This window comes from Pseudopodoces humilis, chromosome 7 (assembly GCF_049639895.1).
Source record: "Pseudopodoces humilis isolate 2021_Gansu_Grassland_sample_001 chromosome 7, ASM4963989v1, whole genome shotgun sequence".
Lineage (NCBI taxonomy): Eukaryota > Metazoa > Chordata > Aves > Passeriformes > Paridae > Pseudopodoces > Pseudopodoces humilis.
Genome location: NC_142206.1, coordinates 32,135,899 through 32,280,077, shown reverse-complemented (window position 1 = coordinate 32,280,077; position 144,179 = coordinate 32,135,899). Strand labels below are relative to the sequence as shown.

Sequence of the window (144,179 nt, the reverse complement as noted above, 5' to 3'; positions counted from 1 at the left end):
GAAGAATTGCTGTCACCACCGCTGACCTGCGGCGGAACCTGCCCTGCGGAGCGCCCGAAGTGGCTGCTCCCGGGCCGAGGGCCGGCCTGCGGCCCGCGGCCGGCGGGGGAAGGTCTCCAGGACCTGCTGTATTAATATGTGCTGTTCGCTGCTTGTTGACACAGTTATGTGGGAAATATCAGCTCGGGGAGGTGCTGGGAGCACGTGATCCGCTCCATTCATAAAATACCTGGCTGTCCATTCACAGTGCAGTACAGTGTCTGCATTCAGCAGCCTCGCAGATCAGACCTGCATGGGAAGGGAGAGGCAGCCAGGCCGGCAGGTTTATCGGAGAGGGCAGCAGAAAGAGGGTTTATGGCTGCGGGCATGGAAAGTCACTGTAAAGGGAGATGTGGAGGAATGAGAAAGGCTTATTTTTATGGTTTATGTTTATCCTTTTCCTATAAAGGAGTACTAATTCAAAAGTACCTTCTCGCTGTACTATCTTACATTTAAAGTAAGAAGAGTTTTATTCAGAAAATGTTGAAATATTTTCCCTTTCAGGAATACTAAGTCAAAAATAGAATACTGAAAATCAAATTCATTATTATGAACGTGTTTTCAAGACAGTGTATTAATCCATTTGGAGTAATTTACATTTTATTGAACAGTGCAGTCTTACATCTGCAAGAGATCAACATGGTGCAGAAGGAAGTAACACCTAATGAGGTATCTGAAAATGTTGCCTATTATAAAATACAGGTGATGGTAAAGACAGCTAAATTGAAAGAAATCAACATTGCGATTCATTTTTTCATTTCTAAAGTCTGTTTACTTTGAGAATTTTACAGCAGATTAGCAATTGTAGCTTCTCCTTAACCTATGCCGTGGCTAAAGAGACCTCTGAAATATCAGAATACCAGAAATATTTTTGATATGACATAAATTGTGTAGAGGGCAATGTATTATCTTTGATTTTAAATTTATTAAAAATTTTAAAAACCCACAGTGAAATTTACAGATGAAGGATCCCCAGAGCAGACAATGTATTTGTTTGATGTAACTGTTCTGTGGTTGCCAGTGTTAAAATGGTGATGTTCATTGCTCATGAGTATGCTTTTCCATTTTCTTAACAAAACAAATTACACTGAGGTGATCCTTAGTTATACATTCATGGAGTAGAGGAGGCTTGTTGTTAGTACAGCCTAAGAGAATACCTGAAATATTGCTAATCATTACTTAATACAAGAAAGGAAAGCTCATAAACAGTATTTGCTTTGAGTTTATTCAGTGATGCTATGGAAATAAATGTATTTTTATATAAATACTGTTACAAAGTACTATAAATTATGCTTTTTCTTAAAGAATAGATTGTCTTTTTTGTTGGCTTTTTTTCCTTCACTTATTAAAATATCAGAAGGAAAATAAGAAAAATGTTTCTCTGTTGCTTTGCTTTTTTTGACAGCATTTTTGGCGTGGCCAGAGTCATCATTTCTCTGTGGTTGCTTTTGCACATAGCACAAGCGTGTCACTTTAAATGGCTGAGAAATATGATTGAAATGCCAGATAAACTGTTTGTGAAAATAGGACAGATCTGCAAACTGAAATTCATCATATATTACAAGTTCACCGTGTTTAATTTTATCAATAGAATTGATGACATCAGTGGCCTTGAGTTCATTAACAGTCTTTTCGGCATATAGGAGTGAATATGGGTACTTTGCAATGTATTTTGTGTCACTGTAGCTACCAAGAATATTCTGGTAATTGAGCGTTATTCTTTGTTTTTAAAACCTCATTTTACAGAGTCAGATATAAGTATTTGTGGTGTCTAGAGTTTGACCTCAGTTGTTAATAAATTCTCAGTGGTGGTGGGAAAGATTAATTAAGAAGCTACATTAAAGACTACTAGGTTTCTTCTTGATCATGAACCAAATGGAAGGCAGCCTTACAAAATTCGGATTACTACAGATAAGTCTTCATTGGTGATTTTTACATTGTTCTCATGATGATGTTACTGTATTTGTCAGGTATTAGTTAAATGAAAGTATTTCTATACCTCCAGATAATTTTATTCTTTTTCTTCCTCAGTGATGTTTTGCAGTCAGGGTGGTCAGCATCAACACAAAATACTCCCAAAAGGAATCAGCTTTTAAAGGAAGGAATTAGTAGAATTTTTGGACTCATGGGTCAATTCGCTGCTCATGCAATGTAACATAATAATGTTAAAGGAGTCATGTCAGTGATCTCTGTACCAAAGGCAGGTTTTAATTGCTGTGTGGAAATCTGACTGAATTTCAGTGTTAGGGAAAACAGAATAGTTGTTGCGCTGTGTAGCCCTCATTCAGTAGGGATGAATGATGACAGGCTTAAGATGGAGTCGTAGTTGCTGCAGTCGAAAAGTAGGAGCACTGCTTTCCTGGCTTGTTTATTTTCCTCTGTATTGCAGGTGGCCGCTTTTCATTTCAGGGAATGCTACTGCTCTTCACTCATATTCAGAATAGCTTTTACATACTGTATTTTCACAGATTCAGAATGTCACATGCTGATTGTTTTACCACATAAATATACTCATTTTCCAAGATAATTTAATTAAAGAGGTTGTAAATTAAGCACAGTATATTCTAATGCCTCAGGTTATGCTGCTATAAACATCAAGTGTTGATTTGGAAAAGTAAAGGTGAACTAAATTTTTAAATAAGGTATTTATTCATGTCTTCCTTCAATATATATGAAGATACTGTTTGTAGTTCATTTGTGCCACAGAATTGTATCAAATTTGTCTTACAAGCCTAGAAACTGAAAGATGAATGTGAAATTGTATCACAGAAAGTAATGCCTATTACTTTGGGCTTATTAGTTCTGAGAGGATTTTAACACTTTTCAGCAGGCTAATTTTCTTTCTGCTGTTTAGGGCACATATAGACTGAGATTCTTCATCCCTTAATGAAAGGAATTTGTAAATGGAACTAATTTTATTTTTTTTTTTAAAGGAAAACATCTTCTAACCCTTTTGATTATATTAAATCATTGCAATTTTGGTATACTTTCATTTGAGGGAAGGCTGCTTAGAGAGACCTTGGGAGGCTTTTCCTTATGAACTGATTCTTGCTGTCTGTTTGGCTTTATGTTGTATGACACTATTTTGAAGGTGAAACTGAATTTGCATGTTACATAATCTGAAAGTCAGTTGGGGGGGTGGTTATTTTTACTTTTTTCTTTTAAAAAAGGTTCACCTTAGCAACAGTCCTTGATTACTGTGATATTGCAGAAAAATGCTTTTGGATGTTTCAGCATAATTGGAGCCTGCAATAATATTTGAATTTGAGAATGCCGAGTGTTTCTCTTGTTTGTTCATTTAAAATGTAATGCTCTTGATGTGTTAAAGTGACTGTGAGGACATCACTGTGACTTTTAAAAGTAAAGATATTTCTTGAAAAGAATATATCCTGACATGATCAGGAGTCAGAGAATTAAAGCTGAGGGCAATCCTGGTGCATTTGAGGGTAAATGCTGGCAGTTTTGTTTGTTATTTACCCATTCTTATGTAGATCTGGATAAATTGTGTCTATAGGTGATGACTTAATGGGATTATGACAAACACCAAAAATAATAAATACTCTTCAGAGTATTAACACAAATTTTAAAAGGAGATGAAGGAAATAATTTTGTCTTTTTTGTTGTTTTTTTTCAAAAAAAGTGACTATGATATGACATAGAGCGTATGTTGTCTTAAATGCTGTTGTTCAAATGCTTAAATATTTGCTCTCTCCCTTCTACTCTTCTTCCTCAGAACATTCATCATTTACTTAAAGGAATTTGAAAGATATCTGGAAGTTGCCATATTGTTCGGGATCCCAGTTTCTTTATGGCTGTTTTAAGAAGGAAATAGCTCTCTTTCCTTTCTATTCTAGTGTGCAACAATACTTTAGCAAGTAAATTTTAACCAGAGTTTGCATGGTTATGGAATAGCTGGAATTGATTGCAAACAAAAATTTAATATTCCCTAAAAATATAAAATTTGGTGCTCCCTTCTCCCTTGAAAATATTCATACCTCTTCTGAAAGCACTTTATGTTATTACATATCTATTTAATTATGGGCAACTAATGTGCTACAAAGTTTTGATATTAAAATTCAATAAGATGTAAACACATTTGCAACATTTTTTTATACTTTCTAATACTTTGTTAGGTGTGTCTCCCATCTTCAGCAATGCTTACTTTTTGGCAGAGAGAAGAGGACTGAATGCTCTTGTTAATTGTCACGTATAACTAGACTTAAGATAATAGCAATACATAATTCTGTTGCGCTTGGTTTTTTGTACTCTAAGTTGGTTTTTTTGTTGTTTTTTTTTTTCATGGTCTAGTAAAATCTGTTCCCTGTCACTATTCCCTGTGGTTTTTCTCATTCATAAAGTTATAATATTTTGCATATGGTAAATTATTTTATGGTATGTCATACTAGCATAAGCACAGTATCCCTCCTACCTAGGAGGAATCAATGTCATAGGAATCAATCTATAAGACTGCGGTGGTATTGAACAGCACTTGAACATGTATAAAATAAACAGACATTTTAAGTGCATGCATTTTCTAATCCTTTCAAGCTTATGTTTGCAGTTATATTCATTCTGGTATCTGTGATACCAATTTGTTTAAAAATATATATTAGTTTATAAATTAGTTTATTAATTATATATTGCTTTATTTTAATTTTCTTCTACATATGAACAAGAAGAAAATCCAAGCAACATACAAGTCTTTAGATATGCTGAGGGATAAAAAATTTGCATTTAAGTGCTGAGTGCTAGAATTTGTTTATAAGTGTGATTCTGATTAAATAACAATTCACTTGCTACATACAGGCCCTAACTCCCAATGCTCCAATTAAGATGGGGAAAACAGATTATGATGAATGATACTATTATTATTATTACTATTACTATTGTTATTACTATTATTAATTTTGTCCCAGTATAATGACAGTAAATTAATCTCTCTGTGAAAGGAAATCACTCACAAGCATTTTTGTCTGTAAGAACTCACTGTCATATGACAGTAAATAATTCAAACAGGGAAAAAAACAGTCCATAGAAACTTCATCAGTTACTGTGTTTCATTCTGCACTGCTGTCTGATACCAAGCTTCCATTCAGAAGGAAGTATTTTTCATGTGTACGCTATGCAAGAATTCACCAAATAAGTATCATTGAAACATCTAAAAATTGGGTGGTATAGCTGCTGTTTCTTCTTCCCCCACCCCCCAATGTATTCATTCCTGGTGTTGACTGCTGCTGTTCGTGATGTTTTCATTAGGTAAGGAAGTCTAATTCTCTTATAGCAAGTTTAACTAACATTCACCTATTCAGAATGCCAGCAGGAATTCTGTGGCCCAAATGTTTGGCTTGAATGGTTTTGTGAGCCAGTTTTTGACTGGAATGGTTTGTGAGAGCAGGTGTCATTAAAGTCTATGGAAGAGTTGGGTTTTTTTGAGTTTTTTTTAAAAAAACTCCAGAAAAATAGTAATAAATGAATAGGCCTTCCCCAAGGTGATCTGACAACTGTTGACAAACACCCTTTTCCTGCTGGTTAGATGAGACACTAAACTGAAGTTTGTCAAAGCAAAAATGAAACTGGTTTATTTCAGTTTTAAGTCAAATGCTGTCAGCAAACAAGTGTACCAACAAGAAGCATCAAGAATTTCATTAATGAAACAAGTAATTACTGAAATAGAATGCCAAGTTTATTAAAAAAATGTTACTGAGACTGACTGTCTTCCCTAAATAACCCCAGAATTGGTAAGCTGTCAGTGAGGATTCCTGCCAGGTGTTTTTATTCCTTCAGAAATTGTGCAGAACTGTTTTGGTGAAGTGGTATAAAACCTTGAGGGCAGAAGTGATTTCTCTCTCCTTAGCCTTTTGAAAGGATTAAGTAGGAGTAGTGAAAGGTGGGAGTACAGCACCTGCTCTGATTTAAGAATTTTTATGCAGCTTCTTAGAAACTTTTTAGCCACTCAGATGTGATAAAGTGTTCTGAGCCCTGGGTATTCCTTTCTGTGCATGGTGTGCTTATTCTGGATCGCAATACAGCATGTTTTAATATGACGCCTGTGATTGAGGCTGATATATGTTGAACCTTGAACAGGAATACATTTTTAAAAGGTGTAAAGAAGCTAATTCAGGATTTAGGGCTGAGATTTGTACATTTAAAACAGAAAATCCTGAGGGTTTTCTTAATCTGTATATGGAGCTGACCTTACGTAACAAAGCTATATGTTTGTAAGCGCTAGTCATTGTGGTAATTACTGGTCTTTGTTCGCTTTAGGACCAACAATAATTTGGAAGCTTCATAGTAGGATAGGCTTTGGATAGGTATGTTTGTGCCCTCTTCAGGGGGTAGTTAACTGTCTCATTACAAGTTCTGCTTGTGATTTGAATTACACTGATCTGTGCTACTGATGTATGACTGTGCTGCTGATGATGCAAAAAAAATTTTGGCATTGCTGTCTCTAATTTTGGAAGATTTTTAGGAAGAATTGATTGCTGGTACCAGTTGGACATAATGAGCATGCCAAGAGAATGCAAAGTTGTAAAATTCAATGCTTGAGAATTTTTGGGTTTGAGAACTGAGATTTTTTGTGCAAATATAATCCTTGTGGCCCAGGTGTATGAATTTTGATGATTTTGGTAATAAGACAGATACAGGGTTGTAACACGCTTGCCCGGGTTCTGCTCTCAAACCGTCAATGTCAGGAAATGGTCAATTTTCATTTTTTTCAACCCCTTGCCTCATTTACTTCTCCTCCTGTGCCAGAGAGGAGGATTGTGTCTTCTGGTCAGGCACAGGTGGTTCTATGTGATTGAAGACTGCATCTTGGTAAGCGTTAAAATTCCATAAATACTAATATTGAAAAGTAAAGCAGTATTCTGACCGATTTGTTAGGGGATTTTTGTTTGATTTGTTTCTTGAATTTAGTCTGATTTTAGTCTTTAATCTTCAGATTTCAACTATGAGAGTAGTTCAAATGTTGGTAATGTTGCTGTTACTGCATCCAGACTTGTAGCATGCTGTTTCTTATATCCTTTCTGCTAATGGGATTTTCTTAATCATTATCTGAAGCTGGGGGTTTGCTGTTGGTGGTTTTTTCCCCACCAGTTTGGAATCTCTCTCCAGTTTTTTGAGTTTATTTGAGGGAATAATATGTTTGCTATGTTGAACTTTATTTTGGTTTGGTTCTTTTAAGGCAGTAATGGCATCTGTTATAAGAAGTCATGCACGCTAGACACATGCATCACAATGTGGCAAGTCACTGAGTGCCAGTGAGACTGTTAACAATGTATGGGTTTATTTGCGGTGGAGACACCACATGTAAAGGTTGCCATTAAGCCTGGGTTTTCTGTGGTGTCCCTCGTGTGTCCTATAGGAATGGTGTCATAGTTCAGGCCTCTAAGTGCAAGGTATTTGCTGCTCTCATTGATATGAAAGTACCAGTTGCTTGTCGTTTCTTAATGAGTAAATATGTTTTCAATCTGGATCTTTTTTCCCTTTTTTTCCCTTTTTGGGAAACCCTTTGCAGGGGTGGGGAAACTTGTAGGTAAACTGTGTTCATAAAATCTTTTACTAAGTTGTGCTCTGTTGTTCCCAAAGAGGTTTGTGTAAATCAGGCCATTGTTAATTACACAGTTGTTTCAATGCATTAAAACCCATAAGTGTCTTGACAGAATTTTGCTTCACCTTCTGCTTCTTTCAGCCTCCAGAAAACTTTTTAATGGATGTGTAACCACTGCTTGACCAGTCTTGTGATGATCTCCAGCACAGTACTTTCATGCTGTCTGAATTTGTACTGAAAGGGGCTAGCTTAAAATATCTTATATTGTCTTAGGTGTATTCAACTTGACGCATCCTCTAGAAGAGCCCCCATATGCACCTTAAAATGTACGTGCTTTGTTACTATGGTGATGCAGAAGAATCGTGCATGTTAACAAGCCATGTTAGGTAATGGAGGATTTGCAGAAGTCAGTTAAGCATCTGCCTGGAGCACGGGAAACTGAGTCTCTGACCATACCTGCACCCCAGCCTCTTGGCTGCAGGAAGACTGAGGGAATCTTGTCATGGGATTACATGCTTCCCTCTTTTCAGGTCATAGGAGGGGTGAAGATGACTTTTTGGTAATGGTTTCAGAAGGTGAAGTAGTCTTATCATCTACTTTAAAGTATCTTCCATTATATATTTAGGGTGTTCTGCATAGTATAAAGGAGATGCTTGTGCAAACATGTTTGTCACTGGCACAAACCTCATTCTTTGAACTACCTGGGCTGGCAATACATAAATTCACAAGCTTTCATTTCTCAGTTACAGCTGCCTGAAAATCCTGCACAAGGAGAACATGTCCACATTCATTCCCTGAAGCAAGGTAGAAAACATGAGCTCTTCTTCAGCTGTTAGTTGAATTCCAGATGAAGAACAGGTCTATTCAAGGAAGCTATTCCAGAACAACACATGAATTTAGAGTGCTGTATTTTAGTATAGTGTAATTTCCTGTTGAGGCCTTTTATTTTCCTTGTTTTGGAGTAAATTGTGGTTAACTAGGAGAAAACTGATAAGCTTAGCTCTCTAATTAGAGGAGCTTTTTCAGGTTCTCCCTTCTTGCCTTCTCTGCTTTACATTTTAAAACCAGTAGGTTTCTGCATTAATTATTTTGTTTGTTTTGTTTCTTTGTGGTTTTTGGTTTGTTTTTCATTTCATTGTTTTGTTACTGCTGAAAGTGACTTACCTTTTCCATGTTTTGAAGTGTGTGGGATTCTAGCTATCCTCAGGTTTTGGTTTGTTTTTAGTATTTTTAGGAAGCATTTTTTTCTGAGTATTTCTCTATTAGTGTTCTCACACAGGTTATCCTGAAAAGCTTCTGTGAAAAGTGAGCCACTGGTTAGTGTCTCTTGGAGACATTTCACTGGCTTATTGAGCATCCTTACAGGTCTTAATACCAGGGTTTTACCCTTGAGCCATGCTAGCAAGAAGCTTATCTTTTACCACTCTGGAACACTAAAAATATAACCCAAATAAAAATATGTGTTTCCTTTGCTGTGGAAGGAGAGAATGCTTCCCACAGGCTACAAATTCATCCTCTTTTCTTCAGTGAAAGAAGAAGACATTACAGAAATGTTGAAAATCAATGTTGATTCACTTTTCTGATACAGAAAATTCAGATTTTTTTGATATTTGCAAACAAATCTTTCTGAAGTAGAACTACAGTTACGTGTATAGCTCCTTTTCAGAACAAAACCAAAATGTATGGATTAGACTTGAGGAATAACTGGCAATAAGTTTATTAAGTCTGTTATTTCAGCTGTTTATTTAGGCCTGAGTAGCTCTTGGCAGATACAGGATTGGCTCTTCTACTATTTGGCAAATCTATGCTTCTTGAGTTTGAGCCCCACAACTGAAGCTCAGTGGATGAAGTAAGAACTTTTAGCTCATTTTAAGATCTTCATGCTCCTTTCAGTATGAGCTTGGATCAACTTAGCATCCCAAATAAAACATGATGATCCAAATCTCTGCCATGTACTTCAGTGAAAGATCATTTCAGTAGAGAAGTTGCAAGGGAGATCCTAATTGTATTTTGCATGGCAAAGGAGGAAGGATCAAGTGACACTTCTCAAGGGCAAGAGTGATTTTGATCAGCTTTTCTGTGATTGCTTCATGGTTTGTTTTAAAGGCAGTTACAATCGGGTAGTGCAGAAATTGTAGTATCCTACAGTAGAAATTGTTTTCTACATTTTTTATTTTTTCACTTTTACCCCTATGTATTTTACAGTGATGAAAACATAACTCTCATTTCCCAATTACAGCATTAATGTCCATGATCTGTGGTGCATTTGGTGACAGGCAGTTTTTTTCAGTGTTGTTAGTACTTGGATTCCCCTATTTTGTCTAAAGAATAAAACAGTATATTTCATTCCTGTGGAATTCAGTCTTAACAGTTGAAATGAAAGATGCCATTCAATCTGTTATCATTAACCAAAAACTAATTGGGTGTATCATGTTTTCAGTAGGATATTACTTCAGTTAGCTTGATTTACACTGGTAAATGGTGTTCTCCAAAGGAGTGATCTTGCGTTCCTCTGCAATGAGTTCTTACTATAACTCAGCAAATAATTTTGTCAGGATGTATTCCTGTTTGTCTTCGGAATTTGTTCTTTTTCAATAACAATGCTGGACAAAAAGTAGGAAAGTCTTTTGGTCTAACCCTTTCTTCATGCAGTATTCCAGTAGATCACAAGAAGCTCAGATGATCAATAGTTCTCAGACTTTAAATAGCCAGCTACTATTTGCATGCCTTTAACTTCCATGACAGTATGATCAGAATTTGTTCTAGCCTCTTGCAGTATAAGTAGTGAGGTTTCTGTATTCCTTCTGTCTATCTTTTCTTTAAGGTTTGATTTTTCCTAATGATAAAATTAGGTTCATTAATCTTCAGTCTCTTGAGCTCCATTATGTACCATTTTCTTCACAAAGGAAAATGTGTGTGTGCTTTATTCATTCCAGTACTATCCTTGTGCTGCAGTTACTCAGTCTTGGCTGCTACCAAGTGAGGTTCTAAGATCCACAGGAGTTAAGTTGAATTCAGTATTAGTCCTATTCCTTGTGATTACACAAAATTATTTATCTGTGACTCTGAAGGGTCTCGAAGTTGTTGCTCGTTTGTGAAAGTACATAGAAAAGGGTACTCACAAGCAGATCTTCATAATTCTGTGGGTGTTTTTAAGAGATGTAAGTAAATGCCCCTGCCCCCAAGCAGTATGAAGATTTGTAATGATATGATATCTGATATGTGCTGTCAGTGGGTTTATTGTAAAGGTTTCTGATAGCCTACATAATTAGAAATACTAACTCTTCAGGATGGGTTTGAGGGTTTGGTTTGAGGTTTTTTTCAGACACTTTCTGTTAACCTGTGAAGTATTTCAGAATAAGCTACTGTTATATAAGTACATAAGCCATTTAAACTCGAAATAAAAGAGAATTCCATTAATGCACAGTGTTTAATCAACACTGACAAATCCAGTTTCACTAAATATAAGAGTACTGGTGCTGTCATTTTGACACACAAAATAACTTTGTCTCTATATAGTTAATAGTCCCTTCTTAAAGCAACTGAAGCAAATTTACAGTTGAAATCAGTTAATGAGAGAGAGTGGGAGTAGATTTATTTAAAATCTACTGAACTTAAATGCTCACTTGTTTTCTTTTTAATGGTAAAACAGATCTGTGGTTTAAAATGGTTTGGGGAAGTTTTGACAAGACAGATGATGATTCAGAACTGTTGTAAGACTACAGAGGGGTCAGATAAGTTTCTCCTTTCTGGGAGACTGGAAATGCCCCTTTGAAAATGTCTGAGAAACTAAATAGATGTTTAGAGATCTGCTCTTGGACAGTGTTCCAAGAGCATCACAAATGAATAATGATTTAGTGCTGTATTTTATTATTTTAACTTCTTAATGCTGCTGTTACCTGAAGATTATCATGCTTTACATAAAAACATGAATTGCTATGAAGGATCTGGCAAAAATTTTTGTTGACATCCTTTCTCTGACTTTTCCACTTGCTATGGAACTTGGTTAAATTCCATATGCTTCTATTTCCTCATTAGTAGGTTTGAGCTGAAATATATTATTTCGTTCTGGATTCTTTGGTGGGGAACTATATCATGTGGTTGTTTGGTAGGGCTTCATTGACATTAGCAGAAAGTTAGGTTTGGGTGGTTTGTCTGTTCTTCATTCAAGTGTTGTGTTTTAAGGCACTTTTAAGTTCAAGTGAACTGAAATTGTTATGCCAGTTTATGCAGTTTTAATCTTTTGATGTAACTCGCTGTTCATGCTTGATGGTAGAACTTGAAATTAGTCTTATCTAAACAAAGTATTTCAGTATCTGTGTACTGCATGGGTATTTCTTTTCTTGAAACCATGTGTCTCATAAGAACCATATGAATAAGGTGATGAGGGAAAATGGTAAGCCTGATGTTCTAGGGAAGAACTTAGCAATTCAGTTTTGTTAGGAAATGCATTGAATTCATGGTCATATCAGTGTCAACTGCTTTCTTTCTGATGTTAAGGTGGTGTTTTAGCAGATAAAGGCATTGGGGGGTGCTGGTGCTCTTGGATTTTGGCCTTGAACAAAAACATCATGAAATAGGGGGAAGATTGCCTGTGTCACTTTCCTTCAGGCTCCATTCAGTCAAAGGTCATTCATTCATACCTGGAAACTGCGTGGGTTTCTTGTTTGCTTGTTTTGAGTTTTTGTTGGTTTTTTTTGTGTGCTTCGTTGTATTTTTTTTAAGATGCGGCTTTACAGTAGATGCAATTGAGGCACTAACAAAGGATTTATTGATTAAAAGTTAGGTATTTCAAAATTTACCTGTGTGTTCCACTTAACTGTAGGTCTGTCATTTTTGTACAGAAAACAAATTATGCACAATGTAAATCAGTTGAGTTCAAGGAAATTCTAACTGGTTATTTGGGCCAAGGCAATACTTAATACAAATGTGAATTCATATGGGTTTGAGAGAGCTGCTGAGTGTTTTAAATTACATTTTTTGTGTTGTTGGACTAGAGTTAAATTATACCAGGGCTGGTTTTGTTGCATGCAACAATTCCTTAGCTGTAAAGTCTTTCTTCAAGGTGGTGTTAGAGAGATGAAGGTATCAAATGCAAATAAGGGCAGGACCATGGAAGAGCAAAAGTAAAGCTGCTGTAAGGGCAGCAAAAGTTTTGTAATGTCTACCAAATATAATAATTCTTTTCCCCTGATTAGAGCTGGACCTTCTGCCAAGACAGGTCTGCTGTTCCAGCTGGGGCTTGCAGTAGGTGATATATACCATTCTTTTAATTCTCAATGGCATTGATGGAACCTGAAGCTACTTTTCTTTGCTCCTGTCTATCCTTGTTAGAAGTTGAAATGAAAGGCAATAGAAAAAGTAAGACAATGCTGAAAGAAAAAAAATAAAAAAGACTGACAAGGAGAGAAATCTGGGGCCTAGTTTTAGGTATGCATTTAAAAATCAATTAGGCAAACTGCTGGCATTAAATTTCTAAAATTATTTCAGATGCTTGTCTTGCAGTTTGAAAGCTCTTCTTGTAGCAGATTTTTAAGATTTTCCATTGAAGTATATAGTACAGTGAACATTAGAGTCCTTTATTAAGACTGCTTCTCATATTAAATTATTGCCCTGTTGCCCAGTGCATTGAGTTCTGGAAAAATACCTAGTAAACTTCACAGCCTAATTGATGTTCTGTTTGGCAGAGTTGGAAGCTATAGATAGTTTGTCTAAGAATTGCTTCCAGTCCTACCAGTGGTATCCATGGCACTACTAAGAAAGCATTTTCAGGCAATTTTTATCGGCTTCACTTGTTAGCTTTCTTGCTACTTTAAAAGAATGCCCAAACACTATTCTGAAACTTTAAAGAAAATGCAAAGAGAAGTTTAAATGTCTCTGTGGGCTATACAGCTGCCACTCTTTATATGAAGAATGACAGGCTTCACCAGAATGTCTGGCTCTTAAAGCAGGAGACCATGATGCTGAAACACATTAGAGCAATGTTATTTATATTCTGCCAAAAGCAATTATCCTGCAAGACTTATAAATATGTGTTAGCTTTTATGTGTGTGATACAGACTTCCACAGAGATCTGTAGGTCTACTCAGAGTGATATATTTAAATTTTTGCAGGACTGAAGCCCAAGTGTTTGCATAAAAAGATGCTTCTAGTTGCAAGCATATGCTGATTATTCAGTAGCATGGCAGGAGTGTTTCTTTGGGATTGGTCTGTTATGATTAGGATTGTTAGTATGCCAAGCTAAAGAGTTTTATATTTAATAGTATTTGATAAGAGTTGTTTAAAGAAACCTGTCTGGATCCACCAGTATTTCTTTTCAGCACCAACTTCTTAGCTCCCAAGGGCACTTATCTCTCCAAGTACCCTACTTTTAATTTCTGTGAATCTTTTACTTTTTTTTTCCCATGAAGATGTATTATTCCTTAAAAGTACCTTCAGCTAGCTACTTCAGGCCCTAAAAGTGGCTTTGTTCTATGCTGTGATTTTTTGTCACCCTATGACAGAAAATGAGCTCCCACTGTTGGAGAGGAAAGGCCTGTACTTTGGATCTTGGCTACCAAATAGAGCAGCTTTTCTGTTCACCCCACAGCTGTTGTTAATGTTCCATTCTGCAACTGCTAGAGGATGGGCAAGTAACCATCCTCATATGAGACAAAAATATAACTCCATTAGTCAGCTGGCGTGGGTTGTTGAAGCAAAAATGCAGGCAGTATTTTCTCCTGGTGGAGAAAAATCCATCACATCCTATTAAAGTTGCCATTAGCTGACTATGGGGCAATGTACATTTCCTGAATTCATGATTGCCTGTTCTCCTTACTTTGATGGCTGTCTACTTTAAAACTTGTAATTTAGTCAAACTATTATAAGATCATGTTACATCTCTGGGGTTAATTTTATTTGACATATAATCTGTCTGGGAAAAACCCTTTAGAAATAATGATGTTTGATGCTAACTGAACCTCAAATTTCTCAAATTATTTTTGTGTGAATTAGAGAACCTCATTCCTAAAGAGGTTCTATGAGATTTCTCAAACCTATATTGCCCTATAGGACTTCTAAGTTTTAGTGTATAAACTCATTACTGTTAAACACAGATTTTTAAGTTTCTATCAAAGATGGCACTGGGGGGTAGGAGAGGGTTGTGAGTTTTTTGTTTGGGTTGTTTGGGTTTTTATTTTTTACAACTGTCTTCTGAAGGTTGAAAATGTGATAGGCTAGTGGCATCTTTGGTATTCTCTTGTCAGTCAGTATTCATTATAATGTTTAAGTGATGAAAAGTTATAACCCTTCCTTCAACTTTTTTCACACTAACATTTGAGCCCTTAAGGTTTTTGGATGTTTAATCTTCATAACATGAAGTTATGACCTAGAGTAGAACCAGGAAAGTAAAAAGGTGCCATCTTTTCCTAGCTGCTTATCAGTGAAAAGAAAGTTATTTTTCTTTGGTATTCTGGGAGTGTGACTCTTCCATCATATCTAGAGCAGCGTTTCAGTAGAGGATGACATTTTCTCTCTAAGGGAAATACATATGTGGTCAGGCTTCTTCTTAGTTTAGTGCTTAGGGATTTTGTTGAAATCACTTATTTCTTTAATTGTTTATGTACTTTTTTTAGTGTAATGTGGACAGAGTGAAATGTAGTGTAAATATGTCTCTCTTAAATTGAGAGGGATGATTATTTAACCTTGAGGATTGAATGGTTTACAATAACACTTCTGGTATTAGTGTATCAAATGTCATAGATCATTGGTTGCAGGTTACAGGTGCATTAACACCTAAAAATTAAAGGCAGACTATAATGCAATTCTTATGCTATGTGACCTGTGTCTATTTCCATGTTATATAGGGTATTGATGAAGAAATCATACAATGGAAAACTGTGCTTTAGTTTTGGTCTTCATTGCAGTAATGTTTTAATACCGGCAGATCCTGGATGTATCTCCAGCTACTTGACAGTTGTTTCTCTGGTGGTTTTCATGTTTCTTTAGGGCAAGTAATAGCCAACGCCTTCTGCTGCATCAGTTTTGCCCTCTATTCCCTCTAGTAAAGCCGATTCTTGTTGTTCTCAGTAAGTTGTCTATGTGGTAGTAAAGAATTTAAGAACATAGCAGTGAGCAGAAAAGTTAAATAGGAAAATTAGATTACTGTATTGTTATGCAGATATAATGTCTCTGCTAGTTGAATTAAACTAAAAAGTAAAAATTACATAGCTCCAGCTGAGGGAACTATTTTCTGTCAAGTCACTTCTTGCATGCTTATGTATGTTGTATACCCTAAAACCTAGTATAAAAATGATGACAAAATTTAGTACTGTTTTACACAAGAACTTAGTTGCTGGGCTAAAAGCTGTTATAAAATGCAATTATTAATTTATTCGATTGAAAATAAAATCTCTGAAAATAATTTTAGCTTCCTAGAAAAGAACATGAGCTAGATCTTATTTCAGTGTATTTAATCAGACAGCTCTGGTTTTACCAGAGTTAAACACAGGTTTCACGGATCTAAAGGCTGGGCTCTTTTGGGAATCTTATCAGCTCTTCATTGAGAGTGAGTAGTGGAATATCTCCTCAGGTGCTGTGTCTTGGAATGGTTTTCCTACTGGATTGTTGCAATTTGGTGTTCAATAAAACTAATGCTTTCCCTTCATGAAAGGAAAATCCATCTTCACTGTTCATGATCGGCCTGGTTTTGTCTGGCAGCTTCCAGGCAGCCATAGAGGTTTCTTTTCAGATTCTAACCTTTCTCTTTAGACTCACTCTCCAGCAGTGGGCTTATCCTCTGCATGCATTGCTCATCAAACAGGCCCTGTTATTTCTTCAGGGCAGAATTTTTCTTTATGTCAAAGCTTTCCTGCATGCTAAACAATACATCCAAGTCTTTGGTTTTTCTCCAGACCACTTGAAGTTGCATGTAGGCAGCTAGATAGAAGCTGGAGCAGGCTTCTGTGGGTACGGACAGGGCTGCTCTTATCCTTAAAGTACCATTTTCTGTACTTCCTACTTGTTACATGGGCATAGGTGCAGTAACTGGTCTCTGTGAGCATAGGCATGTGGACACTGCTGTCTGTGGGCTCTTGCTCTTACCTGCTTCTCTTCAGATTGGCTTGGTAGGAAGCTTGTTTTGCCTCTTACAAATTGCGATAGATTGCCATATGGTCTGGTATAGTTCATGTACACAACTGTGATCTGGTAGAGGAAAGGCAAACTCCCAACCCCCCTACTGCTGTTTCAGAAAGGAACAGACAGGAGGAAGTAGGAGTGAGAACAGATTTCTGGATAGATTGGTAGGCAGTGGGGTGAATTCTTAGCACTTCCCACCAGAAGTCTATTCTAATAAGCGTCATGTTTTAACTGTGTGTATGCTGCTCAGGAAGCTGGAATATGAGTATGAAGAGTAAATGCATAAATAGACTTAAAGGGATCATTTCAATTTAAAATTATAAAAGTGTTTATTTCATATCTGAAACAATGCTGTGGTGCTCTCAGCCTCTAGCTATGTGAAGTTAATCATGGCCTGATTTTGTTTTTAACTTCCATTTTTTTCAAACTCTACATTTGACTGAATGTATGCACTACTGGCTTTATCCGGAAAGCACTGCTGTGGCAGTATCCTGACTGAATGAGACTTTCCCAGGGTTCACACCTAGGAAGTACGTGTATAAATAGATCTACAGTGACTGAAATATGCCAAATGCAACAGAATTTTTTTCTCTGTTTCTGGGTCCCTTAAAGCAAAGAGGTAATGTTATTGGTTCCCAGAATGTACAGGAGGAACAAACAGACAAATGGCTAGGATACTGGTCATCAGGTTTCAGTCTATTTTAAATCTTTATTGCTTTACTAAATTAAAGTAATAGACAATGAAAAGGTGGTCTGTTTAGGATTAAAAGATTTGTGTAGACTATAGAGCAACTTCCATGTCTTTCCTGTGGATGAAAAAAAATATTTTATACATATATGTGTCCCCCAAAATGAATTTTTTAGATAAGTCTTTAAAAACCTATGTAAACCTGCATTTCTGATGATGAAATATAGTTTTGAGCTGACAATGACCTGCACAGCCTTGGCCCTAGACATGAAGGGGCACATGACTGAAAGTAAGTTTGGGGCACTGATCTATCAGAACAATCTTTTTGGGAGGATGGGTTTTCTGTTTTGGTTGCACAACCAGTTCTTTTTACAGTTGTATACTGATTTAAGTTAACACAAAGGAGGTAGGAGAATTGTACCCCAAGACTGGAGAAGAAAGAGATAGGAATTCAGTCTGGATTTAGGTGTAGAGGTTTAGCTGCTTTCCCATTATCCCATAAAAGCAAATAATTTTTTGCTGCAGGCCTACAGGTGCTGAATCACTGATAGAGCTCTATGGCTGCTCAGACATCTCCTATGAATAACATCTTGCAATTAATAAGGAATTCAAGAAATGAGAGCTCTACGTAGCATTTATGTGCTATGCATAGTACAGTGTACTTGTATCACATAACTGTTCAATGGAGCATCACCCTTTAATTTGTCTCCTGGAGATGCATCGTCTGTCTGTGTCAAAATGCTTACATAAGTACAATATTTTTTCTTTTGAGTGCCAGTTTACTGGAACCCAATGTTTAAAGTTTGGAATCCATGGATTTTGTATTTGTATTATTTCCTTGCATTCTCAACAAATGCTGAATAACTTCTTGTAAATAATGATCCTTACTAAAGGATGAATAGCTGCAAAACTTGTAGGGTTTTCATGTTTGGGGCTTTTTTTCCTTCTTCCTCTTTTGTAGAGAGGAGATTTGTATTTCCTCTCCCTTATGTGCTTGGCATAATAATGCAGGAGCACAAACTGGGGGAGAAAAAAGAAAAAGAGTGGTTACAAGCAACAGTCGTTCATGAAGGCAGTAGTACTGTAGTTTGGAAAATGTGTTTTACCAATAAATTGACTAATATCAATTTAAAGCATCTCCTTTACAAGTAGTTAGTTAGCAGTATGATCACTTAATCAGTTCTTGTTTTTATTTGTTGTGAATAAATGTTTTGTAGTAGAAATGGTTCAGTTGCCGAGTGAATTTTTCTAGGTTGTTTTTAAAGGCTACCTTTCTATTTTAAAACCTCTTTTGAGTAATATTTCTTTGACTGTTGGTGACTATGCATCAATGAAGATGAGGTGATGAATCACTTCAGGCAAATCACATTTGTTTGGTATATACTAAACTTCTTCCAAACAGAGGCTGCTATAATTCCTTTCCAGTGAAAAGAATTCCTAACCCTTCCTGAAATTTAGGGTAGTTTGCATTCAGACTTATAAATTCATACAGTAGGACTACTATTTTTAGTGCTAATTTATTGTAAAATTATTGCTTCATTAGTATTAAAGTTTGGCCATATATGCTATATCAATGTTTTAATGTGCAGAACGGTAGTACTCATTTCTTTTATATCTGCACTGAAAATAGTAGGTTTTGCATGTATTAGTGATGCACAGATTTAAAGCTACATGCAGGTCCTATGTGCTTATAATTCTCTTCTTGTGATGTATTTTCAACTGTATTTCTTAAAAATTGTGGTTTCTCTCACTGCATTAAGGGATGAACCTTTTAGTGTTCAGAATACCTATTTTCTGTGCTACCAGAGTTAATGCCTTTGCATCTTCTGGAATAAAAAGTGCTTTCCTTTTGTGTACTCAGTCATTACATAAAGGAAATTGTTTGCTTTCTTAGCATGTAAACTGGGCTTTACTAATACAAGGAGGGCCAAAACCTCTCACGGTAAGAATTCAGAGAAAGAAAATACATGTTTCTTGGGAAGAAGTACATTTTTTTCCTTCTTTATGTGTTTGGTTCTCATAATTCCTCACATAGGAAGCCAAAAAACTTCATTAGATTTTCTCTTCATGTTTATACTGCAGAAAAAGGTCAAATGTGCCAAACTTTGTGACTTGAATCCTGGGTGTTCCTTTGTTAGTTTGTCTTAATCTTAAAATACATATGTAATGTAGATAAACAGGCAATCTCCAGCTGGGCTGCAATTCACTGATCAAGGTTGGATAATTGTTCTGGATTGAAGTTGTTCTTTCTTCTGGATTATTCTTGATTCACATCAGCTTTCCCAGTGTTGACCACTGCAAAGCTACAGAAGCAGTGGAGAAAGTGCATGGTAGAAATGAATGATCAGGGCAAGAGAAGGATGGAGAGTGCTTCTGGCAACAGTGCCAGATCATATTAAAGTATTTATAACAATAATTGTAGTGTAGGTATGCAAGTTCCCTTGGATTTATTAGCAGGAGATAGCGTAGAAGTTTACTTCTACTTTAAAACTACTGCCAGTAGATTTGTGTCGTCTCACAAGTCTGTTAAAGTACCTCCTGAGATCATGCTGCAGAGAGTAGTTTTAGAAAAGATTAAAAGAAATCTGATGGCTCTGCATTTTCAGCTGTCTCTGCTTACCCATTGGAAATGCTTCTTAAAACCATTCTTTCCTCTTCTTCATGATGCTTACCAGTTTTCCACCTGTTAAAACTATTAATATGGTATAGATTTTGATACAATAACTTGTATTTGCTGAATATTATTTAATCAATGTACAGTTAAAAATGAAAAAATTTCTATCTTACTATTTTAATTGGAACCAATCTAACCAGTTTTTTCCTGACTTAGGTTTGGCTACAAGATACAGTCCTTTTGATCCAGAAAAAAATCAGTGTATTATAGAAAGCCATAGCATAACAATTGCATATTAAACAGTGATGTGCATTATGATTATGCTTATCATTGATAAAGGGCACCTAGTTTTTCCTCATGATTCTTGTTTGGGTAAAGGAGATACTCTTTCCTTTCTCTTTCCTACTTCTGCATCCCTTATTTTCTTTTTCCTTCTCCTCCTCTTTTCCTCCTTTTTTTTTTTCTCTCCACTACTACTATTTACTTGGCAGAAGACATTTTATACCAACAATATTTCCCCCACTCCCCAGTCTTTGAAACAGCTGTTACTTTACTTTGGTGACTTGAGTTCTAGCATTTTTAGCTCCCTCTTCCCCTTAAATATCCCCTGAAATAACTCTTAGGCAATCCTTTCCTTTTTTTTTTTTTTTTTGTGGTGCTTCCTAAAGAAACAACTCTGTCGGCTGTTTTTTGTTTGGTATTTTTTGTCATCTTTTAATGTAGAATAGGCAATATTAGGATTTTTCTCAGTCTACTGAAAATGCCTCATATATATGGTTGTATTGAGTATTGGACGCACAACACTTTCCAGTCAACGCAGGGATGAAGAAAACAAGGATGAGCTACAAGGATTTGGCTACCTAATGGTATCTGAAATTTCAGTGACAGTTCTAAAATTCTACTCAAATAATCACTTCTCTCTATCAATATTATTATTTTTAAGAACTTACTGACTAAAAAATTTTTTTATCCATTCCTCCCAGTATTATTGAGCTTACAGACAAATGAATCTGTCTAGGAGTTGCTGTACGACTAGAGAAGGTTCTTTCTTCTCTTCCAACTCAATTTAAATTCTTGATATTTGAGCAACCAAATTTAAGAAGCAGAACCCTCAAAACCTCTGTTTCACATCCTTTATGTAAAGCTTACATATAATAAATGCATTTTCAATGTTGGGTTTTAAGCAAAATGTACAGAATTTTCTCAGATGAACCTGTGTGATGCAGCCAATACTTGAGGCTTAAATTCCTGAATAGTGAACATTTTAGCTCAAAATTCAGAGGTTGTTAGCACCACTAAAGCAGTTACTTGTAATATGCTGTTGGTCTTTTGACTTTGCTTTTCAGCATGTATAGTAAAATAGTGATTGCTTTTCTTCAGCTAATGAAACAGTTAATGACTTCTCCTGGCTTATTTGAATTACTTGGACGGTATCCTTGCAGATAAAAGTACTCAGAATTCATTGTTATTTATAATAAGGGAGAATTATTTGTAATCCTCACTGTTTAGATAGTGGATCCTGTCCTTGGAGTACAAATATTGAAGGTCCTTCTGTTGCTGCAGAAAGTGCAAAGGTCTGTAACTAACAAAAGAGCCAAATTGAAATCCTTGAGTTTGATCTTCTCGATCTACATCTATTTGTCTGTTCTACCAGTTTAATTTTTCCTTATGTTTATTGAACATATAATGTCTTCTGTATTTCTAAGCATAGATGTTTAATTTTCTGGTTGTATTTCTTCAATTATGCAATTACGATTAACTTCCAATACTGTTAAATACAAGAACACAAATATTTTTAGAATGGCTTAATGTAAATCTCATTAATTTAGTAAGATTTTTTAGTTTTGCATTTTAGCCTATATTTTATAAGCTAATACACTTTATTTTGTATCATAAAAGGGACAAATAGCCACTTAAAACGTTTTTACAGTGGATAGCAATCAGCCTTTTCTAGTAAAGCTGTGCAACACTGATGTCAGAGCTGCACCAAAAAAAAAAAAAAATCTGCTTAGTTGTTCCTACGTGACATTTTTGTCTCATAGATTGACTGCAGCTGAAAGGCTGTTGTTTTACTCCTTGCTTGGATTCTACTGTCTAAAACCTGTTTTGAGCTTGCATTGTGCAATGTTTCATTTGCTTTCTTGGTACTCTAATGTATTTTGTGCAGTTTGACTTGGCTGTCTCCATCACCTTTTTCAGAATTTCCTCCTTAGGGTGAAATTGCACCCTAAGCCATAATTTATCATAGAATGATTTGCATTCAGAGGGACCCCAGGGGTCATCTAGTTCCAAACCCCATCCAAGACACCCTCACAATAAAGAACTTCTCCCTAATATCTAAACCTATCCTTCATCAGTTTAAGGCTGTTACCCTTTTAATGGTATGAATGGTTTTAAAAGTCTAAAGAGGAAACAAGGAGATGTGATTATAATACTAAATTATCTCATTATTGTATCATCTCTGTTGTAACCCTTTGTTTAGGATTGTGTTGTTGCCAAAACAAAATGTATCTACTGGATACCTTTTAAACTGCTGAATAGAGATTCAGTGATTATTGTAGGAGTTCTCAGGAGTATCATTTATAAAGTGTGAATTTGTTCTTATTTTGGTTTATTACATATTTGGTAAGGAGGAGGAATGCATGTGTACTCCTTATTCTTTTTCTATGCAGTTGCTTACAAGTTTCTAAACTTTGCTTCTGGAAAAGCAGCAAATAACGGAACTTATATAATCTTCATTTTGAGCTCAGAGGCCTTGCAGTGCCTTGTTATTGCTTGGCTCTGTTACATTCATACATGACCTATGTATTCATTGCATGCAACTTTTTGTAGAAACTTGTGAAGAATAATACTTTAGCAGTAGTTGGAATGGGGAATGTAGTAAACCAAGGCTTAGTTGCACTTTTTTTGGGATGTGCTGTTGTAATTCCTATGTTCTGACCTTAGGGCTCGTGAGTGACCTATTTCTATGCTTAGACTGCTGGTTAGACTGCTAATTATTACTGAGATTATCAAACATAATCATAAAATTATATAGTGGCTATGTAAGTTACATGATTCATGCTGATGTATGGCAAATAAAAAGGGTATACCATTGAAACATTTTGTATAAACTTATTAATATTTTGTTTTTTCTGGTTTGATGGATTATTGTAATAGAAGTTTTTGCAAATTCAGACAGAGTAAATACAAAAAATCTATGATGATGTTTTCTGACCTGTTTGAGAAAGTATAACAGCTTTGTCCTTTTTTTTTTTTTCCTATGTAAGTTCTTAGGTGGAGGAAAATAATAGCTACCTGAGCATTTGTGGAGTACTATTCCTAAATAAAATGAGCAGTGGAATAATACGTACACAGGTACTTGTTGGAAAATAACATATTTAGAACAGTCTGTTGTACCTTAGGGTAGCTAAAATTGTTTATAGGGAGTGTGTTAGTTACCTTCATCTTATTTTAGCGGTCAGAAACTTTATTACACAGTGGCTTGTTGATGAATGTATTCACATCTGTTAACAGAGTTTCCAGTCCTGCTATCCATAACCTCAGTGGCTGGATGACCAGCTTTGACAATGAGTGTGATCTAATTGCACTTGCATACTTCATACTTGGACTTTGTGAGCATATAAGACTGGAGGAAAATGGTTGTGCAAGAAGAGAGAATTCTGCCCTGTTCAGATACGAATATTACCTAAAATCTTTCCATAAATTTTTGTCCTAAACTGTAGTAATCATTGTCATTCCCAGTAAAATGAAAAGCGCAACTGAATCTGTGAGCTTCATTTAAATAAAAAAAAAAAAAATCTAGACTGGATGGTGTTATCTGAGAAAATTTACTGGAAGTGTCAAGTTATCTTAGTTTCAGTGGAACCTGCCCTAGGCTGCAGACTTGTGCTTGTCCTAAGTTTGCTGAAGAGCTCAAGAAAATGAAAAGCTTGTGTTCCATCATTTCTTTAGATGTTTCTTTTTTTTTTGCAAGGTTGGAAAGAAATGGTAACTTTTTCTCACGTTAAAAAAACACAAACAAAACCTCTTTCTCTTGTTTCATTTGTGGCTCTTCCATCTTTCTCTACACGTTTCCATCTTAAGCAAATCAGAATTAATACATGGTATCAGTGTCCAACAGCTTGGTCAGAAACAAGTAATTATTTCACAGATTTAAAAGAGGGTACAAACAGTTCTATGAATGGAATGGAGAGATTCCTTTGGATCTTCAGATATTCAGAGGTAAGGAAGAAGCAAAATCTTTAAGAATATATGCAGAGAAGGGAAGAGAGGCTAAAATAGAAGGTGAATATTTCTAGACTTATGGCTGTCAGCTTTTAAAAATGAGGCAAATTTAGGGTTTTTGGAAGAAACCCGTTAAACTTGGAGGGTACATGAGTACTAGGATCTGACCACTTAATACCATTAGCCTAAAACTGGATGGAATTTAGTCTGGAAGTCCTTGGTACCAACTCTTCTCTGTTGTGAACAGGCAGCTGTGGAAGTGGTCAAAAAGCATCTTACATGTCCAGCCTATCTCATAAACTACTACAAAGTGGAATTACATCCAATGTGCTATTTATTTAGTTCTGCTACATGTGACCAAAACCTGTAGAGCCAGTTTCAAATGTTACTTTGATTATTTTTAATTTTTGTGGGGAAGGATTGAAAGGAAAATAAGTTTGTTTGGATTTTTTATTTGATTGTGTATTCTATATTAGATGCCATATTCTAAATAATATGCCTTGACCAGATGGCGTTACAGAGCTCTTTCTATTATGAAAATTTAGGCCTTCAGAAGGCAGTTTCTTTAAAAGGAGTAGAATCCAAGTGTGTGTTGTGATCTCCTTTAGTGTGATAAAATATTACTTCATTTAACCAGCCCTCATGGATGACATACAGAAGTAATAGAAACTAGCTACAATTACCAAACAAAAGATGCTGGGGAACAAGGCTGAAATGTTTTTCATACAAATGTCACTGCATACTTTGTGTAATTTTGATAGTTTTCAAATCTTAACAGCTTCTCCATTCTACATATGCTCTTGTGCTTTGCAGAGGAGCTTACAGCAGCAGCCATTCTTCCTTGCAGCACTGATTACTTGACATGGGCATAAATCTTAAATTGTCTGTATTCAAATAGGAACACTAGAAACCCATCCCTACTTTTTAATTTTTTTATAATTATTCTTACGTTGTGTCCAGGAGAACACTTCATGAGAGCAATACAGTATTTTGACGTTTGTTCCTTTGTGTCTCATTTTCCCTTTTGAATTGTAGGTGTGCTGTTAAACAACTTCTTAGGTTTTATGAGCCTCTTCTACTAAATAATAATTGTAATAATGTATTTTTGGCTCTTTCAGGATACCAGTTATCCCTTCATTACATAATACTGTTTACCATGTAGCTTTTTCCCTTTGCCATTTTGTGTTCAAGCCAGTTTGCTTGGTAGCTCAGGTTTCTATAAATAGATTTTCTTCTTCTTGTTTTGTTTTGTATTGTTGGTTTTTTGGTGTTCGTTATTAGAGCAGAAATGTTCCATTCAGGTTTTTTGACAAAATCCAAAGCTCTTGTTTAAATCAGTATGGTTACCAATATCCTAAATATATCAGCATTTGTCTGTAGTTCCTCCTGGAAATCCAGGTCTTTTCTTGCTAAACTCCTCACAGAAATAAACTTCCTGAGCATGTAGTCATGTACATTTGCTGTTTATTGTGAGGAATACCTCTTGCCTCTTTTTAAAGGAAAAAATCTGACAAATCTTGCATTCTGCCAGCGTAAGAGTTTGGTATATATTCTGATTCGTTGATATAAATTTGAGAGGAGACAGGTAGCAGTCATGTTAAGCAGAGCCTCATTTAGTAGCTGTTATTATGGCAATATCCTCTTCATTAAAAAATAATAAGATATGCAGTCATACATTTTCTTGGTGGAAATTATGTCTTCTTTAGCACTTGTGCTACATTTGCATTTTCTTCTGTTTTAGGTAAGTCATTAGTATTTTGTGCCAGTAGCACTCATTCTCTAAACCTTTACTAACAAAGGGTTTATAACATCAGCAGTGTACCAATAAGGTCATGTGGTTGGTGACATTATTTTTCTTTCTATATTGAGTCAATACTAAAAAAATGCTGTCTGCAAATAAAACAGACTGTAGCTTAGTGGTCTGACAGTACCTTTTGGCCCGTGGACATGTATGTACTCATGAGCACTTCTCTAGCAGGGAATCATAAAGTCTTCTGCTAAGCTGTTTGGATAGTAAGAGCTTTTAAAAGCCAAGTGTGGTTCATGTATGCTCTTTTGGTAAGGCTACAAACACAAAAGTATATCGCACCAAAAGTTGGAGGGAGCGAAGTATGTGTGTAAAGTACCAGTCAAAGGTAAAGATCCTTGATCCATGACCATTTCACATTTGGAGACCAGCCTGGAGCTGTTACTTGGGTGCCAGCAAAGGTAGTTTAATTTCATGGCAGAGTGTGTCACGATTTTTCAGAACGCCTTTTTTTTTCCCCTTAGCCTTGTCAGAAGTGTTTAAATAGCAGTTTTCACAGTGATAACTCTTGCTTCAAAGTATCATGAATTCTTACAAATTAACCCATATATTTATGGATTATATTTACAAAGTTATATTTCATTGAAATTGCTATGCTTTGAAATATGCTATTAAGGAGAAGAAAGAATAATTGAGATTGGAAGGCATTTCTGAATGTCATCTTCCCTGCTGCTCAAGGAAGGATCACCTAAATCATCTCACTGAGGACTGTGTCTAGATGGCTTTTGAAACTCTCCAAGGATGGAGACTCCACAACTTATTTGGATAACCTGCGTCAGTACTCAGTGTCAGTACCCTCACAGTGAAAAAGTGGTTGCTGATGTTCAGTTGGAACTTCCTGTGTTTCAGCTTGTGTCCGATGTCTCTGGTGCTCTCACTGGACACCACTGAAAAGAGCCTCTGTCTATCCTCTTTGCACCCACCCTTGAGCTATTTGTATACACCAAGAAAACACCCACAAGTCTTTTCTTCTCCTGGCCAAGCAGTCCCAGATCCCTCAGCTTTCCGTCATATGATGAATGCTTCAATCTCTTAATCATTGTTCTTGCACTCTGCTGGACCCACTCCTGGAGCTCCGTGTCTCTTGTGTACTGGGAAGCCCAACACTGCACAAACTCTCCAGATGTGGCCTCAGTAGGGCTGAGTAGAGACAGAGGATCAGCTTTTGTGACCTGCTGGCAGCGCTGTTAGCCTCCCTTGTCCTAAGGGCATGTTTGTGTCCATATGAAACTCGAGGTCCTGCAGATCTCCTTTGACAGAAGTTATAATTCTAAATATTTTTACCAAAGTTGAAAGAGTCAGTTTCTCCTATGGTTCAGTTTATAATTTCACTTGCAGATTCAGGTTTCTTGATGGTAATGGTAGTAGCTGTATAGTATTAAAAAAAACAATTTGCAATTACAGTACAATTGTTTTAAGCAACATTTCTGAAATCACTTTTGTTTTTCAGTCCTATATTAAAATAGAAATGTACAAAATGCAGTACAAGAATGGCAATGTTTAATGTGAAGTAGGAGAGGGAAAATTTGCATACTCTTGCAACTAGGTTAAAATATATGTATAGCAACAAGATAGCTGCCTCCCCACTATCCCAAACGTCTCTTCCCCTTTTTCTGTGGGAAAAGTATTTCTGCAGAAAATTCCAAATATTTGTTCTCTTTTGCTTGGCTAATGTAATTAAAGGACAAATGTAACAACATTTGTTATCTTTATAGTCTTGATATTAAATGTAAGAAACACCCCAAATTATCAAAGTAATTTATTTTTCACAAAAAAAAAGGAAAATAATCATGGTGATGAAATTGTGTTCCTTCCCCAGCCACCAGAAGAAGGCTTGTTCCTTAGTTTTCAGGCTGAAGGTCCCAGCCTGTCTTGGCCAGTGGCATGCTTCCTGAGGTTGCATAACAGTTTGGTCATCCAGCTCATAAGTTAGTTTGGGCCCAAGAGCATTACAGTGATATAAACACACAGCTTTTGGAGGGAGGAGAGAGCCTTTAAAACTTCTTGTCAGATTTTAATGCTTGATACTCTTATAATGCCTGCTGCTGGCAGGCAGGGACTGTAGGTCATATCTTTCCAGTCCACTTATGGTTTATAACCCTTTCATTTTGCCCCAAATGCTTTCTTAGGCTGCTTAATGCACCCCACTACAGATTTTGATTTTGGTGTAAGAATAATCTTCATTTGATTATATTTTTAGAATGAAACTTCACACAGCACATTTATTATGCTATCTTAAAATGGTTTGGTTTCAGGTTTACAAGGTATATCACTCAGATACACGCTGTACTCCTCAGTAAGTCTTCACTGCTAGAGGTGAAAAAACAGTGTAGATAGCTTTTTTTTTCTCGTTCTCCTTTATTCCAATTTATAATTCCCTTTAATCACATAAGAATACCATATTCTTAGCTCCCACCTGAGGCACTCAGATGTTAGAGAGATCCGTTTCTTTAGTTGTTAAGAACTGATCTTGGATTCCAGTGTCGTTATTCCCAGTCTCACTGGTCCTCAGCAGTGACTTTAAGAAAGCAGCACGTTCCTTTGGCCAGAATACCATTTCCTTTAAACCTTACTCTACCTCAAGAGTTTCCAGTGGCCAGAACCAAAACCAGGGAGTACAGCTACTCAGTACAGTAGCTTTGGACCTGCTGTTGCAATGCTGCTCTTCATGTTCCATTTCACATGCTTGTGGTAGCTCTGGTAAAAAGCTTTGTAAGAGCAATGCTCAGCTGATCACCCTGTTTGGTTGGTTTTTCTTTTGTTAAGGTATTCCAGATAGAACTGCTAATCATGCAAGAGTAGGTAAAAGCCTTAGGTTGTGTTAGGAAGACACTTGGAGCCTTGTCTGCCCTTTTTCCCGCTGCTAAGGCACACCAGCAGTTTTAACAATTTGTTCTAAGGCTCCCAATAGAAGACGGGGCTATAATGCCTACAGATACAAGACTTCCAAGTGCTTTCATAGTGCCAGTAGTGTGACAGGCAGATCCTGTTTTGTTTACACAGGATTTTGGAAATGGGAACCATCCATAGGTCCTGCCACTGCATTCTGGTTAGTTGCAAACCACCTTGTATTGCTAAAAACAGCTATTGTTACCAATTACGAGTCCCATTCAAATATTAAAAAAATTTTAAAACAGCCACCAACAGAAACAAAAAACCAATAATCTCATTGTAGACTTAGGCATTGTTACATGTACAGAATTTGTCTAGTTAATCTACGGGGTGGTTTTATGGAAAAACGGGCTTGTTTCAGTTTAAGCGATGGTCCATTAAATATTACCTTTTGAGGAATTTTATTTTGCACTAATGCAGTGGATTTGATAATAGTTTCTAAAATACTCGAAAGGATGAATGTTTAAAACATTCATTTAGAATATATGGAAAGCAAATCACAAGATTGTTAACTAGACCAGAGTAGGCATCTCAGTATAGGATAGGGAAAAAAAACCCAACATTGACAGAGAATTCTATTGCATGGAAGAGCTTAAGCCTCTGTCTTTGTTTCTCCTTAGCAGTTCTTGGAAAGAAAATGGATGTGAAGTGTGAACTTTCATTTTAAGAAAAAATCAGTGTTGTAGTAGGTTTCTCATGTAGCCGAAGGAAAGTTCTCTTTAACTGAACTCTTGCTGCAATCGATTGATATACGAATACAAGCTCTAATGTTCAGATTTATGACCAAATTTATAGAGTGAATAACTTAAAAGCTAAATTTGTGGTTCACTTAAATCAAGAATAGCAGAGACAGTTTTTTAGGCTTAATCAGTTGTTGCATCCTATTTCTTACTGGTTTACAGGAGAGTCCTAGTGTCCTTAGTTTCTGTCAGAAGAGGTTCTTCTGAAAGTAATGAGATGGAAGACTACTTGTGCATGAAGTGTATAACTGCAGTCTGACCTTAGCTCCGAGTGAAACACAGTGATAGAGACCACTGATCAGTAATATTATGAAGCATCAAGATGTAGCCAGTTTTATTTGCAGATATTAGAATTATGATAGATGTGTACAATGAAGGATTGGATTTTTCTTTATTGTATTTGTCTGCTGTGTTTGAGTACTTAACTAAAAAATGTTGGTAAAGAAATGGTGAGCAACACTGAACCATCATTTTAACTGTGAGATTTAGAGAGAGGAGGGGGCTTTGCTCAGAGGTAGCAAACAAAATTCAGCTACCTATAAGCTAAAAATTTATAGTCTTGTATAATTTTCCATTTTACAAACTGTTATGTATTTGAGCTTTAGATGCTTGCAGCAAAATTCTTTATATATGTGTGTATCTATGTATATCTATATATATCTATATATATACACACACAAGTGAATCATATTTGTGAATCATACATGTGTGTGAGAATGTAATATATTAATTACGCAAAAAAGCCTACCTTTCTTATTTTTGGGATTTTGGGGGGAGGGGTGTTGGAAGTAAAGAAGTGATTTTTTAAAAGTGCAACAGCTTGGTGAATCGTTTTATCTCAAATACATAAGGAACACTTTGATGTCTTCTAATATTTCCTCTTTAGCCCTTAAATTTGACATCACTGGTGCTAAGTGGTGTAAGTACGTAAACCCTGAATCAAGAATATGTTACAAAAAGATAACACCTTATTTTAAGGTGTTGAAATGTTCAATCGTCAACTGCTACATTCATCCAGTAAACTGTACTTCAAATGTAGCATCTTATAACATCCTTGGCAATCACTGGGGTTTTCCAAGTGGTGTAGTGGCAAATTCATAACCAAAACTAGAAATTTTCCTTTAATTTAGAAGAAAAAACTAAGCAGAGAGAGAGGGAAATGACGAAAACCTCTTTTTCCAATACTCTGGAATTTGGCTTTTAAGTAATGGCATGATAATAATTTGTTTATTTTATAAAAGTACTAAATTATAGAGAAAGATGTTAGATTGTAAAATGCAAGTAATACTACATGCAATGCAAATACAGAAGAGAAGAGGCAAGTAGACACTGCAATTATGGATTTTAAGTAGTTGTAACTGGTTCTGTTTTCAAGCCCCACAGTGTATATCCTGACCTACCCTTGCGAAGGACGGGTTATGTGCATGGGGAGGAGGGATGAATCAAGGGAAGCAGGGTTTCTGGCTAGAAGCCTGTTCTTGTTTATATTTCAGTGACAGAAGGCCTGACCTCTTTCTGTTTTCTTGTTCTCTTTTCTGTGCGATTTCATGGTGGCTGACTAGCTTCACGATTAGTCTAAAATAAATCAGGAGTTGATTCTTACTCTCTTTCCAGCCCTCTAGCTAGATCATGGAGTGTAAAGATTTTAGAAGAATATGAATTTTGATTTGGCAACTGTATTCTCTGATTAAGCCCCTTTACAAAAAAATCACGAGCTCTGAGAAACCCTAATGAAAGCATAAAAATACAGAGGAACATTTTTTAGAGGGTGGTCTTAAATTCTTTTCTTCTAGGTGATATTTGTGGAAAGACTGTTAATTATTGTGATCTTGGTTGTGGGTTTGTTGGTTTTGTTTTGTTTTTTACTAAAAACAAAAAGTTGTTTATGGAAAACTAATTTCTTCTTTTGCTTCTCTTTCAGTAATAGTTATGCACGAGTGCGAGCTGTGGTGATGACCCGGGATGACTCAAGTGGTGGATGGTTACCACTTGGAGGGGGTGGACTAAGCTGTGTCACAGTCTTCAAAGTCATTCCCCAGGAAGAGAATAGCTGTGCTGATTTTCTTATCCATGGAGAACGACTCAGGGATAAAACGGTAACAATTTATATCTATTTAATGATAATGTTAAAACTGTATGTGACATGCTTATGTAGACAAAGTAAATTTAAAGTCTCAGTCTAATGCTGTTGCTGAACTTTTCTGTATCAATGATTGTGTACCAGAAGAACCTGTTATTTGTTTGAAATGTAATACCCTGCTTTTTTAGAATCAAGCACATTGATTTTTTAGAAACTCTATGCATTTTGGGAAAAATTTTGCTATTAATTTTTCTTCCAATGAAAGATTAGAGTTTCTATACCAGTGATAATGCATTTAGGAGTAGTGTTGGAAATGAGAACTTTATTAAGAACATGAAATCAGGTGGAATTCCTCAGTAGTGATTTGGTTAGCTGTGGAATATGGCTATGACAAGAAGAAGCCATTTTATGTGAGAGCTACTTCATATTGAAAGACAGAATGAAGCTGACAGAATTGACCTGGCTTGATGAACACATAACCAGTATTCATTCATCAGCTACCTTACATAAAATGCTGATAATAAACATCTCTTAAGAAGCATCATGAAAATCAGCCTCAGAAAAGGAAAACTGGTGCAGGATCTCAGCCATTTCTACATGCAGACCTAAGGAAGGCAGAATGGGCTTACTAGGGATTGCTTGGTTACTTGTGCGGCAAACAGATTTCTGGGTGGGTGTGTCTCACTGTGGAAAGAGAAGTAGAGGAGGCACAAAAGCTCCATCTCAATGACTTTTATTAAGAATATATTCTTTTCTGCAAATAAACTTTGACTCCTCTGTAAGCTTAAAAGATAGAATTACTTCTTATACTGTACTGCTGACCCTTCTTCAAGCACAACAGTTTGTCCCATGAGGCAGGACTGCTGAGTTCTCTGCCTTGACTGTGACTACTGTAGGAAGAAAGCATATAAATAGAAATTCTGCTGACTCAGTTGTTTCTGAGGGGCGTAGCGCTATTAGCAGAGAACCCTGTGTTCCCACACAGCTACGTGCACCTGCAGTTCCTTCCTCACTTTGCAGTAGTTCCCTCTAGAACTTTTTTTAGCCTTGTTGAGGCTCTTTTTGAGAAGCTTAATTGCATTTAGAGATATTTGATATTTTTTTCTTAACTCTTAATACCTGGAATATTCACAGCTTGCCTGAAAAATAATAAAATGCTCCAAACTAGAGACTGGTTTAATAGTGTGTCTGCATGCATATAAAGATGTCTGGCCATCAGTATCCTGATCTGTTTGCAGTGTCCTCTCTCCCGTTTCACCTAGGCAAGACTTGTTTTGGTTCCACTTCTGGTAGAAGGTTTTATATGTTTCTCCTTCTCTTCCTGTCTAAAATCAAGCTCATGTCAGCATGAACATGTTTTCCAAACCTTTATTGTCTTGAACAGCTTGTTTTATTTTAGGGTTTTTTTTGTGTGTGTCCCATCCTGTGTCCATCTGTCTTCCTTGTACTTGCCCTCAAAAGGTGACCTAACTAGTCTGTGAGTAATTGTAATGATTGTCTGATTGTAATCTTGCTGTAGTTATGGGAAGTTGCTGTTAGAAGTCAGCCCCTCAAAAACACAGGATAAAAGGTGGAATAAGTGCAGCTAGGACAAACATCTCTCCTGTGTATATTAAATAAAGCTCAGGGAACTAACAAATATAGATTTAGAGTGTGGAGAAGAACACTGGAGAATCAGTAATTCTTTGATAACGGAATGAAAGGTCACTGCGTATTCATGTATTTCTACAGACTTCAGATAATGCAATTATCTGAACAGCTAATGTGTAATGTATTAACAACCAAGTTGTATGGTATGCAACAAGACCCCACTTGGCACAGAAGTAACAAAATCCTGCACCAAGATATGCGATGACAAAATTACGTCATGACGCTTACTTAGAAGGGCAGAAGATAGCAGACACTGAAAGAAAAATCTGTTGGACATGTCACTGATTCTAAAACTGTTCTGATCATTATGCTTTCAGTATGGTTAATGGTTTTACATTCATTCTTAGAATATCCTTGTGGATTCACAGTTCAAGCACAAATTTTAACCCTTTTTTTTTATGAAGCCAAACATTTGGTGTTTTAGTCCAAATAGAAGTGACAGGTGACTATTATATTTCATAATAATTAGAAATTCATAATAATTATATATTTTATTTTTTATTAAAAAGTAAAGTAAAAGTGGAAGCCAATGTATTTGCTATTGAGTGGATACCAAATATTTTGATCATCTTCAGATTTTTCTGAAGTGTTATGCTGAATCTACTGTTTCTGTGCACCAGCTTCCCTCTAGTCTCGTTTTAGAATGCCCTCGGTAAATCTCAATGCCTGAATAATCTCCAAAGTTAGTAGTATGCTGTTTGGTTGGCTGCTCTTCCATCGTATTTGAAAAGAGAGTGTAACAGAATTTTTTTAAAAAACTTCCCAAACAGTTTCTAACATTTCAGTTATTCAGACTTTGAGTACGTGTATCTTCAGAAATATTTCATTAATAATCTACTGTAATATCTACAAGTCACTTGGACCATAGTTTCCAGTTTACTAACTTTTTTGCAAAGTACACACAGCTGTTTCTGAAAATACTTCTGTGGACTGAGAGAGAAAGTCATCTTTACAAATGAATTTCCCCACATTCTCTAAAGTCACATTACACATTGCTAAAATACCTAATCAAGATTATATCTCGATTTTCTCTGGCCAGTAAGTCTCTTCTTTTGTGAACTGGCTTAGCTTCCAGAAAATGTACTGAAATTCCATAATCCTGGAAACCTAGAGTGTGGAACTTGGAATGCTTTTCTGTGATGTGGGGAAGCATTGGTTTTGAAAAAGTTTAGAAAGTAAATGGAGTTCAGATCTATAGTTTTTCCCTAAGATAAATGGGAATCATAATCCCAGTATAACTGGTTAACCAATGTGTCAGTAGAAAGGTGGAATTCTCTCCAAAGCAGCTGGAAATCCATAGGTGAGGTATTTGATGGAGGTATCTTCCAGGTGCTTCTTAAATGGTTATACTGAAGAGGAATTAATCAGCTTTAATTGCTACTTCTGACACTACATGCAGTTCCATTCCAGTGTTCCAGATCTTTCCATGTATTTTATAGGCTATGGAGGCATTTAAATGCAACTACAGACTTCAATCTGTAAGTCAGCTGTAGAAATAAATACTCCGGAAAGAAAATCAAAATACTGATGATCCTTGTTGGAGAGGGCTTGTGTTGTTTTTACACCTGAGAGGCAGGTTGCTGTCAGCCCTTCTGTGAACCAGCTTCAGACTACATGTAGAACTTCCAAAATGTTTGTGTGGTGCAGAGCTATTTAAAACATCTTTTGGCATTCACAAAAAGCATCCTAATTATCTGAGAAGAAAATCAAAGTGGTGGCACCATTGAATTAATTTGAGAGAGAATGCTCCCTGCTAATTTGCTCAGGTTATTTAGATTTGTCTTGGAATGTAAGGGTATTTCATGAAGACTTTTCACATAATTACACGTTTCCCCCTTTATTATAATCACCTTCCTAGATCAGGCTCCAGCTGGTCTGCTTGGAACAATTGTACTCCCATGTAACCTGCTCAGGTCTGCTGTTCTGTGTTCACAGCAGCTGTCTTCTATCTTAACAGAACTAGTGCTAAACACATATTAGGCTCAAACTTATTGGTTTCAGGCTTTGGTGAATTTTACCTTCTTGAATGAAAAGTCTGATAGACTACTCTGGTTTATTTTCTTCTCCAGACTTTTGCCATGCAAGTTTTTATCAAAGGAGAAAAAAAAATATTACTAGTATCTTTTAGATACTAATTCTGTAACGGGAGAGACACAAAGCTAAAACTGAATATAAACACCATTCTCTTATAAAAAATCTGCTGTTCACAAACTTAAATATTTATTTTTTTAATTGTCTTTAAAGTTTGAGGAAAGATTGATTCTGTTGGCCTGTAGTACAGCCCTTACATCATCTTCTTTTTTGAACTGAATCAAAAGTGCACATAAAATAATTATATCATATGGTTACTGTGGCACTGGGTTGATATACTCTGTAGCATGAATTTACTCAGGCTGTGCTGCCTGTTCCCAAGAGTAATGCAGAAAAGGCATTTTAAAACTATGTGCTTATTTATATGTTTGTAGATTTGGGTTGGGAATGAGAAACAGTGAAGCTGTCTTACATGCGCTCTTGTACATTTTGAAAGTATAGCTAGAAACCAGTAAAATAGTATCCAGTATCTCAAAATGTTCAATTATTGGGTCTGTTAAGATAGAATTTTGTATCAAATGGAAAAGTTTTTTTTCTTTCTTTTTTTTTCTGAAATAAGCTCTAAATAATGATGTAATGTCTTAAATGCTCATTTTATTTCTGCTTAAAAATATTAGGGTTTTAAGTGCTGAAGTAGAAAATTCCTGGCTCTGGAGATTGAGCTTGTCTACATAAGCCAGATAGGTTTTTATTGTCTTTAAAGCATTTAGTTTTTAAAGGTGAGAAAAGAAACATTAAGCAAACAAGTATTTTTGAGTAGCAATGAATTCATTAGTGTTATACTCAATGACATCTAGATATTAAAAGGATTTTTTTCATTAACTAATAGGAGACATAAAGCCCTACTTATGCTCTGAGAATTTAAATTTTGGTCATGTGCATCTGGTTTTCTTCTGTCTTGAGCCTGATGATTCTGCAACATTTTCCATTATGTGCCAAGGTAGATGTTTCATACTTGCATGGAAGTCTTATATAAAGTCTCCAAATGAAGAAAACCTTCACAACACCAACCCATGGGGTGTTTTTTGAAATGAAACTTAGTTAAGCTATAGGCACTTTATTTACAATTTTTCAGATCTTTCCTGTGCATATCACTGGAGATCTTGGGGAAGGTCTACTTGAAAAGGTTTGTGAGTGCATATTTTGGGTAACCATGTGGGAGAGTATGTGATCTTCACCTATGATGTGGAGAGTTCTGAACCATAGCAAAGTGCACTAAAAAATAAATGGAATTTCAAAATATATCTGCATTGAAAAAGCTTGGTTTCCATTTCCAGGCCTTGGAGAATACGTGTATGAGGATACTTCCTCCCCAGCCCCCATGATAGTTCGCATGCTTGAGCATCAGGAAGCCTTTGGCACAATTAGGTTTTACAATTTAAAAATTCAGTATTGCTGCAAAGCATAGAAGTGTTTCAGCGAGAGAAAAGAGAGAAAAATTCTTCTGGGGATGGTTGGTATGTTTTTTTATTTGATTTGGATTTTTTGTATTTCTGGATATAAGAAATACTATTGAAGGGCTGGATGTTTATAAATTGCTGTTCCACTGTTAATTGAGACCTACAGCTTTTCAGTTTTCTCTCAGGTAGGGCAGACAAGTCTTTATAGCAAGTCTTGCTTGTACAGATTCTTATATCTGATAACATACACAGTTTTGATGCAACATATTTTTCCCTTTTCAATGCCCTTTCACTTATATCTTCTGTGTTGTGGTCTGTTTTCATACAGGTTTAGATGGCAAAAAATCAGTGTCACCCCCTCAAATGTTGTTTCCTTGAATCAAGTTGAAAACAATTAGTGTTGGATGGGATGTTTACCTGTTTTGTTAATCATAGCTTGTTATAAGAAATGTGAGGGTTGGAAGTGGGGGTAAGTGCTTCTTGGGCTGGAGGGATTTGGTTTGGGGATTTTCTAGTTCGCTTTGTGTGTCTGAAAACCATAGCTTCTACTAAGTGAAGTTTTAATCCAGTTTTTATCTCTAGTGGTAAAATTGTTATTGGGTATGAATTTTGCAGTATGAAGTAATCTGGATTAATCCCTTCAGCACCAGAAATTCATTGTGATGCTATAAAATCAAGCTTGCAGTCCTTTCTGTTGATGTTTTGGATGACACTGCACACAAACTATACTGTGAAAATAGTTGGTGTTAATGTATTAGAGATCCCTCTAAAGAGCTTTCAGACCTAGAAAAGACAATGGTGTGAGAAGCCTTCATTTTTAACTGCTCTTTGAAAGAGGAAGCAAGTTTAAAATCATCCAGAGGAACAAGGAACAATTATTTGATGCACCTTAGAACTGCAGAATAATCCTTTTTTTCCTGCCTGCAACAACTTTTCCTACAGACCTACAGAAACAGGTTCCTTGTTATGTTTTCTTTTAGGCAGTTTTACCTACACATTGTTGACTATTAAGGGAGATCTGAGTGGAGAAACTAAAAATTATTTTAGTGCTGAAGGAGTTTATATGTGCAGAAAGAATATTATCCTTCTAGACGCAGAGGTAAAAGGCAGTAACAGTTGAGAGGAGATGATTACTGGTGGGTTGTAGGGGGAATAAATAATGAAGAGCAAGAGAAAAAAACCCTATTTGCCTATGTAATAGTTAGACAATGAAAGGAGAGGAACACAGACTATGTAACAATAACCTAAGTATACATATAAATATATATTTTTTTGAGGGGTTTTCTCAGTTGTGTATACTTAAACTAATTTTACCATATCCTGTGAGGAATTTTGTATTTTCTCTTTTAGAAAGCCACATATGTAACAAAATAAAAAATTAAAATTCTAAAAGTGCATCAGTGAAATGATAGCATATTATTGAAATGATAGTGAGATTCCTTCATCATCAAATACCAATACACAGAGACATGTTGTCTTGCTGGGGGCTTTATTATACTGCTATGGGAGCAGATCAATGCGTCTCCCTCCATACTTTCTTGTTCACATTCGACTTTTTTTAATCAATAAACACTCAGTGTAACAATGTTGCTTAAAATAATTTTTGCCAGTAAAGTAAAAGTGCAAATATATTTTTAAAACCAGACTATTCAAAGGGGCAATAATAAGACTTTTGAGCACCTGAAGGGAGCCTGCAAAAAAATCTGGAGAGGGATTATTTAACAGAGATATATTGACAGGACAGGGCAGAATGGCTTCAAATTTAAGGAGGGTGGATTTAGATTAGATACTAAGAAAAAAATCTTTATTTTGAGGGTTGTAAGGCACTGGAAAAGGTGGCCCACAAAAGTGGTGAATGCTCCATTCCTGGAAGTGTTCAGGCCATTTTGGATGGAACTGTGAGCAACCTGGTCTAGTGGAAGGTGTCCCTGCCCATGGCAATGGGATGGGCTTTGAGGTTTCTTTCAACCTAAACCCTTTTATGATTGTGTGAAGACTGTGATTTTGCTTTATAACTGAATGTGCTTGTATACCTGTAATGATTTTGTAGCCAAATAATTCTGATAATTATACACAATTACTGGTTTTTTTATAGTCGAACGTGAGCCACAAATGTATTTTTGTTTAGGTGCAGGCAGTAGTACATTCATAAAGATTTTAGGTTTTATTAATTTATTTTTTTTAAACAATTCTCTTGTATTACTTTTACTTGTCTAATAGACTTTCTGGGAGAAATCTGAAAATCTGCCTGAAAGCAGCATGGAGTTAGTCTAGCGCTAAAATATTTTGTAGATCCCAGTGCTACACTAAAATTTGATATCAGCACACAAAATGCTTTTTGGGGACATGCGACCTGTTTCATTTGCTGAACATCTACCAAGTCTGTACTGGTTTTTGCAGGTGTGAGATACTTCTGTGGATATGACATTTTTGAATAGGAAGATAGACTCAGTAAACAAATAGCGTCTTCAACCAATTCTACTTATCAGCAATTGATAGTGAATAATTTGGCTGTAATGGAAATGAAGTTAAAATTACATCCTCATAGCAGGAAGAAATTTTAAAAGAGACCTCTATGATGTATGTTTTTAAGTAGTTCACAAAGACTACCTTTTGTTCTCAAATTTTATATATTGGTCATTGATATATTTTCCTTCTGTTTTCTGTCTGAAAGGTGGTCTTAGAATGCACATTAAAGAAAGACCTCGTTTACAACAAAGTTACTCCTACTTTTTACCACTGGAAGATTGATGACAAAAAGTTTGGCCTCACATTTCAGAGTCCTGCTGATGCAAGAGCATTTGATAGAGGTATTCGGAGAGCAGTGGAGGATATTTCTCAAGGTACATATTTCTGGTAAAAAACTTGGTGGGATGGAGGAATACTGAGTGTTAACTAAAAAAGATGTCAAAGCACTTTGTGTAACATTTACATTGACAGTATTTAAGGATGCAGATTAAACCATAATATATTGGAATTTTAATAGTTTTTGAAATAGTACTTTTGGCATTTCTAAAGTGCCATTCATCCAAGTGTCTTAAATTGTTTCACAAACCTTAATAATGTAATTTCCTGAAACATCCCTCCCTACATAATAAAGCACTCCCTCTTTCTTTTAGACATGAAGAAATGGAGGAAGCTGGAGTGTTATATTCTCTCACTTGGATCTTAGAAGCATTTTGCAACTCCTGTGTTGTAGGATAAGCTGGGAAGTTGAATGATTTGTGACCTGTTGAGTTCTCTCATTATCTGCACATACTTTTAGTTGATAGTTTTATTTTTCACTAACAGGTGACAGCATAGTTCTGAGGGCGGGGTTTTTTTAGGAACAGAAGAATTTACTTGGATAGCAATATGGCAAACTGGTTCCAGAGCTTGACTCAATTAGTGGAAACCAGTGGACAAACTGAAGGATATCATCAAGCCTAGATTCTGAGCTGAAAATATATTAATGTGTGTATATATATATATGCACACACATATATATGCACACATATATGTATATACATACACACACACATATATATATACATGTATATATATATATGTTTTGCTGGATTGAGACAGGGAGGGAAGAGAACAGGTGTTTATTGAATTAAATGAACATCTCTTTCCAATTTGTAAAAAATAACTTTAGGGATTTTGTGTGTGTTATCCTACTGATGAAGGGAGGAGCATGTTTCTGAAGGAAAATGCTTTTTGACATACTCTAATGACTGCTTTGGAATTTTATTGGTATAATCAATATCCTTTCAAGACAAATAATTAGAGAACATGAGAGTAATTTTTTTCTTTTAGGGTCTCACAGTTTCAATTTCTGCTGATTTATAGCAAAATACAGCACAGTGTGCATTCATGCCAACTAAATGTGTCTGCCTTTAATTTTCAAAATTCTACATTAAAAGGAATGTACTCCCTTGCTTCTGAATGCTGATGACGCTTTGAAAATGCTTTTATAAGGAAGGTGGGAGCAACAGAGAGGAGTGTGGCTAGGAATACTCAGTACAGAAAATGCAGAGTGTAGAAATGAATGATGCTTACTAAATCAACTTGAAATGCAGTGATCTATGGGTTAAAAAGGTAAACAAGAATATTTATATCATCATCACTGGATATTGAGAAATTATGTGGGTTACTGGAAGCAGTAAGCGGTAAATATGAAGAAAATAACCTTGTCTACTTTTTTCTTTATATGAAGGTTATCCACCCTCCCAAAATGATGTTGAAGTGGCAGAAGACTGCTTTCAAGTAAGTAAATTTTTAAATTAATTGTGAATTTTTTCTTTTATAAATGTACTGAACAGCTTTTGCTCTCATTAGTGAGAATAAGCAAAATAAGAGCAATAGTAAAAATCAGTTTAATTAAATAAGTTCCAGAACAATTATCTAGAATACTCCTAAACGAAGTAGTTATTATTTAATCCATAGGATCATTAAGTATCCTGATTTTAATTTTTGAGTTCAAAATGTCTGTTCAAGTTTTATGTCCTCTTTGATCTTACTGAAATATGAAATATTCTTCTGGGAAACAGCAAATAGAGGGATGAAAAATCTTTTTACTTGTACATCCTGTTTGTTTTCTTAAATTCCACTTTGCAGTGATAAAACACTTCTAACATCAAATGGTTAGAGTTGAGAAGATGCTGAGACAATGGTTGAGAATCTAGTCCAAAGTTTAGACAATTTTTAAAAACACACTGAAGATAAAGTAGTTGCTTGTTGAGATTTAAGTTTTTATTGATCTTTTTTTGCACTGTTCTATTTCTGTAGGTCATAATGGCTTAAGAGATAAAAATTTATGTCCAACCATGCTTCAGAGTTCCAGTGTTTTACATGTATACCATATCATATACCATAAATACTGTAAAACTGATGCATAGCACTGCTTGGTAATATCCAAGAATCTATGTAATTAAAAAGCCAGTATAAAAAAATATTATGGAGACAAATATACACACACACGAGATAAATAACTGTAATATATCTGAATAAATTCTACTTGTGTCTGTGTGTGCTTGTAATTTCTTCCTTCTTACTTAAAATTTTAGGGAAAGCTGTGTCTTCATTCACACATATATTCAGTTTTCAGAGTGCAGAAATTTAAATTATTATGAAGATGCTAAAGAAACAAGTTGGCTCAGAGGTCTTAGTGACTATTCAGAAAACTGATAATGTTGCTAACTGATTTCTTCTGGGAAAAAGTGTTGTCACTTATGCAGTAATAAATCCTGTATCAGTGTAAGTAGAACCTCTAGAACACAAATTCAAGTCACTAGCAGCTGACTTTGAAGACATTCAAAGAGACATTCAGCTGAGAGTCAAATATTTAGAAAGGATACCGCAATGCAGTGGCAATTCAGAAGTCTCCTGATATCTTTTCATTTTATGGTAGAAGAAATGTATTTCTTTGTTTAAGTGTTGGCTATGTAACCACCTGTTCTTTATGTGCAGTGCTTTTTTTTAAGGCACTTGAAAGTAAAATTGCTAAAATATTTGATAATTCAGATTTTAAAAAGAAATGAGATTTTGTCAGGGTGAAGGAAATGTGTGCCAAAGTTAATGCGGTCCTTAATCAGCTTTTAAAGGACTTGCTTAAATATGCTTTGTTGCAAGGATTAATAATTGAACAGTTTCTACAGGACTAATGAGATTAGAACCAATTACCTCTTGATTTTGCTGCCTAGTTATTACGTTTCTATATAGGGATGCCAAAATTGAGGAAAATACCTGAGATTCATTACAGTTACAAATTTGTTATTGGGAAAGTGGAGAAAAGTGTATTTACTATATCTACTCTATATATGTGAATATCAATATACCACCTATTTATATTTGTAAATACAGGTTTACGTTATGTTCTATTTTAAAAAATAAATGTATGTATTTTTTAAAATGTCTGTAAACCAAATTTTATATATAAAAACACACACTATATATATATATATATATATTACAGGTACAAATAATCTTGTGTGGTACAAACTGCTGGCAGAACTATCTTTTACATTCTAGACAGGAAAGCATACTTAGTGACTTCATCACAATAGACGTTTTTTAACTGTGGGTAGATATCCTGTTTTCTAAAAGCAAAAAAGCTAGCCAATATCTCTCACCATATCTCTGCACAATAAAGTAAAATAAATGATGGTAGCATTGCCCATCAGTAACAATACCAGAAGGGAGAAAAAAACCCAGAAATGCAGAGAAAACTGAATCCACCCTGGTTTAGCTATGCTTCGTCTAAACCAGGTTTATGTATCAATAGTGAAGATGTAATTGCAGGATTATGAACATGAGTGTAGAAAAGCTACACCATTTTAGTTATAGGCATCAAGTCTAGCCTCCAAAAATACCTTTGAAATGCCAAATAGTCCACGTTCTCTTAAATTATTAATTCCTTCCACTTCCAAGATTGATACTATGATAAGTGAAACTGGATACCCCAGGGTCTTTTGAACCTGATGCATAAGGCCATCATTCTTTAAAGATAATGTGTTGAGTATTTGAAGAGTCATGTTGACTTGTCCCCTACTTCTTGCCACCTCTGTGTAGTTTAAAAGGCTTAGTGATTTTTTGTTTCCTTGTTTATTTTATAAGCTGTTTTCTAAAGTCTCTATCAGTTTTTTTGAGTGTGTTTTGGAGTATATTTATGCAAGGGCATTTTGGAGTGTGGATAGAATATTAAAGAGTAGTTTTTCCTATACTGTTCTAGTCATCTTACACAGCAGAGATCCTTTATTTAGTATACATTTGAAGTATAAATATAGTATTTAGTTTGTACATAAATTTCATTAACAATGGCTTGTTTTTGTTGTTTGGTTTTTTAATGAAGATGACTAGATGCTGAAGAAAGCTAAACATGCTTAATAACTTTTTTTACTGGCTGGTTAAATTTTGTGCTATAGAGAGCAAAAAAAATGATTCAAAGAAGATCAAAAATTATCATCTCAGTGTGAAATCTCATTGCTTCCTTGTAATAAGTATCATCACATTTTATAGAAGCAGTTAGCAGAAACGGTGATTATCCAAAAATTGTATGTGCATATCTTAAATGTAAATCCAAAAACTGAACTCCTGTCTTTTGCCTTCTAGGCAAGCAATTGGTTTGCTATGTTATACCTTGGTTCACTAAATTTTTTGGTTTTTAATTTACATTTTGTAAATAAAATCTCCCAGAGAAACTATTCTTTTTGCTGAAGATCAAATTTATCATTTTAAGACATAGTTTCATTATAGTTTCTTTAGCCTCTCTGTTGTTTAGAAATAATGTTAAAATCCTAGCATTAAAATAATATGATCCCTTAAGGGTTTTCATGGTTGCTTAAATTATTGCAATTATTTTTAGTTGTTTAATTAACTTATTAGATGCAAATTGTTCATATCATCAAATAAGCCCTAGTCTTACCAGATTAATTTCAAACAGAAATACACAAATGAGTTAAGGCAGAGCTATCTGACTTCCTAAAATGTTGGTAAATGGAACCTGGAAAAGTATATGTACCTACATGGAAATACACATTGGGAATTTGTTTTGTTAGGAAGTTTAGTATAAACTTTTTGGTATAAAACCTTGCATTTTGAATGGAGTAAATAATCAGCTTGTGTAAGGCAGTTTCCTTGTTTGTTAACAGATTTGCTCAGGTTCTTTTCCTCTTCCAAATGTAAACTTCTTGCTCTAAAACTTATCTAGCTTAACTGAAAAAAAAAATAATTTTTATTTCCTTAAAAGTAAATCTAAATCTAGAGCTCATACATTTAAAATTATTTTTGTGGAGGTTTTGGAGCCTGTAATGCATAAGTCTTGCTTTTGTGAACTGAAAAACAGAGTAGCTAAGCTTTAATTTCTTTCAGTTTTTGTTGATTCAGCCATATTGGTGTTATAGGCTACCATCGCTTTTTAACTGTTTTGAGGTAATTAGATTTGTATCACTTATGCTTTTGAGTTTCTTACTGCTGGCAGAAGAAAACTGTAGACTGGCAAATTATTAGCAGAAAATAAAAAGTTTGTCTTGTTCTCTCAGAAGTTAGTACATTGGACTTTTTGTTAATAGGAATGGGAAAATGCCTGCAGCTTCCATGCATCTTTAGGTGTTTTGGTGCAGGCAGGGAAGACATTAATTCTTCGTGTGCCATTCTGTAAACACACTATTTAGTAACCTCTTCATAAGGGCCTTTAATGACTACTCAATTTATTTTGTCTCTAATAGAATGTTTGCAGAAGTTTTATTTTACTAAAATAACATTATGACTTTTAAGAAAATGTGAAATAATTTACCCTTGGCATACTCTATTGTTTTATGGATAAGACAATACTACATGGTAAAGCACTAAAGATTAGAAATATTTAGTGCAGTTAATAAATTGCTTAGGTCCAGTTCTTAGAACTAAAAGTAATAGTAATTCATATTATCAGTTTCAAATAAATATATTCATACATTGTGCTAAATCATTTTGGTTTATTAAGCTCTTTTTGTTGGAGTTGTATGTAAAAAAGTGGATAAATTATATTTTTTTTCCTCACCTAGCAGCCTCTTTACATATAGTGTTCTCTACATTTTCGGGTGGAAAAGCCTTTGAAAAAAGAGGCATGTCAAATGTCTTATTTTTTAGTTTAAACTGTATGAAATACTCAGAGTAATCTAGGTAATATTTCAGTCTATGTGAGAAGCACATACCTGAAAATAATAGAGTTTCTTTGCCAAATATATTGCTCCATCAGTCTGAGAAATAGCCAAAGCAGAAAGAAGTCATTCAGATGTTTTTGAAACCTGTATCATTTATTCAGAATTGAAAAATTAAGGAAAAAGCATTTAAATGTTTCTTGTGTTGTTAGCATCAAACAGCAGATTTTGGAGCCTCATGGGAAGTAAATGCAAGAACTGGGATGCAGCAGAAATGTGGTCTCTCATCCATCCTTCTGTGTAATCATTAAACTTACTTAGAGGAGAACATTTTTAACAATGTTTGCAGAACAATGTTGAATTCTCTCCCAGACTTAACTCTGGCAAACTGGGAGAAGTAAGGAGAGAAAATCTGAAGAACAAGAGAAGCTCAGTCTGGTTTTCATTTTCTCTACAGCTGTCATCTGGCTTTGAATTCTGCTGGAGAGCTACAGCTGGAGTCATTTTATTGCTTTACCCAGCATCCTTTTGCTTGAGCGCACAGAAATGTTTTAGTAGTCTTGGAAAAAAATTCAGAGTATCTCTTAGCAACCATAGGACAGTAATTATTATACCAGCAGCTGGGAGCAAACCAGATTTCCGTTGTGCATTAAAAACTGGCGTAGGTTACTTTACAGATGATACTGAATAACCTATGCCAGTACTGTACTTTGCAGGCTGTGGTTAAAGAATATTGAATGTGGGCGGTGTAATTGCTTTGGACAGTAGAAAAGGAGAATGTGTACATCTGTGCTAGTGTGTGATACTCTGTATATTTGTTCTGTACATGTTCTTGTGGAAAACTTTATATGTTTACTTCTTGCTTAAATGTATTTTCAACACAGTACCATTTTTGTTTCTAGGGCTTCCTACTTCAGATTGTCAGTATAATGGAAACATTATAAATGTGGGTTTTCAGGTGTTTATGACCTTGTAATAAAACATCACATTGGACCAAGAAGTGTTGTCCAAGGAAAAGGTTTTTGGATACTAATAAATGTGGCTTGAATGTATCTAACTACAGTTTAATTTAAAAGCAGAGTTCAGCATGTTCATCTGGTATTTCTGTAATTCGGCATAATGAATATTTATGGGCTAAAGAACTGAAATGATTGCTTTTCATTTTAATACCAGAAGTTAGTCTGTGTCCACTTACCTGTAGTGTATAGGTTGGTAAGCTGAGCATTGTGCTTTCAGAAATGCTGTCTGTCGAGTTCCTGCCTTACAAAAGGTCACATGTTTTTCTCTGTCTGCTGCCACCCCAAAATTTGTCCTTGAAGTCAATTAGTTTAAATTGTGGTATCTGTGTTGGAATTTTCTAAAAGCATTCTTTGATAATTTCTGTGTATAGGGCACAAAGGTTTGCTTTAAGATTAAGGTTTGGGTTTCGTACATCATCTGGCACTGCTAGTTAGCACAGTAAGAGATGATCTGTGCCTGTGTCCTTCATTAGAGGGAGCCCTCCTTGACTGCCAAGGGGAGTACTTGTGTCTGCCTGTGTGAGCATGTGTGTGTGTCCTTTTTTGCTCTGTAGTGCAAATAGTTTATTTTTAAAGAAGAAAGCTGTGAATCACCTGCAGGGACAGGAAATAATGCAGGCAGCTGCAAATCTCACCCAGGGATAAAGACTAGCTTGTGGGTAGTATGTGTTTTTACCCTGGGAAGGAAGGAGTAGAAGTTTTTGCAGCTTTCTCCCTTCTCTCTAGACCACTCAGATTTATAATAGCTAGGGGAAGGGGAAAGGGGATGCTTATCACTGTGGTTTCTGTAAAATGGCTTCTAGCTGTTAGCTTAAATGCTTGTAGTCATTTTAAACATTGCTCAGACCAAAAATGGTTGTAGGCATTTCTTCCTCATTTTGAATACAGCTCTTCTGTGGTTTGAGCCACTGTTTTGGAAGCTTTTATGTCATTGGGCAATGTATCTGCCAGGCGTACCTCCTGCTATGAAGATGTCTGCTATTGCACTAATATTTGATGGGTTTTGCTCTTAAAATAAGTATACATGTATGAAGTCTAATTGTTGCCAGTCATTCCAGTATTTCTTTTATATTTCTTTCCCAACAATGTTTGACCAGAAAATTAAATTTTGACAATAACAGGATCAATTACTTCATGGTGGTGTCATGCTCAAGGATCTGCAAATAGTACTTATTTTTGGCATTTTGCCTGTCTTCAAAGTTTTTCAGGGGAACTTTAACCTGCTTGAGTGAGCTTTTGTCTTTCTTGGGGTGTATGCTCTCTAGTATTAATTACGCTGATCATGAATTAATCACTAAATTTAATGTTTTCCCACATGATGTTTGTGAAACAATATATAAATTCTTAGTGATGTGATGATTTTCTTTCCCCTACAAAATCAGCTACAGACCAGCTACTTCATATTATCTAGATGTCTTAAAACTTGATACATTAGGCTTTTATTTATGTGAGGTACTAATGTAATCCTGGAATAAATTCCTAAAGTATTTTGATAAGTGGAAACTAATGATTCCAAGTTAATACTTAACTTGCCAAACTTTTAGGTTTGCCTCTGCCTCAGTATTTTTCTGTAGTATTTTTGTTCTTTTCCTCTAAATGTTTTCTTGATACATACAAATCCTCATAATAAAGGTGAAACAGCCTCATTGCTGGAAGCTGGATGATGCCAGAATTTTCTCAGTGCTATCCATGATGACAGCCAGTTAACTTTACAGCATTCCTCTGTGCAAACATACAGTACATTTTTGGCGACCCAATTGAATTTGTATCAAAGTGCTCTGCTGTATCCTAAGTATCCCAGTCAATCAAGCTTAAAGAATGAGAACTGTTTGTTTTTCAATCCATTTCAGAAATTGGATCATCTTGCAAGCCAGTGTTCTACCCAAACATACTTCCTCTTCCTTCTTCTGAATGGCACAGGTCCTGCAGCTATCTCATCATATATTGCTTCATGGTCCCACTTTTGTATCAAACTGCCCAATACAACTGTAATTGCAAAAAGAAAGTCATTACATGTTTAATGCACACTTGCTGCAATTACATCTTTTAATTGGGCCAGTATAGGCTAAAAATTACTTTCTCTTCCTCTCCAGCTGATTTTGCTTTTAATTTATTAAAAGATCTGACTAGCTTTTGCCCTATTAGTCTCAGAATTTTTTTTCTCCAATTGTGTTTTTGTAAATACTGGCAGCTTCGTGGGTAGTTAGAGAAAACATCCATCTCAGAGACAGGTTCATCTCTACTTCCATAAAGAAGTCTGATTTGGCAACTGTATTTCAAAGGCATGTATCTCTAGTGCCCAAGTTGTTTACTGTCTGCAGAAAAATTCTGTACTTACCAAGTCTGACTCAAAGTAAAGAAAATACTTGCCTACTTTGAAATGCTTTAAAAAATGTGCATTTAAGAATACTTGTGTTTTTAGATACCTCTAATACATTATGTAGAATATTAACACATTTATGTATGAACTTGTTTGGTTTGGTGGTGTTTTCATATAAATGCAAGAATCATTTCAAGGGAGTTCTTATGTGTTCTAGACTGCTCAAGAAAACACATCAGGTTCACTAATGAAAGATCACCTTTTTCAACATGAAACTGTAGTAACCAGTGAAACTTACAACAGTGCAAATTTAAGGCCTTCCACATTTGAGGATTTCAACACCAGGAGAGTCTGTTTCCCTAGCCAACCGAACCAGGTAAGAATAACAATAAAAGAAGCAGTCCTTACTTCGCTTGCTCTATTAATGGCACAGTATGTAGTTTCTGACAAGAAATCACTGCATTCTAAGTCTGTGTGCTCTCACCTTCTTAAAATGTTCAATATGAACTTTGCAGCTGGAATATTCTAGCATTATTATGGCATAGGGAAGGCTTTTTGAAGGTATTTACCTATCTTTGTAATGCACCAGACTGCATGAATAAATCTTTAATTTCTCTGAAGTCTGTTTTGTATTGGAGATTTCAGTATCTGCAGCCTTAAAAATCTGTTTAAAATTTTTCAGAAAATGTTAATTGGACATTAGCTCAATCTTGATTGCATATATACTAATACTGTTCTGCTTAGAAATATTGGAAAGTATCTTTACAATTGATGTCTTGGATGCATTGTACAGTAGGGCACTGCTAAATATTTTTATTGAAACATTGCTTATGCTTTCTAAATGCCTATTTAAACTAAAGTACTCTGTTTTGGTGCAGAAAAGAAAACATTTCTATTTATATATATATCAGTTATGTATGACAAGTATTCAGCCATTGGTACAGCTTTTCCTTTAGCACTATACATTTTTCTTCTTTTCTACAGCTAAAAGAAATGACAGTTTTTGTGGACTGTAGAAGTAGTCTTAGTAAGTTAGATTTTAATTAATTTGATGGTCTTATGTCTAGAACCAAAGACATGGAAAGCTTTTAAGAATGTGCTGAATAACAGAAGTCAAAGCAGAATGCAAGTTCAACTAGTTTTGAAGAACCAAAAAAATATTCCTGCTGCTTGAAATAAAGCTTTTTAGTACCCTCAGTTATTTTTGCAGAGAAAAATAGGATTGTACTTAAGTCTCATATCAGCTACTCTTAAGCTGCTTTATTAGGCAAAAGAAGCAAGCAGTGTTACCTGGAGAACTAAGAAGCTTGAAATTACTAATTTTTGATCTTTAATCATTGATCTACTCCAGTTATCTCTTCATATAAGTCACATCATATATTTGTTTCTGTTAAGGTACATATTTTTCCTTGTTCCCATTTACTTGCAAAGGGAATAGTAGATACTTTTTAGGCTTGAGTAGAATGGATGGGTGATATTAACAGCTAATATTTAATGGCTTGATCTAAATCCTGTTAGTCTTCCTTGCACTGTAAAGAAAAATGCAATAGCTTGAAATACTTGTATGTTTTAAAAGCATGTATAAAATCAGCTACTGAGAAAGCGATAATTTACATTGTGTTAAACTGATTAGCCTGTGTCTGATAGAAATTAAATAGAAATTTCTTTCAAATTACGGTGTTAGAATTCAGTTCTTGAAAAGGGAAGTTATGGGAGATTCCATGAAAATTTAAGTAGATATTCTTTAAAATATTCTTCTTATATTATAGCACCATCTGCAAGCAACAGACACTCTGCTTTTTGCATGGTCTTGTGGTACACACATTTAGAACACAGGCAGGTCACCAAAACCTCACATTCTGTGTGTGTACACACTGCACTGGCTCTGCTAAACTCCATGCATGGGACCAGGTGGCACAGCAGATCTTGAGCTAGTTACTAGGTTTGTTTCAATTTGTGTAAATAAGTTTGAACACTCTTAAATAAGAGTGTACTCATAAGTTGAATAGCTCAAGAAGTACATGCTCCAACTAAAGAAGTGATTAATGACAATTCAGATTTTACCTGTAATATTTTGACTGTTAGTAAAAAAATACTCAAGTCCTTCAGCATTCCAGCTTCTGATACATGGATGTTTGTTGAACTTAGTGCTTTGCGATGATGTAGGCAGCTGCTGGTGTCTTCATATTGAGAAGTTGCAAGGTGAGCAAAATTAGGTATATTCTTAGAGGAGAAGCAGCAAAGGTTACAGTACCAAGGAATTGACTGTGCCTTGTTTACAGGTGCACCCCTTCAAGTGAGGTGTGATACTTATGGGTTCAGTTGCTTCAACAAAAATTTTCTGCCTAATTTCTGGTTGGCTAGTCATGTTCAGAATCCGATTCTCTGTGGAATTTCAGTTTGCTGTAACATTCTACCTCCGTTCCTGCTTCAGCTTCACATAGGTGACATTTGTACTGAGTTTTAATTTTGACAATTTAGAGGACTGGGTACATTATTTTCATTAAATTTTGCTGCTATTTTGTACCTATCTGAATTTGGGTTGTAAATTTGGGTTGTGAATTGTTCATAGGTTTTCATGTACTTGATGCATTCACTGAGGTCCCATTTAATACTCTATGAGTAAGCTCTTTCCAGGATTTCTGCAGTTTGCTTATTTTTCAGAATTTTCTGCTCAAAAAATATTTCTTAATATCAGTGACATAAAGAATGTAATGGTGTCTTATTTGTAACATGCCAGTTAAGCATTTTCAGGTGTTGGGCTCAAGACTTGAAAAAAATAAATGAGTTCTATGTATGTGGTGGGTTCTGTTCAAACAAATAAAAAGCCTTCAAAGGCTAAGGAGAGGTCAGATTCTACAGCTGTTAGTATTTGTAGTGACCTTTAATGGCTCATAGCTGTCTGGATAATGGGAGGTTGAGGGTTGGTTTCTTATATTGAGGTTTTAGGGATATTTTCTTTTAAACAATGGATTTTATTTACTGTCTTAAGTGCATGCATAATATTCTATGTGGACAGTGGGGTAAGGATCCTTTGTGCCTGTAACATAGGGAATTCTAATTTTGCGGCTATTTTCTTAAATAAATTTATACCATAAAATGTTCAAATAAGGCAATTAGCCATAGTTACTTACTTTTGCTAAACAATACGTTCTTCCTCTTGTTTGAAAACAGAATAGGCCTGAGAAGCAGTCTGATTTTATATGCAAAGGGGAATCCTAGCTGCTTGCATAGGAACCCGGGAAAGTATGGAAGAGAAGCAATGTTAGCTGAATAGGATATAACCTTTCTTCTCCCTGTATCCTTGAAACCTTGGGGAAGTTCAACTATGTGGCTTGGAGCCAAGAAAAAAAAATTGTTCTTGTTAGTGTACTCCAGTTGAAAGTCCCAGGGCAAAGCACCTCTAATTACAGTTCTGTACTCATCACACAAGGACTGTTGAGCTGGGAAGTGGTGGTTAGAGCAGGCTACAGATATTCTTACATAATCAGAAGACAGCATATTTTAAGAAGCTCTTCCTTCCTCTTTTCCAGCTGCCTTCCCTTTCCCCTTCTCTATCTCCTACCCCAAAACCAGGACATGCAGACTTCAGTGCAGGAGGAGCATAGACACATACAAAGTGACATAGAAATTTTTTAACCTAATCATCTTCAGTTTCACACACTGCAACAGATTAGGAACATGCAGTTCAATTGTTGTACTTGACTATGGAATGATGACACATTAATTCTCATTAATTTGAGTACTAATAACGTAAACCCTCTCAAAGCAACAGTACTGATGCCAAAGATTATTCCCAAGTAATTCATGATTCTGGAAGAATCTGTAAGACAAATAGGTTAGGGATTGCAAGGGTTTTTTGTCTTTCCTGAGAGATGGTTTACAGGCTGTGCACTTGACAGAGAAAAAGGCAGAATTTGACTTGAAGCCCACTCATAATCTGGCTCTGATTATAATAGCCCTACAGTGTAGGAAAATAATTGCCTGCCTGTAAGGTAGAAATACTGGGGCATACTGAGACCCTTGCTTTTTGGCTGCACTGTCTGCTATTTTCAGGAGCTACTTTTATACACATGTGCTAAATTTTTATCCTGTCTTTATTTGCACATTTGCTTGCAAGTCATTTGTAATGTGAGTTCAATAACATTTAGTGGCAATCCACTATCTTACACTTAGATATCTAAAGCCTGAAGTATTTCAGTTTGGATGATTATCTGAATTTTGTCATCTTTGTTAACTTTTTCATGCCTCCATCCCCTTTAATTGTAAGGTGGAATGGACAACTATTAATGTCTCTACTGGTTTTGTATGTGTTTAACACATTCCTTATTACTTGCCTTTTTGAAGTAAAAGGTCTTAAATTATGGTCAGCTCATTACAAACTGAGAATTTAAGAAGTACTTGGGTCTTCGCCTGCTGGTGTCCTAAACTAATCAATTTAAGTAGTGTATATTAGTTAAGGGGAAATGCATTCAGAAGATGCTGTTACTGATTGAGCATCATACTGAATCTTATTCTTTGTACTGCAAAATCCTTATCTAGAACCGAGCTTTGATAATAACTTACCAGTATTCAATACTCTTGTTATAAATTGGAGAGAGTTTGAAAACTTACAGCAGGAATTAAGGAAAGCCTCTCCTGGATAACACAATAGTGAATGTATCGGGGCGTTGGTCCTAAAGCAGCAGATCATCACATGTAATCGGCACATTAGGCAAAATTAATCTGTGGAATTAGTTTTCACTTTAAGATATTAACACTCTAAACATGATTCACAGAGCAGCATCAAATTTTATGTAGACACCAAAATACCCAAAGCTCTTACAAGACACTAAAAAGTCAGGAAAGAATGCTAAAGCTCACAGACCTAATACCCTGCAGAAGACTCAGTACTGTGGGGATGTTTGTAAATTGTAGTAGTGAGAAAATAATCTGAATTTTTTATTCTCAGGCAACAAGAGAAAAAATACTTGTTTTTTTAGTTTTCTAATCTAAGTTTTACATTGTAGGTTGACATTAATTTGGGACTTCACCATAGTGAACTTCTCTTACTTTGCCATTTCAGGTCCCACTGAAGTCAATCAGACACGTTAGTTTTCAGGACGAAGATGAAATTGTCAGAATAAACCCTCGTGACATTTTGATACGTCGTTATGCAGACTACAGGCATCCTGACATGTGGAAGAATGACCTGGAGAGGGATGATGCAGACTCAAATATACCATTTTCTAAATCAGACAGTAAAAAATCTGACTATTTATACCCATGTGGGGATGGAACTAAGTTGAATTCCCTAAAAGACTCAAAGAGTTCTGTGGTATTTAAAACTCAGCCTTCCTCATCAAAATTTAAAAACTCAAAAAGAAGGAAAGAGGATGGTGAGCGTTCCCGCTGTATATACTGCCAGGAAAGGTTTAATCATGAAGATAATGGCAGAGGAAAATGTCAAGATGCGCCCGATCCTATTAAAAGATGTATCTACCAAGTTAGTTGCATGCTTTGCGCAGAGAGCATGCTGTATCACTGCATGTCAGACTCTGAAGGTGATTTCTCTGATCCTTGCTCATGTGACACTAGTGATGACAAGTTCTGCTTACGCTGGTTAGCACTGGTGGCACTCTCGTTCATAGCTCCGTGTATGTGCTGCTACCTCCCCTTGAGAGCATGCCATCACTGTGGTGAGGTGTGTGGGTGCTGTGGAGGAAAGCATAAAGCTGCAGGATGAATCAGTCTTGTGCCAAACAGAGCTGAAAAATCTTTGTTTCCAGGAAGCATCTAACTTGGATTTGTGGAAGCTTTTTGGCAAGCTGAAGGGAATCTTCTTTCACGTAAGAGATGCTTGATGTGGAGGAAGCCACAAGACTTGTCAGACCTTGGCATTTTACAAGTGCTAGCCACGCCTAACTACTATTTCCTTTGAGTGTGTGGCATTTGTTGCAAGTTGTGAAGGAGATTTTGCAAAGGAAAGCCTGTTCTTATTATTGGCTATAAAATGAGTATATAAACTATGATTATACTAAAAGGGATTAACTTTTGCCACTTTGTACATTCATGGTTTAGGTGAGGGGGCTCTTTTAAAAGGATTAAAACTTATCTGAGGGGAAATTTTAACTAAAAGTGCACTAGTGACAGTTGATTTAAGATTAAGAAAAGTTAATACTCAGCAAATGAGAAATGAAACTGATTTTAAGTGCAACTAAATCACTTATTAATAGTTTTTTGGAAGCAACTTTATGTATAAATAACAAATGTTTATATTTAACTAAATGTGTAAGGTACGAATTATTACATGTTAAACTTTCCTTCCCTCTGATATAGTAGGTATGGACCATATCTACTGTCACATTCCATGGTAGTATTTTAAATAGTTAATTTAGTTGCATTTTTATTCCAGATGGACAAATTGATATTTTCAGTCCTGGTTCCCTTCAGCTACAGTTTGTGTTGAGTTGTATCCATGCATTCTGATAATCTAAAAACCTTTAAAATATTAATTATTCTAGTCTTGAGTGACCAATATTTTTTTGTTAAGCACAGATGTAATTGTCTAAAATGTTCTTGTTAGAACATAACATTTATTTTTATATATAAATTACTTTGATTTCAACATAATAGCAAAAAGGATGTTGTTTCTGTTGTTCAACCAGCAAGTTGTTTTCTTTTGGGGTGTCCTCCAAAAATACTTTCTTGCATATTCAAATGTTCATTAAGCAAAAGGTACATTAAGGCAGTTGTAACAAATTGTCATCAGTGTTCTTGTTTATCCTTCTGTTAAACTAGGATCCTGTTCAGCTGTTTATCAAGTACTATGATTAAAACAAAAGATTAATAACAAAAGTGAAATTGTTTTCATTATTTTGAACCACAACTTTTTCTAATTTGAACGGGCAAGAACAAAAGTACTGTGTATTTTGTTCAAAAAGAGCAACAAAAGACTTAGCTTGAAAAATAAATTACAGCCCAGGCAAAACTGAGTGAACTTCTTAATTGGGGAAATTTGAAGGTGGGGCTGGGGAGGGAGGGAGGGAGGCTGGAGAGTGTGTGTGTGCATGTGTATGAGTGCTGGTATACTGTGTATGGTAATTCTTATGGTTTTGTACTTGGTAAGCCTAACTTTCAGGTAAGAATTAATCAGTTAACCCACAGAGAATTTTTAAAAGCATTACATATTGTGCTGTGTTATGAAGAAAGAATCATATACTACTTGTTAGAAACATGTAAAACACTAAAACCAGTCATAATTCATTAGCAAAGGTGCCTGTTTGACATCTTGGCTGGAGTGGGACAGATTGACTTTAGTATACCCTTATTATTAAACACAGAACCAAATCATTTTATTTAAAAAATGCATTACTTACTTTTCTCACTTACATGCATTTCTTCAGTATATTTTGTGTAATTATTTTTCTGCATGTATCAAGCCCCTGAATTTTCCCATGTAGCCCAGAAGTGAGCAAATGTATATAACTGTCTGTAAAATACTTTTTAAAAGAAAACATTTATATTTATATTACAGCTTGAATTGACCGCCTTGTGTACATAGATCATCTCAAAGTATTATTTCACATTGAAAAAGATGACAAATATCTTGATAACTACAGAAGTTATGGAAGAGCTTCTAGTTTTGTATTAAGAGTTGATTGGATGGCTGAAGTCCAAGAATATGACCTGGTAGCAGCAGTCTTGTTTTTTACTGTTTAATGTTTTTGAATGCTGCTACTCTGGTTGGTTTTCATGCTTTTTCATGCTTCACACATTTTCAGCTAAACTTGGTTGCCTAGAATAGACTGTTAACTTTAAGAACAACTTTCATTAAAAAATGGTGATGTTTTTCTAGTGAATGAGAAGAATTTAATATTTGTAAGTGCTAGGTTCCTAATTCAAGGTAGAGAGGTATGAATAACCTAAGAAAAGAACTTGCTGGCTGTATAAGAAAATGTATATATACTTCAGAAAGCAATTAGTTTTAGCAGTTTCCTCTGAGCACTATACAACATAGTGGAACTCCTGGTCCTGTACTGTATTTTATATGACACATATCCTTTAATATTTTTATTAAATACGTGCATTAATATTTTCACCTTGCATTTAACCACTTTGCTGCTAAAATGTTTTCACCTTTTGCTCTTCTCTTTGAAGACTTGTATCATCTAAAAACGGTTACTGATGGGCCCGTGCTTGCTTGTTCCTGTTGTGCTGCAAGTGTCAGCCAGCTTGCCTGCTTTGAGAGACCAAAGGAGTGAGTGCGAGGATCCGAGGTTGCGTAAGGACTGGTTTTAGCAGCATGCACGTGTACTTTTCCTCTGGTGCTAGGGATCTTACCCACTGTTACATTTAGGAGATGAGCAGTGGAAGGTAGACATAGAGCATACCCGTTCCAGAACAGCTTGTTGCATTCATGCATCTTCTGGTTTTGGCGGCACGTAGCATTCATTCTATCTCTTCTGAAATACTCTCTTGAGCACTTGGAAATAGAGAAATTTCTTCCTCGATCTGTAATCCTTGCCCTTAACATCGGTGCTGTAGTTTGTCAGACCCGAGCCTTTGGAAACCATCACTGAATATGAAGTTCCCTCGCTCGTTGAAAGCCGCGGTCACGGTGCAGATTGTTTCCCGTGGCAGTGGGGAAGCTGGGGGAGAGCGTTGCTCGGGCACCATCTACTGGAGGAATGCTCGGCGGCCTCGGGCCCAGCTCGGTGCCATCGCGGTGCCCGGCTGTCCGTGCACAGCTTGAGGCACACAGTTAGGTTGTGCTTCAGCCGTGAATTTACAGAACAGTCATTTGCAGTCTGACCGGGATGCTTTAGCTCATCATGCCTCTTAAGATTTATTATTAATACGGAAGTAAAAATCCTTTAACCATATATTTTGTTAGGTTTAAAATTGTTGTGATGGCCTGTCACAGGAGCATAAGGACAAAGAATGAAATGAAATTTCTTTTGATTGTGTCACTGGGCTTATAAGAAAGGGGGTTTATTATTTTTATTTTTTTATGATGACTATTTTATTTATTTCCCCTCTCAAAGGTCTTCCCACAGCAAAGTGATGGAGTTTTGATGCTCATGCAGAGGGAATTTGGCCTTTTGGTTTGTGATACAAATCAAGTTGTGAGTATGCACAGGTGGATGTGTGCTCTCACACATAAAATTCAGTAGCTGTGAAGGATACACAGTACAGCTGTGTGCATGGTTAAAGCAATATCTAATAATAATTACAATTATTATGGTAACTGTTTAGTAAAGAGCACGATGTCATAAAACTCTTTGAGAACTTATAGAAGAGATGTTTCAAACAGTCTTAACCAATGCAGTTTCCTCTAGAGAAACAAAGGTATTTTGAAGAATGCCTTAACTGTGCATGTTGGAATATAACATTCCCATTTTGGATGAGTTCTCTTTAGAATGATCTGTTTGTGTGTACCTGAAGGATACTGTCGAACACTTGTGTAAACAATGCCCAGGTTTAAATTAGACTTTAAATCTTTTCCAAGGTTACGGCACAATGTACAGCCGGTACGGCTATACATTCATATTAGTAAAATGAAGATCAGGATTACTGGCTGGCAACAAAAACAAGAACTTTAAAAAGATGCCTTATGGTACTATTAGTCCAGCAACTGGCTGGATAAAACTTGTTAACTTTGGTGCATTTACAAGTATAAACATGGGTTGAGGGGGCTGTTGGGTTTTCATTTTGGGTTTGGTTTTTTTTTTCTGAAAATTTAATTACAAAAGTTGTGGTTCGTTAAAGAAATCAAAGCATTCGGTGAAAAAGCAGCCTTCGTGTTTAAAGCTGCAGTATAAGCTGTACATGGTTTTCCTTCTTTTGCTTGGTGCCATTTGCTTTTCACCCTAATGACCTCAAAGTGCCTCATGTGTATATTGTTTCCATTAAACCTCAACTGCTATTTGTGTCTACTAAATGATGTATAATTTAATTAATTCATCCCATAGGTGTTTGCTTAAAGAATATGAATATAGCTTGTTATTTTGAGTATATAATGTAAATATGTCTTTAAGTTTGTAACTGGTTTATTACATCATATCCTTGTAAGATGACATAGTAGATAACACCATAAAAACTGTTTCAATGTTTTACCTGTAATTGCCTAATTAAAACTATCTTGAAATGAAAAAAATAACATGTTTTTCCAGTCTTTGTTGGGATCACTCAGAACAGTGCACATGAAGTGAAATGTTGCAGCTCAAGAACAGAATAAAAAGAAGTAAATACAGGTATTACCTGCAAACTCCAGCATCTTTTATTGTAGGAACCATTTTTAAGAGTTGCTATAATGCTTTAAAGAGAAATGGGCTTATACCAGCTTGCTTTGTATGCACAGCAGTACTTGTCATTGACATCATGCTGAGGAGGTCAAGATTCCTTTACATAAAATGTATATATCTGAGTTCCCACTTGACCCCACCACAAAAATGCATATCTCTGAATATAATTCTAAGCTTTGTGTAAGTTACAGAATAAGACCTACATCAGAAAAGGAAGGAAAACTAATCAGCCCATGAAGAAAAATGAACAAGTAGAAACCTGTGAAACTGTAATTTGAAAGTTCAGTGGTCAGGGTTTAGGATAGATGATTTTAAATTGAGTTGTATTTGCCTCCAGGTTTTATAAATGCTTTCTTATTGGTTACAGCCAATAAAGTAATTCTCCCCGTTCATTTGATCAGTTGCTAACTTAAAGAATTTTTATTGCCCGGTGTAAATGTTACATGGACTATTAAGTGTAGATACTTGAGTTTTTAATTGATGATGTGAGAATGCACCTCTACCAGAGAATTGAAACAGACAAATTAATTGAGTGACGAATAAGGTGAGGAGTTAGTAGAGAAGACTACAGAACTATGTGAAAAACACGTATGAGAAAGTAGTTCAGCATTAAACATGGTTTCATACAATTTAGAAAACCTAGTGTTACATCTCAGACAAATCAACCTTAATGCCATGGTTAATGCACAAGCTTGGGGGTTTGAACAAGAAAAAAAATAGGTAAGGGTTCTTGTTTCCTTTTTCTTGTTGATTTCTTTTTCTTGTTCTTTTTTCTCATTCCTTTTTCTTCTTTTTTTTTTGGGGGGGGGGGTGGGGGATTTGGTGGTGGTGGTGGGTTTTGTGGGGGGTTTTTGTTTCTTATTCTTTTTTCTTTTTATTTTTTTCTTTACAGCCAAGACAAACTCAGTTGCTGGAGTTCACAGAGTTGGTGGCCAGTTTCTAAAGAGAATTCACAAAAATATCCAAGTCATTTAGCAATTAATACTCAGCCTTTTGTATCACTGTTTCCTGAACCTTTTGGCTTATTGTCATGGATCACTATGGGATCCTGTGCCAGAACAGAAAGACTTCAGTCTGTAGGATTGTATCATCACTTCCATAATTTGAGAACACTGAGGTGTAATTTAACAGTCTGGAAACAGACATAACAAGTAAATGTATGACAATAAAAAATAATCCACATTTTATACCTTTTATTTGAGATTGGAAAGTGTGTGTACACACACAATGGGATCTGACTTAATTGTGCTTTGACTAATGCATACTGTGAATCACTGGCAATACATGGTTTTGCCTAGAAGGAAAAGGAAAAAAGGAGATCTTCAAGAAACTTGTATCTCTAGATATCCATGCCCCGACTTGATGGGTTTGGGAATATTGGTGAAAATAATGTCTTTGACAGAATAAGCTTCTCAAATTAGTTGTGATTTCAGCTAAGTGGTGGTTTGGCAGACTCCAGGCACATCTCAGTAGCCACCAAATTATATCCAATGCTTTTAGCAATATGCAGTTATCTATGTCAGTTCAAGGTAATGCACATGAACAATTATTTCATGTTTGGCATTTGCTGCTTTTTTATTTTTTAAACCACCAACAAAAACCTCTTCTGCATTCTGATTTTGAGTAATATGGATCAGGGTAAGTAAGCTGACCAAATAATAACTGTTTGGAGGAAGAGGAGACACCCTTCCAAATGTGGACCCAGTACTGATCAAATCTGTTTCCGTGGTCAGTGCTAAAAGTAGCTATAAGAAAGCCTGTTAAGATGATTAAACTTACTGTGGCATGTAAAACTGGCTTTGAGTTATGGGCTAATCTTCCTTACTCCAATATTGCAACCTGCCAAACCATTCCTGTATGAGCTCTCCTTCCAGTACTACATTTCTAGGATACAAATCTATTTACATGTGGCACCTCCTAGCCCTCTGTGTAAGTAACTTGCCATTTTGTATCCCATGTAAACAGCAAGTGGTGTAGTGAACTACTTCTTTGAAACTGAAAATATGTGAGTTTTGTTTCTGGAGTAGAAAGGGGTTGTGCAAACATATTGCTGCTGTCAACAGTTACCACTGCCCTTTGCTGGAGCTGGCCGTCTCTGTACATGACAATGTGCTTAGGTGCTTTTCTGTTGTTGCTTATATTGCCTATGAGGGAAGTGTTACAGTGACTTGATCTTCCATGTCTTTTCTCCATAACTTGTTTTCCTTTTCTTTCTGTGTGTTCTGAAGTCGTCTTCAGCTTTCTCTGCCATCATATAGAGTTTTTACAGTCTGTGTGTGCATCTGATGATGATGGCTGCTGATTACTAAATGCCCATCATAAATAGTATTTAAAAGTTGTATTGCAAGCCACAAAAGAGTTAGAAATACTGCATCACTCTTGAGTATGGTAATGCTGGGAAGCTGTCTCCATTAGGTGGGCATTCAGCCGCAGACTGACCAATCTAAAGAACTGTTGTCCAAGTCTCATATGGTTTTACCTAAGTTTTCTTTTGTCTCTTGCCTATTTGCATTTAACTGTTTATAAGATGGATAATGGGCTGGATCCTGCAAAAAATTATTGGGTGACTCTTTTCAAGGGGAGCAGGAAAACTAAAACACTGAAGCTCTAAATAGCCCTTGTTTTGCTCTCTTGCCCTAGCAATCACATTGGTAACAGAGTTAAATAATTTTAGCAGTTGTTGGAACTATTTTGAAACCAACAAGGTGGAAAAAATTAGTTTGGAAAGGTTGTCACTGTTGGCCTTCAACAGTACTAGAGACACTTGAGTCACCAGCTGTGCGGGATCCACTGTTCCTGTTTTCCATGATTACAGCTAAGTGTTAAAAATGCTGCTTATGAGGGAGAGAACTCTTTCTTTCAGGGCTGCTTCTCATGAGAATGCTGAATGACTCTTCTTGCTTCCTTGGGCATAGTGGTCTTCTGTTAGCTCTTGGAAGCCTAGAAATTGGCAGAGACGTGAGAAGTGAGAATGGTGATCCCTGCAAGGCGAAGAGGTACACTGTGGGACAGAGGTTAAATTACCTCTGTGGAATCATGGGAATAGAGAGGAGTAGAAGAGGAAGAGAAGCATCATCTGGGTCCTGCTCACAAAATTAAACGCTTCAAGGTGTGTTGACAAGTGATGCAGCATTTACAAGAAATTTCAAACATTCTGAATATAGCTATGTAGTTTCTTCCTCAGTGCCTTTGAGCCATTTTGTGTACCTGAATTAAAAAGTAAAGTCTGATACAGTCAAGGTCCTGGCTCTTCCATAATTGGCAGTGTCTCAGAAATCTGCCAAGTAATAGTACAGACCACTCTCCTTTGCCCATGGGGCATGTCTGGGATTTGCACAGATGAATTGCTAATTGATTGGTATTGAAGATTGACTGCTGTCCAGACATTTGCATTAACAACACTGTTCTAAAATAGTGGTGCTATCCAGACTTCTGATTAATTCTAGTTTGTGGCAGACTTGCACAGATTTCTGTGTTAGCTACGTTGCTAAACTTGTATTTCTAAAGTCATAGTTCTGAAGGCTGTAGTGCATTAGGAGCTTATTGGCCAGAGAAGTGACGAGTCTCCATCCTCAGAGATATTCAGAACTCACTGAAGCAAGTCCCCGAGTAATCTGCTCCAGCTGACCCTGCTTTGCGCATTTGAGGTTGGGCTAGGTGATCTCCAGAATTCTCTTCCTGCATCAGCAATTCTGTGGTTTTTCAAGAAAAGTATGGATTTTGAAGAAGCAAGATAGTTTCAGAATAACTGGTGTGATTTTGTGCCTCGTCTCTAATTTTGAGGCAAATCCTACTGTTAATGCTTGAATATTTCAAGTTACGATCGAAGGATTGTCATTTTAGTCATGTCATCATTATAACTCAATGTTTTTCACTGTCAGAATTATTAAAATATGAATGTATTTCATGAACAAAGGCTTTTCAATATAAGTAATAGGTATTAGCATGGTATTGAGGTGAGGGGGAAAGCTAAGTGTTAGTAAGCTCAAAAATATTCACAGGTGTTTGCATAAGTACTGAACAGCTGTTTCACATGCATTTTTGGCACAAAAATATTTTCACAGAGTTGATAACTTCAAGATAGTTTAGTTAAAAAAAAAATAAAAATTCAGGACCTTCAAACCTTTTCCAGATTACCAATCTATTTTAAAAGAACTTCTAAAACTTGGCTGTAATCTGGGGCCTGAGCCAAGCTAGGTAAAAATGTCTGGGCACAGTATATTTGGAAGGCACACACATCTGCTCAGGCTGAAGCATCAGCAGCAGGGTGAGACTGGATGTGGGTGAGTACAGGCAGAGCTGGCAGCTAGTCATTGAATCTGGGACCCTGTACCTACTACAAAATTTAAACTGTTCTTAGTAGCCAGAGCCAGAGGATGGGTGGGGACTTAAGAAGACTGAGTCATTCCCCTTCATGCCACTACTAAAAAATCAAAGTGATGTTACTGCACACAAATACTCATCCTGTTGTTAGACAGACGTTTTTCTCAAGTGGTTGCTGGAATAGATTTTAACTATGTAATTGCCAGTTCACATTTCTTAGTCCTGTCTCTCTTATGAAGTTTAGGAAAATGAAATATTCTAAAAACTTCGGCCCTTTTTGTGTTTCTGGAAAATTCAAAAGCACCTGAACTGCATTGTTTGCTTGTTGGGTGTCTTGCTGCCAGCAGATTCCTGCTAGTTTACCTCCAGCCAGCAGTGAGGTGGTAAATCTGGCTCTTCATCTTACTCAAAAAACATGCTGATCATTACTCAAGTCCTTCCTGCACTATCCTTGATGACTTCATGCTCTCTGTACCTTTTCTCTCCATTAATCCATCAGTGTCTCCAAAAATTGCTCAGTTATTCCCTAAAGTTTCTCTTCCCTTTAGACCAGTCACATCTTTGCTTTCCCCTCTGACCTCATTTGTTCACCTGATACCTCTGAACTGGCTAACATTCATGAATGTGGTGGCAGTTCTCACTACTGATAGTATTTTCCTCCAATGTTTATTAATCGTAAATATAATTTCTTGGTAAATGCTGCTGTGAGGCTTTACAGTAGTGCAAGGAAAGTAGAAGGATTTTGCCTCAAGATCAACCAAAAATCCCCTACTCCTCCAATAAGGTGGGAAGTGAGCTAAGGGAGGGTGGGAGTGGTTATGTTGGTTGTATTTTCCATGCTATCACTGCTCAGTCTTGCAGTAATCTACCTTTGGCACCAGGATTGTAAGGCACTGGAGCTGTAAGACTCACTTTGACTTCACACCCTGAATGTGTGGCCCAGATGTATCTACTGAAACTCCTTCACTGCAGCAGTTATCTCCATTCCCTCTGTCTTTCTTTAACGTGAACATTTACATGTAGAGGGAAAAGCAGGGTGAGAACATTAGAAGATCTGTATTGTAACAGTTTGCTATTCCTTGGAATAATTTAGAAAATGCTCAACCAGTTGATTTTTTTATTTCTAGATGACATAGAATGGTTTCTTCCAAACTAACCTTTACAATGTGCTTTGCCCAGTGCAGGTACTCCCAATTGTCTACCTATCTGCTGAAGAATGAGATGGAAGTTACCTTTAAACATACCCCTGGGGATAGGCTTCAGTTACATCTTGAGTGCAAAGCTGCCTGCACTGGGCAGCAGCTTATTTCAAGTCCTTGCTCCCTTGATTTGTGTATTTTTTCACTCTTTTCCTAAGTGCTTGCATTTGAGAATCTACTTTTAATTTTCCGAGGAAGAGAAAGCCTTTCCCTTCATAAAGCAGGCAATCATAAAGTAATACAGTGGAGTCTACATGTAGATCTGGACAGAAAACCACCTGGGCTTTCTCTTTAATTCCTAAGTAGCATGTATTAAATCAGTGATGGGTTGTGTTACTATGGTTTATCCACAAATGACCTTTAAAAAATGTAGGCTTCCTTATCAGGTTGTTGGCTAAAGAACTGTCTTTTGCAAGACATCAAAGTGATACAGACTTGTAAATGGACAAACTAGGTCCTGCTACATGTGTGGACCTCTTCTGGGATTGTTTGCCTTCTAAAAATTTTGTGTATGTGAAAAATCTCACCTTGTGTAATCAATGACTGTACTGTAGAAAAGATCTTCAAGCATGCCCAGTTGAAAACAGTGTGTGTGGCAACTGGACGTAAGAATATTTAAATGGAACTGCTCCCACGTGTTGCAAAGGTCATTTAGGAAAGGCTGACATCATTAATGATTCATGTCTGCAAAAACACAGCAACTGACATAGTATCACAACATCGCTTGAGATGAAAGTCTTGGCTGTCAGAGCATTTGGTGAACACACGGCTGGGACTTGGTGGAACTTCGGCATCTGTGATGTAGCCCAAGAAGAATTTCAGATCACATGTTTATATGGATGATTGGATGGCACCTCATCTGCTGCAGTTGCCTTGCAAAGATCTTTTATTCCTTATTTCCACTACATGGTGCAATAAATGCTTAACTATATCTCTGACTTTGAAGATCAACTGTACTTTCAGTAATCTCACCAGCTGCTGACATGCTTGGAGAGTCACTTACTAGACTTTAAACAACTCCTGAAATGTGGCTGGTAGCAACACACTGATAGAATTTGCAGTGAGTTCTTCCTGTTTTGGACAGTAAGTCACTAGTCAACAATACATGCACAGCAAGAGTTTTAAAGATCTCGAAAGATTGTCAGTTCACTCTTCAATTTCTTACAGAAGTGGAGAATGCTAGTAAAGAGTAGGTATCAACAGGTGCTGCTTAGTGTCAGTAGGCATAGTCTAACCATGTTATTTATATATAGATATAGATACAGCTATGTTATGCAGAGTTATTCAAAAGCCTGCCATGTCATCGTGTAGATCAGCACAATACCTGAAAACTTACCTTTGTCTTCTTTTGACAATCACAGCTGATAGTAATTTGTGATGTCAAATCAGGACTGAAGCAAAGTTTCCCAAACATTTCCCAAATGTTTTTTTTTTCTTTAGTAGTATCCTCCATGTCAATTATATGTTTGAATATAGGAACTTACAGTGATCATAGATCTCAGGCATTCAGAATGTAAAATTGCTTAAAATCTTAACTGGGCTCATATACAGTGTGGTGAATGACAAGGATTGCTGAGTGCAGAGTCTTGGTTTTATCCAAAAACTCATTATTGCTGAAGACTTTTATGCCCATCCAGTATGTATGTCAGTGAGCAAGCAGCAGTTCATCAGTCAGCTAGATAACATGTAAACAATGTCTTACAGTGGTTTATTGACAGTCTTTTTGAGGTCTCCAGATGAGTTATTGATGGCTGATGCTACACATAATCTGTATACGTTAGTTTCAATGTTTTCAAGCCATTAACTGACCAGAATGAGACAGCTGAGCTGGGTTTTACCTTGGCAGCTTGGTATACAGCCTTGCTCAACCCCTGCATTAGTTCTGTTCATCTGTTTAACTCAAACACAGTCATTTCAACTCTTCTACCAACATAAATATTGCATGCAGCACTCTGTAGAGGCATGGCATGAAAAGTTTCTTTTCAGCTGAGCAGAGCTCAGTGAACCACAGCATGTCTCAGGGAATGGCAAACACACCCAGCCCAATGTTGAAGCAAATTGTGGTATCTTAGGCAAAATCTCCATAGCCAGGTAAACAAATTGTGGTCTCTCAAGCAAAATCTCCACAGCCAGGAGATTCTGCTTCTCTCCCACCACCAAGTACATCCTAGAAAAGGGCTTTGGGTTGTTTTGTGGTTTTTTCTCTCTTGTTCTAGTCACTTGTTTTCTTACATACATTGATCTCTGAGCAGCAAGTTTAGGCTTTTATGCTACTTGCCGCCTATAGCTTTAGAAGATCATCAGCTTTGGAAGAAAGTGCCTCATCTATATGCACACTGCTCTAGAGTTCTTTTGACAGTGTCATGGACAGCTCTTTTAGGAGATCTGTTATAAGCCTGAATCTTACAGCAAACAGCAGGCAAGAACATGATCTCAGTATCACTTCTAGTCTTACAGGTTCCTGTGCTGTGACTTGAAGCCTCCTGATGTTTTTGTGAATCTGGCAGTGATGGAGTTACACCTCATCTCATCACCATTCACCTCAATGATGAGATTGAAAATCTAATGCCACAGTGTACAAACCATGACAGTTTTCTTCCAGTCATCCTCTAGGAACAAACAGAAAAAAACTTGTCAAAAAAAACTACTCCTAAACAATATTTCAGGAAAGAAAAAGCATATAACAAGGTTTTTATCAATAATATCACACATAATATCTTCAGTTGTCGAGTTAGAGGGCAATGTACCTTCAGCTTGAGGTCCTAGCAGAAAAATTGATCTGTTCCTCTGAAATGTGATGAGTTTGGCTTCCTGATCTTACATTCTTTTTACACCACCTTTTCTTCTTATCTCAGAGCGTCCATTGTGACCCCACTCACCATTTAGTATTTTCATTATTAATTACATTAATAAGCACTACCTGCACAGCTTCAAATGCTACAAGGCTAATCTAGCTTTCTACCACTCCCCTTACACATCCTGACAGGCCAAGTGGGAACCCCATACCTGCTTCCTATGCCACCAAGCATCCCAAACACCTAATTTTTTGAAGTTGGATTGCAAACTGGAGAACAGCCCTGTAAATGTGCGACCCTCCTGTGCATTGGGTTCCAATGACCTTGTGCTCTGTTTTCAGCTCACTTTCAGGCTGTGGTTGTCCCAGTTCCACTTTCCCTCTTTGTTTGGTCTGGTACATCCATTCCAGCTGGTAACAGGCCTCTGAGTTTGTCACTGTTCAATGAATGAGCTACATTGATAATGTTTTTGTAAATTGCATGGAGAAACCCCGTTGTGCTATTCCTCCCTTACTCCCTCTGCTGTAAGAACCTTGCATAAATTTTAGTGTCACTTAGTCACACATGAATAAGACTCTTTCAGTGCCATGGAAAAAAAAGTCATTGAAAGGCCAGTCATAAAAAAATTTTGAATATCCCTTAAACCTAGTAGAAGCTGTATACATTAATTTTTAAACTAGATCAGCGCTTTTGCTAGTAGAACTTCTTATTTAGGTCCTGTTATTGTGCCTTACATTTTGAATAAAGCAAAACTGCATGGATTAAGATTTATGGAATGAGGAATATCAACAGAGAAACACACTGAATATTTCAAAAATTGCTTTAACCTGTAAGTGGTTAACGTTAACATTTGTTTAGTGCCAATGAAGTTAAATTTATGTGGCACGTAATTTAGGAAATTGAGTGGGCAGAGAGCTGGTGGATGCCTTTTTAGTTAAAAAAAATTGTTCATTTTCCATTAAACGCTCACACATTTGTCATAGCAACCTTGAAGGTGGCCATAATGCTAAGCAAAATAAACAGTCCTAGCATAATGTTCACTGTAATAACATGTCTCATGAGCTAGTTCAGTACTCCTTTTTATTACCTTATTTTCATTGCTCATTCACTGTGTTGGAGTTCTGTTTTGTGGTTTAATCATTATTACATCATTTTCCTTTCTTAATTTAAAGGTGCTGCCCTTTTCCTGTCATTCCATGACACCTCTTTACTACATGCACGTATCCCTCTTAATTTGTTGTATTTCTTAACAGTGAGTTCTTTACTCTGTTAGTTCTCCATAAAGACTAATATTTGGATAACGTTTTTTTTTACAAATCTAATTAGACTTTGCTTTGTCATTAGGAGAAATAATGCAACAAGAAGGGCAAAAGGGAAAGGGCAATACAGTTAACACAGTATGACAACACAAAACACATAGAAAGGTTCTTCAAAATCTATCATAGTGACATCTGTGTGAAACAAAAATTTCTAATGTTTATAGCTAATGCTCATCGAATTTCATGAATCATGGACAAAGCATCCAATATTTTGTACAAATTCTGAGTTTAAACTAGAAAAGCTGTTCTTTATTCCAGTAGTCTTTTTTTTCCTCCTCTTCCTTTTGGAGATGAAGATACGTAGATAAAATTGAGCAGAACCACATAATAGAGATTTGCAGCAAAGGGACAATTGCTCTTCTACATGTCTTCCATGTCACTCGTAATATACACAGGAAAATGCCCACTGACTCTCCCTGGCAATGGCCACCTGCCAGGTCAGGACTGAACAGGGACAAGGATTCAGGGCTGGCACCCAATTTTAGCATTTTACCCTTTAACAGCTGACATAACGAAATAACTGTTTTATACATATATGTACTACATGAACAGAAAACAAAACAAAACAAAAGAAAATACTGTGTTACCCTTTTCCCTAGGTAAAACATGCTAGTTCATCATACAGGTGGATGTGTTAAATTGGTAATCGTCCTCATCTGAGAGCTGAAATTTAGTTTATTTCAGAGAGCTCAGGTAGATAAAGAAGTACTTACTTTTCAAAAATCCTTCTGAGATTTACTTAATTCTAAGTTAATTTATGAAAAATAAGTAGTTTTTTAAAAAGTCTCATATTGTCCATCCTCTGATATTCTGTTCAGATCTATGTATAAAGGTATGAAGAAATGGCCTTTGAGACATCCAAAATACATCTTGTAATGTTTAGCCACAGTGCCATATTCATGGAAAAACTATCTAAAAATGATGTAGAGTCCTCCAGGAGTAATGAAGAGCAGAAGGAAACAACAAAATGACTAGAAATTAAATTTGCTGATATATTATGGCTATTTGCTTTACAAAACCCCAAAGAAAATGCCACAAATTCTTCTCCCAAACCAAAAATATAATCCAAAGAAAATGTACTTATTCCCAGGAGCTTTTCCCAGGTGCTACTGCTTCAGCAAGGTTCCTTTCACTTAACTGTCTGCCCTGAAATTTGATATCATAATTATTGCAACAATTTTATGTTTTTTTCTCTTTTCTCTCTAATCCCCCTCTCTCTGTGTAGTGCTCAGGTACCAGAATATGGAGGAAATGCCATTAGACAAACCTTGTTTCCAAAGGTCCATCTATGTAAGATCTGCTTGCAGGAGTGTAAATTTGGTCAATTTTGGCTAAAGCATGACAAATTATTTATGGAATTAGATTTAATTGAATATATAAGCCCTAACCTTTTCAAGCAATGATATTCTGAAGAAAATAAGAGATTAAGCCCTTAGGGCTAATGCTGTTTGTATTTGTTTTAGGATGTTAATTAGCTTTGCATGATTGTCTGCCATTTACCTCAGACCACAGGATTAACTAAATGTCTTCCTATTGACTCTCTCATAAGATTATTATCACTGCTTTTTCCATGCAGTATGATTACATACAACATTTACTTTAATTTCCCCCAAATATTGAATAAAAAGTGTATTCATTATATAATGCATTTACTCTTAGAGTCATGAAGTCATGAACTCATTTTAAGGACTGAGGAAAAGAAGCAAATACAAAATTATTATGGGCAAGACATTCTGTCTGCCTCAGCAGTCAGTTAAATGTCTATCATGGAGAAATGTATTTTCAAGGCCAATTGTGGCACAAGTATTTTTAACTTGCCCTTGCTTACACTGGTTTAAATCTGGAATAACTCACTAAAGTTCGAGAGTAGAAGCCTGGATGAATTGCACAAAGTGAGAAATAAATTTGGCTGCTAGCATATAAAACTAAAGCTGTTAATCTTCCTTTTGATTCTCAAATTGGTCATTTTTTCATAAATGTTTACTACAGCCATAGAATCTAGGAAGGAACTTACTTAACATTTTGGTTTGAAAATGTATTTTCTCCAGCTGAAATTTATATTTCAAGAGAGTGTCTTATTCTATCAAGTTAACCTGCTCTCCTTTCTGTACAGCTGTACTGCCTCTACGCTTCTCACTGCTACCAAGTGGTTTCCTTTACAATACTTCCAGGAGGTGTTCCCTTTTCATGGACAGCCAACTGTGTCTCATAGGGATTGTGAGCTAAATTCAGAGCAATGGTTTTTTTCCTCAGGTGTTTCTGTAGGCACTTAGAGACACATTCAGTTGCCTTTATCTACTCCACACTAAAAAGCACCTGCAATCACTCAGTGCCTACTATTTAATGTGTGAATTTATATTATATATTGGCTGGACATACAGGTGCATCAGATTGTCATCATATCAAACAGCAAGTTGCTGGGCAGCTCCAGGGATCTGCCAGGATTCACAAAACAGACGTTCCTCATAGTTTATCTATGATTCTTGATTTACTAAGTAAAATTCTCAAGTAAGAAGGGTGTGTGAATTAGTCCCTATAGTTCAGCCTGTCTGAGTGACCCCTTGGGCTAAGAGTGCCAGGCTTGGATGCCATCAGTGCTGGTGTCAATTCTCCTAAATGATGGCAATCATTCCATCTACCAGGCTCTCTGAAAAATGTCTTTAGTGAAGTGTGCTTTCTACAGAACACACATTTGCTGGTGCCAAAAAGGCACATTTCCAAGGCATGCAGCTAGGTAGGGGCAGACTTAATTCTAGAAATTTCTCAGGGAAACCAATTTATTCATGACTGACAATCTTCAGGAAGGCTTGCCTGAGGAAGCCTCAGCCTGCAGCCTGATGGGATGGGGACAGGGACGTGATGGGGGCTGTGGCTGGGGACATGATGCAGGGAGAGCGGGTAGGGGGAGGTGACACATGATGGGCAGTGGGGGTGGCAGACGGGTCTGGGGCTGCTGGAGGGGCGTGACCAAAGGCTGCACAGTAGAGATTCAAATCTGGATCTCCCACAATATAGAAAATGTAGAAATAGTGAGTTAACTATACAACATCCATCCCTCTTATTGATTAAGAAACAGAATTTGACTGTTGCTTAGAACAACAGCAACCCTTGGGCCCTTGCCTGTCCCTTGGTATTTCCCAGTGGATAACGAAGCTATCTCTTGCTCAGATCAATCTGTTTTATGATATTTTATCCTTCCACATCTAAGACTTTTCATGCTTTATGAAAAGTAGGGTGGTCTTTCATACCACGGCATTGCAGCTGGTAGCATGCAAAACCTAGGGGAAGACTTGAGCACCTGCATCAACTTGTCTTCAGGAAAACTGATGGAGCTGAAAACTGGCCTAGGAACTGCTCCAGCATGTTACCCTGACTCCTTCCTTCTGTCCACTGTATTTTTCTTCTTGAAACACAGCAGCATCTCAGTGGAATCACCAACTAAACCAACCTCTTCCATCTAAAAATACTTTTTCACTACCTTTATGTTTTAATAGAGAGCAAGGAGCACCAGCCCTGTGCTAGAAAGGAGTGGTGAAAAGATCCCCAGATGCCTACAAAGTGTAGTTAAATTGTCTTAAAGGAGCTTTTCCTTTGCCACTGTTGGGCCATTGACAACTTAGACGCATGTACTGTGATTTGTCCTGTCTTGCAAGGTGTTGAACTCTTCATTTAGTAAAAGAAATAGAAATGCCATACCTCAAAGTTTGGTCATGTCTCAGCTACTACTTACTTTTCATTCCTATTTATGATTGGAGATTTTCTAGGTAGCTTGGTGTCTGAAGGGGTGCCTGTATTGTAAAAAAATAAGGATGAGTGTTACCGCTGAAGATGAATAGATCACACGGATACAGGTCGAGGTGTGGTGAAAGAAAGAGCAGAGTTTATTTTTCCTCCCAGGATTTATAGGCTTCTTACCACAGCCAGGGATTGGATGGTCAGGATAACACTTCCTCTCTGCACTGGCCATGAGAAATGCCCATCAGAAGACGTGTAACAGAAAGAATGTACACATATCTATGTTTACAGTTACTGTCCTGGGAAAGTCCTTAGAAAACTATGTCAGCAAGCTCAGAAGCTGAGTTTTCAGGGCGACAGATGAGCAAAAGCTCCTACAAAAGAAGTCCTAAATAATGTGTTAGAAGTGGCCCCTATTTTCATAACAAATAAGGAGAATTATAAATTGGGACAGTCATCATCAAGAGCTAACATAAAATGTATTAAAAGTAAGTTTATTGTTAAAATGGGGGTTTTAAAAGACTATTAAGGAGTATTATTCTCAGATAAGTACCTAAATGGATCTAAATGCAACATGCAGCTCTGTGTATGGGGCTTACAATGAAATTCAGTTAAGCTGTGAAGCAAACTTATTTACTAGTTTGTTTTTACTTGCTACATGATGTTTTGCCAGAAGCCAGATCTACTGAAGCAAAACCCCTCTATGAACATACCTGAACTCAAAGATGAGTTAAGAAAACAAGGGGCAAAATGTATATTTTCAAGTAAATGTAACTACAGTTGTGCATAGTTTGAATTTAATATATAGTTTTTTTTCACAGAAGTTCTTTCCATTGCACAAAGGGAAGGCTACATGACAATCACCATCTATAAAACCATTCTGTGCATATACATTGTGTGTGTAGATAGTATATAGAGCACCATCTACTGACATATAAAGAGCATGAAATACTCTTCTTTCCTAAATTATCTTCATTGCAGCTCATAACTGTTTTGAGATTTCAGTTTTGCTACAACCCACAACCTGTCTTGGATTTAGATATGTCTTCCAACTCTAATTCACACTATAAAATGCAAAAAGGTTATGAGGCAAGTAAAAATATGTTAGGAAGTAATCAGGCTAAGGACTGATTCCTGTGTCTCCAGCCAGAACACCCTGAATGTGATGATTTTTGTGAATAATCCCATAATGTATATTGTAATAAAAAAATGCATTAAAAAAATAAACCTTGTATTGGCAGAGAATAAAAAATGCATTTGTGGAGACCATAATCTTTCACTGATTTTCTCAGTCTGCATAATTTATATCAAATCCCAACTTGAATTAATTCATCTTTCATTACAGTAATCTTAATTTTGCTTACATGCAGGCAGAAAATGTAGTAAGTAATACATTACATGTAACACTTTATCTGCCTCTCCTGTTAAACCGAGTTTAAGGGTTTTTGTAGACTGAGACCTATTGATTAGGTACCTCTGTCTTCACTTCCCTCAATAAGAGGAAGCAGTTTATTTTGCAGCTTTTATTCTTCTGGCTTTCGCCAGACACAGTGAAGTTGGAATTTCAAGACTGCTTGTAGCGATTTGATTGCTGTCACCCTCCAGACATGAGCCACTGTGCCTGAAGTGGCTCAGATAGCAAAAGTTTGCAGATGTGAGATACTGCAGCTATGTGAGAGCATCAGAGAGCTCTGGGGCATAAGTGTTTCTGTCAGAGGGTCTTTTCCCCCCAGTCTTACAGAATGATGGAAATTCAGATCCACAGAAAGAATGTATGAATGACAAAGATGTCTTGGAAATAGGAAGTACAGTCTTCTGTTCTGTTCTGTAGTAAAATTATTTTTTTTTATATCAAATGAAAAACCCAAAACAACGAAGGGAGCAAGAAAACCAGACATTTTTCCCTATCTGTGTTGTTCAGCCATTACTTACTTGGTGTAGGAATTACCAATGCAAATAGTGAGAGGGAGAGGAGTATTTACAGAGTAGCTGGAGGATTTGTGGAAGCGGTCACGCACACACGATGACAGTGTCTTGGTTTCACCCACATTACTCCCTCTTCTTGGTTACAGAGCCCCCAGCTTTCTGAGGAGCAGCCATATGGTTAGGGAGAGGGGAGCTGATGCTGCTCAGACAGGATTTGGGGCTGGTTTTTCTTCTGTGCACTCAGACAGAGAACTCCTTCAGGACAAGCTGGGCTTAGGTGGTTGCATAATTCCACTGTATTTCCTAGGCAATTTTTTGCAAGATCCTTTTCAAAGGCTTGCACAATTCTACTTTGCATAGTTTATTATCTTCTGGTTTCCATCCTAATACTCACGTGAAGGTAAGCTGTTTGCAAAAACTTGTCATTTAACAGAAACAGTCCTTCACACCAAAGCAAATATTTTAAATGATTACACTAATAATAAGAGGATACTACAAATCCCACCAGATTCTTTCTGAAAGAATTGATAAATCTCTGAGCATCCTGAGCATTCCCCAAAGGCATTTAAAAATTAAAAAAAACATTTGTAGATGACCCTTCTTATTTCATCTCACCAACAGTATGTTGTGAGCATCTGAGACTTATGGAATGGAGGCATTTAGGAATAGGGAGAAGAGACTATTCTTAAAGAGCTTCAATGGTGCTAGCTATTACTGTCAGTACATGTTACCAGTAAGCTTAGAAAAAAGTTAGAAGCATCCTAATAGCATCAGCCATGATATAATCATGTGAAATTGGACCCCCAGAAAGGAAAGCATAAGTAATAAATACACTGAAAGTCCAATGAAGAATTCAACACTGTCAGAATGGAATGGGTCTAAACATTTCTTCTGATGGGGAAAAATAGCCATTAGAAAAATGATTGTTGCTATTTATGAACCTCAGGTTGCTATTTATGAACCTCAGGTTGCTAAGTGACATCATGTGATGTTCACCACTTCATTGGCCACCCACAGTTCTCAAGGAACCCCCACATAGAGGGTGAAAGAAAACCAAAAGGCTGAGTTACTATTAAAAAAAAAGGCCTACAGTTCAAGGGAAAGGAAAATAAGCTTTCAATACCTTAGTTCTCTCCCTAGGAGAATCCAATAGAATTATGCTAAGAACTTTCCACAAAAGCAGTACCTAGGTGAATCATTTGAAAAAGAGAGACCAAGAACCAAAACCTCCCTCAACCTGAAATATAAGTTAAGGACCTGCTTTAATATATACATATGTATATGTATGGATGTGAGCACATATGTGAGTTTGTACTGAATTTTCCATGAGAGGAGGACTCCATTTGTTAAAGACCAGATCATACTTTTCTTATTTGGTTCTAATGCTGTCAGATTTCAGTATTTTGGGCTCAAATGCTTGACACTCCTTTAATTTTTTTTTTTTATTATTTCAGCTATGTCACCTCAACTGCTTCACACAGATTAGACTAAGCAACCATTTCTCTGAACCTTTGTCACTTCCTGTGCTTTGCAGTCTCTTGAAGTTTATATGGGGAACTGGAACAAGGAGAAGATTGGATGGAGAGGAGAAAAAGTTTGGATCAAACACCCCACAAAAGCATGGGTGAGAAACTGGTGAGGATGGATGTAGAAATAGAGAAGATGGAGAAGAAACAACAAACTGCACAATTCATTTATTTCTGTTGTCGCATAAGAAAAACTCTTGACTGTATAGATTGGTGGTCAGCATCCAAATCCTCATCACTTCCTGTTTTGGATACTCCTATCACTCAGGACGTGAGAAGCAGATTGCATAACACAAGCATGTTCAGCCTTTCATGCTAGTGTATATTTTTAGCTGTTAATAGTCATGTTTTTCATCCCCCTTTTTTTTAATCACCTCTCCCATTATGACTTCTTTTCAATGACTTTTTGACTGCTTTACTGTGGACTATAAACATTCATTTTAACTTTACTGATGCTTTGCTTTAACCTTTAATATTAATATATAAAATGATTGAAAAATATAGATACACCCTAAATGCTTTGTTGTAGAGAGGGAATAGCAAGAATTTAATTCCATGCACACTTCTTTGATGACATTTTCATTTGTGCTGCTGAAAAAGAAAAACCCAGCAAAAAGACAAATATGCCCTCAGTTCATTTTCCCATGCTAACAGAGTAGCTTTTTTTCCGCTGTGGCAAACACACCTTCCAGACAGGGAGTTGCTTTCGGACTTTAGCGGTTCACTCCCTTCCTGTTTGAGACCAATTATGTCTCATTTGCAATACCATTAGTCAAGGAAGTGGCTATCCTGAGGTCACTTCTCAGCCCACCCTTCCTAAATGGCACTGCTATGCCTTTCTTCCAAGCCACCAGGACGGGAGGCTGGGCCCTCTGTGTGGTGTAGGCTCCTCCAAATGTACAAGCAACGTCAATCTTTCAGGACTGGCCACAACTAGTGTGAGTTGAAATGCTCCAAACTAATTTAAAAGCTGTGGTTTGAAAAATGATGCTGGCTATTTATTAAAACAGCAAGCATGATCAGACCAAGCCAATTCGCTGGTTTAACAGATGGAAGCTTGTTAAAAAATCTTTATTCCAATATGTTAAGAATCCAGTTTTGCTATAAATTGTGAAGTATGACTTGTGAGTCAAGCCCCAGTGGAATGGATGCCTCATACTCTGAAAGTCTCAGCTTTACATTTAAGACTCAACATTTGCCACTTTATGTTTTGATTCAGGGATTTTTTTTTTTGAACTAAACTATCCCCATCATTTAATAATATGCCATGTTACCTGTATTTTATTTTAACTAGGATAGATATTCTGATACTTCACATTTTATCAGTCAAGGACAGTATTATGATTTGTATTATTATTATTTCTTCTATTTATTCAATTCTGGTCTACCATCTTTACTACCCAGATAACACTTTTCTTTTACACCTGAAGTACAGAGTTTTAAGTGATTTCCCAAGGTCACACTGTGTATGTAACTAGCAGAGAAATAATTTTGTCTTACTATATGCAGAAGTTCTCCCTTTCTCTGGTCTATCAACAGGGGGTTAATAGGGGGAAAAAACACAGAAAATTCACTTAATTGCGGGAAATCCATGGAAAAAAATACAGGTAGTCATAAAAGAGAGTTAAGAGCTGAAAGAGGGAGCTGCTGCAAATCTATATACTTGGTTTCCCTATGGATGCAGCACAGTGTCTGTGCCCTTGTTGACAGGCTTTCCTGGACAGCCCTGCAGCCTTACGGTGCTACTGACACAGGCTTCCAGGACTCGGTAGCAGGTTTCTGACCTCAAGGAATCCCTCTCAGGTAACTCACACTCCTGGTCACATACCTTCTTTGCAATTTAAATATTCAGCATTTTCTAATTAAATTTGTGTTTGCTATAACTATTGTAAGACTTTGCTGTACTTTCTTACAATGAAAACAGGGTAAGTAGCAATCAGGCACCTATGACTACATCATACACAAGTATAAAAGCTTAAAATAAAAAGCTTGTGTACATTTAAGAGTGAATTAACTTTCAACCAGAAAACCTAAAAGCAGGAGGACTGTGCTTGGGTTTCACTCCCGTAACTCCAGTTTTGAGCTGAGATTAATGAAATTACCTTTCAGTGAAACAAGCAAAAGAGATGAGAATGGCTGTAATACACGAAGCTGCTCCCAGTGAAGCCCCACCACTTAACTTCTAAGAAATAATGTCAGTGTAAATCATGATGTGATGAATGCTTCACTGAAATGATTCATGCCATATGGTCTGAAGAGCAAAATGGGAACAGTTTATTTTTAAAAGAATAAGAAATATGAACTTGGAATATTCATTGCTTTGTCCTGCCAGGCTGAACATTTGCTGTAACAGGGGCCAGACTTACTGCAGGTCTGTCTTTTTTTTGCTCACTTAATATGTTGCACTAGTTTGTGGCTTCAATCTCATTCATAATGGAATAATGGCTACAAAATTACAACCAGCACTCTGCAGCCTCTTCTGGAAACAAATGTTCACTGGACACCTACCAGCTAAATCATCTTCTCACTTTCCCTTTAAAAAGCTAAAAAAAAAACAACAACAGAAATTTCAGATGTAATCAGTCCTCACAGTATAATTACTATCTTGGTAGCAAGAAGACAATTAAACTGAGTCCCCTGACAGAGGTGAAAGGTGCTGGCAATTCCATGTGTCACTCAGCTTTCCCTTTTGTAAAGCTGCTTATGTTCAATGCCTTTCTTTCAGTATTATTGTGTATTAATATATTCCCTGTGAGACTGCACTTAAGCAAAAGGAAATCTAGGTTCTTTAATAGTCATACTGCTTCTCTTGTAATGCACCACTAGGAAAAAAAAAGAAGCAATTATTCATATTTATTTAGTGATGCTGAAAGGTGTGAGCACATCTCACTGAAATATTTAGGCCCCACACCTACTACATCAAAGGTAAATGACAAAACTCAGTAACTTCAACTATGTGCAATTAAGTCTATAACCTGTCAAAGCTAGAGTGCTTTATTCATTTTATTCCAACTCAAGGACAGTGAAAAGCCACCATCTTCTTAGACAAGTACTGGGAAAAGGGTATTAGTGGGTATGTTGCAGACATTGTGCAAGGTTTCAATGGCTGCCTGGTTCTGCCCTCTCCCACCCTTGTGCAGAAAGATGTGCCACAAGAAAGTCATTTGAGAGCAGTCCGTTTTCAAGGAACTGAACTTTGTATTCTGCTGAATTTATTACTGTGCATAGTTTCTTGAAAGAATTCATTCTGGACTGAAAAGTTTGATGTCACTGCTTCAGGTGGCTTGATTTGGTCTGGAAGATGTTAGAAGGGATTTCTAAATCAAATATTTATGAAGGGATGTCAAGTTCAATTTCAGCAAGATAGTAAATGGATGGGCAGGATTGTTGTAGCTAGTGGAAATTTGTTCGGGTTCGGTGACATTGATATCACATCATTCACATTCAAAATACTTCATTTGCGAGACTGATGTAATTAAAATATATAGATCAATGTCAACTTGCAGTCTGATTCCACAATGATGTAATGAGGTTCATACTGCCTGGGGTGGCTACTCCTAAATCATCCTTAAAGATAAGAACAAGCTTATGAAAGGATTAAAAGTAATTTAACATTAGCTTCTAAACAAGCAAGCTATACTTGTTTAAACGACAGCAAGTCCGATGAACAGGACCTATTTTTTTAAATAGGGTAAAAGAATCATTAGCACGTTTTTACAGAAGGAGGATGAACAGACTTATTCTGGACTAAGTTAAACTGATAAAAAAATATCTGTGTAAAGAAGCTATTTAATTGTAACAAGTAAACCTGTTATTGATGTATTTTAAACTTTATATAAGCTTCTTATATCAAGCTAAGTACGCACAGAGTGCTGTCTTTTCTCAGTCATTTTCAAACTGTGCACACACAGTACAACATTGCACGTAGGCGAGCTTGGATTAGAGGAAAGCATTTATCATGTAGTACGTTCAACTCCTTCTCCACTCCTATGATCCCCTCTAGTGGTCAATTAATTGTCTGCTAAATGTTTCTTGGTACTACAAATTACTTGTACCTCTCCTGCACTAAAACGGTGTCTGGCTCCATTCTGTTTAAATTCAAGAGACCTCATTTTTTTATTCCTGTGCTCTATATGAGAAGGACAAAGCAATGAATATTTTGAAATGTGCAGCTGGTGCATCTGTGGGCAGCTTTATTTTCCCTTCTAGAAGCAGACAGATTGTGCCCACCATATAGAAGCCAAAGCTGTCTCTGTTGGCAGTGCAGAGCAGGAGGTGATGGCCCTGCTGCAGCAGTAAGCAGGACCTTTCCACCCCATTCTTGCCATTAGACTGTCTGAGAATGCCCATTGCAAGCCTGGCAGCAGGAACGCTTCTCGAGCAGTTGAGCACAGCGTAACAATTTGTGACTTGTCATATTCATACAAGTAAATGCTTGAGGTTTACCTACCTCAACAGAAAACTGAGTCATGTAATTTGTTTTTTAGTAAGATTACAGGCAACTTGTAATTGTAGATTTCATATTAATTGGCAGAAGACCTTTCCCCAAAATTCCCATCTTCACCTTGCTGTGCCAACAGACACAGCTGCCATTTTGTGTCAGTTCAAGCTGATTCAGGTCAGTGCTGATTCAGTGCTGTCTTCATTTTCTAGCCTTAGCTGTGCGCCTCTATTTCTCCCTTGTGCTAGCACCAAGAATTCTCTCACTGCTGAGGGAGATGGCTAACTGGCACTCCAGTGAAAAAGAAACTCTGACAAAAGCTGCAAAGCTCTAGGGCACTGGTGACCAGGCTAGAGTGACACAGACCTTCTGTTGGAAACTAATGGCAGTGGAGTGCCGAGACCTCTTCTTTTGGTGTTCTCACTTGTGTGCTTGTGGTTTTATGTTTGTGTTTGTATGTTGCAGAGGGCATGGGGCAAAGGCAAAGCCCACGCCCATGGGCTTAGATGGTTACAAAACATGTTTTAGCCAGCGTTCTCATGATTCTTTTCCCTTTCCCAGAGACGGGAAACTCAGGAATGAACATGGAGAAAGCTGTGGCCTGCATGAAGGGTAACACTATGAGAGAAGCATAAGTATATAATCACAGCCAAAATCATCTTTCAATTGTGGGTGTCAAGAGACAGTTTGGGAAATTCAAACTTGTTCTCCCTCATGCACATAACATCTCTAATGTACAGAAAAGTTACGATTTTTCAAGAACGCCCTGTGGAATTAAAACAGTGACTGACACACACGCTTGGCTACACTTGCTTATATATGTATATAAGAAATGCTATCAAAAAGCAGTGGGAGAAATTACTAATTTAGGTACTTTCCTGTAACATAAATTAGCAAAATACTTTTATTAGGAATATTTACAGAGAGACCCACTGCTGCCACCTACTTGTACCACACAGTATCTCTTAAACTGCCAGGTTTCTTTTTAGTTTTTACAATGTTATGCTAGTTTCACTTCCAGTTGTTCCCAGTTCTTTGTCTTAGCCTGCATTGTTGACTGATATGAAAACTTCCCAGTTTTGGAGAACAACTGTACAGTGATGAATCACTCTGGGTGGCATAGAGATACAGCTTTAAAAAATAAAAGAGAACTGGCTATTTCTGTCCAGTTCTGTGTATCTTGTTTTCTCATTCTACTACCAGGATGCCAATGTTTAAAAAGGAGCAAGAGTTTATGTTCTGAATCTTTGCTCTCAGATGTGTGCTCCTTCATTTAGTGAAATTATGTTAGCCCATTTAAAACAAAAGTCTATTCAAAGTTCAGTCATATGGTACATGAGTTGAGAGCTGTGAAAGAGATCACTGAGGTACTGGCACTGATGTACACATGTGGTCAACATAAGTGTGTCAGCCTTCAGGATGTTCTTCCTTCCCCTGACTGCCATAAACAATGTTTTTAATTTCTGGATTTCTGTCTGTGGGTGTGGGAGGATGTCATAGCTGTCCTGATTCCCACCTTTTAAAGCTTAGCACTCAATAAAGCCACGTCTTCTGTTAAATAGAAATAATTCAAAATAGTTGCCTCAAAAATTGTGGAAATTTCACACATTAAGGACATCTATTCTATAATTACTTTCATCCGATTGTATGCCTTTCTGGTCTTCATCAGTCACTGGATTTTCTGAAGGTCCATATAAGAAAACACTGGTTTAAAAAGGTCAAAAGGACTGTTGTGGTTTTACACCACCTGGCAGCTACACAACATGCAACCATTCACTCGCTCCCCCACCTGTGGCTGGGGAGAGAATCCAAAAAATGGGAACACACTTAGGTTAAGAAGAGCAAAGGCTAGAAAACTTGTGGGTTGAGGTAAAAAAACAGTTTAATACATAAAAGCAGAAGTCGTGCATGCAAGCAATGCAAAACAAAGAATTAATTCACTTCCCATGAGCTTCCCATGAGCTGCCTGGGAGTGTTCAGCCATCCCCAGGACAAGAGTTACTTGGGAAGATAAATGCCATCACTCCAAGATGTCGTTCTCCATCCCTCCTTATTCCTATTTCCTCCAACTTTATGTACTGATCATGACACCACATGGCCTGGAATATCCCTTTGGTAGCTGGGCTCAGCTGTCCTGGCTGTGCCCCTTCCCAGCTCCCTGTGTACCACCAGTCCCTTCACAGGGTGGGGTACTATGAGAGTATGAGAATCAGAAAAAGCCTTGGCTCTGTGCAAGCACTGCTCAGCAGTAACAAAAACATCTCTGTATTATCAGCTCTGCTTCCAGCACTACCTCAAAATACAGTCCCATACTAGTCACAATGAACAGAGTTCAGCTCAGCCAAAATCAGCACAGCAGGGCTGAAGCACCCCACAGTGGAAAATCAGGACTACAGGTGCCCCGGAGATACGGCCTGCACCATCTCAGGCAGAATTTCTCAATTTGAGAGGTCCCAGAAATAACGCCGAAGTACAGGCCTCAAAACCTGCTTTTTTGAACCACTTTTTTGAACCCAGAGGCGGCTTCCCTGGCATGAGCCCTGTCCGGAGCCCAGAAGGGTGGCTGTGGTCGCTCCTGATCCTGTATTTCTCCGGGCGGCGGGTACGAGGTGGAGCGGGGTACGCCACTGCAGCAGGCAGGGCTTTGGGGCCAAACCGGAGCACAGCCGCAGGGCCAGGCGACGAGCCCCGCCGGGTAGGGCTGAGGGTGCCCCGGCGCTCCCCAGCACGGGCGGAAAGGCAGAGCCGGGCTATATGGAAGAGTCATCCGCAGACACAGGCGCCCCGCGGCCCCTCGGATCGGGGGCGGCCGCCGAGGGAGGGGCGGGGGCAGCCCGGGGCCTCCTCCCGGCCGGGGCTGCCGTGCGGCGGCAGCGGAACGCGGCGGCGGGCGCGGGTTGCCGAGGGCCGCTTTGAGGCGCGCACCGCGCGGCGCGGCGCCGGCATGAGGGAGCTGCCGCCGGGCCCGGGGATGGAGAGCGACATCTTGGACGCGCTGGAGGCCTTAGGGTAACCGGGGAGCAGCGGCGGCTCCCCCTGCGAGGGGCGAGGGACCGCGGGCAGCCTCAGCCGCGGGCGAGAGGCCGGGCCGGAGGCGGGAGCGAAGGGGAGCGCGGGATCGGTGGAGGAACGGGCCCCGCGTTGCGGCGGGCGCCGGGGGCTCGGCGGGGCCGGGCCTCGGCCGGAGCGGGGCCGGGGGGCTCGCCCCGGTTTAGTGAGGGAGAGCAGAGGAGCGGGGCGCTCCGTGGGGTGCAGCAGCCGTGGTCGGCACTGGGGCGGCCGCTGGAGGCTGGCGGGGCAGAGCCTCGGTGTGTGGTGCCTGCCCGCCTCCCGCGATGTGCTTCGGGTGGGACGGGACCACAACTGTGCGGAATTCACTTTTCGGTTATGTTATTCCCACTACTCCAGGGCAGTCAGTTGTTACTGTTAGGAGGAAATTTGACTAAACACTTGAGTTAATACTTGAGTTCTTTGCCAGGCGTATTCTGAGAGATCAAAGTCTGTTTTCACATACACTTGTGAAAATGCAAGTCTGATATTTTCTGACAAACCGTTTTGTTTATAAATGACCAATAATTTTTTGGTGTGTTTAAAAAAAAAAGTCTGAATTATTCCTTGACGAAAGGGATGTAGAAAGTTTAAGTGTAGCTACTAAGCAGCTTAGAGTAAAATAATTTGAAAACATGTATATTATGTGGGTGTTAATAAAAATGCAATAAATAATAATTCAATAATAATAAAATATGTATTAATAATATTTTTTATTACTAATGTTCATCTGTCTGTGCAGGTACACTGGTGCCCTGTTGGAGGAGGAGGCCCTGAAAAAAGCAGCAGAAAATGGGTTGTCTTCACCAGAATTTTTTGAGCTTTGCATTTGGTTAGGTTCCCAGATAAAGTCACTTTGTAATATGGAAGAAAGCATCACTGCAACAGATGGTATATGAATGTTAATTTAGTATTTTCTCAGTGGATTTAGACCCATATTGTTCAGCTAATAGTGAAATTACAATGTTGAAGTTTCCGAGAAAGCTGAAAGGTAGCCAAACTCAGGCTGATATTTCTGTGTATGTGGCTCTTAGATTAAGGCCTTGTATTGTAAAGACTGTTTCAGAAGGGAGAAAGAAGGTGATTTGGGGTGGTTTTAGGTACACATAAATGTTAAAAGTACATTCACACATGTGATGATGTTTTGATGGCATAAATTGCAGTGGTGGGTATTTTTGGCTGTTGGTCCAATGCAGTGTTCCAGTCAGCACCGTGTGTGGATACACAAAGTGCTTGGTAGTGCTGCCTGATTATTTCTGTCAAGTGCTGCAGTTTGGATGAGATTTTATATTACTTACATGTTCACCAAAAAAGTAGAGGAACTAAAACCAGTCACTGAAAATAATGGGTTCATGACTCCTGTCACTTCTTCATCAGAAAATTAGTTACACTGACACACTGTTTAGTGACATAAACTGTTCACTTCCTTGTGATGTTCATTTGTGTTTGTGTCTTCATAGACTGCTGTAGCATTACCTCATTAAAAGCATGAGTACAAGATACTATTATCAGGCATGTCTGCTTGTATGTAGGACTTTCCTAAGAAAAATGTTGCTGGGGTGGTAGGTGGTTAATCTTTGGGCTGTTGAAATCTGCAATGTATGTTAAAAAAATTAGATTGCAGTTTGATGTTTCTGTAAAACCCATTAATTGTGAATTTTTTTCCGTAGGTGTGAAAGATATAGAGAGCTTCCAGCTTGAAATTAGTGGCTTTCTGAGAGAAATGTCTTGTCCGTATTCGTCACTGGTGTCTGGAGACATCAAAGACAGATTAAAAGAGAAAGAAGATTGTCTTAAACTCCTGTGTGAGTAATGATAATTTTCCCATTTATAATACAGTATTTTATGTGCATGCTTTATCATAACTGTACAATTTACACAGAAGAGTTCTTTATGTGTTTCTAAGTTGATGTCTACAGTCATTACATACTAGCTCAGCATGCATCAACTCACTTGTGCAAAGTGAAAAAAGAGCAACATTAGAAAGCTGTTTTAGCAGAAACTAAAATTTATTTTTATGTAAGTATGGTGCAATCTACTGAGGCCTCCTGATCTCTCTCTTGATACAGTTTTTCCAGCTCACTGGAACTGAGACCTTGCTTCTTGTCTTTGTGAGAGGTTTCAGGGCAGCTTGAACAGAAATGCTGTACAATTTGAAGGTGCTGAAAGCAGAATAGAGAGAAACAAGGTCTAAGTTTAGGTTGAACTTGGACAAAGGAATGGCAGCAGGAACCACCATATGTGGTAATATGAAACTAGCCAAAGAACTTGAGGTCTGGTCACAGAAGGGAGTTGAACAGTTAAATGCAATGTGTAGACTGAAGGTAGGAAGTTGGGTGAGAGGAAATTGAAGTAAAAAATAGGAAACATACTTACCTGTTCAGGAGAGAACTGAGAAAGTCTCCCTTCTATCATGATTATCTTATATAATGTATATATTGTAGCTGTACTGAGAATGTAGATGCATAAATACTTAAGTGTATCTAAATCTGCCATTATGATGTTTTTCTCTCTAGTATTTCTAAGTACAGAACTTCAGGCTTTAAAGATACTGCAGAGCAAGAAAATTAAAGGCTCTCATTTGGAAAAGCACAGTGATGTTATTCAGGAAGTGCAAGCTATTTGTGATGCACTGGGTCTGCCAAACTCCTCATCCTCTGGTATTCCTCCCTTGTTAACCAGTGTGGAACAAAAGGTATGGCCTTTTGCGTCTTTTCTCTATTGCTAAACTGTAAGCACTATCTCTGTAAGCATTCATTGTTAAGGCCCCAGCAGTCTCACCCACAAAAGCCCTATCTGACAAGTGCAAAAGCATTTTAATTCTGAAAGCCAGCTTAGTGTTTTAAGTTGAACTGTTTTATGAGGTGAAGTATTTCAGCATTTCCCTGAGGTTGCAATGTACCTGATCAGACATACTTTGCCATGCAAACTTAAGGTATAAGTTTTCCTCTTGCCCATTTCAAATGTACTGTAGCAAGCAGAAAACTTTGGGTAATAACTGATTGTGCATTTATATACCTGAAGTAATTTCTGAGATGTATTTAAAATTAATACCCAAAACTTAAATTAGTCCTTTTTAGTTTATTAATTTCTTAATTGCAAGTGTGGATTTGTTGGTAGTATTGCCTTAGTTGCAGAAGAGGATGGAAATGCCTGAATTGCCAGTATTCTGTGAATAATTAAGTTGGCTTCAACTTAAACCTTAAGTTAGTTCTTTCTGTTGTGTCCCTCAAGGTTCTGACTCATTTCACTGATGTGATCCTTAATCTGATTTCCTTACTGCAGAATGTAAATAGGTTTTTGAGGGGCAGTTTATCTTCTCTGTCACACACCTAAAAGTTTTGCTCTTCATCTGTCTCTGGTGTTAGGGGAGAGGGTGACTTGATCGCCCCTTAAGAGTAGAATAAAAACTCCTTCCTTCTGCTGCTGAGTCTTTGAATTTAATAATTTTACATGATTGTGCTTGTTTTTTTTTTCTTTCTTCCTCATCAACCAGTGGGCAGTTGAACATTCAGAGATTTTGGGGAGAGGGCCTGTTACTTGCATGATTTTCTTAATCTGTCTTCAGTGTGACAAAACAAAACCTTTAATACATTAATTTATAAAAGACATCACCCAGGTGCAAATGGAACTGTCTGTTCCTACACTATAACTGTGCTTGATCTATTTAGTCCTAAGGAAATCTTTACATTCAGTAAATGTTTCTGAGGGCATGAAGAAACAATTCTAGCACTGTTCTGGGAAGGAAAGTGTCAGAGCTGGTAACTAATGGCCTGATTCTGCTGATCTCCCTGTGTGAGTGTTAGCTGTGTTTACATCCATGAGTGTTTATGGCTGCAGCCATGGCCAGGGGCCTCCCCTGCTCAATTCCTTGCTTCACTGCTCAGGTACAGATTTAGTTTCACCCCATTAGAGGGAGAGGACTCCAGTTCTGCAGTTGTGGGACAGCAAGACCAGACCTGGAGCACATATCACACATAGTGATACTAGAACATTTTCTCTGAATTGTTAGATACCTTCTGCAAAGTCCAACATTTCCTATCACACAGCATCACAGGCTTAAATTGTTCATAGTGTTGCCGTCCCAATTTGTATAAACTGTTGCACTTTCAGAAATGCAAAAATGAGCAGGATCTTCAAAGCATTTTATCTTTGGTTTTGGTTAGGGTTTGGTTTTTTTAATAGTGCTGCATGGACTATTTTCCAATAGTTTTCAAGTCTGTCAGTTCCACAGTAGTTATACTACTTGTACTCACTTCAGCGTGTAGAAAGGTGGCAAAACTAGTTTGTTCGTCTTCTGTCTTCTGTGACTCCAGATTAACAGTGTAATTTGTTCTCTGTGTGTTTCATCCCTTATAAACAAAGGATTTTTTCTTACCTTGCAGGAGATTTTGTAGAATTTCTGCTATGTGTTTACTTGTCCTTCATCCCTTACTTTAATATAGGACAAATTTGGAGTTACTTTGATAGATGACAGATTTAGAGACCTACACTTGTAGGTATAGCTGCTTTAGAAAGGTGGTGCCACCAATTAAAGTTCATTGGCTTTGTAAACATTTTTTTTAAGAGCACCATTTTGTTACCTTTTTTTATATGCTCACAGAAATTCACTTGAAATGATCCATTTACTTTTCCAAATTTTTTTTTCTTTTGATTTAATTAGATTCTGTGTAAAATTGCACTGTTGATGTTTAGTATTATATCATTCATAATGCAGACTTACATACTGATCTAGTATTTTTACTTAGTGTATCTGCAAATGTATCTGCACCATTTCAACATGTCTACTCTTTGTCTCTGTCTAGCATCTTCAGCATTGTCAGTAGCTGTGGGAGTAGTTCTGAGAATAGTTTGGCTGTGCAGCAGCAACCTACCAAGGGCCAGATCACACACTGTATTTTGGTATGGAATATTAGAACATTTATTGTTTCAAGTGATTTTCCAATTTATTTAAGAGACTAGTATAAAATCAGGATTGCTTTCTTCATTCAAAATGAGTTTTATAGTAGCTCAAACTTTGAATGTACAATCCTAACAAGTACTTCTTGTATCTCCTGTGATTACCTAGGATAGTGGTTGTCAATATACCTAAGAAAATGAGAGAAAAATAGACAGTATTACAGCTTTCTACCACTAAATATATCTTACTATATACTACTGAAAAACTAATAGTAATTTTTCAGTTAAGATGCTGTTCCCTTGTATATTTACAAAGGGGGAATCTATAAGTCAATCTGAAATTTAGTTCCAAAACCTCCATAAATTCTAAATGAACATTCTGAGAGATTCAGAAAAGTTTACACAGTTCACACAGTGTTGTGCTTTGTAACTAGTTACATCTGGCTGTTTTCTAATCAAGATAGTGTGAATTTCACACCTAATTAAAAAGTGCCATTCTAATGCTGTTTATTTGAAAAAACTTTTAATGTGATATTATTCAGAAGACTTCTGAACATTTTTTGCCCACATTATTAAAAGTTCTCCACTACTTTTCACATATCAATTGAATGAATGGAAACTACAAAGGGCTTCTGAACAAACTAAGTCAAAATTAAGCTAACATAACACTTAAGCAAAATATGAGTAGAATTTTTTTTTTTTAATTATTTGGGTATGCATACTGGAATTTATTAATATTTAAAGTAATGTGTTTCATTTAACTGTTCATCTGTAGCAATTTTACAGATGTAATGGTGCCTGGACAGTAAGTAACTGCAGGGAACAAGACTGAAGAGTTGTCGTGTTCACCAGACATGAGGGCCAAACTGAAATGTATTTAAGGTTAGATAAACACTGAATTTATCTGCAGGCATATGAAAGAGAGGCTTACAAATATTTTGTGCTTAATATTTTAGGTGATGTCTCTGCAAATGTACAGTACACCTTATGACTAATTAAGGCAACATTTTTTCCTCAAAGTGTTGCTATTTTGAATTAATAATTTCTATTTTCAATTAATTAATTAATTGAATTAATAACCTTTCTGCAGGTCAGGTTTTTTCAAAATCCAGAAAAACCCTGGAGGTGCATACATATATATGATGATGTTTTTCTGTGCAAAAGGTATCAAATGTAAAAATGACTGCTCTATTTTGACAGAAGATGAGGATATTTAATAAATACATTGAAGATGGTAATGAAATGTGAGCTAATTTTTTTTTTCATTAGTACAAAATAACAAAACAAATGAGAAATGTCGTGTTCAATAAAGATACACTTTATTTGGTAACAGTAACTATTCATTTTTATGTAGCATATTTGAATTTGATATTTCAGTCTCAAGCAGATCCAACAGCTTCTTTTTTTTCATTTTCTATTTAGAGAGTATGTGACCTCCCAAAGCAATCCCATAAATTTTTAGTGCTACCAAGGTCATTGATTACACAGTATGTCAAATATACTTGTCTACATCTATTTTTAATTATTTGGTTTGCTTTTTACACCTGAATGTGTAAAAATGTTAGGATGATTTGGCTATTACAATTTGGTTTATGTTTCTTTGAGTATTTTTTCACTGCTCTATTATTTGGGCACTGCATTTGGTTTTGTTCCCACTTACATGTGCAGACTTCTTTCTGGGTAGTGGTGGGATTTTTAAACTCCTGCATACCCTTCTCAATCCAGGGCAGCTATCATGTGTGGGAATATGGATTATAGCATAGATTCTCACATTAGTTGTGTTCTTGTCCTGTGGCAGACTATTGTGTATCAGAGCTCCTCTGCTCATACCTCTGTCATCAGTCATGGCTGGACAATGCATTCTGCAGCTGTAAGGCAGCTCAGTTTATTCCACCATTATAGCTGTAGGATTTCCCCATGAGCCCTGCTGATGGGAGTAAGTGGAGATTCACTAATCTGAATATGACTTTACAGTGTGTCAAAAACATAGACCAGTTGATCAGTGAAGAGATTCCACCTTAACTGATACTGATTAGTAAAGCTGTGCTGGATAAAAATTACATAGGTATTCTCTTTAACTTGGAATGAAGACATTGCAGAAATTTGGGGGCAGTTTCTAAGTCAGTAAAGGATTGTTTCATTTAGCTGTTTTTGTTTTTTCTAGTTCTGATTTGCATTGATTGTCTTCCTTAATTGTTCTCTCTAAACTTCCTTTCATTTTTCAGTTCATGGAAATCAGGAGTATGCAGCAGTGATCGACTTGTGGTGGCAGAATGTGTGGGTTGTATGTGGAGCCCAGTGTTGTGTTTACCTCCTAGTTGTCCTTGCAGCTGCAAACTTAAAATAATTCTAATCTCTAGGTAGTATCCAGCATCACTGGTTTTCAGATCTTCTTTCACACTCTAACTGTAAATTACATTGAGGATTTTCTATTTTATTGTGTTGGTTTTTGTTTCAGCATCTGGTCTCATTTTGACAGACTCTTCCTTTCAACCTTCGAGGTATTATTTCTGACCTCAATTGTATGAGTAGACACCTCTTGCCCAATAGCATTTTAATTCTTCTGCTGTTCATTCCTTCTTCTGTACTAATTACTGATCTGTTCATCTCTTGCTATCATACTGATCTTATTCTGTTGCTGGTTATAAACTTTATATTTTGATTCTTCAAACATTTATTTAAATTTAAACATAGTTTGTGCTTAGGTACGTTTGCATTTTGGAGTGGAATATGGCACTGTGTACATGCTTCAGTAAAAAAACTGGCTACATTCAGAAGACAGATAGCCTTGGAGTGTTTTTTGTAAAGAAAAATATTATAGAGAAGGAAGAATTATCAGAGAAAGAGGAGTGTTGGGATCAATGTGGTACATGGAACTGAACTTTACCCTTTGCTGTAACCTCTTTTGATACGAATGGAATACAAGGAGTATTACAGTAATTAGATTTCCACTTTTCAGGTGCTACTGGGCTGTCTTTTCTGATAGAGTCAAAACAGTGTTTTTCCTTAATTTGTTTACTGCACAATATATTTACCTCAGACTTTTTCTGGGATAATACGTTATTAACCTGCCAGAGTGCTGTCCAGCAGTGATGTAAAAAGAAAGAACAAGATCCATACACCTTGGTTTTCACACAAAATTTGAGATCAGAATTTTTCTTCGTATATGCCAAAAAAAAATTGAGATAATTTTAAAAATCCTGACATATGAGAGTTCATTTTCTAAGTATTTCTTTTAACAGTTAACTAGGTTCTCTAGAATTTTATTTTTGACTTGTGGGATTTTTTTCATAGCAATCAGTAGAAATGATATTTCTGTAACATGTGAATCTCAAAACTGAGCCTTTATGACAAACATAATGTAAATGCCTGTTGCCCACCTAAGTCTTACAATACTTGCAAATGGATCTAATGCCTGTCTCCAGTTACAGGTTTTACTGTAGATCATGGACTAATTTAATCCTTCCTTTGATATATAAAAGAAAACTATCTCTAGTTTTACTCATTTTGCTTAGTTCCCCATGGTTATTTACTAAACCAAATGAAGATGTAGTTCTCTCCATCAGACTGTACAAAACTTGGAGGAACATTAATATGCATGCTGTCAACTCCAGCTGAAAAATCAGTTGGATTGTGTTCAAGTTATGTACAAGAGTTGAGGGCATTCATGGTAGTGATTTTAGATGAGCTTTGCTAAAGGCAGTTCACTCAAGAAGAGGAGGTAGAGGTTTCTTGTAATAAGAAGGGAGAACACAGTGGTTTGGAAGGTAGAGCATATTTCTTTTCTAATTACTTAGAACTAGTGGAAGAAGTATAAACAGATTTGATTTGGAGTGAATGCAAAAGTTTTAAACATAATGTTAGCTGGAACCAATTACAGGATTAGAATAAAATTAATGAGAATGAATGACTGCATACCTATCATATCTCCTACCTTTCTTAATAGCACCCATCACCAGATTTTTTGTAGCCCAGTGTAACATTTGGCAACAGAACTCCAAATTTCCAATTGTAGTTACAACACTTAGTAGTTTCTGAAATGAGTAATTTAGCTAGTCCTACTTTCTGAATGCACTTGATAAATTTGCTATATAGCTGTTGTTCTGTTAATGGGAGCAGAAGTGATGTGCCATAAAATACCTTTTTATAGAGGCTGGTCATCTTATAAAAGTATTCAGGAAATCTTTTTATAGTGGATCATAAGAAGATGTGTATGTGTTTTCATGGGTCTGCTAAAATGAATGGGTTGTGTTTGATCCTCTGAGTAGCAAAATGAGATTGTAACAAATTTTGCTGAAATAAATCTAAATATCATTTGTATTCTGAGATTTATGTGTTGGTTTTTTTTTTCAGATAAAGGACATTCTCTCAAAAGTTAAAAATAACCATGTGGGGAAATCACTGCTAACAAAACCTCTGAACTCTGACCAAGTGGTAAAGAAAAGTTTCTCCATTTCTTTTCAGTATTTAACAAGATGGTCAAAATAAGTGCATATGGCTTCATTTAACTTTGCCTTTTTACTGTCACTGTTCTGAATATTAATACTAAATATTAATACTAAATATTAAATACTAAATACTAAATATTAATACTAAAATTCAATTGCTAAATACTAACAATGATAGTCAGATACTTCCAGAATTGACATTATAAAACAGACCTTGTGTTGATTCATCCATTGTTCACTTTCAAATCATTTTTACACACATCCTACTGTAGCATTACATAGATGCTATGTGGTTTATAGTGATCACCTTCAGATAGACATCGTAGTTGATGGATGGGGCTAACTTTCAATTGAGTTTTATAACTTTATGTATTTGACTGTTTGAATTTCTTATTATAACGCTGCAGGAAAGATTGGAAAAAATCAATGATGCTCTTTGCAGTGAGTACGAGTGTCGACGGCGGATGTTGATGAAGAGGCTTGATGTGACTGTGCAGTCTTTTGGCTGGTCTGATAGAGCAAAGGTAAACTTGATGTATTTTTTGCTTCCTGTAGGTGGGAGTCTGCTACTGTTCCCCAAGTCTTCCTACAGAATATGCACACCATGTATATACACAAATGTGCTTCCATCACTGTTACCTTTTTCCAGCCTATTTCTCATGTCAGGTTGTAATCTCCAAATCCTAGGCATAGAGGAAGGGGATGGAATTAACCAGGTGGCACAGTCCATCCTTTGTGACTGTTTATAGCTTCACAATTAGAAATTATAGCATCCTTTGTTGGGGTTTCTCACTTTAATTAAAGTTCCCATATCCCTGTTTTCTTTTTTATATCTAATACCCTCCAATGAAGTAAACTAGGAGGGAACCTCAGGACTTCTCATGCAGATGGAAAAGTAAGACAAACACTGGGCCTTAATATAGGTTGGGTGTAAAAAGTGACTGTTCATAAAGTCTGAGAGGTTACAGTGACTGCCCCCTATCTTGGATACTGTGCTACTAGATGAACAGCTTTTCAGTTGAACAGGTTGTTTCAATAGTTGCTTGTGTGAAAAAAATCACACAATTGCTTGTAATCCTTCAGGTCACTAAAAATTCCAAAGCAATCCTCTGTATTTGTTCTGCTGGTATTGCTTTAATTGTGATAATTTCATTTGTATCATTTCCTAGAACTCTGTATATTAAAAAATACTCATTATATTTCTGAGCTGCAAATATATCTTGTTTGTATCTAAAAGATACAAACTAAAAGCGCAGGGATACATAAAGTTTGTAATTTGATGAAGACACATGTGAGAAGCTGGAGGCAGATGTTTTTGTTCATGAGCGGCAAGATCAGCTTTCATTCCAAAGGTTTCTGTAGAAAGCTCAAACTTTTAAAATCTTAAAACTTGGGAAGCTTACCAAATGTATGGATTGTTACAAGTCTCTGTGACATCATGATTTGTCATTGACACATGCAGAATCAGCTTCATGAAGTTCACTAAGTCTCACTGGAAGACATGAGTCTAGGTGCTGCTGTTCTGCACTGGAATAGCTCACTGTTTAATTTCTCAAGGGGTTGTGAATGCCTCAAGAAAGGAAATGGGGGGCATTTAGCTCAGAGAAGCCAGGAGATGTCCTTACTTGTATAACTTCCTTACAGCTGTACCAATACAATTATGTATCTTCAAATTTAAAGTATACTTGCACTTGATGTGACTGATGACTAACTTAAGCAGACTAAAACTTTGTCACTTGCTATTGTTCCATTCAAACAATGTGAAAAACAATGAATGCCCTTTTGAAATAGAACAATAGTTTAAAAAGATTTCTGATGATAAAGTAGTCAGATGATTCATTTTCCTGTCTTACAAAGACTGTTGATGTGAAATATATGCAGTTACAGAAATAACCAGGTTACATACTATTTCAAAATTACATACTGTTTTCAATCTTTTTTTTCCCCCTATTTCTCTTGAAGTAAGTTCATAAGTTCTTTGAGAAGGTTTTAGGGATTGAAAATGTTCTGGCATTGATGTAATTTAGAGTTTTGGGTTTTTTTTAAACAAAGAGACAAATTATTGTCTTTTTAAAATTTGTTAGCTTGCATTTTTTCCCACCATTAAATAGATATTGATACATTTCTTTACTTTTGATGGTTTGTCATTTTGGGGATTTTTTTTGGTTTTTTGTAACTTATTCAGGCTCCAAGAAGGGTAAGTTTGCAGACTGAAATGGGTTCACAAATTATAAAGTAATTACCTAGCAAAACAGTCTTGTAAAGGTTCAGCATGTATTGTCTGGTCTAGCCAATATCAAATGTTTTATTTCACTCTGAAAGTCATTCTAGATGTTCCCAGAAAGTGTATTTATTTTTCTTTTCTGCAAAATAAATGAAACATCAAAGCATGCTTGGAAAAAATCTAATGTTGTCCCATTCTCAGTCTCACTTTTTCATGGCTTGCATAAGTGTTTTGCTGCATTGATAGGTTTTCAGGTTTTTTCCACAAATGTACCTTACTTTGAAGCTGCTCTGTTTTTGTCACATTTAGAAGTGATCTGTTGAATATGATTATGTAAAGCTCTTGAGACAGCAGTATGGACTCCTTAAGTTTTACTCTGTAGACATGTTGGAAGGCATTAAAGAATCTGTTTGATGCCAGTGGATAGAGGAGTTTCTTTTGTACTGGTGCGAAGCTTCAGCATCAATTAAACATAATCAACAGCACTTTCTGTGAAATAGCTCCACCAACAGGAAGAGAGCTGGTGATAACTGGCACTATGTTTTGCAATATAGTTTGCATTTTCAGAGGCTACACCTTGTGTTCGAAGTGAAACTGACTGAGACCAGCACGTCGTGTATAGTAAGTCTGTTGGCATGTTTGATACCTGGCAAGTAAGTTGTGTTTGATGTTATCCTTTAGGTAAAAACAGATGAAATAGCACGGATCTATCAGCCCAAGCGCTATGCGTTGTCTCCAAAGTCGACCATTTCATTAGCTCACCTTCTTGCTGCTCGTGAGGATTTGTCCAAGATCATAAGAACAAGTAGTGGATCAACACGGGAGAAGACTGCCTGTGCTATCAACAAGGTATGCTTTTCTGACACGTGATAAATGGACATGGGGGTTTACAGACCTGTCAAAAGGAATTCTAGAATTACATTGGTTTTGCTTGGTAATTTAGTTTTTTCTATTTAAGAAAGGAAGGCTTGCAGTATTCCAGTAAACATTGCAGAAAGTCCTTTTTTTATCTTCCTAGACAGTCAGTCATGCAACAGGATGAAACAGTCATGTAGATGAGGTGTGTGTGTGTGTGTAACTGACCTTGAGTTCAGTGGAACTGCGTACCTCATTGCTAGGATATTATTGTTTGGTTTGTAAACCCACATCTCTAGTTCATCACTGTGTTATAAATCATGAAAGTTTCTGTAGAAATGTCATTTTGCTGCAAAGTAAAATTTTGTCTGCAGTAATGAATCAACATTGTGCTGCTTTCTTGAGTGTGATAAAAGCTGAAGCTTGCAAGTAGTGACACGAGTTTCACCATTCAAATGGTGACTAAATCTACTTTTATTAATCCTGGATTTAAAGATTTTTCTAATGTTTTTTGCCTCATTGAGATACCCTTTAATATGTTTTGATTCTTAACACTGAAATGTCTTAATTATTGTAGTATCTCAGAGAAAGGTGAGGTTTTTGTCTTGAGAGGACTTTAGTTGGAGTACCTGGGACTGATCAGTAAATGTTAACATTGATCACACAGAATTTAGGAAATATGAAAGCAGCAGTAAAAAGACCTACTTGGATACATCTTTGTTCTTCAAAGATGTTTGTTTTGTTTAACTTTGTCCAGTGCAGTTTCTCTTTTCATACGCTGAGTAATACCTGCCATAGTCAAGATGCCTTTTTTGCCTTTTCTTGGAAGTGGTACTGCAGCCTGTTGCAGGTTTTGTTTGTTCTGGGTCTTAACTGAGTGTCAGGAGTTTCTAATGTTAGGCAAACTGGTGTTCCTTTGAGAATTGCACGTGAATTTGCCAGCTTGTTTTATGCCAGCTGATTAGGTTTGAACTTGAACTTTAAAATTTAAGTAGAAGAGACACATCATAAGGAGTCTTTTCTATATGAATATATATGTGTATATATGAATATATGCGTATTTGTATATATTATATATGAAGTATGTATATTGCTTATTGCAATCCTAATACTTCAGGTGTGCAGCATTCTTCATAAAAATTTCACAAAAGTGATGTGAGCCAGCTAGCTGCAGTTATTTCTGTTTTAGAGGTGAAAAATGAGAACACTTTCAGAGTTCTGAGTTCTGCTGTGGTGTTACAAGGACAGGAGGTAGTGATTCTGCTGTCAAGCACTGCACTGAGGAGCCAAATTTCCTGAAACAGCAGGCAGCATTTCTGTGTCCACAGGAGAAAATCCTGTGTCTCTTCAAGTTATTACTACTATTTTTCAACTCTGAAAATGACCTATTTTTCCATACAGGTTCTGATGGGGAGAGTCCCTGACCGTGGAGGCAGACCAACAGAGATCGAACCACCTCCTCCCGAAATGCCTCCATGGCAGAAAAGACAAGAAGGTGGAGGAAGAGGTGGCTGGGGGGGCGGTGGTGGTGGTGGAAGGGGTAACTGGGGGGGTGGAGGGGGTAGAGGAGGAGGAGGTGGAGGTTTCAGAGGTGGTGGAAGGGGGGGGGGTGGCTTCCAGGGTGGGGGTGGCTTCCAGGGTGGGGGTGGCTTCCAAGGTGGAGGTGGCTTCCAAAGTGGAGGTGGCTTCCAAGGTGGCAGGGGAGGTTATGGTGGCAGGGGAGGCTATGGTGATCCATATGGTGGGAGAGGAGGGGGAGGATACCGAAGATACTAAAGTACTGTTAATCCTAACAGAGTAACTGGCAGAATATAGTGGTGGTGTTTACTGGTACTAGGAATTTAGGTATGTTGACTTGGGTTAGGTTAGAATTAAGTATGACCATATGAGTAATTTCATTAGCCCAACTGATGTTTTCACTGAATTCTTTTAGTTAACAGAAGTTTTATACCAAAATCTGATTACTAAAGTCCTTGTTTTTCATACTGCTTATATGGTGTTTTTTATTATGTTATTTTATTTAAAATAAGTCTCAGAAAACTGAATAAAACCCTTTCTAAACAAACAAAAATATATTAATGGTCAGACCTCCCTAATTATTGCATGTTGCATGTCTACTCTCCTGCTCCAAAATGTTGTCTAGAAAAAACAAAGTAGGCCTAAGAACTGGATGAAACCACTTTTAAAAGACTCAAGAATGCTGCATTCAGGGTTGTTCTCTTCATCTCATTGTTCTTCATTCACAGTTTTCATGTGGGACATGTAAACAAATTTTAATTTCAAATGTTAAAATCCTTAATGCTTTGGTCAGTTATTCAATTAGATTTGATTATTCTTGCAGAACTTCGCATTATAGTAAAATTGTGAATTAGTACTCTGCACTAATTAATTGAACCAGAGGGTTTTTGTGTTCATAATGTATCAGACACTCTTTAATGGTCAGAGCATGTACTGTAAACTCATAGTTTTGATAATGTCTTATTTTCCTTTTACTTGTTCATTGTTGGTGTTTCATAAAAAAATAATTATAAATCATATAGGGCAGAAAACCTGCAGCCATCATGTCTGGTATGAATTCATGTGTATATCCTTGTGGATCAGCTTTGAGACACAAAGTTTGAATAAGCTGAGCTTCCTAAGAATGTGACATTTCTTCTCACCTTTCTTTCTTTCCCCTTGTTTAAGTTACCCTTTTCTCCCCTGCCTGCTCTCTGTTTGCAAGTCACCAACTGCCTGGCTAATAAGTTAACTAGACACCTCATGCAGCAGTTGCCTTTTCTCAGTGATTTCTTTCTCTGCCAACCTAAAAGAAGCCCTGTCTTGACATGGTATGGGTGCCTTCTCCCTCACATACACTGTTAGTCTGGCAGGAGTTAGCTGTCATCCCATCATGGCTGTAAATATATGTAGACAGGAATTAAATTTAAAGCTGCCACTTAAAGAAGTCAGTTTCAGTTTTTAGCTCTCCCATGTTGTGAGGCCGCTCCTGAGAACAGAGGTGGAAAGGGGATGATGCCTGAGTATGTTCTCATGACAGCATTTATTAGGGTCAGGTCACCACAGAGAATTCAGGAAGACATCTGATTAACCTGGTGTGTCCAATGATTAAATAGCACAGCAAATTTGAGCCCTTGTAATTGTAGGTGTAACTGCAGGTTGAACTTCAGGATTTGATTCTGGATTTATGTTCCTTAGTTACAAGTTCCTTCTGCACAAATGTCCTATTGGTGTCCATTGGTATGCTTTAAAGATGTTTTTACCTTCATAAACATATGTATCATGTCCTGTTTGATTGGCAACTTCATGCATGAATTTCAAGTTCTGTTCCAAATCAAATTATTATCTTTCAAAAGTTTTTCTCCTGTTATTTCTTTTCTCATCAGTTTGCTTGAGAATGCTGCTTCTAATGTGATAAATATGGCTTTAGCCAGGCTTTAGGGTTCCAGCAGGTGCCTGACAAAAAGAAGAAGTTTTGCTTGCTAGAACATGTTAGCTGGGATGTGAAATTTGCAATAATGGCATCATGTCACCCAACTGCTAGCACTGTAGTTCCTTTGCCAAATTTTTTCTATGCTTCTTACTGACCTAAACCTTGGCAGCTTCTGCAGTCTTTATGGAGAGACCCCTGATGGGTCACATGGGAGCACAGTACTGGGTCCCTCGATTCTGAGCTTGGTTTTTGCCTAATGCTCTGGAATAGCTCCCAAAGTGATGGCACAGCAAATGAGACTGCTGGCCTTGGAGTGAAGTGTTGGTCAGCAAAGGAATAGAGAGCAGTTTTTTAACAACCCAAGACTTAAGATTAAATTCTGTTTGCTCATCCCAGTTTTACTTTTTGCTACAAGTAATCAGCAGGTATCCTGTGGCTTCACCAAGGAAATACACTCGGAAAAACAAACAACTTACCTATGCTTAAGGGTTTCATTAGTCTTAGGATGCAAGCTTGCAACAGTTTAGTTGGATTGTTGTAACTGCAGATGTGGATGTGCCTCAGTGTTTTTACACTCATCAGTCCATCCTGTTTGTAATAGGCAGGACAGTTTTGAATGAAGTAAATAATCAAGTGAAGCAGGTACATGCCCACTTCAATTCTAACAGTTAAATTATTTCAGTATGACATTTCAGTTATATGTATGTAGACCATGTAAAATATGAAAATACAAACAGGCTGGAGATTTTCTTTTTTTAATCTGGCCATTTCTGTTTTTCTTAAGTAACTTCAAAATGTGAACCCAGTAGTTGAAAACTAAAGTAAATAGTTTTTAGTAAATAGTTAAAGTAAGCACCACCGTATTTCATGGAGGTATCCTTTGCTGTCCTCTTGCCAGAATGTATGCTTTTAATTTCTCAAACAATGCAATAACACCATGGAAGTAATTGATTTAAACCTCAAGTTTTGTCTTGAAAAAAGTATTTTCAAAAATTCTGTTGTAAGCAAAAGATTTTCATCTATATGTTTGTGAACATTTTTGTGTTTATTCGCACTTAATGAATACCTAAATTAATATTTGTTTGTTGAAGAACTGAAAAAAAAAGGCTGGGGATTTTTTTCAGGATTTGAGAGAGACACTTTTGTCAACAGCTGTAAACACTGAGGAATAAAGTACTGTATTTGAAATTATTTGCATCATCTGTGTGTATTGTGATTTGGATCCACTATCATATGTTCCTCCTTTGTAAGAAAGAATTCCTGCTGGTGATTTACAATAGTGATGAAACTTACTTTTTTATGGTAATGGAAATAACATGTATTTTGACCACAAGGAGAAGGCATTAGATGACTTTATAGAAAAATTTCAACAGGCAAGGTGTGTCACAAGTCTGGGATTTTGTCCAGGATTACTAAGGAGTCTCAGTTACATTTTATTTTACTGAAAGAAATTTAGAAGTGTAGTGATCTGTATGATCACTGCTTTTGTCTTTATGTAAACTAAGGAAATACCCTCCAATTACTTCTCAAGTTTTATTTTACTACTTTCTATAATCATGAATAAAACCACACCTTGTTTTGTGTAAGACTGTAGAGCAGATTTGCCATACAAATAGGAGTTTCACCTCTTGTTGTCTTCCCTAACATGATTGAAGAATGTGATGTCCATTTCCCCATATAAAAACCAATGTAGGATATGGTATTTGGAGATTTACTCCAAGGTAAATAGCAAGTCTTTAGGGTGCTACAGTTCTGCCTGTGCAATAGGCAGCATCAGCAGGCACAACAGAAGCCTTGCTTAAACTTGGCTACTGTGCTGTGAAATCGTTTCAAAATTAGCACTCCTAGCAAAAGTGAGAGACTACGATAATAAAGACTGGTGCTTTGTAATACTTGAAATAGTGAGTAGCAACACAGTGCTACTAAAATACCAAACAAACAATCTGCAACTACCTAGCTTCCTGACTTTCCCCAGGCACCATTCCAAGGCTCAGAGAAGATGAAGCTGGTCTAGAGACTGGTACTAGGTTAAGGCTGCAGACTGGTCGCAGATGACTGTCAAGGATGATGAATATAGGTTGTATAGATGTCTCTGAGATACAAAATCAGATGCATGAAATGTAATTTTAATATTTTTTTCTATTATAAATATTAAACCAAAATCTTACAATTTATATAAAATCTTTACAATCTGTACACTTTTTCAATCTTCTCAGACTTTTTCAAATTGCCATAGACATCCGTCACAACAAAATAACAGATGCTGCTAGAACAACAACATATTTCCAAAACATACACAAGCTAACATTAAAGCAATTGTATTTAACCTGAATATGAAGAATAGCCCTGCCTTGCTAATGATATTATTCCATCTATTTTTATCTTTAAACAATCAGAATTCACGCTTAAAAAATAAACAGGGAATGGTGCTTGTTCATTCTGCCTTCTTGTAAGTACAGCTAGACCTAGAGAAGGAAGAGGTATTTCCATTTAACTTAGCCATGACAAGATAAATTCCAGTATCACTGTTTGATAACATGACTTCTAAACAGCACTTTTAATTGTGTCTTTTTTTCCTAACATAAGGCAGCTTGAAGATTAACAGAGAGGCAAGTGATTCTGGGTAGCATTGTCAGTTTTAACAGTTTCCTTGTTAAGGTTACACTGTTAAGTCTTTCATGCAGGAAAAAGAAAAGTCCCAAAAGAAAAGAATGGACTAACAGCACTTTGGGGAAGGGAAGGGAAGAAAAGAAAAAAAATGGAGGGTGGAGAGGAAATAACTGTTTGGGGCTTTGGGCAAACAGAGAACCTGAAAGTACTTATAGAGCTCTGAAATAATCCAGGTATCAACTGACTTCTTTGAAGCAGGAAGTTTTCAGCACACTTGAAACACTGCACACTTGTGCTGTAAGACACAGAGCCCTTCTAAATCTTTCAGACTGAACGACCAAACTTCACAGAAAACCATTAAGTTAGCACTTAGGACTGTACAATTCTGTGGTCATAACTCCCTTTGGAGTATTAGTTACCTATTTATACAGTAGCCTTTGGGCCAGGCGCTGATGTTAGGGAATTTTCCTTTTAACTAAGAGGTTTTGTTCATGATCACACTCCATCAAGGTATATGTATACACACAAATTCTATTCAATTCCAGAGTTTAGACCACCAGTGAGCAGTTACCTTGGCTGTACAAGATTTATGAGTCTTAGCTGCTCCTCTGGGGTATTTTTTAAATAAGTGAAAATATATTCAACTTTTATCTTCTTTAATAGTTGTAGAAACACTTTGATTTGCTAAATGCCTATTAGAGATACACCTTGCTGTAGTTCCCTGAATAGAGGAAAGAATCAAGAAGCTCACAGAAAATGGGTGAACCAAGTTTGCAGATATGACAAGACAGCCATTCTGATTGCTTCACTGATCAAAGTGCAATTCCATGTTACTTGTTAATAATTCAGGTTTAGTGTATGAGTTAAAAAAGCTGCACAGTCTTCAGAGCTGTTTTCCTATGCATTTCAGTTATTTACAGTAATGGTACAGAAAATCTACTACTACTTCTACTGCTTCCCTCCATTTATTCTTACTTATACATGGAGTTGCAAGCACAATCCAATTTCAAAACAAGAATTTTGACTCACTAAACTGGCAAACAGTTTTAAATTAACTTTATAAATAAAGCATTCGTATACTTGATAATGACTGTAAATTGTGGATGGAATGTATATTTATATACACTTTGAACACAAAGCACAAATGCTATTGTCATTGACTAAATTTCAGTCTATAATGGACCTAGTAACAGAAGTGTTGAGCATTAAGTGAACTTTGTTTCTGATGTTTGTATGTGTGATGAGAAATACCTGATAAATACAAGGAAGTTTTATACAACTCTAAGTGTACAGATTCTCTTGGAATGCAAATGCAATTTTCAAATTGGCTATTTTGACAAGTAGATTTATCAGTAACTTGAAAGACTTATTTTCTCTTAACAATATGTACACTTTGTATCTTTAAGTTACTTCTCTCACATCTTTTACTGTACAAAATTTACAGACATAGAAGCACACTCACCTTGACTCTTTATGTAAAGTGCATGTGAAATCTAGGAGAGAGAAAATGGAGAAATCTTGTGAGGAGCTCTGAAATTCAGTAGCTATTGCACAGGGATCGCTGTACAGTGTCCCTCATAACGTGGCTCTGCTCAACAATGGCATCTACTTTGATGTGACACAAATATAATCAACCTTGTCCCTTATCTACTGTATGGGGACAAAAAGTTACCCTTTAAGCCAAATAAGTGGAATTAAATATTCCAAGTCATGGCATAGAACACAAAAATGGAAGCAGTATTCAATGTCAAGTCTCTGTGTTACCTCTGTTACCTTGATAAAGGTGTTGGAGCAGCAGAACTTCTAAAGCTCTGAAAGATGTTTAAAAAAATCATCAGTTTATCTTAAAGTATAAGGATCAATCAAATATCATTAGCTTAGCTACTTATTTTAACATTCTTGTTAATTTTTTTAATTAAATGTGACCATTCACTTCATATTTTTAATTGGTTTCAGCTCCAAGAAGGATTTTTTTTTTCTTAATATAGTACTTCTACAGTTTTACTTACTCAGCTTTATCAAACATCTGTTTCTACAAAACTGAGTTTGGGCCAAATGTGAGGTGACACAGTCTTACGAATAGCTACTTTGTCAGAACATTTGTACAGTAAGGTGTGCTGCTGGCAGCCAAGTAAGTCACAGGGAAATCAATATGGTCTTCAACATGAACGGAGACTTCAGCCACGCTCTCACTCCTTTTAAAAGCAAACCCAGAAGATACTTTCATTGCACAGATAATGCTAAATTACCCTACAAGGTCAAAGGAATGATTTTATACATTTGGGAGTGCATGTTTAAAAGGGAAATGTGTTGATTAAAGAGAGCATGTCTGCTTAACATCCTTCAGATTCTCTCTCCAGTTCACTTGGTAAGCAGCTTTATCACAGCCCCTCTTTCAGTCTTACATTCTTCCATTCCATAGGAGATGTTCCTCTCATCTGCTAGGAGCAGTCTCTGTGTTGTAGACTGTCAACTACATGGTTTCTTTTCTGGATTGTGAGGGATTCAATTGTTTTATGTGCCTGTTCCAGCTGGATCTTTAAACCTTCATTGTCTGCCTTTAGAATATTTCTTTCCTAAACAAACAAACAAAAAAAAATAGAGACTTGTATATTACAGTGCAACTGTTTGAGGACTGTCTGGTTGTATATTTAGGTTGACTGCTACAAACATAATGAGATGGTGTAGCTCTCATCAGAACCAGTAACTTATCTGAATATTTCCACAGTCCCTGCTCTATGCTTTGTGTATACTCTCAAAACTTTCCAGCAGCTGGTATCTGAGTCATGTCCACAACCTGCACTTATCTACCCTCCACTGTACCTCTCATAACAACAGTAGTCTGGGGAAACAACAATACAGGTCACACTTTACCAATCTACTTCTGCAGAAATTGATGCACCAGAAGTGAAGCCATTCATTTATAACATCATCTGCTGTTTAGTAATTGAGGTCAGAATCTGATGAGGGAGCAAGGGCAAGTGTAAATTATGGCACCCACATGAACAGGACATTTTAAAGAATGCATTTTTACAAGTGACATCCATGCTTCACATCCTTACTGTATTGAATATACTGCAGACTGAAAGGGAGGTGGTTTGTACTGGAAGATTGTCTTAATAAACAGTTCATCTTTCATAAAACATGAGTTCACTTTATCAGCAGCAAGGGATATTTTGAAAGTTATCATTCAAAGATTAGATTGTGGTCCTGTTGGACTGTTTCCATGTTGCTTCATCACAGAATAGTGATAAATACTGAGTAAAAAGTATGAAAATAAGTCTTTGTTCCTCATAATTATAGCTGGATCCATCCATTAGTTGCACTGTTGGAATTGTGGTAGTCTCTTAATCTGTCTGGAAAGGTGTTTCTGCAAACCTGAATTTGGGCCATGTTTGAGGTGACAGTTTTATGAGTAGCTGTTTTGTCAGAACACTTCAGAGTAAGCTGAGACAACTAGACTGATGCAGGTGAAATCTACCAAGAAACATCTGTTCTGATGTGAAGCATCATGTTTTGAAATCAAAATTTCTTGGTGGTGCTTACTTCTTGGTCAGTTGAATAAAAGCAGAGCTCCCTACCCTCTCAGCCCCATATATTCTGTCACTTAGGGGAGCAGAAGCCACCAATATCAGGAGAAGATTCAGAACTATATTCCTCATTTTATGGAGTACCGTTCTGTCCTGAGTGATTGGATTATGTTCACATTCTAGAACTGGCAGGGATCAGTGTGATGGTAACAACAGTTTCAAAGCCTAAAATTGATCATTTAAGTGAAGCGTTGCTGGAAGTTAAAGTGGCTAAGACTTTATGATACCATTCATGGATTGTTTAATTGCAATTAAATTGGCAGTTAATTACACTGGAGTAAAGTGACACCTTCCCACCCAGCCACTGCCCCACACATCAACCACTTGACCCTACTGTTTTGTAAAACAGAATTTGTTCCATCACATATGTACCTGCTCAAGTTCCTGGTATGAGGGTTTACAGCTGTGATGCTCCTCCTTCATTTTGTGGCTGGAATCCTTGTTTTCCCATTTAACAAATGCCTTTCTGCGGCCTAGAATTGGGCTTGGAAATGTGGGTGCTGGAGCTGCCTGCAGATAAGGATTTTCTGGCATCCTGTGTTCTTTCTTCTCTCTCCGCTTACGAGATACATCACCAGCCAGCAGTACAGGATCAGTCTGTGTACTTTTATGAATCACAGCTGGTTTCAGTCTCACTGAGATTTTCTGAGCTGAGGAACCCATGAGCATAATGGTTCGATCCTTGCTGTCTTCACTGTGCTCTACTACTTCTCCATTAGGAAAGGTGAATGACCCTTCTTCTTGTCCTTTAAAATACATACAGTAAATTGAGGCAAGATCTTCTCCCAGAAAAGGAGAAACAGGAAGCATGGTAATTAAACATGGTTTTAATAAATAAAACATTTGTTCCTTACTGACTTTTACATTCATTACTCTCCAAAACAGGTGCCATTAGAAGTTTCTCAATGTTGTGTCTGTCTCTTGAAACAACTCTTAGCCCTGACTCAGTAACACAAATACAGATCAGTAAGAAGAAAACAGGTGTGGCATCAAGGTCAGCTTAAGAAAACTTTGATATGGGTAAGAGGTAGTTGTTATGTAGTGCTGCAGCCATTTCAAACACAATCACAGAGATGCACATCAGGAGAAATGGGCTGCATTGAGCTCTACATATGTGCTCATAGGAAGCCTAAGAAGGAATCCAGCAGTATGAGTCTTAAATACAGCACAAAAGATTGACAAAGTGGCAGGAAGCAGATTTGAAAAACATTAAATACAGGCAAAGAGCAGGAAAGAAATTCAAAGGAAGTGAATCTGCTGAGAGTTGGAACATCAAAATAAAAAAACCCCATAAGTATCCCAGTGTTTTTCAAGGACAACATTCTTTTTTGGAAGCCTACACAGTAATACACAGGAAGAAAACTTTATACAGCTTGTTTGATATAAGGAGAAAAGAACAGAGAGATGTAGATTTTTCATTTCCAATTCTGTAAAAGACAAATCTATATTCCTATAGATTCAGCTACTGAAGTGGAAAAAATAGACAATTAGCTGTTGGTTTTCCTAGCACAAAGATATGTAGGAAAACTGACTTTTTTAACTCCACACTAAAATTTGAGTCAGAATTGTAACAGAGCAGTAGTTAATGTTACAACTTGCTAAAAAGCAAGACTTGCTTGTCAAGGTGAGAGAGTTAAGGAAACCTGTCAGGTCTTCATGTCATGGCATCTAGTCCTCATGAGATTATGGAAGATGATTTACTTATTTTTTGCTGGCATTTGTGCACCATACATTGTGTAGTGTGACAAGAAATCTCACAAAAAGTATAATCTAGAGCAGAAATGGTGTTACTTGACACCTGGTTCTAGTTTCTATGTTGATAAAACAGTGCAGTTAACTAACAAAACCTAAAAGGATGCTGCATAACTCAGATTTAAAAGAAAAGGGAGCAAAGGAAATTTTATCTACATATTTTCATCTTTTTAATGTGATCTTTTCTCACCATGGAATTGTTCTTTGACTCCTACTGGGCAGAGGCTTGAAGCAAGAGCAGATGTTGGGCTGCTGTCTGCAACTGAGGTTTTGGGTCTTCTCTTGCACTCTATCACAACCAGGTCTTTGCATTGCTTGTGACAGTTCATTCCACAGTCTGTAAACAAAACAACATTTACATGGTTCAGTGGCTCTGGTGTAGCATCTAAGGTAGCTCTCACACTACTGCCTTGTCCTGGGAAGCAAGAAACCTTCTTAGGTATTCTCTACGTGCATTACCTGCAACAACATACATCTGGAAATTGACTTCTCTTTGCTATACATGTCTAAAACTCCTTTTCATTATGAAGGTACAAAATTGCACCATTCAGTCGCAACAGTGCTCTGACTGCAGGAGCTGCAGAGAAAGCTGATACCTGTATGAGGAGGAAAACTGCAAAACAGACTTTGGCAATGTGCTGCACAATGTTCACAGAGTGGTGATGTTTGCATCCAAGGGTCTGTTTCCAAACCCTCTGAATTCAGTCACATCTTGCAAAACATTAGAGGTGTCAGTTACAAGTTCTCCATCTCTGCATTTCTTCTCTGCTATACTATTCTTGAATCAGTATTGTCCTCCCTGGGAGGTCAGATTAAATGGGTCCGTAGATATAGCCATGGATCTCAGGATGATCATCAGTTTTTGTCATTCACTATCAATTATGGATTAAAGTTAACAAAATATAAAGCACTTTACCTTTGCATCTGTATCCTTGTTTAATGACTCCCCATAGCTGAAATTCAAACAAACAGAAAGCCTACATATTAATATCTTTCTCTGCATGTTTGATACATCCAGATGAAAAATACAGTAAAAGCTCCACTCTTTTCTAAGATCTGAGCTCTTGCAGAATATCTTGTTTTCCTACACCTCTAATCATAAAGTCAAAATAGAACTATTTACCCCTTGAGTATAAGGTAAATAGAATATTTTATGTGTGTCAATGACAAACAAAATATCTTGAGTTAGTCTAGTCTACTCAATACATCAGGAGATCTGTCAGTTCGTCAAGACTGTGGAACTGGAGTAGATGGAGAATTCTGTCTCAGCACCCTTGTCTGATCTCAGCTGAACAGAAGATTGGTAGGACAGTCAGTTTTATTAAACCTCCTGTGCCACAGGCAGGGGCATGTCATGTTTGTATCAGGACATGAGTTCTAGCAGCCCTGTGGAGTAGAAGTCTCTGCATTAGGAAGTCTTGCCTGAGAGTGTTTTTGGCGACACAACCAAACCCCACAAAGTATGAACCATGTTTAGACATACTGGCACTGCCAAGAGGGGAGTAAAGGGTACCTTAAACATCTATAGAGGCAGAAGTCTGATGTTCTATATAACTTCACTGATGTTTTATATAGATCCATTTCTGTATATGACACAAGGCAATCATGAGATAAAAAAGGCATAATTCCAAAGAATGTAAACATAATTTATTAAAAAGTAAGCTTACAAATCCAGCGCAGTTGTCACAGAAAGTGGGCCTTAGGTAAGTGGTCTCTTGGAAGTTGTGAGCAAAGCCGAGTCCTAATTTGGAATAGATTGAGCTAGCCCTCATAAAGTAAGCAGTTATTTCATCCCTGCTAATCAGACCTTCCCTGGAAATAAATAAGGAAAGTTGTTTGTGAGACATACATTTTGTTCACTGCATAGGGAGAGTTAATCGTCTTTTTCTTCACATTTTAAAATAGCAAGAGTTTAATGTGCAAAAAACTAAAGCAATCTCAATAATCTTGCCAATTGCTTCCAAAATATACAAAAGCTTATCTATACATTTAAACTGCAGACTGACAGGATAAATGAAATACCTGTCTATGTGATGCAACCTCAAAACTACTTCATAGTAAACCTATGAATAATCACTACTGTATTTTTCCATGCTGTAATATGTTAAGAAAAAAGTCCCTGATTTTATCAAAATACGCATTTGCCAATTCTTTATTTTTAAGGGACACCTTTATCGTAGGGAAATTCTTTAGTAGTATATACTGAATATAATTTGAAATAGTCTGGTTTTCCTTCTAAATCAGCTTGGATACCACTGCTGTAAGCCCAATGAAGATGTCATTCACAACACATTTAGAAGATGCTTTTGTCAATTATGTTCTCACTTCTGTCCGTGCCTGAAGAGGATGCTTTTAACACCCTAATGATAAAATACAATTTAAACACAAAACCCCCTAAATCTCTCCCAAAACAGATGCTACAAAGTTGATAGACAAGTACTCACCAGTCCTTAGCCATTACACAAAATGAGAATGGGAAACTGGCGGCAATCTTTTCAAATTCTTCCTGGGAAATGTATCCGTCCTGATCATGGTCATAATTTTTGAAGACAGACTGTGCGAGGTAATAGCATAATAGTTTATAATGCAGATGGTCTGAATTATCACTTTAGAAAGCTTCCCATTATTATTTATGGATTTCCTCTTCCATCTTCTCCCAGTGTCTATTAAACAGTGCACCAGTCTAATTGGTTTTTTTTTTGCTTGAGACTAAAAAAGCATTCTGATTTCTTGATTTGTAGCAAAACATAGGTAAATCAACACAGGCTGGACTAAAAGCTTCACAGCACAATGACAGCTGTTTTTTACTTCTGCTTTAAGACCATTCTGTCCAGGCCCACATATACAACTGGTACTAATGCTCTCAATTACTGCTCTCAATAGTGGTTTCTGTAGCCAAATCAGTGTAGCTGCCTAGCTTATTTTATCAGCTCAGTGTTATGAGGAAATCAGTTATACACCAGAATTGTCAGGCAGACACCTGTTTCCACTTGTGGAATGAATTACTGTTTGTCACTGGCTGCAAGGCAAGGAGCACACTTAGAACAAATTTAGAAATATATTCCAAAACAGCATGTATCAAAGGATGCCTCACAATATTAGAAGTGTGTAGAAAGAAAAGCAATGAAGCAGGCAAGCAAAGACATCTCTACTTCCACCAGTTTTGGAATCAATCACCTTACTTAGTAGCTTCCCATAAAGCAGGGGACACAAAAGAAAGAGAAAAAGCAATTTCTGCTTGTAACAAAGCCACTGAGAGGCCTCCTGTCAGACTGCATCAGAAACATGATGTTGGAGGCCCTGGTAGAAATGGACTCCCTGGCTCCCTGAAAGAGTGACTGGAAGTACACAAACCATCATTCACACCTCCTGCTGACTCTTTACCCACTGAAGGAGCTTCCATCCGTGCCTCACAGCCACTGCTGCTATTTACAAGTAGGCAAAAGTATCTGATTGTGAGGTCAGAAGTCCCATCCCTGTATTTTCTCATACCTTGAGATTAAGACTACAAAGATTTAAAATAATATGAAGTACACTGGCCAACCTTACTTACATCTACCATCCTCTGAACATGTTTGCTGATGGTTTTTGGATCAGGTTTTGGGGCCACTCCTGAGGCCCAGTCTGCAACTACCGGTGGTTTGGAAGGTGTCATAGGCTGAAAAAAATTGAAAGGAACTTCATTAGTACCAAATGGAAGGATTTTCAGTATTATGCTTCTTCCATTTGTGACAGTGGACTGTGTGACACAGGACTGCAGAAATGACCTGTTGGACCCAACATCGTTCTTTTGATAATTACATGGTGCTTAAGCTCTTCCTTGAACTATTCAAAAGAGCAGTCATATCTTAAATTGTCACAGTTCACTGACAGCCCTGTAAAATCACCATCTTTTCCATATTTATAAAACAGGAACAAAACTACCACATAACACTCATGGGTTTCATCATTTGAATCATGTAAGAATTCCCCATTTGAAAAAAACCAGTATCAACTGCCAAGATTAAGACTGATGTCATGTCTGTATACAGCAACTTCATTTTTGACTTTGTGTTCATATTATAAAACCTGATATGGTGTCAACTCTGCCATATATTTATTCTATCTTAGGCTTCATCATCAACCTAACAATTTGCGCTTTAATAGATGTCACTCAGTCTACAAAACTAAAATGTTTTCAATTTAGCATATAATAAAATAAAATAATATATTGAATGCAAGAGATAAAATTTTCTTTTTAAAAAAATCCTGTTTTCAAATTAAAATCACTCATAAAAGCCCTCCTTTTGTTAAGAATCTGTAAAGGCCCTTACAGCAGCTCGGTGACTTCGTGGCTCTCGTGCATACGAAAGTTCATAAATTTCATCTTCTGTGTAGTAAAGATCGAGGGACAGCTGAAAGCAAACACATTAGTTTAATCCCATAACAGTCACTTCTGCTTTATTAATTTGCTGCTAGAGTGCATTCATATTTTTGGTGCCTAATTTAGATACACCTAGAAAAAAATTAACTTGAGCTGCACAGGTGTTCACTGTGATTTGAAATGTGTCCAATTCTGCATTCCAGACTGTTATTGCCATTATCTGGAAATCTGTTAACATGGGGTGTTGAGAGTTCAGAAGTTCCTGCATTGAAATGAAGTATTCCTTCAGATTATATGTCATATATTCCTTCACATATATGTCCTGTCATATATACCTGCATGAAATTATGACCAAAGTTCTACATATTTGTAATAGCCACTTCTATAAAACATTATTTAGAAGAAAAAAATACTTAGAATAATTTCAAACAGCAGTAGGGACAAGTAAGAAGTTCACCACTTCACATAGCTTTATTTCAGGTCCTGGACATGTGCTTAATTTCACAAAAGAGTGCTCCCAGAGAGAACAAATAACCTCAGGCACATAAGCATTTTTATCTATTAGCTTTTTCCTGAAAAAGGACTTGTAACCAGAAAGTGGAAGCAGACTATCTAGTTTTTCCAAGACAAGATAGTTGTTAAGGCCAAACAAAACTGAGAAATGAGAAAGGAAGATTTACTATTTTAATAGAAGGTAGTATTCCATCTTACTAGGAGAAATCAAAACTATTGTTTTAACAATGTCCTAGGTAGTATCAGTTTTTTAGTAGCATGACACAGGCCAGATATGACTGGGAGTGAAATATACCAACAATATCTGACTAATGCTTATGTCAGACAGTTTCTTAAGCACCAGAACAAACTTGGCTAGAAAAGCGGTGTCTTGAGGGACTGAACTTTTGTGTGATTTTGTTTTCAACACAGGGAACCTTCCTTATTGAAAGTACGGAGTGCATACTATAGTGAAGCAGAAATCAGCATTTCCTTCCCTTATAGAAATAACTGGAAGTATACAGCTGAACTGGCACCTCTACCTTGCTGCCAAATAAATCAGTATCACCAATTTTTTCTCTTCTATTCATGTACATTTCCACTTCAGGGGGAAAAAAAACCTTACAATCTTACGTGTTCATTGATTAATTATTATTAATTAATTGATCATTAATTAATTAATTAATGGCATTCTCTATTTAGCTGTTTGATAGGTATATGACATTTTTAGCTGGATGTATTTATCTTTTCTAACAAACTTACTGTAAGCAAGTGAACAAGGTCCATATTAGCCTCCAGGGGGAGTGGCATTTCCTGGAGTTGTATCAGCTCATCTATGTGGTTATACAGAGAATATAGTTTGTATACATTAATTTTTTTGTCCTCCAAGTAATCTGGCATGCCCTCATATAGGGATATCAAGTCTTTCAGGTGGACCCCGAGGATTGGGATCTTAAAGTTACTGCACTCGTTATAGGCACGTCGGTAACTATCATAATTTCTGTAAGATGAAAGCAATTCTGTCATTTCATTAAACACCTAAAAATAAAAAGAAAACCAAAAAATCAGCACTGGTTATTGTTTCTGTTTTTGTCATACAGCACAAGAACTTCCCATGCTATTGTTAAGGAATTTACTCACAATGACTCTTGGAAAATTTTAAAACTTCAAAAGGTATTCTAGATTTCCTATACCGATAAATTAGGTACTAACATGTAATTATAGATAGTTCATATATAGCCTAGTCTGTAATGCTGGTGTCCTTACCCTCCCCATTTAGTCAAATGAAAAGAAATACAATTCTCTCAAATCAGGGGGATCTATATGCAGTCAATGTATAAGCACAGTACAAGCTCTCTGACATTCATAAAAGCAGCCATCTTCACATTAAAATGTGGAATGCAATCTCTGGTTTTCAGCTCACCAGCTGGAACTGCTGGAGAGGTCCTGCAGAGAAGCCCTATGCTGTGCCATGATCCCATCATGGTGTGATCAGAAGTTATACTATGGTTCAAGGTGACATGGTTCTTTGTCTTTCTAAGAAAACTTTTTCTGTGGAAATGAATTAGAAACAGTATCTTGGGGTTTTTTATAAAGGCCAAATTAATCTTCAGCCTAGCAGTATAAGTATTTCCTTTGTTTAAAATTATACAGGTACAAAGTTGACTCATTAATACAATAAAATCACTGGACCAATGTTTTCTCCAGGAAGCTCTCAATTTGTAACATTTACAAATTGTTTGACGTAGTTAAACCTCAAAGTGTGTTTTCAAGTCACTAATTACCAGACTTTTTTATCTGCTTTCTATTAGCACCTGTATACAATTTCTTGATACAAAAAAGTTACTCAAATGATGTGCACACATGCAGTCCTTAAAATGACAAAATTTGAAAAACATGTTTCTAAAATAAGCTTTCTAACTGATTTTATAGATTCTGTAACCATTTCCTGTGGGAGGTCACACTTCAGGTCTTTATTCCAGGGATGCACTGTTCATTTAGATTGATCACAATGTCATCAAAACAGGCTCATTAGATACCTTTATGGACACTTTCAGACCTCCAAAAGAATAAAGTATCTTATTCTCTTAAGAAGTCTCTTAGGAAGCTACACGAAGGCTTCTTAAGAAGCATTGCTAAAAAATACGTCTTCCTTCCCTTTTTAATAGCTTTCATCAGTATTTCACAAGACTTAAACTGGAAATTAAAATAGATTCCTAACATTCCAGCATACTATGTGTGCATAAGGGCCAAATTTGTTCAAATCTAAATTAAATAAAACCTGCCAAATGGAAAGATCAGATAAACAAAACCAATCCTTTCACTCAAAATGCAGAGCTCTGTGCTAGCATTTTACGGACTAAAGATGTCAGTGTTACTACAGAAGACTATAGTTTGGTTCTCAAATGTTCTAGGATCCAATTCTCTGTTTTCATGTTTGAATATTATTCTCTACTACTGCACGTAAATGAAAGTGCAGCTCATCACATCTGAGATTAAAGGAGAAACATTAGAGAATCTGTACAAGTCTTGAAGAAAGGTGGGGTCGCAAGAAGTGTAGGAGTAACTGATGACGTAGAGATGAAATACTAATAAAAGCTCTTCAAAACCGAAGAAATTATTGTTCTGTCTTTCCATCTTATCCAACGAAGTAAGGTTGCTTTTAGTGTGTGCAGTGACAAAAATGTTAAGGGTTCTCTTATTTGTAAAAACTTAGAGAGGCAATACTAACCTTAATTACATCATGAGGAACACATGAGCTTGTTTCCTTGAGCCTGGAAATGGAGCTGTGACAGAGACCTCCTATCACGGCCATTAATGTGTTGAAATTCTGCAGCTGGTGGAGCTTCTGTGTTGACATTAAAAAATCAGTATAATTTAAAGGCTCAGGTTGTTCAATGTGCACACCCAAATCTTCATTTCCTCTGTTGTCATGCTCTGTAGTTTTACAAGTGTGTGCCATTTGACTTCATGTAACTCATTACTTTTGGTAATGAATTGTGATTTTACTGGATGTAACATGAACTTATTCTGTTATTAAATCAAATGTTACATTTTCAAATACAGTAAGTCTTCAAAGTTCCTCCTCAGTACCTCCCCCTCTTCCCACAGTCTAGCACAAGTAGGAAACACTGCCTATTATCTTGCTTATGACTGCAGTTGAATTAGTATGCAAAGAACAGGAATAGGACCACAGCTCTCCTTTTACCCAGAAAGGTGTTTCTGGTGGAATGCTCCTAATTACAGCCAAAGCCATGCTTTGGAAAGCTTCACAGCCACAGCTGGGAATATCACACGCTGATTCAAAAGCAAGTCTAGTTTTACAGTGAAAATAATTTCTTCAGAATGAACATGAGAAAGTCCTGGTGCCATGACACCGTAGTGTCTGACCACCTGGTAAGAGCACACAAACACACACAGGTGTGTATGAACCAGGAGAGCAGTGCCAACACTCCCAGCTCGCCCTACAGCAGTAGCATGGGAAGAGCAGAAAAAAGGGCTGTATCAGACAAAGACAAAATAAACACCATACATGCCAGATTTTAACTGACCTGTGCAACATGAATAAACTTGATGAACACTTCAGCCCGAAGCTGCGGTGTTGGTCTGCTGAGAACCATTAGCTGCACCCACTGAGAGATACCATTGCAAAGAGAAATTGATCTTTCCATTGTTGGATTCTCTTTCACACAACTATTCACAATGTAGTTCTGATAATCTGAGAACTTAAACAAAAGAAGTGTAGATGAAAATTCATGTAGTTACATATGCCTCGTGACCTGTGTGTGGACAGAGGTCTGCTTGTTAAATGAAATATGGAAGATGTATTTTACATTTAAATATCCATAAAACTGAAATCTTTCCTTTGTAAAAGCTTTGTTAAATTCAAAGCAGGGGCTCTGACTAATTGAATTAACTGAAAGTATCTTTTTGCCCTATCTCAGGAGCCTTGGCTCTTATAAACCCCAAGATGAGTAGAACTGGGGCTTTCCTCCCAGTCTCAGTGGCTTCAGAGATTCATTGAGTCCAGACTTCTATAGGGAAGGTTAAACTGAATTTAAATTGCAGTCTAATAACTCAGAAATAGTTTAAGGGAGTTCAGTGTTCAGTTTATGTATTCTGTAGCTGGGGCACACTTCTGAATTAACTACATGAATAGAAAAAGCAAGTTCACTGGGATTACTATGAAACAAAGATAAGACCATTAAGAATGAGGGCTACAGATTCCTTAATACTTTTAATACAGCTTGTGAGATTCTCTTACTTAATCAAGGAAATCTGAAATTATTCAGTAGATAACACCTGTTACACACTTCTTTTTTCAAAAGTCATTCTTACATTAAGATTAAAGAAAAGAAATAATTTGCTTTTGTTGATGCAATTTTTATCCACTCTGTTCATTTATCTATTAACAAAAATACACATGAATTTGAATCATCAGAAAATGTGACATGGGATTTTTACACCCATTCTTTACTATGACCACTAATAAAATCATACCAAAAACACTCACAGCTGTAAGAGAGATACATTTCTTTCCACAGGAATATGTGGAATAGCATTGATCTTCAAGCAAAGGTCATAAATTATCAGGCTGTTTTTTGTTTCTTACTGTACCTCTCTCACCTTCTCACAGCTTTATAATTTTTTCCATCTGTTTAATAAGAATTATTAGCACTTTAAAAGCAGATATGACAGCAGGCACCTCTAGATTTGTCCTTGTTAAATTAAAAATGGAAGAAATATTTGTAATTAGCAGAGCTGTCTCTGAGATTACATCGTACTTACATTACAATTACTCTTTGAATTTTGAACCCCAGACAGGTTTGGCTGGATCTTGGAATTTAAGCAAGTATTCTGTATGGATAGGTAATTCTTCAATATCTGACTACATAATTATGGACTTGATAGCAATTTCAGTAAAACTACAAATCAGTTTATATTTTTTTCTCAGCAGTCATCTCCTTTGGAGTTTTTTTTTTGAATGCTGAAGAAATTAATCTCTAAAACACGACTTGTAAGTCTTTAATTAATTGTGGTGCACACATTTATTAATGAGGTCAACTATAACAAGCTTGTTAGTGGCAGATACAGTAAAGAAGTTTTGGTACTTAAATATTGCAAGAGTCTGTTCTTGTGATGGCTAACTTAAGAGCCTCAACAGGAAGCCAGAATCCAGATTCTTACAAAGGACTGTGGCCACCCTGTACTTGATGACTATAGATTAAAACTTCCCAAGCACCAGCATGCCTCCAGTCATTACTCTGTGGACACCATTCCTTGCATTTTTAATTTGCTGCAAGATGGATAGTATCTCATGGAAGATGTTTCTGTATGCTGTGTATGTGATCAAATATTCCCTTCTGACTTTCAAATGCCCAAACCTTTAAATAGTTATTTCAGTGACTAGTAACACAGCTGTTCATTTTCAGTCTTTCTCCCAGTATTTGATGCCATATTAAAATAATGAAAGGATTTTTTGGCTTAGGGCATCATGAACATATTCTTCAAATATTTAATTAATATAGTTAATTATAAATTACATATTATTTTCTGACTGAAGTCTTGATAAGCTCAATTTATACAAAGACATATGCAGGTACCCTGCATATAAAATGTATTCATGTGTGTAACTGTTGGAACTCCATGACACATCTGACACTGACTAAAACCATACTTGTTACACTCATTAATTACCTTACCTCTGCACAGAGGTTTTGAAAATGGTAAGTTATATAAGCTTTGCATATTATTACTGCCTACAGGCAGCAATCTGTGCATGACTTCGGTTCTACAGCTTTTTGAGTTTAACACAAATCACAGTCACGTACTGTCAGCTTAAAATAAAGTACATTAAAACATGACTGAAATCTTCCACCATCTAGTGAGAGCCCCTTTTCTTGCATAGGTTCAGCTTCATATTGTAGTGTTACAAAAAATCCCACCAAAAACATCTAAGTAACAGCAACAGCAGAAAAAAAACACTGAAAAAACCACTTTGCTTTCAGTCTTATTATCACACAGACTCTGCAAGCCTCCTAGATGTTGGGGAGATCTCTAACATTCACTTTTCCATGTGTAAACGGTATCAGGTTTGAAAAGAGGCAATGTTGTAGCATACAATGATGCAAGTGAAGCCAAGGTGCATAGGGAAGTTTGCTGAGAAAACAAATTAAATGAAAGAAAAAATTAATTAGATAAATCCCTGAGAATTGTTTGTGGATATGAAAGCTTGTATAATAAAATATGCTTATCCCCCCTTACATTAAAAATGGCATTTTCTAAAGTGCTTTCTTATCTCTAGTCTTTATTTTATTATGCACAATCAAAAAAGGTGAGCAGAGTCCAGTGGCCATCTTCAGTGCAGCCCAGTAAACACTTCACAGCCTTGCTGCACTGCTCACTACAACCACAGAAGGTTAGCATTCTAGGAGAATATTCCAAGCTTCTTCCTTCATCCCACTCCAGCCCAATTACTGATTTGAGTCAAAGGACCATGACATCCCTTGTTCTAACAAAACTAGCTTCTTTGGAAGATGATCTTGGATTTGGAAGAAGGTTTACTCCTCTTCCTTCCAACTGATCTTGCCCCAACTCTTCCACAGCTGAGGTTCATTCTCTCACTCTCATATGGTTGTAGCAGAAGGGTATTGACTCAGAATCTACGTTCCACTTAGATTCTCTTAGATTCTCTGCCATATTTTCTATGTCTTTCTCATATTTGCTTAATAGAAATAAATAAATAAATAAAAATAACTTACTGATATTCTCCTGAAAGACTTAAACTCGAGATAGGTAAGATGGTCTGACAGCTCCTCTGGCTCAAGATGATCAAAAAGAAGTGAGACTTTCCGTTTCTTACTGGTGTTGGCCTTGACACGCTGTGTCAGCTTCCTAGACCAATCCCTAGAATTTCTTTTAAAACACAATTACTCCAAGTTATTTACTGAAGAGCACAATTTTCCTCTTTCCCTAAGTCAGAGGTAACATTGTTCTCATGCCTTACTGCAGTAAAAAGTGAACTATTGAATTTCTAAACAGCAAACTCCTTTCATGCATTAGAGACTATATGACAAAATATTATTGTTAGTCATTACTGTATTGCTGTAGCATCTTCAGTACAACACTACTGTCTTACTCCCAGCACGAGAGTCTATATAATTTCTGCAACCAGTTCTACATTTTCAGAATAGCTGTCTGTAACTTTTTCTTCACTGACCACATCCAGCACTCCTCCATTTAATAATTCTTAGACTTCCTTGAGAAATCTCTGAGTATGAACTGTCCCCCCCTTTGCTACTGACCCATAAAGTAATAAAATTTATTTCAGTTTGAAAAGCTAAATATCCTCTTTCATAACCAGACACAAAATGTATCAAATTCCTCTCTGCTTTAGCCTGTGCATTTCCTAAGCAAAAACTGACACTTGTTTTGTCAGTCGCACTGTTCCAAAGAACTATCCCACTCTCATGTAACAGTGAAAGATGTCTTCCCAAGAAAGAACTATGTGATGTACAGCTATAGGATTTATTCTTGTCATGACAAGTATTTTATAACCAAAATCATCTAAACAATATCAAGAGTCTGACAATGTAATAAACTATATTCTCACTTACCTTGTTGCTAAAATATAAACACACTTTTTTTACTTCATCTGTAACCCAATCAAATTGTATTCTCCTTTTTCATTGATTTCAAGTGATCTTGCAAAACCATTAGGCATCTACAAATTTTCTAAGTTCCCTGAACAGGGTAAAAACCTAGCTGTCATAGAGAATCAACACAAAGTCTACGCTGCAGATAAATTCAACCTAAGCCATTCCTGAAAGGCATCCTGTTCCTCTATATAATGTGTATTTCATCTGCAAAGAAGTACAAATTCTTCTAGGGATAGCTAACATACGTCTTATGAGAGACATGATATTCCAGTAAAGGAAATTGAGAGCAGAAGTTTGTTTTCTTAATATATTGAGACTTTGACACTCACATTTGAGATGTGTCAATTAGACGACAATGTAACTCCTCACCATTAGCTCGAACCACCTCTTGAAATTCCTCCATAGCTGTGGATAGTTTAGAGTCCATTTTGAACATAATCCAGAATTCTGTAATCCAATACCTACCAAAATTAAAGCACATACAAAAAAAAAAAAAAAAAAAGGTTTTGATCAAGTTAGGCTGAAATTTAGTATGACCCTGTATGGCTTGGAACGTTGCTTTGGTCAGTTCAGGTCAGCTGTTCCAGCCTCGAGCTCACGCCCATCCCACACTCCGGCAGGGGCAGAGTATGAAGCAGAAGGCATCGATACTGTGCAATCACTGCTCAGCAACAGGTAAAATAATGCTGACTTTTACTCACAGATTCAACACACAGCATTAGAGAGGCTGCTGTGAAGAAAGTGAACTCCATCCCAGACAGACACAGTACCCAACACTGTACATGTGAAAACCTGTGCTTGCTGGAAAAATGGAAATGCACATTCTTATGGATGCACGAGTTTGCCTGGAAGCAAAAATGTTACCAGATCTCACACAATACTAAAGCATTCTGACATAACCAGTAATAATCTGCTCTGAGATAATAAAATCATCACAATTTAAAACAAATTCTACTTTCCTGTTCCTAATAATTTTCCCCTTTGTGTGAAAAAGAGGCATAATCAATCTATTAGAGCTGAATATTTTCCCTCTCTTCTGTTTTCTCTAAACTGAGATACCAAACTTTATTACACTTAACAGGTAAAAATAAAAGTGTTCCAGGACTATTTCAAGTGATGAAGTAGAATTACTAAGATGAATTACCTACCAAATGCAATTGAGCTTTGCTTAGTATAAAAATATCTCCAATATCCCACTTAATTATTAATAGACCTATATAACATTAGACGCACTTCTATCATTTCCTGAAACACTGTCAGTTTTCACAGATGTTTAAGATACAGATTCATATAGACTCAGTTGAAAATTGATGACATGATATGACAACTCATGCACTGACTTTAACAGATCTTCTAAAAGCCAGTTGGACCTTTTTGTCTAAAGCTGTTAAAGTGAACATTGAAAAGCTGAAGCAGAATACCTGTTTCTCATTTTAAGGTCAACTTCAGATATGCAAAAATATATTTATATTTCTCACATGGATGACTGCAGACTAACAACTAACAGCTGCCAACCAAGGATATACTTACCTCACAAAATAGCATATCTTCACACACAGCATGGAAGAGTTATTTTCTAAAGCATTAAGATAGGTAGAAAACTGTTAAGGAAAACCTCATTTCATTCACATATGACATAAAGTGTAACATGCTTGATACTTCCCAACCTGTAAGCAGTTAAGAACCATCCTGCTGATGGCAAATATTATATCAGATTAGGGTTTTACCTAAGTGTATACAAAGTATATCCCAAGGTTGTTACTGAAGTTTATTGCAGCTATGAATACTGTGAGTAATATCGATGAAGTTGGCAGAGTACTGAGAAGTGTTAACCAGTGAAGGCATTGTTTCCTACATTTTTCTTTGCAACATGCCTCATAATCTCTCATAAAACTTGTGCTTTAATGACACGTCATTAAAATTTGAAATATTCATACCAAATTTATCAATCTATGTATTTATGAAGCAATCCTTTTCAGCTAATTCATTGGAGATAAAAAAAAATAAATTAAAAAGCTATTTTCTTTTAAACATAACCAGTTGTAGACAATGGTAGGGCAAAATGTAACATGCCTCTCCATAGTAACCTCACCTTTCTAGGTACACAACAGTTTTCATTTGACTTGCTCTGGCAACTGAAAGAAACAACAATATTTTTAGTCTATTAGCTCTTTAAAACATGTTTTGATATTGTAGCCAATGTCTGTTGAAGTCATGGAAAATCCATTTTCAAAATGTATTATGCATGTTTTGATTCTTCTGGTGGAGATAACACACATATTTTCAGGGTCTGAAAAACATAATTTAATGACAAATACCTTGTGGATCCTCTCACAATCTGATTGCAATTAACTGCAGCCTAAATCTACCACATCTGAGGGCACAGGCCATCTGCCCTTTAAGTGTGTTTACATTAGCCTGACTATAGAACTGCTGAAGTCTGAGTAAGTTCCCAAATACTTTTAAGGGCTCCTCTCTGAATATCTGAAATTAGATGACGTACAAAGAACTTGTAACCACCTAAAATCACTCACATAATTTAGGGGGTGGGAAATCGTGCAGCTGGAACACTTGCAAAGTTTTGCAAAATCCAGGGTCCCAGACTACCTGATCCATTCAAAACTGCCTTTAACTTTCAATATCTTTACAGGGAGCTATACACAGAGTTAAAAACCAAGCTTGCAAAATATGCTAGTCTAATAAAAGCTTGAATTGCTTTTCTGGTTGTAGAAAATGTTCCATCTCAGAAAAAAGACGCAAGCACTGACTTTGTTTCATGTTCCAAGTGCCCATGAGCCTAAGTGGAATGCAGCACCACACCACGCTAAGCTGTAGCTGAGCACTGACCCAACTGATCCAATTGATCCAACACCTGGGATTAGAGAAAGTGCAGGATGTTCCTGCTACAGACAGAGAGTCAATGTTTCATTAAAGCTCTGCTGTCAAGGATGCTGCTTGTAAATGCCTGAAAGATACAGAGTTTGAGGAAAGAAAGGATTTTTCAATTGAATTGTATCAAAATTGGATGGAGATTCTTAGCATGACAGGTCTCTGTCCTGCACTGTGCTCATCTAATTAGAAGTAAACATTTTGTAAAGCTAAGAAGACAGGTAACATATTCCACAATTAAAAATTCCAAAGAAAGGCCAGTATTGTGAATATGATCTAGTAGCTACATTGTGAAAAACCTAATGAGCCAGAAACGCACATATATGAGTCCAGGCTGTCAACTCAAAATGGGAACAAATAGAAAGGAAAATCTTATGATTTATTTCAGCAATTTTGAGCGTGTGTGAGACAAATAATTTTTGTTGAAAATCTTCATATCCCAATTATACAGTTTTGTTCTTTGCTCTTTGACTTGATAGTGGACAGAGAGAGAAACAGATCTGAAACTTAGGCCCAGGTTCACAGTACCTAACTGAGGTGCCTGCATCCATCCAACACCTGCTAGATATTCCCTCCACAGCCAACAGAGGGTGATTTATCCTACTTAAAACCTGGCTCGGAGTTTCATCTTTTCCTCTGTGCATAACAAGCTAAACCAGACAAACACCAACCCTAAACCAAACAAAAGCATACCATACTACCAAAAACCATAAAGAACAAGTATGCAATTTAATTAGTGGAATACTAATACACCCATAGATTAAATATCCTCTACTTACCCATTTCAAACTTGTCAGGCTATCAGGTTACCTTAAAAGCAGGTGGAGATTACAAAGGATATAGATCAACGAGTTTCTGAAGCATGTCTGCAGAGGAGATGAAAAACTGATGCATGGCCAGAATTATTTTTAGCAGCTGGTTGTTTTGACATGCATTTCCTTCTAAATCTAAAAAACAAAAAGGATTATTCATATTGAAATCTTGCTATACCTTCATAAACAATTCACAACAGCCTTTTCCAGAATCCTAATTCTGAACAGATCTGTTCATGTATGCTGTTTTGAAGATAGCAGTAACTTACTAATTTAGGGAGTGCATAATTTTTCTGGTGAGAGCCATATAGCAACTATTATATTTCACTACTGTGTTTGGAAGATGCTTAAATAAATAAGAAAAGAAAAAAGACAAGTAAAAAAGCAGCTGTGTCTCAAAAGCAGTCAGAATACCCAGATAATTATGCATAATTATCTAAGCCCAGCACAGCAATGCACTTAAATGCTTAGCTTTAGGCATATGAATATAAACTTGGAAACAATTCATTGAACTGATAGAGCAAAATAGTTCAGTTACTGGTCCAGATCAGCCAGTCATTGGTATGACTACCCTTATCAAACAGAACAACAACACTCCCAACTGTTTGTGAGGCTTTTTGTACAGATGACACACATAACACCAAAGTGCACACAAGGGATTGGATCACAGATGTGCACAGATGCACATGGAATGAGATACAGCATATGCTAGAAACCCAGAGGTTAACCTGTGCATACTCCCTGTGGTGGACCTGAAAGTACTGCACATCAACTTGAGCTATGCACTACAAGGATTTCAGTGAAAGAGGAGGTTTAGACTAAATCTGTCTTCTGGGCCTTGTGGGTTGTTTTGGTTTTTTTTTTCCCCATATTCCAAAAAGAACAAGGACGTGAAATGTAGCAGAACACTTTAAAAAGTTTCCATTTCTGCAACAAACAGTAGGGAGAGTGTGTATAAATATTAACTGACAATGTTCTCCCACAGCCAGTTGTAAGAGAACCTAAGTAGCTTGAACTGGAATTTGACACCCTTTCAAATACAAAACAAAATGTATCTTTTTGAATAATTTAAAATAGATTAACCTCTATGGGAACAAATGTAGCTATCTCTTTAAAAAGCAGTAGCAGGAACAAGATAGAGAAGCAAAGCACAATACAGCAAAATGGAAGAGGGATGTGAAACAGCAGATTTCCAGTAAATGAAATGACATCTATTGCTAGAGAAGGCAGGGAGAAGGCACTGGAACTTGCACATCACCAAAATGGAACATTAAACTTAGCCCATTTGCAAAACAATATAATCCACATTAGTTACTGGGTGAGAATTTCCATGCCCTTCTACAGGAAGGTACCTTCAGTGACATGGGCAAGGGGAAAGTCTGCCTGTCCTACAGCTCCACGAATGAGAGCATAGACCCCAAGTAACAGGAAGTTCTTCAGTTTTACAGCATGAATCAAAGATTATGTGCTCCTTGTTTGTGTGCACACATAATTTCATTCCTTACTGAAAGAATCCTTCTGAGATACAAACTACCTAGGTATTACAGCATGAGCACTGAGGCCAAACCAGCAAGTTATTCTGCTAGAGAAGTGGGAAATTTGCAGAGGAAGGCTGGGGCATCAAGAATAAATACTTATTCAGGCCTTCAGTATTTGACATTTTGTACTCTGAGTGTCTTTACGAAGAGTAACATTATTTTACGCCTCACACACAGGGGCCCGTATCAGTTTTCATCCTTTGACAAAACTTGGTGTTCTGCCAGAAGCTCCATTCACTAGCTCCTGTTTAACCAGGAAAACAGTTCAATATATGCTTAACTTGGAAGCCAAATAAATATGTGCACACATACTATTAAGAATATACAGCTTCTCATAAATGCTCAATATAGATCATTTCCAGACAACAAAGACAAAAAATAATCTCTCCCTTAGCACTTTCATTGTGTGCATTCCTAAATCCTCTGCTATGACATAGCACAGGTATCACTTGGCCACAGGCTCCCATTTGAATTTCTGTTTTCTAGATGGTCTCTCTTCCATTTAGCTTTTTCATGTCACAAAGGTGCAGAGAAAAACAGTATGTTCTGCCTACTATTAGCAATTAGGTCAACATATTTATGGTGTTCTCCTGCATAATAAATGTGTAGTTATGCTTCACCACATCTAGACCTGATTATCTTGTAAGAGAGATACACTTCATTACAATGACATGCAATTATTTTGCACACATTAAAGCAATACTAGGTTTGGGGCTATCTGTCCTCTCATCCAACTAAAAGACTCACCTTCACAAAAAAAAAAAATAAAAATGAAACAACATTGTGTTTGTGATGGCTTAAAAACAAAATAATCACTCTGCAAAAACAAATATAAGTGTTCCCAGTACAGCACTGAAGAGCAAGCCTGCATGGAGCTGTAGCAGCACACAATTTACCATGGCAAAGCATCTTTGTGCAAACACTGGAGCCAGTAGGAGTTGTGTCCTGACTGTGCTGCAAACGTGCCTGAGTGCCTCTCATGCAGCATTCTCCTGAGCCCCCAGCAGCTTGTTTGAAAACTCTTTTTCATTTCCGTTTGTATACCTGCTTCTAACCACACAGCCTACTGAGCAAAACCACTGGGTGAGTACTAACTCAAGTGAGATGGGTGTGTTTCAGTTAGTCAATTTACATTAAAGAAAGCTGCAAATTACTGTGTAAGCCTTGGCTTAGTCTCACTGCAGCAAAATACAAATAACCAACTGGTTGCATGTTTTTCTCCCGTAAATTCCCTTACTGTACTATGATTTTTAATAAACATACTCTGAAACAAAAAAAGAAAGCAGAAGTTGAATCTACTTTTCCAGCATTTAACTCCATGAGGGAAAGCACAATGACAGAGATAAGTATTTTATGACCTTTGTAGTAGCACAAGGCCACTAAAAACTACAGTTACAGAATTTCCATTTCTGATGTGAGACTCAGAACACACAAGGGTAAGAACATTCGAATCCAGGCCCATCAGCCACTCTATTGCATGATCTAGTGAGTGACTCCTCAAAATCTGTGATTTAGAAATAGCTTAAGTATTGCTTGTTCCTTGAATGCTTTAGAGAAACAAATTACTTAGAAGTCAGTAAATAAGGCTTTAAGAGCAAACTACCTGCTTTCCACCAGGTCCTGATGGCCACGAGCCTGTGGTAAATACACTTGAGAGAAAGCATGTGTTCAGTAGAGAACATCGCTGTACTGAGACCTTCCCTCCGATGCATGAATCCAATGATAAGGCAGTAATGATAATGCCAAGGATGTCTTAACCAAACTGAATTTTACAGGAAAGAAAAGTTAGCTTTTCTAGGTCTAAGAGGCCTTTATTTCATAAGCACCATCTTTATTTCATAAGCAGGTTCCAACTGTATCACCTAGAGTACAATTTGAAATGAATCAGAAGTGAATCACAGAGCGCTGACATCACATGATAAGTGACTAAGCTGCTAAGAACACGAATATCTTCTTGTAAACTCCCTTAAGTCTTCCAGTGGTTATCAAAATGTAGCACCAAAAACAATGCAGTTGCCAGAAGTTAAGCGCAAAGCTGAGAGCCCTGGGTTGCTATTCTGATGTGCTACATACAATTCTTCAAGACTTCTGCAAATTTTTTTTTTCTAGTAGTTTAAAGAAGATGGTGTGGGGATGGTGCTATAAATGTCTGAAGAGATTATTAAATCAACATGTGATCTGAAAACTGAGGGAACTTACGTTCTTAAGATCTCAAGGTTTCAAAGACCTTGATGAAACACACGGACAGGTATGAAATATGCAGGTACATGTGGGAGTACGTGGTCGGGTTTAGTGACTGAAATGAAACAGCCAAAAGTCAATGCATCTGCCCTACATGTGAGGTGCACTACTGCAAGATAACTTTAAAATGGCTAGAAGCAACCAAAACTAAATAAAATGTTTCAAGAGTATTTTACAGATTCTCCCTGGAAATTCCCTTTACAAACAGGAAATAGTCTGTTCCCCTTCAGCTTAAAACTTATGCAATCCATAGTAACCTTCTTACTCCAGACTTACTACTTCTGTGTTGGGATTTGATACCCTGTAACAGAACTAGTCATTTAACTTTCTTCATTAAACGGAATACATTTGGTCAGAATCAGATTCATAAGAAGCCACCATTCTCCTTATCAGCTGTGACACCATTATTGAGAGTCAGCATCAAATTTAACTTACACTGTTTTTAATCATAGCCAAACACTTACTTGATGGCAGATTATATTCTGCCATTATAGATGGACTATATTCTATTCTGCTGCTCCACTACAGGAACAGCTTTCTCAAAATAATGCTTCAGTTTAATATGTTCTTAAACTTCTACAGTGATGAGGACTTCACAGCTTTTGTAGGTGACTTATTCCAGTGCTTGAGTTTCTATATTATTTAAGAGTTCTCCTTTCTGTCTAATCAAACATTTCAGGCAACTTGAGCTGCTTAAGCCCAGACTCAAGCAGACAGAAATAAATTGTCTTTACCTTATCAATATATTTTCTCTGTTTAAGGGTTGCATCCCTCACCTATTTTCTGAGCTAAGGAACACCAAATTTGTCATTTTTTTTTACTCCTCAGACTCAAGGTTTTCTAATCCTCTGGTCAACTTTGACATTGTTTTCTGAACCCTTTGTAGCCCACACCATTATGAAGAAAACCTGAGTATAGTACTACAGAGGAGATCTTAGCACCAGAGCTAGAATATTATTCTTAATATCCTTTACATAATACCTTTGTATACACCTACATTTTAGTGTAAGTTAATGTGCATGTATAATGTATATGCAGAAGATATGAAAGTGCACACAGAGTTTCTGCATGGATACAATATCATTAATTGTAATTAATACCATTTTCAGTTTTAATGTCCCTCTTCACAATGAGATCCTTTTCTGCAGAAATGTTGTATATGAAGGACTTTACCATACTGTTTTTACAACTGATTACTCTAAGAAGAAATTTGTGATTTTTGTGAATTGGTAAATGATCCTTAGTGAATTTTTCCTTTATTTCAAATCATTATCTTAAGTGGTTGATATCTTTCAGAAATAATATAACTTAATAAGAATGTCCCTACAAAGATGACACAGTAATTAGGTAATAGAACGGTTTTTTTTAGTTTTAGCTGCAGCAGAAAGCAGGTGAAACATTGAGCTCTCCAGCTCCCATTTAATTCTGTACAGGATGAGGGTATTCCCCGTCTGGCCAAAAGAATGACATGATGTTCAGCAGATGGCACCAAAAAACTCAGGGAATTGCATCAAAGTTTTGGGTTTGTTTCTTTGTATCATTTTAAATTGGTTTATTGTCCATACATGCTTGCAACTATTGAGCTTTACATAAATTTATTTACATAAGTAATTGAACTTAGGAAGAAAAACTCCAAAACTAAACTTAGAAGACATCAGTATTTTCCTGAGAGGAAAGAACTGCACCACTTTGTGATCCATCCTGCACCAACAGCTCTCTAGGCAAGCCAAGCAAACACACGTTAGGAGAAACCCCATAAACTTGGTGTTTCTTCAAATCTACTCCCTTTAAACTCCCTACAGAATAGAGGAGGGGGAACCCTCTCCTGTTCCTCCAAATACTCATAAACAATGCAGATACATCCAAGACAAAAGTGAGGATAATATGCATCTGAAAAGAATAATAAGACTGTTTTGTGTGAGGGTAGGGAACATTAGGGGAGAAAAAATCTCTAGGGAAAATCATTACCCTCTCTCAGAAACAGCTTTTGGAAAGCTACATCTTGCAGAAAGAGCTCTAGGTGGATAATTCTTTGAAATGAAAACAAGGAGCTAAAAGCTCTTGTCAAAGGGAAATGGGATAATTTTCAGAAATTAAAATGTACTTTGAGAGAAACCAAATGCAATGTGGGTGTAAAGCATTCCATTAGTCTTGGAAATTCAGATGAGGTACATAGAAGAAGATAAAAAGTTTGCACACATGGACGCACACCACACATCATTCTACGGCATATTTAAAATATTGATTTTAGCAAATTTAGATGCAAACATTTTAATCAAATAGTCTTTTTCTCCAAAGCCTACAAAGCATAATTCAAGCATTCAAGACTTTTTTCCAAAGCTTTAAGTCATGATACTGGAGCCATGTGAATTTTCTGAGCTGCCGGCAACTCTTGAATAATTCAAGTGCAATCCTTGGCAACAGAGCTGTGCTAGCATAGACACTGATGGGTAGGAAAAAACAGACTCCCAGAACAGAACCAGAAACTTCTGAGGCCACTGTCACTGTCTGACCACTGAACCCTGATGTGTGCTTAACCCTTACACTGCAGTGTTTTACAACAAGCTTCCCTCTAACTGCATGATTGATCCTGGGGCACCTAGTCATCACATCCAGGGAAGCATGAAGCCTGTCCCACCCAAAGGTTCAAACTGCAAGAGCCTAGAAGACTCCAAGCTGCTTACCTCCCAAGGGCTTGAAGAAGTTGCAGATTGCTTGGATGCTACTTCCTGACCTCGATTTCCATTACTGCTGCATGCTCCAGCTCTTATCCTGCTCTAGCATTCCTCACTTCCTATTTCACTTCCTAGTCTTTGCTTTAGCCTCTAGGTATGCTTCTGGAACTGGTGTTTACCTGGCAAACCAGCTTGTAACCCAGCAGCTGGGGATGCCTTCTCACAGTGCCCCAGCAGCAAGGAGCCTGGCGGGACACAGCCAGAACAGCTGACCCCAGCTGACCACTGGGATATTTCAGGTCATATCATGTAATGCTTAGCATTTAAAAACAGGCTACAAGTTTGTCAGGGCTGCTGCTGCTTGGGAACTGTCTGGGTATCAGCTGGCTGGTGATGGGCAATTAGAATATTTCGCATTGCTAAATAAAAGTTATCCTGATTTTTCCTGAAGTTACATTTAGAGGCATGAAGAGAAAATTTGCAGTCATATCCCTGTAGTAAATAGAATAAGAGACTGCTTTATAAAGAAAAAAGTCTAAGTTTTCTTCATTTTGTTTTATTACTTACTTATTGGCTTTGGAAAATTATATTGAAAAAAAGTGAAGTCAAATTTGCAAAATAGAACTTCATAATATATATATAAAGATATCTAAAGTTCCTTTTCTTTGGGAAATTTTTTTCACAGACATCAGGTTAAAAAATAAATCATTTTCATTTTGGTACAACCACAATTAACTTTAACAGTTAGCTAAACAGAACTTAGAATTCTCCAGAGCAGTAACTACTTTTCTGTTCCCACAATGTCATGCATTCTACAGAGCAATAATGACTCTACTGCTCCCACAATGTCATTAATTGATCATTAACACAGTTTATGCTGCCAAGCAATACTAAGGTTTCTGCGCTGTGTTTGACCAAATAGCACTCAGATTACTTAACACACAATGATCAACAGCATTTTCACACAGAACAGCGTCGTGAATAAAATTTAACTACCTGGGAGGGGGTGAGGAGGGTGGATTGGAGACCTCAACATTCAGCCCAGGCTTCAAGGGCAAGGGATAGAACACTGCAAGTTTGTGCAGCATGAGACAAAAACAAATGATTGTTCAGGCAAACATGAGAGATAAAAAACAAATAGCCATAGTTGCATTCTGTGGGTGTGCATATGCCTTGAAAGAATTTATGGCCTTTGAATCAGAATTCTATATCAGAATTTGTTCTATAGTAAATTTGATAAAAGAATAATCTCATAATTGAACTGTGATTGTTTTAGTAGGTAATTGAGTGTTTGAACAAGACTGGAAGGAAGTATGTTAAAAGTAGAGCAGGTTTTTCCAGATAACTGATATGGGAGAAACTGGATAGTTTTAATTTTTTCTGTATTTTAGAGGAGAAAATGCCTACAGCTCTAAAGAATTAACTCTAAATTGCCTGGTTTTTTGTTTGTAAGATGGATGCAATACATACCTGACTCTCTTCCTAAGTCTCAATATGTTTTTGCATGATATTGATATGAGCAATATAAAAATATTATCTGTTCACGTAACTACACAAGTCAATAATGTAGTTATTTTTTATTCCCAAAAACATCAACTATGATTAACTTCCCCCATTTTAGGTAGCTTACACCTAAGAGGCCACCAGCATCAGCACCTTTGTGATATTTTTGATTTCTATCAAAAGAATTCTGTGGCATCTTTCATCCAGACTAGTCGGGATGTGGTTCCCAGTGTTATTAAGGTTTACAAACATGTCACTTTACCACATATTGAGGCAACAAGCTAGTTTAGCACAGATCAAACATTGCAGAACAACTTATCACAACCTACTCCTAGACCTAGCTGTCTATGACTATTATGACCATTAGAAGTTGAAATTTGCGTTAGTTTCACATAAATTCTATTAAGAACATTGTTAATCTTTCAAGTTGCAATTTTTCACTTCCTTTAAGTCCTCCATGGGTTAAAATTGACATATATGTAGCTCCACTGCAAACAGTTTATCATGGATGAGATTTCACATGGAACTAAGCTATATGGTCTCAGAAACATTTTTGTTGCTTTCCTTAAGCCCTTAACTTACATCTCTTTAAAGAAACCAAACACAGGGACTCTGTACTGTGACGTGCATTTGAAGATGATACTTCTTGATTTCTTTTTAACTGAAGCGTCTGAATTATAGGATAAGCATGGGCCATCCCTATGCTACAGTAAACATACTTCCAGCACTCAAATGTAAGAGGCAACGAGTAAGATCTTGTACTCAGACATATACATATACAATAACATCTTGAGTTCTTATGGAATTCTCAGCTTTTAAATGATCCTCAGACTTTTTTAGGAAAACATAAGTGTTTGAATAAATGATGGCTTTCAAGTGTACTCTTGGAATTGTTTGTCAGGTAATTCTAGATAGCATTTCAGGACATGACTACAGAGAAAACAAGCAGATATCAAACTGGCACCATGTTGAAGGCACATGTTGCCCTGACTGCAACGGAATCTTTAAATGCTTGTAAAAACAATTTAAACAAACATTTTGTGTGGGCAAGGAAAAGGCCCTCTGACCCTACATGGTTTATGAGCTTGAAGGCATGCTAAAATAGCTCATTGAATCTTCGAAAGGTATGTTTGTTAAAAAATAAGCACTCCTAAACTTTAGATAAAAAGGTAGATTTATAAGATAAAAATAGATACAGTTGAAGGAAAGAAACAGAGACCTCTTACCATGTGCTAACATATTGTGAAGTTACAAAAAAAAAAAAAAAAAAAAAAAAAAAGAAAATTTCCTAGATTAGAAATTGAGAACTTCAAGTTCACAGTAGCATGAGGATACCCTCAGGTCATAAATGTCATGAACATTTAGCAGATACAAAGTTAATAAATTAGGTATCCAGTGAAGTGAACACTGCTAATACATTTTTCATCACTGATCTGTAACACTTTCTGAACTAAATATATGTTATGCATTTACATAGTCTCACAAAGATTACTATAAGAACTGTGACATGAACACACATAAAATGTGCTATTAAGTATATGCTTCCTGTGTTCTACTGACCTGCCAGCAAACTAGACCCTACTGTGCTGGTTCCAACAACAAAGCTGACAGGTTAAGTGCCTTTACAACTAGCAACAAAATAGGAGACAAAGCCATATTGACTTTCAGAGAACTGTCTGCTAGTCAAAAGTACATTTTATGTACTACATAATGAAAAGAAAAAATGGATGCAGGGGGTTAAAGTTACTGTTCTATGTAAAATTCCACTCCAGAATCACAGTCACTAATGACAATTTCCTCCAGAATAAATTATCTCCCTCCTGAAGCTGTCATATCCCAGACCAAGACTTATTAACTACTTCTTTGCTTCCCTGAGCTTACAACTTCAGTCATTTTGTTGCCAATGAAAAATCTATTTTTTATTATGTCTTTATGAGCTTTTTGTTCAGGATTAACATCTCTGATGTAGAGGTTGCACTGAATCTAACCTTTCTTTAGCTACTGCCTTTTCTAGTTTTTTGAATCATTTTACCCTACCTTCTGCTCTTCCTCTCTATGCACTCTCCTCCCTTCTTTCTTTCTCTTTTCCTCCCCTTTTTTTCTAAGGCAAATACATGTGATGCATTTATTTGTGCTCTACAATTCTTCTTGTCAATCCAGATCACAGCAGTAACACCATCCTGTAGCTACTTATAATGTTGGGAGGTTTTCTGAGACATGTCTTGGAACACGTTTTGAATCACTCTCCTGTGTAACCTGCATAATCCTGTAGAACCAAATCTCTTCTCTTAAAACTGGTGAGAGTGGTTTCAAGTCTCTACAGATCTCCTCAGAAAGGAACAATATTCCTTTCTAAGACACTTCCTACCTTCAATCTCTCATCATGCTATTTTTTCCCCCAACTCTTGCCTTCACTTACATCCTTGCCTTTACTTTTGGCAACTCATTTGCAGGATGATTCATCTTCGTCATCCTGATTCAAACTTCCATGGGACTTGAAGAAACCTCTACTTTTAGCATCTCCTCATGATGCTATTGAACAAACACTGGTATGATGCTACTCTTCCAGGTGTAGTGACCACCTACATGACTTCAAACTACCTCTTAAGACCCTCACTGTTTTTCTGTCTCTAAGGCACACGCCTGTCATTCGTTGGTCCAAGCTAAAGAAGAGCAAGTTTGAGAGGTGAAAGAGTACACACACTAATCACCCCAAAGCAGGAATTTAAGTTAACTGCACTGAATAAGGTTTTGGATTAACTTGGTTCTCTGGACAAAGTCGACAAAACGTCATTTACAATACTGCAGCAAAGTTTAGTCATTACACTTCTAATTTCAATTTATCATGTCCCCTTCCTCCTTTCTTTTCCTAATCCATGTTGTAAGATAAACTACTTATGCTTGTGTTCTTCACACCTGTGTGTGTTGATTCTTAATACCTTCTTGGCTAGACCTTCTTGTGATATTCTCTGCATATTCAGCAAAAGGCTGCCAGCTTCTTCCTTACCTACCACTGTGCACAGCAGCCTCTCTTACACACTGCTTGCTTTTTCCAGACTTGTATAATTGAGCCCAGGAATATAAACTCAGCTGCATCCATTACAGAGGAACTGTACTTGTACATGTAACATCAGCAAGTGCTGATTGTACTGTGAAGTACTATGCTAAGGAGATGCAGTATATATTCTGAAATGTGACACATCACCATCTCCATCTACTGCTTCTCATTCTCCTTAAGACTAGACAGCAAATTAATCAATGGATTTTTCCAGAAAGTAAACTTCAAATGTTTCTTGGGGGTTTCTGTACTTTAAACATTTAAATAAAACTTGCTCAAATCACAATAATGACTTCATAGAATAATATACAAAAATATTATAGGTCAGCATAGCCAAGACTGAAGATATAATCTCAGCCTAAACAGAACTATTAGCATAGAGGTTAAAAGATTTCAGTACTACGCATTAGAAGAAACTTGCTCAATCCTTCAGATTTCTGTAATCATTCTGCAGCTATGCTTTTTTCCCACCATTTTGCTCCCTGCCCCCAACCCTTTTCAAAATCTCAGATTAAAGTTTTTTTCATCTCCTCCTTCATTGGCACAATAATGTGAATGAATTTTGCACTGGTTTTGGTGATAGCTATAAGAGCCTTCTTTAATGAACTTCATTGTTCTGGTTATCTAGTGTTGTAACAGTTGTATTTTTATTTAAATAACTTAAAGGGAAGTTCCAACAAAGCATAAGAACATGTATAATTTCATAGAAGATGTATAAATACAGACACTACTATTGTCCAACTAAGGGTCTAAACCTCTGCAGCACACAACATGATTTTAGCAGTCCTTAGTGAGTTATAATGATGTTTGCTGATGCACTACAATTCACCTTGCTCAACTTATATACAGCTTGTCCAGGGACAAGGAAACCCTATCTAGTGGACTACAGCAATTTCCTAGCTGAAGTGGGAAACCCTTAAGAAAGACTCACATGTGTATGTAGCTGAACTGCACAGGTACACTTGCTTTTCTTCATTACCTTAGTCCTTTTAACATACTGACACTCAGGAATGTGAGAACACCTAAGCATGTCTATATTGCTATACAGAGTATTAGCAATAGATTAGAGTATTTAGTATACAAAATAATCTCCTACTCAGGGTTTCACCTGCACTACTTTAAATTAATCACTTTAATAATTATACTAAACTTTCATAATGCTACATTTATATTACTGTTTTTTCATAAAAATGTCGAGACATTAATATTGGTCAAGTAGTTGCAATATTACAACTACCTGAAGGTCTTACGTTTTAGATATTTTATCCCACTCCCATTGAACTGAAACTTATAAAAATATCAATCAACATTTGTTGAAGAATTAGGGCTTTAGAGCAGTTCAGTGCCTTCACAATAATGAATTGGGGAAGAAAAGAAGAAAAAATAAACAAGACATTACTGACAAATACATGTTTTACCAGCTTTTCTCAGACATGCATTTCTCTGTTCATGCTGATTAGAAGGCTTTAAAGTTAAAAAAAAACCAAACCCGTTTTAAACAAATGCGAAGGATTAGTCATTGTTTACACATTATTTATGCACTGTACCAGTTGATCAGCACGATGTGTTACTATTTAACTATATAGATAATTATTTTAGAGCTGAGTGGGTGTTCAAGTACATTTATCTTCTAAGGACTACTTCTGAAGGCTTTGCCACATGTGCTCTGGGAGTAGCTGAAAGCACTGAAAGACTCAGCATTAACAAACAGATGTGCTTCTTATAAGCAAATTATTCAGAATCACTTCAAGTGTCTTCAGTAATAACATATTTTAATAATTTCGAATATAAACACATTTACTAATGAAAAAGTTGGAAGCTAGGGATACACAGCTTAGGCAATGGTTCCACTTATCCATATTTCAATTCTTATTGTAAAAGGATAAATGGATAACTGATAAATTAAAAAAATACAGTTATCATTTCTGTTTGGATTCTTTCCCTTTTATAATGAAATATCTTTAAATCTATACTGATAACACAATAAGTGTTATGTCACCTAACTTGAAAATAGTCCTTGTTTAAAAATGTTTAATACCAACATGTTGCTTACACGCATTGTAAGAACGTTATTGCAATATGCAAAAATATAACGATTACTCGCTAAAGTTTACAAAATTGGTCCATGAAGGAACAACAAAACTACTCTTAGAAGTGCAGATGATTGGAATTTTTCCAGTTCCCTCAAGAAGAAGCAGTAGTTAATCTAATTTCTCAGCATACATTATACACATCTGCATAAACACATCCATCAACCAAAACTACAATCACCTGTAGCACAGACAATTCTCAGTTAACACCTTTCTACTCCACCAAATACTCCATACTCCAAATGATTTAAATCATTTTAAATCCCTTCTAAGGGATTTAAACATAGCCAGGACAGAAACAAATTAATGACTCTAAAAACCTCCAGGCACTCACCAAAAGACTGAATGCAGGTTTCAAGAAGGTCTTCCAAAGTGGCCCCTTTGGCTAGGTGCCCGAGCGGCACCATCATGACCTGAGTGTGATTTGAGAGGCTGGGACAGTGCTGCTGCAGCTCCAGCGCTGACTCAGGGGCACTGCTGCATGCTTGGGCAGGTTGCCTAGAAGAAAGCACAATAGTGAGGTAAATACAAGACAGAATGGCAGATTTTATGCTGTATGGGCAAGGAGAGATGTAAAGGACAATTAACTCCTTCTGGTTAGGGTGCTGAAAGACATAACCCTCCCACTTAATGCGTACACCAAAGGGACTGCTCAATAAGTGACTTCTTTTCTGCTAAATGTCAGTTGCAGAGCACATGGTTATAGAGCTCTCTGAATGATCTGTCAAGATTATCAGAAGTCTTGTCTCTTTGTTGGAGAGTACGCAATAACCTACTGCCAGATGTTTGTATGCCCACCAAATGTAAAGGAGAAATAAATAAATAAATATTACACATATTGGAAAACACCAGACTAACTTTATTAATTTAATTTGAAAAGTCACTGTTATGTAAACAAAATATAAGCAAAACTTAAGAGTGGAGTATTTCACAATCAAAACAAATATATTAACTTGCATCTATTCTATACTATTATTTCTTATTGTTTTTAAATAGTATACATGAACAAATCAATTTATTTAATAACAATTGTAAATGAAACCAAAATAAAACACATATCTAATTTTAGTCTTGTGTTTTGACCATATAATACCTCTACTTCAAGAATGTATATATTTATGGATAATATTAAAGGCTATTTGTTGCTTGCATACATGTTCATATTTCTGTAAAATAGTAAATTGGAACAATATTGTATTGATGAAAAGTGATGAAATAGATTCACCTACAAATATCAGGAACCACTGCAAAATGAGAGTATAACCATACAGTTCACAAAAGAACAACAAGCACCGCCATTTCAATAAAACTTGGGTTTATTTCAGGGACTCCTGAAATTTCAGGGATTCTTTGGGTTTATGTCAGACACTCCACAGCCTTCCTAAACAAGTGACTCCAGCATCTTTAAGCTGCTATCTTAAGCTTTCATGTCACTTTTCTTGCAAGACTCTTTTAACCAGCTGACAGTCCCAGAAAGAAAAGGCATAGAAATTTCTCCAGTGTGCATATTCAATAGAGACAGTATAAGTAAATTCACAGACATTGCCGAATAGGCACTCCTGCATGGAGTTAAAAATATGCATGCCTTAAGAAGACATGCATATGGACCCTTCCTCATCCCCGTGAAAGTCCAGCCTTATCCTTACCTTTCCATCTCATTTGAATGCTGGGAAAGCCAGGAAACTGACCACGGTGTCATTTACAACCCAACACTGATCCCAGGCCTCCATAGTTTCAAATTCAGGAAAATACACGCCTGATCCTTCAGAGGCAGTAACCATCACTGAGCTCCTCCGTAGTTAGGCTGACAGTAGCTGACATGCAAATGCTCTCTTCCCTTCCCCCTTTTTCTCGATTTCCCTCTTAGCTTTGTGATCTGACTTCCTGTTCTCATATAAAAAGAACAAGGGCCTGGTCTGCTTTCAGCTTTTTCTTTTTACAAGCTTAAGCCCCTTTACTAGCTTTATTCCAGTACCTCTTCAACACAGGGCAGAGGATACCAGCAAACAGTAACAAAGCAGGAGTTAAGGCAGAAGATATTTCAGGCTTTGGCAACACCTGGGAGAAAACCTGAAGTTCACCTGAAAAAGTTTACAGTAATACTGTGGCCGACTTGGCCACGCTGGACAGGCAAAGCTCAGCCGGCGGCACCTCTGGTTATTCCTTAGAGCAGCTCCTCTCGCAGCAGTCACCCGACACGACAAACAGATGACAGCGGCGCTGAGGGGCAGCGGGGGTGCCCGCCCTGCATTTCCACTGTACCCCTTGGCGGTGGGGAGGATATCACAAATAAGTGACAGTCCTCTGGGGACTGACCCCGGAGCAGGTGTCGCCTCCCCGGCGGGGCGGTGACAGCGGCGCTCCCGGAGCCTCTCCCGGCCGCCCCGGCCGTGCGGCAGGAGCCGAGCCCGGGCGGGCGCCGGCCCTCCTCCCGCTCCGCTGTAACGTGAGGCTGCTCCAGCCCGCTGACCCTCCTGCCCGGCGAGAACTGCCATCCCAAAGGGCCAAACGAAATCCTACCCCGCTCACCCCTCCCGCTCTCCTCCCCTCTCCCTGTCCCGGCAGTACCACCGTGCCCCACGGAAACCCCGCGGGCACCGCTCGCTCTCAGGCTCGGCGGCGACACCGACCCCGGCACCCCCGCCGTGGGCAGAAAGCAGCACGGCAAACTCACTGGTTTTCTCTCCTCTTGCCCAAGGTCCCCATGGCGCTTCCAGCCGCAGCTCCGCCGCCGGCCGGCCGTGCCAGCAGCAGCAGCGCAGGGAGCGGGGCTGCGCGGGGCGGAGGAGGCCGGGCGGAGCGGCGCGGCCCCGCGCATCGCCTCCTCGCTCCCGCGCCCGTCTCGCCTCGGGACGAGGCTGAAACCGACTCAAGTAGGGCAGCGACGGCGGCGGAGATCTTATCGGCAGGAGGAAGTACTGAGCTGGGGCTCCTCTTCTCTGAAGCCGCCGGCTTTACCAGGTACCCACACGCGCTCCCGGCTCTCGCCGCCCGGCTCTGAAGCCACCTCAACTTTTTTCCAGGGCACCACCTCGGCTCGGTAGGGCAGGGCAAGGCAGGGCAGGACCTGCCCTCCCCTCCTCTGCCCTCCCCTCCCTCCTCTCTGAGCAAGCTGCTTCCGAGCCGCCGGGGCTCGCTCACGCGTGGCTGAGCCGCGCCCGCGGAGCTCGCCCGGCAGGGACCGGGGCTGGGGCTGGGGCTGGGGCTGGGGGGCGAGCGGCTGGAGCGGGGGGCGAGCGGCCAGCAGGGCCCCCCACCCAGCCCCAGAGCGTGGGCGGCGGGCCTGGCCGGGGTCCCGCTCACGGCGAGGTGCCCGGGTCGTGCCTCTGTGCCATGCTGAGCTGGAGGCACAAAACTGAGGTGCCCGCGTTGATGATTGCCATCTTAAAGGTTTATCCGGCACCTTACGCTGTCCCTCCAGTTTAACTGCACACCAAGGAAAGGGGGCCCGGTGCTTTTCATGGTTCTTGTATCACGGTTAGGAGTTTCTGAGAGCTCTTCCAACTCAATGTTGTCAACTTTTCCACTTCTGATCAGAAATAGGGAAGAAATCTGAAAGGGCAAAGTCACCCTATATCTTCTAACACAATTTTGCCCAAATAGTTGGGGTTTTTTTTGAGAAGTGCACTCAACAGAGCAGTACAAAATACAGGGTCCTGGAGATGCTGCATTATCAAGACCTTGTTTTAGAGCTCATTTTGTGTTTTTAAACATTACTTAGTCATCATAATGCCAACATGCCTCACACCAAGATCCAGACAGATTTCATAAACTAATTCTTTAATTTTAAGACTGACAAGGTTCAAACATTCAAAATAATCTTCTGCCAGCACTCATGGCACATTTCTTTTCAGGTTTTCAAAATGATCTATTTTGCTCCCTGGATTTTCTCAGAGGCAGTGATAAATACCATTATCACAGCAGAGACTGGGGTAACCTGACTTTTGCTGTGCTGAAGAATTCCAGGTAAAAGGAAAAACCTTACATATTCCTGGAAATCACATTCAGCAGGTGATATTCTTTTAAGTAAGTTGTAAGCTCATTCCTGGCATAGAGCTTGGTTTAAGAAACACAATTAATATATATCCAAGGTCACATATCATGTGCTCTATGCCAGTTGTGTTGTTAAGCCAATCTCCTGGCTGAATTGTACTTCAGAGAAGTACAGCCCAGCCATCTTTGCTTTTTCTTTAGCACATTTTCCTTGGGAAGTTCACATGCATGCATACATACACAAAGAGATGGAAGTTTGACAGAAAGAATGCTTTCTGGCTTTGTGGCCTGGAGGTAATCCATAAGTAAATTTTACAGTACACAACGTCATACAAACATTCAGTTTTAATTTATATGCCCAGACAGCAGTCTGACATACTGATCCTTGAATGTGGCATTCTTCAGATGAAATGGTCTCCTAGTGTAAAGGAGATTCATGCTTGGTTTGTGTTCTCAGAGGATCAGAGATATGCTCTGTGGAAAAGCAAAATATTTCTTCCATTCTCAGAGCTCAAATCAGTAGTTAATTGCTTTAAAGTATAACTTATGATACAAAGATACCACACTAAAAGAGTTGCAAGATGCTAATGGCTAGGATGAGCCATATAGCTCCCAAGGGAACATAACCAGCTAGGTATTTTTGTACTCATGTGCTCAGATTCCTGGAAGATTTTGCAGCAATAGTAACTTATAAAGTGGATTTTACCATCAGAACCAAGTGAAAGAACCATCTTACTGCCACAGCTCAAGCTGGATCTTTGGAGTTCAGCTTTTCTTCAAGATACACCTTTTTACCTCCAAATTACTGCAAGTCCACAAGCATAGCTTGGCCTTGAATCAGAGTAAAAGTAATTTTCTGGAAGTTGTGCTTTCAGATCTATTTAAAGCTTATTCAGTTTGCTATTTTTCCTGTGTCTGTACCTGCTCTTTACTGTGGGCCAGGTAGTAGAGCAGGTACTACCATACGTGGGGGTGAACACAAAAACTAATCCAGGCAAGAAAATAAACTCAGACAACCTAAATAAAAATTATACATGTTCTGCAATACAGAACTAATAATTTAATTCATTTCACTACCCACTCATATTAGTGCAAAGCCTCCATCTCCTTTCCAGCAGTGCTGCTTCCCTGCTTGCTGGTACCCAGCCTGTGTTGGTGCAAGGGTCTCTTCCTTCTTCGGTGCAGGACTGTACATTTGTCCTTGGTCAGTCCATCCCTCCTCCAGCCTGTCTACATCTCTCTGGATGGCAGCCCTGGCCTCATGTGTACTGAATCATCATCCCAATTCTTGATGCTGCCTGCATCAGCTTGAGGAGAGAGCACTGCACCAGCTCCCCCAGCACTGCTCACTGCTGGTCTCCAGTTACAGTAAAACACCTACTCCCTGAATCTGGCCATTCAAAAAGCTTTTTACTAGGTGTGTATCTAGCTGCCCACTCATCCAGACTTCCCTAATTGAATGCAGTAGCCTTATATGAAATCATGTTGGAAGCTAAAATTTACCAGACTTACAAAACAGCAGCATCTGGAAATCTGTGTACTTTTTCCTATATGATACTTCCTGCTCCAATAAAAGACATTATCTACTCCTAAAAATCTTGTCTTGAATGTGTCATTAAGCCATTGCAGTTGACAGTGTAACCATGTAGAGAGGCCCCTTGAAGACTCAAAAGACATGAACTTCAAAATTCATGTCTCATGTGTATGGGTGTTGATATTGCCTTTAACTATGAAACAAGGTATAATTTCTTTCATAGCACCTCTGCTTCAATTTAAATCATAGAATGGATATATAGTAGGGGCAAATAAAGAGCCATACTAGTGGGAATTGCCATTTTCAGCTGCTTTGATTCCAGAAGTTAGATGGCTTGTAGTCGCTAGGGAATGAGGATTGGAGAAATAAAATTATTGTTTGATAACTGAGATAAGTGTAAGCTACTTGTGCATCTTCTATGAGCTCTATAGAGCTCCTTGCCCATTAAGCAATGATGCCAAAAAGAGTTCTACACATTTGTTTGCTCTATTCCTTAGGTGCTGTCTGGTCATTATTTTACCTGCAGAAATTGCAGAACTCTGAGCATTCAGTAGTGGAAATTAATTAAAAACCATCTTCTGTCATGCAAAGGACTAAGTAATGCTAATTAGTTTCTTGCAACAACAACAAAAAAAAAAGGTCCTCATAGTCCCATTTTGAATACTACAACTTCTGTGGCCCTTCCTTTGTGTGTCTGCTCCCCCGTTTTAAACAGGAAAAAAAACTCTCACTGTCCTTCACAATAATGAGCAATAAAGTCCTTTTTTTATACGCAGTTGGTTTGGTAAATATTTATCCAATTGCTTAGTAATATACTCTGAAAAGAATTGTATATGTGATTGTGAAAGTGTTGATATATTCCAGGGATGCACATGAGCACATGGTTTTGCAACCCAAATTAGAGGTTTTCTCATTCAGTCCAGGAAATTTGAGACTGATAGATGAATAAATGCATCAGGCAGTGCATATAGAACTCCAGTTTCATCAGTACTCTGATTTGGACTCTGGGCAGAGACAAATCCCCCCAAAACAGCCAAATTTCTCTTCCCTTTTTCTTCTGTTCAGATAAATCTTAAAATATGGTGCTAGCCAGCACAGTAAAATTTAGATATTTCTGATTTTTAATAGCTTGGCTCCCTCACAGATTCATCAAGGTAAGTAAAGGTAAAAGTCATGAGGATGTCTAAAATTTACTTTAAGATCTATGCCTAAGTTTATCACTAGGGATATGTACAGATAATTTGCAAGCCAATGACTGACAGCAGTCTCGCACTATCAGCTATGTATAACTGAAACTTAGATTTTATTGCTTTTAATCATGAAAATTTTAAACAGCAGTGGACTAAAATTAATTCTTCTAGTAAAATTTAGAAAAAGCAATGAACATATATCCTGATAACAAAATTATCAAGAGGTCAGGTGAGTTAGGAGATGTTACTAACTGGTGGCATACTTCTGAGTAGATTCACTGATTTGTGTGGCTTTTAGGCTCAGTTCCCCAGCCTTTCTATTGATTCAAGATTTTGATATTTTGCTATTTAGGAGAAATACTGAAATACAGTAAATAATGATCATCTGCCTATTTGGGTCATCTGTCTATCTTGCATGAATTTCAGAACAGCACACAGTGGGGCAATATGCAGTGAAAGATCATGATTTGGCAAACTGAAATCTGTATCCTGTATCAATAAAATCACATTTAATTCTGGCATCAGAGAAAGACAAAAGTTTTTATTTACTACAACTGAGTCCAACAGCATTCTTATCATAGCTTTTATCTCCTTCCAGTAGTCCACAGCAAAGTAGCTTTCTTTCCTTTATGATCTGTCAGAATAAACATATTTGGTCAGTTTTGATTTGGTTGCTTACCTGTACATAAAATTTACCTACTGATTTTGATAAGAATAGGACAAAACACTTTATTAAAACACATGTATACAAAGTATGGATGGATAAGGTGGAAAACAGCTGGTACTCTTGAAATAACTGTCCAGAAACTCAAGCTACAGAAAGGAAAAGCATAACAATACTACTAAGAATGCTTCTTTTTGGTTTACCATCTGATTTAAGAGA

General features: G+C 37.1%; 3 protein-coding genes across 4 annotated transcripts in view; 2 read left to right on the top strand and 1 right to left on the bottom strand.

Annotated features, from left to right (window-relative positions):
* SPRED1 (sprouty related EVH1 domain containing 1) overlaps nt 1-58,956 on the top strand; it is a 61,356-nt gene extending 2,400 nt beyond the window's left edge. The window contains exons 2-6 of the mRNA XM_005520332.3: nt 31,595-31,769; nt 39,569-39,737; nt 41,093-41,142; nt 49,072-49,230; nt 53,920-58,956. Coding sequence (XP_005520389.2) covers nt 31,595-31,769; nt 39,569-39,737; nt 41,093-41,142; nt 49,072-49,230; nt 53,920-54,579 — 1,213 coding nt within the window. The 3' untranslated portion in view covers nt 54,580-58,956. The remainder of the gene's footprint in view (nt 1-31,594; nt 31,770-39,568; nt 39,738-41,092; nt 41,143-49,071; nt 49,231-53,919) is intronic.
* Nucleotides 58,957-83,284: 24,328 nt separating this feature from the next.
* TSLIG3B (tRNA splicing ligase complex subunit 3B) lies at nt 83,285-97,949 on the top strand. Its single transcript, XM_014250054.2, has 8 exons — nt 83,285-83,413; nt 84,195-84,343; nt 85,123-85,257; nt 85,969-86,147; nt 92,705-92,785; nt 93,207-93,323; nt 95,705-95,872; nt 97,280-97,949. The coding sequence occupies exons 1-8, from the start codon at nt 83,349-83,351 to the stop codon at nt 97,652-97,654; spliced, it is 1,269 nt and encodes a 422-aa protein (XP_014105529.2). The 5' UTR covers nt 83,285-83,348; the 3' UTR covers nt 97,655-97,949.
* Nucleotides 97,950-101,413: 3,464 nt separating this feature from the next.
* On the bottom strand, nt 101,414-139,521 carry RASGRP1 (RAS guanyl releasing protein 1). 2 transcript variants are annotated; one of them, XM_014249993.2, is made up of 17 exons: nt 139,254-139,521; nt 136,914-137,077; nt 123,504-123,609; nt 121,304-121,366; nt 120,103-120,234; nt 118,877-119,030; nt 115,667-115,840; nt 114,847-114,963; nt 112,878-113,153; nt 111,574-111,654; nt 110,814-110,918; nt 109,705-109,814; nt 108,928-109,072; nt 108,177-108,213; nt 107,451-107,597; nt 105,881-106,254; nt 101,414-104,494 (listed from the first exon to the last, which is right to left on the bottom strand). In XM_014249993.2, the coding sequence occupies exons 1-17, from the start codon at nt 139,283-139,285 to the stop codon at nt 104,360-104,362; spliced, it is 2,352 nt and encodes a 783-aa protein (XP_014105468.1). In that variant the 5' UTR covers nt 139,286-139,521; the 3' UTR covers nt 101,414-104,359. The 2 variants fall into 2 exon arrangements, with proteins under 2 accessions (XP_014105468.1, XP_087914142.1); XM_088058016.1 differs by lacking the exon at nt 139,254-139,521 and adding an exon at nt 138,226-138,365.
* Nucleotides 139,522-144,179: the final 4,658 nt, after the last annotated feature.

Bases quoted from the DNA above. Each gene is read 5' to 3' on its own strand.
- RASGRP1 (XM_088058016.1), bottom strand. From the start codon at position 138,278: ATGACACCGTGGTCAGTTTCCTGGCTTTCCCAGCATTCAAATGAGATG. The intron at 113,154-114,846 runs GTTAGTATTGCC...TTTTATTTTTAG, and splicing joins TTCCTCATGATGTAATTAAG to GTGTTTAATGAAATGACAGA. The intron at 111,655-112,877 runs GTAAGTTTGTTA...GTTTGCTTTCAG, and splicing joins ACCTTGTTCACTTGCTTACA to CTGTCCCTCGATCTTTACTA.
- TSLIG3B (XM_014250054.2), top strand. From the start codon at position 83,349: ATGAGGGAGCTGCCGCCGGGCCCGGGGATGGAGAGCGACATCTTGGAC. The intron at 84,344-85,122 runs GTATATGAATGT...TTTTTTCCGTAG, and splicing joins AAGCATCACTGCAACAGATG to GTGTGAAAGATATAGAGAGC. The intron at 85,258-85,968 runs GTGAGTAATGAT...TTTTCTCTCTAG, and splicing joins AGATTGTCTTAAACTCCTGT to TATTTCTAAGTACAGAACTT.